This window comes from Drosophila willistoni, chromosome 3R, assembly GCF_018902025.1.
Source record: "Drosophila willistoni isolate 14030-0811.24 chromosome 3R, UCI_dwil_1.1, whole genome shotgun sequence".
Taxonomy (NCBI): Eukaryota; Metazoa; Arthropoda; class Insecta; order Diptera; family Drosophilidae; genus Drosophila; species Drosophila willistoni.
In genome coordinates, this window is record NC_061086.1 from 28,931,777 (window position 1) to 29,036,664 (window position 104,888).

A 104,888-nucleotide genomic window follows, 5' to 3' on the forward strand; every position below is an offset into this window, starting at 1 on the left:
CACATGCTGCGGTTTTTGTGCCAAAACAACAACAAAAAACTGAAAATCACTTCAAACCCAATGCCAAGTCAAGTGCACAGAAAACGGAAAGTGTCGGAAGGTTGAGGTTGAGATCTACCTGCTGTCCAGGATATGCTCGAACGGATCAGTCGTCTATGGTTTCAGTTCAGTTCTCCTCAGTGCAGACAGCTGGCCATGGGACAGCACTTTTAGCACTCGTTCTGCGGTTTGGACATGTGTTCACATTTTGGTTCCGCTCTTAATTTATGCAGTGTCAGTCGCAATGGCCATGTGACAGGCGTGTGGACTTTGGATAAACAAAGAACTGTATCTTAGTCACTCGATTATGCATATTTAGTATGATTTGGTATACTTTGGCAAAGGTTAATGATAAGAGTTAAATGATCTATAAAATGTGAAATATTCAATAATTTTAACTAATCAAGTTAGAGTCATATCTAAAGGATATATGCAGGACTCTCTCTCACTATCGTTCTAGAAGTTCTGTTAATAATTTTCCCACCAGTTAGTAAGCATCCTGTCAGGAAATGATCTTTTGATCCGGAAACTATAAAAATTGGTACACCAACACAAACACACGCACCGGGCAGGAAAAATCTCTGAGTTTGTGTGTGTCTTTTGGAAAATGTTTCAGTACACGCAATCTTCAATCTCTCTCTCTCTCAGTAAGTCAGTTAGGTAGGGGGAAAAAAAGCATGAAACAAACCACCTGCGACAGGAGACATGCCAGGAACTTTACAATTAGAACTAAAACAGAGGGGTGGCTATCGCACCCCTAGTCCTAGGAGGAACAACAAAATTAGTCAAACCAAGAGCCTTGGGTAATTATTGTGTTTATTTTAAAATTCAACTTTAATTATGAAACTGTGAGAACAATTTTTTTTTTGAGGATACTCAAAGACTGAGGCATAACAAAAATAGAAATTGCCTGACAGTTGTCATGAATGAAACCATTTCCCAATTGGAATTCTCACCTTACCTTCAAAATCACTACATTACTAGATTTTAAAGGGCTTCTCTGATCGCTGGATCGTATTACCCGTCATCAGACTAAGCCCTTTGTTTTGACAAAACAAACAGAACCAAATACCGAAACAGAAGGGGTGATACACACACCAAATGGGCAGAGTGAAAAAGTCGAGAGTTTTGTTGTTATTAATTGCCTCTAAAACTGATGGGAAATTTATGTACGTCAACAGCGATTAAGCGGCAAACGAGGCGCAAAGACACATGCCACAAGAGGAGATCAGAAAAAGGGGGCAAATAAAACAGATGACTTGAATAAAAACCAATGGCATTTTATCAAGTTAAGGTAAATTTTTCAAGATATTCGATACCAAATCGAGTAGCTACTTCACTTTCTTTATTGTCATCTATATACATATAAAGATATTGATATATTTATTATCCAAATTGTTTTCAATTGTCCGAAATTTTTGTTTTTTGCCGTTAAATGCATCGTTGGTTCTTTGTTAATGAGCGAGAGAGTTGCTCTCTTCCATCGGAAGCTGAAAACTCAGGATGTAGTTTATTAGATGGGAAGGATGCTACTGCAATTAAACCCATACCCACCACAGATTGGCCATTTTGTGTGACCTATGACAAGCCATTGTTGGGCAATGAGTATATGGGCATAATTGGTAATTGTGATGAACTGGGCAATTGGGATCCACAGAGAGTGGCCCTGATGGGACGCACAAATTGTCAGTGCCAAAAAGGATGCAGCTGTCGCCGATTCGAGTTGACTATAAATATACCCCGCAATATTGATATTGAGTATCGCTATTGTATAGTCGCCTACGATTCAAACTCGGGTGAGACTATTATACGTTTTTGGGAGGTACATCTGAAACCTCGCCTAATACGACCCTGTCAAAATTTGCTAAAGCCCTGCGATCGCTTTGGATATAAGAACGATGATAGTGATGCGAAGTATTGCGTTAATCGCGGTTGGTCTACCACAGAGACATATATTCAATTCAAGATCTTCAATGCTCCTTTTATATGGCTAAAGCAACTTCGCAGATTGCTCTATGTGCATATTCAGCCGATGTTTCAGATGCCAGAGAGTGCGGGCGATGGTCAAGAGGATACGTCAATAGCAAGAAAACGATGTGAATTCGAGGAGAGTTCTCGCTTGGCCTACACCGAGGTGGCAAATCTGCACAGCTCAAACACTTTGTCTTTTCAACCTTCATACGGGGCACCTTGTGATTCCGATGATATGCAATTATACCATTGCTCCATAGCCCATCCAGAGGATACGCTATACAGACTGGATTTGTATACATTTAGCTATAAGTCCGGCCCCGATGAGCCGCCTTATCATTATGGCTATGGCTTCATTAAGCCCGATCAATTGGTCAATACGGAGGGTTTTGTTAGGGTTAAGATCAACTGTGCCTCCACCCATCGTCCGTTGATAGAGATGTGTGTACGCTATTTAATCATACGTCCCATGACTTCGTTTACTTGTGATATGCATCTAACGTATCAGAGATTCTGGAGACTCTCACATCTGCCCTTGGATGTAGGTCATCGGGGTACTGGCAATACATATAAATTGGATGATAACATTCATCGTGAGAATACTTTATTCGCCTTTAAGCGCGCCCAAGCCCACAATGCCGATATGGTGGAATTCGATGTGCAATTGACCAAAGATGGCCAAGTGGTTATCTATCACGATCATGTGCTGAAATTTTTCCTCCAGAATACACCCTCCTATGAGACATTATTGGACAAATATGACCTGATGATTTTTCCGCATGAGCAATTTAATCGCTTAAAATTATTAGCCATGGGAGGCTCAAAGTGTTCCAACTATTTCGCTCTGCCATTCGAGGCCTTTACGTATGAGCAGCTACGTCAAGCTTATGCCTTGCGTTTCGCCACTAATCCGACAAACGGTGATCGGTCAATACCGGATCAAATGCCTTTTCCATTGCTTATAGATATTCTGAACAATGAAGATGAATCTCTGCCCACTTCATTGGGCTTCAACATTGAGATCAAGTGGACGCAACTTGATAGCACTAGACGATGGGAGGACAATGGTTTCAAGCCGACGTACGATCGGAATGTCTATGTGGACACCATATTGGAGGTGGTGCTTAAAAATGCCGGAGAGCGACGTATCATTTTCTCTTCCTTCGATGCGGACATTTGTGCAATGATACGCTACAAACAGAATCGCTATCCTGTAGTTCTAATTACCGAGGATCCCGAGAAGCCTGTGCAGTATTTCGATCAACGTGTTAATATTTTGCAGAATGCCGTTTATATGGCGAGCGCATTGGAATTTTTTGGACTGGCTCTGCATTCAAACTCGATATTGTATCATCCTATAGCTCTGCATTTGCTAAACGAAAACAATCTACGGGGCATAGTCTGGGGATCCAGGAATACGGATGTCAATGTTCGAGATACGCTAAAGAGATATGGTCTAGTTGGTGTTATCTACGACAGAATTGATCAAATGGATCAAAAGGGTGAGACACTCGAGGGCAATGTTTTCACCATTGATTCAGCAAGGACGCGACCTTACTTTAAGGATCTGCAAGATGAAGAGTTACAGTTGAATGGCTTAATGCAAGCCATAGAAACTGAGACATCTGAGGATTGAATACCAATATCTAGAAAAAAAAACCCTTTTAGATAGCCATATAATAATGACCCGAAAAACATATCAAAAGTTGATCTTTCTTTATGGTAAAAATCTGTAATATACATAATATTTAATGAAATGCAGTTCTTCCCTTTTGGGGTGTGAATTTACTTTTATTCAAATCTTAAGACAAATAAAATAAAAGTAATGCACTTGGTGATAACCCGCCAACGTCCATTCAAATCTCTCTCTGTATGTAATTTACGTGACGTTCGTAGTCCGCCAACTGCCAGTTGGCCAATAAAGACAATCACAGGAAAAAAAGGACATTTGCACTAAGGCATTACATGACTAAGCCGTGAATATCCCATAAGAATAAGCCATACCGAAAGTTACAACCGACTTTGGCATGCTAACCCTTTTCGCATCCCTTGCCAATATTTTGTGTTTTTGTCTTTTCGCAAACATTTTCCACGTATGTGTACATAAGCGTCAAAGGAGATAAGCTTGCTGTGAACTATGGCGGAGAAGATAAACAAGGAGCAACGCATTGTGTGTCCTGTCCTGTCCTGTCCTGCCCCATTCTATCCTCAACGGGGCGGTCAAAGAACAAATGCGGAAGCTTCGTAAATGATATCCCGTGGCGAATGGATTTTCTTAAAGGCCGATGCACACACGCACACACACAGGAACACACTCCGCACCTTCACCCCAAACCCTTTGGCTTTTGCTGGTCTATTAATATCCTTTTGCATATTACTTGAAGCTGCCTCTCAGTGGGATGTTTTGGTATGTTGTTGAGCAACTTTTTCATCTCCTGTTATTTATCATAATTTTTCAATTTAACACATGGTATGTCCGTGTCCTGTCCCGCGTCCTGACTGGGTCTCGGCTACAGTTTCAATGTTTACTTGCCTTAAACATCCTTTTGACGCAACTTTTTCCCTTTTGTGTCCAGTCAATGATAGTCTTTGATGGCTTAGTTGTTTCACAGGATGTGTACTTTCAATTTTTGCATTCTCATCGATTCTGTTTGCTTAACATCACCAGCAGAATCAGTAACAGCAGCAGCAGTAGCATTATCCTTGTTATGTCCGTTAAGGATGTGCGTTATTAATGAGCATTTTGACACTTACGTCTTGACATTTGCACAGCTGTATCGTTTGTCCCAAGACTTTTTGGTCATTCCACAGAATCTCTGCAACGGGGCAGATAATAAAAACCAAGCTATAGGTCAATTGGGGGAAGGACCAGTCACTCAAATCTTTGCACCTCATAGGTGTCCCATTGAAATTTGAATAAAAATGTAATTATGTTTGCCTTTTTTGTTTGGCTTGTAGTGTGGCTGATGAATTTGGCAAAAATAAATATGCATAGAATGCAGGCATTTTCATGGGTCAATTGACAATGAGCATACTTATCAATCAATTCAACCAACACGCATTTAATACTCAATATAAACGACTAATCTTGTAAGTGGTTCTCGAAAGAAAATTATATTTAAAACTTATATTCGGTAAAAAAGAACACTTTAAGTTATTGCTTTAGTATTAAAAATTTGACAAATTTGCACTTACTTATCGACAAGGTTTTCTTCCGATAGAGCAATTAAATTAAAATATTTATTCGAGTAACTTAAACTAAACAATCACGAAACCCTTTTGCAAAGAGGGAAGAACAACTTCTTGTTGACCATTGTCCACTTCACAGGACAGTAGGGACAATCGGGGCGGGCAGCTGTCTTCGAAAAAAAAGATAGGCAGTCCGAACAGTTATCCAGCCGAGTCTTTGTCTGAGGATTCTTTGCCTTCAATTTGACTACAAACCATAATTTATCTTTCTTTTCAGACCAACGACGTGTTGGTTCGTTGGTCAGCAGCGTCAAGGATTATTGATTATGCAAAGTGCTCGCCGCTTGGTCTTGCCGGACAATGAGAAGATGGGAAAAAAACAAAGGGCTTATGTAAAGAGAAAAGAAACGAAGTGAAAAGGAAATCTCGACTGCCAAAAGGGTTGCAAACTGGACACACTGCCCATGGCCCATTCGAGAATTATGAAATATATTCAACACATTTACCTGAACGTCATCTCCCAAGAAAGTATCCCCTTACAGGACAACGCGTGTGTTTTCGGTTATTAGAGAGATAATGGGTTTTTTTTTCGTTTTTGGTCAATTCTCGATTCCATAGTGTTAATGGTCAGTTTTTGCTATTTTGGCATGGTTAATTATTCTCCAGCTCCTTGACGAGTGTGAGAAATTCCAACGGCCAAAAAAGGAATCAGAAGGCAAAAGGTTGACCATCTTCATGATGGATGCTGATGGATTAGGGTGATAATTAATGATCTACATTTTAAATCACAAATTGACCAAATAAATGAAAGCTGGCGAATTGAATTGACCTAAATAAACCCAGTGTATGAAAAAATCACAACGAGTTTGATCATCAAAACTGAGTTAGAGTTCAAAAATTCTTAAAGCTGTAATTTCTACTTATTAAGTGTCTATGAAGATTTTAAATAAATGTATATATTATTATAAATTAGTGGGATGAAACTAAAAATTAATTTGCTCAGAACCTTATAAAGTCAAGTTTTCATTTAATATATTCTTTTCAAGTCTTCAATTTAATTTTCAAAAATTTACTTGGAATGTATACTCATCCAGTTTGTATAACTTTGGGATTATCCACATTTTTATTAAACATAAAATATTGTTTTTCTAAAGAAATCTACAACATTGCGAGCGGCTGGACGATTCTTTTTTTATTTTTGATTTTTGTTTCCCCCCCCCCAAAAAATGATGTTCATGCTCTTATTGCAGACAGTATTTGTTTTTTTCCTCGATTTGCTTTTTGTGTTGATAAGAAGCATTTTGTTTCTTTGAGAACGCTACTGACTGATAAGGGCCATTTAAAATGCTTCTCAACTGAGACGGAGATGCGATGCGAGGTCAATTGACCTGCTTTTAAGGCAACGGCGCTCCATCAAATGCGCCTCGGCCCCCATCAAGATGTTCCGTCTCTTCTCTAGAGAGCAACTGTCAGTAATATTGTATATATTTTATATATATTTCAGTTATTTTTTATAGCTACACATACATACTTACATATATACTTTTCGTTTCGTCAAGCTGTCAATTTTCATGACAACAAAATGTAAACAAAACGTGCATGGCGCAAATATAGTATAATTAGCAAATAAATGAGACATTAAAATATATACATATATATATATATACGCATATATGAATAAGTTTAACTATATACTATATGGGGGAAATAAACAGACGTCTAATGTCTATGTCTCTTATCATCAACGTGTTTATATAAGATTGGTAGATTACAATGTTTCTTAGTATACACTGAAAGCTTGTTTCAGTCTGAACTTTTGTCCTGATCTCAGCGAGAAAGGAAAGTGCGACAATAATTTTTAGGGTGAACAATTTCAATTAGGTTTACATTGAACCATGATTTCAGATTGTACCAGACTGAAAGATGACAATGTATAGTTTCTGATAATGATGCAATTGTTATGCCAATATGAAACTACACATTTATACGATCGAACAAGCAGAGAGAAAGCGAGATGCCAAGTGATAAATAGAGAAAAGAGAGAAAAGGAGAGAGAATATGTTGGGTTATCCCACGCTTGGCTCAAAGACAAAGATACTCATTTCATTTGTGATAAACAAAAGATACATATTCACTGCACATATATTAGAATTGCATTAGCAGCATTGAGGCCCACTCACAGGAGCAGCAACGGCTGCAAAAGATGCAAAAAGATGCTGATTATGCCGCCGGCTGCCGCCTGAAGAGGCCAACACAAAGAAGGTCTTTTGTTTGACTGGCTACCAACCGCAAATGACGCAAAAGTGTCGCCAACGCAAAGAGCGAGAGAAAGAGAGAGAGAGACAATCTCTTGTCAGATAACAAGATGCATCTTTCAGATATGTGTGGGACCACAAAAATACCGTTTAATGAGATACACACACACACACACACTCCAGAGAGCCATCGCAGCTTGACTATTTTCAAAAGATCTTGTCGGTCCACCAAAAAGGATATCCACTTCATTCTTTTCATTTTTATTATTTTCTGGGTTTTGGGCCACTTTGGCCATAATTCTTGTGATTTTATGTGTCTTTGGTCCGCTGGCTTTGTTTGACCACAAAGTGTCCCAAGTCCCAAGTCTCTTGACTAGATTGAATTATGTTCTTGTATGTCGGCATCATTTCCTTTTTCCTGCATCCGCATTTTCTTCATTTTAGTTATACATTGCAAAAGGCTTGATTGGAAAATGTTATTTTGTCAAGTCAGCAAATCCAATGGAAAAAAGAGTTAAGCTTTGATTAAATTAAAAAAAAAACAACAAATTGCAAGCAAATCAAGATTCCGATTGAATATATAGATTATATAATCCGTTTGAAAGGGTTCACCTAGTTATAACTATTTTGCATATATCTATATTCAGATTATTCGTTTAAATTGTTTTTTTTACCTAATTATCATAGCTATTTGAATATCAAGTATTTATATAGAGTATTCATTGGTTTATTCATTTTTTGATGGGGCTGACGCATTTAGACAAGTGTCAGACAAAAGGGATGTGAAAAAAGGATAATGCTTATGAAGCACTTGAGACTCATCAGGCAGGACTTATTCAGTGTTCATTGTGCACTTTACATGAAAATGTGATTTTCTTCAATGAATGAATGGATTGAGAAGCAAGAATGAATTTTTCTAAGTGGTCATTATGTTGTATGTCCATGAAAGATTAAATTAAAGGCTTTGCTTATATACATATAGTACCTAGTGATAAATTAAAAATGTTTTTCCTTTATACTTAAATATGTTTCACCCTAAACTTTTCACCATGACAACATATTAAATAAATCTATTGTAAATAGCAAGTGGTTATCCCCCTCTCCCTTTTTCCCTTATGCCATTGCCGTTGGTTTTGTTGTGGTTGTTGTTGGTTGAAAAGTTTAAGCGATTAGCGCAATTTAGCGAAAATAACACGTGAAAATTTTGTTCGCTTCAACGCCTTTTCAATGGCACTCAATGAGAATTGTGCGGTGTAGAGGGCTATGGGGGGAAGGGCGGACATACTGCTGAGTCGTTGGCTAAAAGTGTGGGAAAATTGTCATCACTTGTCAGCACACGCCCACGAAATAGTAGAGCAACCCTTGTATTATAAAGTGTTAAGACACAATAAACAATTGTTGGCAATTGTTAAAGATCCCTTTAGATCCTCAAAAGCGGATTTCAAATGCTAATCATTCAGCAGCAGCATCGTCATCATCATCATCATCAACATCATCAACAACTGATGCGTAAAAACTCAATGAGCATTCAAGTGGTTAAAAAAGAAAAAGAAAGGATGGATACAGTAAAAAGAAAGAAAAAAAGAGATCCCGTAAGAGAATGAACAGACATAATCCAGTCAGCCCGATCTTTGGCCATAAACCCTTGCCCCTGCTTCTAGATGACGACCATTTAGTGTATGCGGTTTCCTTTTTTACTTTCGATCTCTCCACTGCTGATGGTTAACCCATTTGCTGTTTAGGGTTTGCTCTTGTTTCCCAAACTCGACAAATTAGGGCACTCAGCTTCCTTTTCATCTCCTTCTTTTTATTACGTTTTGTTTGTTTTTCTTTGTCCATTCATTCAAAGATCCAAATGTTTGGCCCGAAGGGTTGATCTTGTTTTCTTTGATTTATATGCCAAGCTGATACAGATCTTGATCTGGGATAGCTGCTGAAGCTGTTAATGCTTCTTATTTAATCTTGAGTTTGACTTTTGCACTCTCATCTTTGGTTTTGTGCACGTGCCAGAAAGCAGCAGAATGTCCAAATTTTGGAAATAGTTAATATTATTATTCAGAAAATATATTAATAAACTAAAGGACCTTCTAGAACATTTACAAATATTAGCAATCTCAATTGTGGGATTCAGTCTGACGATATATAGAAAACTTCTTCAATTCATTCATAGAAAACTTTTTCAATTCATTCATAGAAAACTTCTTCAATTCATTCTATTAGTCTAATCACCCCACCATTCATTGTGTGTTTATCTTTAAATCATTTGATTGATGTTGGCATTGTTTGAATTTGTCAGTTTTCGCCAAAGTTATGCAAAATTCACAATTGACGCATCAAGAAAGTATGCGAGGAATCGTATTACACCTGGATACGATCCTTTAGGATATCAAGCAAACAAGGCCCAAGCTCAACTCGACTTGGGCAAATAGATTATTTTCATAAATTAGAGTTTATTAATCATTAAGACGACAGCTAGGCAACGAGGCAGACAAATGTATCTCAAGACGGGATAGCAAACGGTGTAGTCCGCTTGAAGGACAACCAGTGGGAAAAGGGTTGAAAACTGGACATTGGTCAGCAGTGAGGCATCGGTCACTGGTCAGTCACGCACATAATTTTTGCATTACACTCTTGGGAGAAGGATAACGCCATAAAACAGGACATGTCCGGCACCCAAAAAACGGGCGGAGTTCAGAGGTCAGCACCGTCTTTTTCGTCATTTCTTCTCACAGCCCAAAAAATGAGGCATGAAGGAAACTTAAGACGTTTTCACGATGAATTTTAATGATTTTTATATTCAAATTAGCTTTGGCTTTCTTGTTTGGCCAGTTTCGAACGGAGGGGAGTAAATATCCTGGATTGGCCCGTCCGAGTTTAACAATCGGTCAAGCTGTGCGAATATTCAACAAAATGGCCAATGTCCCATCTACAACATCAGCTTTTTCTATTGTTACAATGCTAGTTAAAGTTTTTTTTTTTTTGGGTTTCATTGTTGTTGTTGTTGCTGTTGTTGTGGTCATGCAAAAAGGGTCAAATGTTTGAAAGGGCAACAGTTGAGGTTGCCAGGGCGCATGTGTGTGTCTTGAGTGTGAGTGTGTAATTTGGTGGCCATTTTGACTCGTTAAATTCAAGTGGAAATTGAGAAATTTTCACTAGATAATATTAAAAGAAACAGCTAATATTAATTAAAACGGTTTACTTGCTAAATAAAAGCTAAAACATAGCCAAAGGGTGTAAGTCTTCCTTTCGTGTTTTACATCATTTTGTTTTCCGCTTATTATTTAATTTAAGGAGTTCCGGAATGGACATTCCTTAATATATAAAAGGATCTACAGGGATCTAATTAATAAAATAAAAATAATCTAATATATCTCTTGTCAACAAGACTTGAACTTTAATTAATAATTATTTCCTCTTTTAAATCCATAATTCTTTTAACTTTAAATCCTTAATTCTTTATTAAAATGATAGATATATTTGTTTAGCCAAGTAAATAAAATATTTGTTTGCTTTCCTCTATTTGCTTTGTTCATTTCCTGTTAATTTCATATGGGCCTTCATAATCTTTTCATATACTTATATCCGGTGCTTTTGTACTTGAAAAAAAAAAAAAGAAATCGTTTTCAGTTGAACTTTGTCAGAGACTGGCCCCTGCCCCTTTTTACTGGTTGACTCGTGGGCCATATAAAAATCTTGGTACTTAAACGGTGTAACTCTATTTTCTAGAGCAGACATTACTTTTATATGATTTTTTTTTTGGTTTAACTGCCTAAAATGCGAGCTGTTGGTTTTTTGATGTTTGTTTCTATCTTTCTGTTTTTTTATGATGTCAGCCAAGTTAACCGACGACCACCTTTGTGACACCTGCAGCTCAATTTTCAGGTGACAATGTCCGTGATTGTAGGCATCTCAAGATCTTGCTAATTCTCTCACTTTTCCCAAGAAGCCACTAAACTTCTACATCTTTGAACTAAACCGAAGTCTTTTACAGGTAGTGCATTTCCGGGATCATTAAATGACGCACTCGTCTACTCTAGAGTATAACTTTTAATGAAGATAAATCGTGGAATATGTATATGTTGTGGTAGCAACTTGGGTTCTACTGTTTTGGTTTAAAATTTCACCTTTTGACATTGATTTTTGGTAACTCTTGGGTTCTTATTCTGACATTTAAATTAATAAACTCCCAAATGTCCTTGGGTATGTATGTAACTGCAATCATCCCGTATCTCATTTCCAGTTTATTCATTTGCCAGCATCCCATTTCGTTGTATCATATCATTATTTTTAACACTTTCACTTGAACTTGGCCTGTTTGGCTCTGTTGTTTTTGTAATGTCAAATAATTACACCATCAAGTTGACTGATGACACCAAATGAATCTATGTCCGGCTACGGCGGCTGCATAAAATTATAATATTTCTTTGCCGTTCCACAAAAATAAAAAAAAACTAGAAAATGAAAAAAATGAAATCAACCCTTGCATGCATTTGCCTTATTGACTCACTAAACACATTTCAAGATCTGCTCAGAACTAATGTACTAGAATGAATGCCAGAAATGCGTTAAGTGCCTACGCAGATTTATAGATACTAAAACTGTGTTAGAGAGTTGCTCTTAAAAAAGGTTTCAATTTAAATGTTTATGCTTAATATTATGAGAAATGCATACTTATTATGGCCACTCGTGGCCACGTGCCGAAATTAGCATAGAAATGTATTCAAAAGTGCCTCAGAAATCGTATATAAACTGGAATTTTGGATTGTCCACCTACAGACAAGTTAAATAATTCCACAGAGATGATTTCTCTACAATTACTAAGTGTTTTCATTATTTTTGCTTGGATTTACTTTCTATGGAGTCGTCGGAGTTATTATGCTCTAATGCTAAAGGTTCCAGGACCAAAAGGATATCCATTGATTGGCTCTATCCTGGATATATTTCCTAAAGAAGGTATTCATTTAATTATGTATAATTTCAATGCTTTGCAATGGATATTTAATAATTTTTATTCATATTTCAAAGACTTGTTTGCAAGAATAAAGAAAAATTTCGATCGATATGGTAAATCATTTTTATGGTGGATAGGACCATATCCATTTTATATGTTGAATGATCCGCAATTGGTTAAAGAAGTATTTCATTCTCCACTTTGCCTCAACAAAGCTGTATATGCTTACGATGTCTATCGTGAAGTATTTGGTAATGGAATAATTGTATCAAAAAGTACGTACAACTGGTTACCCTTTATTTAAATTAATATAAAATAATATCTACTTTTGCATTGTGCAGATCCAACATGGAGCAAACATAGAAAATTACTGAATCCAGCATTCAAACATAATGTTCTGTTAAGTTTTCTGCCAATTTTCAATAATGAGACAAATCATTTTCTCAAACTAATGGACTCATATGTGGGAGCAGGTGAAAGGGATCTTAGCACAGATCTGGCTCAGTTCTCCCTACGTATTGCGCGACGTAAGTGACATTTTGTACAAATGGCTAGCATTCGATATAAAGATCTCTTTTTTTTTTTACCAGAAACCACAATGGGCAACGATGTGGATGAAGAGCCAAGTTCCAAAAAGGACTCCTTTATTCACAGCATTGAATAGTAAGAAAAATAATTTTAAAAAATTGTATTTATATAAGCTATAAAAATTGTATTTCACAGCGTTCTGGACACACTTACTACAATGGTGTGTGCACCGTGGTTACAAATTAACCTGGTCCGCAAACTCACGGGCTTAAACGATTCAATAAAGGAAGCCAAGTCCAATATTGACAGAACTCTTTGCAAGGTATGATCATTGTAATTACCTCAACTACGATGTACTTAAGCAATATCGCTTTCAGCTGATCGATTTCAAATTGGATACAAATGATAACTCTGAAACGGATTACAACAAACCGAGTATTTTTATTGATCACGCATTGGTTCATCTGAAAAATGGTAGTTTGACCTACCAAAGTGTTATAGATCAGTCCCTTCATATTCTGGCTGCAGCCTACGAGACATCTGCGGAAGCTGTACTCTTCACCTTGATTCTATTGGCGATGTATCCCGAATATCAGGAGAAGCTTTTCGAGGAATTATATGAGCTGTATCCACATGCTGGTGACTTTGATGTCACCTATGAGGATATACAAAGTTTGGATTATTTGAATCGTGTTTTGAATGAATCAATGCGCTTGATTCCACCACTTCCTTTGATAGGTAGGCAAACTAGTGAAGATTTTATGCTATCGAATGGCGTTTTAGTACCAAAGGGAACCAACTTGTTTATATGCATTGTGCACATACATCATTCAAAAGAAATTTGGGGTCCAGATGCGGAGAGATTTAATCCAGATAATTTTCTTCCTGAAAACATTCAAGCAAAGCATCAATACTCTTTTATACCATTCGGAAAAGGCACTCGAGGTTGCATAGGTAAGCGAAATCAAAGATTTTTGACAAATTCAATGTGAACATAGTAACACGATTTATTCTTCCAGGCTGGCAATATGCATATATATCGACAAAAACTACTTTAATCAAACTGTTGAGGAACTACAAATTTAGCACAAAATTTCGTTTCGAAGACCTTGTTTTATTTACTAATGTGACTATGAAACTTAAAGAGGTTCCGCTATTAACGTTGGAAAAAAGAAATAAATAACGTGAATTGATGGTAGAAAAAATAGACACATAGAAACATTGTAAAACTTTAGTACTAATTAAATCACACATAGAAAAATTAGCGAAAAAATTATAAAATATAGAGACTTTGAAGCACCACAAACAAATTATCCATTTAAAATAATATGTGTACATTACATTGTATTTTAACACTTTTAATGTGTCTAGCTGTGGGGTATATAAACAAACATTGAGGTAATCTCATTTCAGAACAGTTTTAGGCACAACTCGGTAACCATGATTTCGCTACAGTTGCTTGTTATTTTCATTGTTCTTGCTTGGATATATTTTCTATGGAGTCGTCGGAGATTTTATGCTCTAATGCTGAGAGTGCCAGGATCCATGGGATATCCACTCCTGGGCGGAATATTGAATTGTTTTTATAAAGAAGGTAACATTTTTAGCAAAATATTTTGATTTTTCAAATTCTTATAGATGTTTTTCAAAGATCTTATACCCTATTTGGAGAAATGTTTCAGTCGCTTTGGCAAAGCATTCCTCTTCTGGCTTGGACCATATCCGTTTTATGCATTGGGTGATCCACAATTGGTGAAAGAGGTTCTTAATTCTCCACTTAGCGTAAACAAATCTGTACATATTTACGATCTCATGGCTGAAGTACTTGGCAATGGAATAATTGTATCAAAAAGTATGTGCAAGAGGTTATTTTTGAAAGTAATATACATTTATAACTACTTCTCCATCGTGCAGACCCAACATGGAGCAAACGTAGAAAACTATTGAATCCAGCATTCAAACATAGCGTTCTACTGAGTTTTCTGCCAATTTTCAACAATGAGGGAGGGGTATTGCTTAAACTGATGGACTCATATGTGGGATTAGGTGGAAGGGATCTTATTAAAGATATCGAGCACTTTACACTGCGAATAGCCCAAAGTAAGAGTCAGTTTTTGACGAATATCTGAGAGATTGGTAACTCTATTTAAAAACTTTATTTCTTTAGAAACCACAATGGGCCACGATAAGGAAGAGGTAAATACAAAGAAAAACTCCTTACAACGTAACACCGAAGTGTAAGTCAATAGCAAAAGTATTGATATTACAGAAATATATTCTATACCATTTCGCAGAGTGATGGATATGTTTTCGAGAATTTTGTTTGCACCTTGGCTGGTTCCTACTTTGGGTCGCAAACTGTCGGGCATTGAGAAGCCAATCAATGAAGCCAAGTCCAATATTAACAGTATTGTTACCAAGGTAAATAAGTAAAGTAAAGTATTTTTTATCCCACACCCCAAACCCGTTTCAGATGATCGATTCAAGATTACAAATAAAAAATATATCAGCTCAATCTCAGCCGGATATATTTATTGACCACGCATTGATTCACCTGAAAACTGGCAATTTAACTTACCAAGATGTTATGGACGAGTCTATTGGTTTGGTACTTGCTGCCTTTGAGACAACGGCGAGTTCCATATTTTCTACCCTGTTATTGTTGGCCATGTATCCTGAATATCAGGAGCAGCTCTTTGAGGAGTTACAGGAAACTTACCCTCACACAGGTGATTTCGACCTCACCTATGAAGATACGGAGAAATCGGCGCTCTTGGATCGTATATTTAATGAGTCACTGCGTCTGATTCCCCCAGTTCCCATAGTGGCCAGGCAAGCGGTTGCAGATATGACATTATCAAATGGAGTTTTGATACCAAAGGGAACCAATTTCTTAATCAACTCATTTCATATGCATCTTTGTGAAGATATTTGGGGGCCAGAAGCGAAAATATTTAATCCTGATAATTTTCTTCCCGTTAACATACAAGCAAAGCATCCATACTCTTTTATACCATTTTCGAAAGGACCTAGAAATTGCATAGGTAAGCAAGGATTAAGCATACATTAAGGATACATTAATACATTACTATTATTTCAGGATGGCGTTATGCTTTGATGTCGTCTAAAATAACATTGATTAAACTTTTGAGGAACTACAAATTTAGCACAACGTTCCGTTACGAAGATCTTGTACTAATTGATTCTGTAACCATGAAATTTGGCGAGAACCCACTATTAAGTTTGGAAAAAAGGAATAAATAAAGGAGTACAAATTTTATGTGGTTACACCGAACAAACTTAAATTGATAACTGATCTCTGGTCTAATTTAATAATTTTACAGTGGCGGCCACAAATTTATGTTATTTGTTAACTTTAGTTCTGATATTCTCATAGTGATTTCCATTTTTGCCAGAGGTGCATTTGAACAAAAAAAACCCAATTTTCGGGTGGACAAATTTTTGGGACGTTTTTGCTAATATTACAGATGGAAGTATGAACTCTTTGAAAAGAAGAGACGATTTGGAGCCAATTAAAAAACTGAATTTTGTATGGAACTATTTCCATTGAGTTACTTAGGAGCCGAAAAATCAGAAGAAAGTTATATATTCGTGGCCGCCACTGTATGTATAATTGCGTTTTTTCTTAAGTGCTATCAATTATCATTAGAGTAATTGGCAGTCATTATTTTTAATAACTCTGTTTAAATTAAAATATAATTAAACTAAAAACTACTAAAATGAGCATTGTGAGATCTTTTCATAGAATAGGTTGGGTGCTTTAGTTGCGATCGCAAATGATAGTTTTTAAAGTTGTTTAAATATATGTAACGGTGGGTTGGATAAATTTTCAACCCCTAACAAATATTTGTATGTATATTTAATATACAAATTTTTTACTTTAGACACGTGTAGTGTGTACGTAAATCTTTTTATACTAAGAAACCAACTTGCACTAAAACCGGTTACTGACCTATATTATTCTGATTTAATCGTTGCTCAGTTAGATAAACTAGTTATAGACTAGACCAACTTTAAACAGGCCGACCGTATCCCCAAAAGAATAATATAGTTGTTCAATGCAATTCAGTATTCAAATGCGAAATCTCAAAACCTGTTTTTACATGACTTCAAAATCACAGAAATCCTGTTATAATTTCTATTTATATAAGTGGTTAAGTCAATTAAGTTCGATTTTATTTTATAAATAAAGAAACTTTACAAAGTTCGTCTCAGAATAGTTCAAGCAGTCTGTCGGTATGGTATCGTTATATTTGCTAGTTATTTCTCTTACGCTTGTTTGGATTTATTATCTATGGAGTCGTCGAAGATATTACGCCCTGATGCTTAAAGTGCCAGGACCAAAGATACTTGGCCATACGGGTGCAAGCAAAAGAGGTTTTATAAAGTCAAATTTTTAGGAACTTTTTTATTTTTGGGTTTATATTACAGATCTTATACCCTTAACTGAAAGGTTTTTTCAAAAGTACGGAAATGAATATCTGTCGTGGGTTGGACCCTTTCCAGTTTATATAACGCGTGAACCACAATTGATTCAGGAAATATTAAACTCTCCACATTGTGTGAAGAAGAGTGGTTTTGTTTACAAAGTAATCTCTAATATTTTGGGCGATGGACTAATGACTTCCGAAAGTAAGTGCAACTAATTACTTTCCGCATTAATTTGACATAACGTATTTCTTTTTGACACAGATCCAAAGTGGAGCAAGCATAGAAAATTATTGAATCCAGCATTTAAGCAAAACATTTTATTTCGTTTTATGACGATTTTCAATACCGAGACCAAGAATTTTCTAAAACTGATGGACTCATATGTGGGAACTGGCGAAAAGGATCTGTTAACAGATCTGTTGAGCTTAGCATTTAGAACAACGACACGTAAGTAGAAAATAATATGATTTAGATACCCGAACTATGTATGTATATGTTCTCAAATGACGATTGCAGAAACCACGATAGGTTCGAAAGTGACAGAGCACGAAGCTTTTAAAACCAATACTTTGATGCACAGCTTTGAATAGTGAGTAATGCTGAACTATTAAATGTTGCCTTTAAATAAAAATTCCTCCGTTTTAAAGTTTACAAGATACAATCATAAAGCAAATACTATACCCTTGGCTACGCAATACGCAGATCCTCAAACTTACGGGCTTACATAGGCCAATATCTGATGCCATATCCTTTCTAAACAAAACTGTTTTAGAGGTCAAATCTAAATAAGTGCTCAAAATATTTGCCATTTTAAACTAATGACTTTCTACTATTCAGATGATAGAAGACAAAATTACAACTTCAGATGACGTTTCAAAAGGTGGAGAAAACAATCCTTTCTTTGTTGTTGATCATGTAATGGCTCATTTGAAAAATGGCAACTTTACTTACGAAAATGCCAAATCAGAAGCCAATATTATTATTGCAGCCGGCTATGAGACAGTTGGAAGTGTCATATTATTTACATTGACTTTCTTGGCCATGCATTCCGAATATCAAGATAGACTATACGAAGAATTGCTGGAATTGTACCCCAAGTTAGGTGATTTTGAGGTTACCTATGACGATATTCAGAAATTGGACTATTTGGATCGCGTTTTAAATGAAACGATGCGTTTGATTCCACCCGTTCCTGCTATATTTAGGCAGAATACCGAAGATATTAAACTCTCAAACGGTACTTTAATTCCAAAAGGAACCCATTTAGGAATCTGCATATTTAATTTGCATCGCTCTGAAGATCTTTGGGGAGCAAAATCATCGACATTTGATCCCGACAATTTTCTTCCCGACAACGTACAACAAAGGCATCCGTACTCTTTTATACCCTTTGTAAAAGGCATAAGAACTTGCATAGGTGATAAAAACAAACAATTATACCAATCACAACTAGTTAATAATTATTTATTGTCTGTTTTCAGGAATGCGATATGCATATATGTTGACAAAAGTAGCTTTGGTCAAACTCTTGAGGAATTACAAATTTAGCACGAAATTTCGCTACGAAGACCTTTCATTTCTCATGCGTGTGGCTATGCAGCTAGAGAAGACACCACTTTTAGAGTTGAAAAAGAGGTCAAAATAATGTCTGATTGGTAAATCAGATTTCAAAATTGGGTAATCTTAATACATATGTGAACTTCAAGGCGTTTTTGAACTTTTGTTTTGGCTCTATAATTTGTTAGACCCAATTAACCTCTAAATAAATTTCACCTAAAATGTTTTAAAGTAATCAGAACAATTTAACTGATATTAACACTGCTTGACCTTGGTTAGACACTTTTTAGACATCAGTTCGTATGATCTGTGTGTGTGTGTGTGTGTATTTTTCTTCGCATGTTTGACACCCATAAAACGCTTTTAATAAAATGCCTATAACACGCTTGATTACTTTGATAGGTTAATGGATAATGATCATTTTCTTAGCCCAGAATTTTGGCAATCTTTTCTATAAATTGTCTGTTCTAATTGCATGTAAAACTCATAAAGCTTACTGCCATTAAGTGATTAAAGTCGAAATGATCAAGTTATATTTGTGTCTTATTTGGTTGGCGTTAATGTTGATCTCCTATCTGTGGAATCGCCGTAGATATTACTGGTTAATGCTGAAAGTACCCGGTCCCATAGGGTGGCCATTCATTGGCATAGCACACAAAATAAAGCAAAGAGAAAGTAAGTATATGTTGTCATATTCTCTTAACAAAATGCTAATCCAAAATTTAAACATTTGCTAATCGAATAGAAGAGAATAATCTATTACCGATCGGTGACGAATTTTTTAAAAAATATGGTTCAACATTTTTGGCCTGGTTGGGCCCAACACCGTTTATACTGACTGCTGATCCCCAGGTGGTCCAGGACATTCTAACTTCCCCACATTGTATTAATAAGAGTCCAGAAATTTATATCCTTCTGAAGGAGCTGTTCGGCAATGGTCTAGGAACATCAAAAGGTGCTACGTGGATGCAACATAGAAGAATACTAAATTCAGCATTCAAACATAATGTTATCAATAGTTTTTTGCCAACATTCAATAGTGAAACAAAAAGTCTGCTGCAAACAATGGACAGTTATGTGGGTCAAGGAGGAAAGAATCTTTTTAGGCCCTTAAAAAAAGTGACTCTTGGAACATCTATACGTAAGTTTGGTCACCGAAAGTTACGAACTTAAAATTAGCACAAATCATTAAATAGAATCCCTAATGGGTGTCAATGCTAAGAATGAGGACTGCATTAAGAATAATAATCTACTCGAAAGTTATGAAAGGTAAGTTTACCAACGAAATATCTTTAAATATTTACCCATAAATTGAACTATTTTTCACTCTTCTTATACAGGGCATTAGAAATCGGACACATATTAATCTATCAACCACTATATAGGCGCTTCTGGAAAAAAGAATATCAATTTACCCAAATAAAAACCAAAATACGAAACACCTATGAAAAGGTTTGTAAATTGCCACCACTGAACTTATTTTTCCCTAACTTTCCTACTAAATGTGAATTTTAGATTGTGCAAATGAATCTGGAAACAAGTATATCGTCAAATGATGAAAATATATTTATTAACCAGGCAATGAAGCACTTGAAGATGGGAAACCTATCGTATCAAGATGTTGTAGATGAATGCTCTTCCGTTACTTTTGCAGGTTTTGAGTCAACCTATACCACAATTGGCAATACTCTAATGCTACTAGCAATGTTTCCACACTTCCAGGAGAAGGTATATGAGGAGTTAAGGGAAATATTTCCCAACACAGGTGATTTTGATGTCACCCATGGGGATTTACAGAAAATGGACTATTTGCAACGAGTGTTGAATGAAAGTATGAGATTATTTCCAGTTTTACCGATTATTGCACGACGTACAGACCAAGATGTGCAACTTTTGAACGGTATTATAGTGCCAAAATTCACCAATGTGGCAATAGGCATTTTTCACATGCATCGAAGTAAGGACATATGGGGACCAGAGGCGAATACATTCAATCCTGATCATTTTCTACCACATAATATCAAGGAGAAACATTCATATGCCTATATACCATTTGCCAAAGGCTCCAGAAATTGCATAGGTAAAAAATATTTCATCCATTGAGATACTAAAATTTTAATTTTAAACTTCACATTTTCTTTAGGTTGGAGCTATGCATTGATGTTCAGCAAACTGACATTGGCCAAATTATTGAGAAATTATAAATTTCATACAGATTTTCGTTTTGAGAATTTGAAGCCAATTCACTCTGTGAGTCTTAAATTTAATGAAGTTCCCTTGTTGGAATTAGAACGAAGATACTAAGAAATAAAACATTTTGTGGCAGTATTTGACTTTGGAATCTGTTAAATTATTATCTTTTTGAGTTACAGGATATAGCCAACCATATGCCGTTTGCCTTTGGGCTAATACGTTTTCATATTGTCCTTGGCAGTCTCAGTTTCAGCCTCGATCTGTCATTTCGTACAATGCAAATGTCAAAAATTTTGACACTTCAATTTCTTGCAGAAAACTCTCTCTCAAAAAGTCAGACAAATGAGCAGCGCGTGTGTATTTCCTATTGCATTATCCTGCAGGATGAACAGGAGTTTGAGAGTGTCTATATGTGTGTGTGTAGGTGCTACAGCCGTCAGACGTTGCGTCCTTATGTCATGCATCAAAAAAGAAGAAATGAAAAAAAAAGACAAAAAGTCAAAGCAAACATGAAAAGGCAGCGGAGAAAATTAAATTGAAAATTTCAACATGGAAAGTGAAGCCAGCCAGCCAGCCAGCCAGCCAGCCAGCAGTCAGCCAGGTTGCCACAGTTGACTCTTTTGATAAACAAACAAGACATAGACGCATTGCGAAAAATGTTGATTACAACAAAACGACACAAAACGAAGCACACGGCACACGGCGCGACACATGAGACCGACAGAGGCAGCGTAGCGTCAGCTTCGCTTCCGCCTTTGAGCCACAAAAACCGCAGAAAGGACATGCGCCAAAAAAGAATATACACATACATACCTACAAATAAAAAAAAAAAAAATATATATATATATGTAAAAGGCACAGGAAATTGAAAAAAAATTATAAAAAAGAAAGTCAGATATGTCAAAGATTTAGCAGAAGTTTAAATACTCTTTGTCAGAATCCTAAATCTTTTGCCATAAAAAAAGATTGGATTTCTCGATGATATAGAAATGAAAGAATGATGATATTGAAATGATATACCAAAGCCAGATATAAACTTTAGTCATAGGAGTCTTTACAGCTTCACACAAGCGTGATAAATAAACTGCAGCTACATACATACATAAATAAAATAAGGATTTTCTGGTATTTCATTTTCATATACAAAACGAGTGGCAAAAGACACGTTTTTCTTGTCAACAGGTCAACACAATTCCATGGGCGAGGTCATGTTTTAATCTAATTTCAATGAACTATTTTTGGAAAACCAAAAACTAAATTTTACCATAAACCAACCATTAAACACACACACAAACACAAAAATACTTAATAGGTTTGTTTTCACGTTTTCAGTCTCTTATTTATTTATATTTTGGGGAGTCATATTAACCAAAGAAACCATGACGGTGACCAAAGCCACCACCATAGCCACGATAGCCACCAAATCCTGGGTAGCCTCTATATCCACCGCCGAATCCGCCAGGATATCCTCCATATCCGAAGCCTGGATATCCAAATCCACCAAATCCTCCATATCCTCCATAACCGCCATATCCACCATAGGGGAATTGACGCTTGGCACGGACTTGCTCCTCTACAGCTTCCTGAAGACCGGCAGGAACAATTTGGTCACCGTTAACATTCTCCTGGGCATAAGCCAACGATAGCATTGCTATCCCAATCAATCCGAGTAGGACTAAAGAACGCATTTTCACTCTTGACTCTTTTAGCTTTTTCGACAAATTCTCGATTTTAACTGATTTGATGAAGTGGCCGAGAGTCTGCTTTTATAGCAAATTCTGGACGCTTAACGTCTTTATGCTAATTAAAATTCAATAACAATCGATGATTCTACAAAATTCCCCCAATAGAAAACAATAAAACCAGTTTCACTAGTCCCAAATCTAAGATGTGTTCTTTATACTTATTTGTTTCTCTTGTGACGAAGTAAACAAACAAATTTCAGGTTTTTGCGCAAAAATATTTTAATTTGTTTATAACTAATTTATAGAAAATTGTCTACTTTTATTTATCTTGTGGTTTTGTGATTGATAATTGTTTGCTAAAGGGGATTTTCGAATTTTTTTTGAGGGAGTCACAAAACTAGTTTCCAAAATATTCCAAATAAATAACACGGCCACTTTGTGGCTTGAAATAATGGTTAAAGGTGTATGACTTTCTAAAGTAATAATAAGTCTAGATACCAAAAATCTTTTGCCTTTAAGCCATGTGACAGGTTTTCTTGTACCATTAAATTTGTTATTTATGTTATTAAAACTTGAAAGATGAGTCATTATTAATCGCAGATGTTTAATATTAGGGTATATTCGCATTGGCATATCTGTGTTTTTTTGTGAGGCTGGGCTTTTGCAGTGATGTGTCAACTAAAAGTAGGTACAGCAGCAAGGATCATTGACTCGTGTCTGCTTGAAATATATACAAAATGGCGTCTCGTCTAGAAAAAAAAGAGGAACACGGAATGAGAGCTGGTGGAAAACTCAACTTCAGATGTGGTAGCGACTGTTGCGACAACTCTTGGCTCACCTGTCCGTCCGTTACACAGGACATACTTTTCATGTAAAATAAACAGAAATTTTCGTATAAAACAAACGCAAAAACTACAAATCACATTTCCTGTGTAATGTCAACTTCCTGTTTTGGTTCAAAACAAAAATCTCCAAGTCACTTTTTCACACGGCTGCTGCTGACTGGACACTCAGGTCCAGTCAACTGTCCTTCGTCCAACCAACTGACAACTGACTAAGGAGAAATCAAACGAACCTGCATACCGCTTTGATGTGGCACGCAACATGCGCGGGGGCGCTTCCATTTTCCGCTGTGTGTCATTTAATTGTCAACTAGAGTCAGTCAGTCAGTCATTCAGGCAGCTAGTCCCGACAGGAGTCCGAGTCCGAGTCCGTCAACTTGGTCAGTCATGCACTCAATCAGGACAAGAACAGCCAGGACACTAGCCACCCCCAAAGGACCATGCTATGTGGGTGTTACCCCCGGCGGCCTCAAGCAGGAAGTTTGACTTCCTAAGCGGAACTCACTCTGTTTATCCTTCTATGGGAATTTAATTCTGTTCAACTGCAGCCAGAAGGGTGCAGCAACCGCAAATGAAATCGTGGTTACTTACGGTTCATACATTTCTATTTCTAAATTTTGTTTGGTAAGTTTAGTGGAACTATTTAGTAGTAATTAAGACCTAATTACTTCTGAAATATGTGAATATCTGTAGATATATTTGGAGTGAAAGACTTGGGTTAACCTAGAGATCCCATGGCAGGGAAAAGCTGTCAGTACTGGAAGGAAGATTGAGGTCTCTCACAATTATATAGTGAAAACTTTAAATCTGAAAATGTAGACTCATATAGTTTGTTCCCTGATCAAGCTCCCTATTCGTTGGTAGTTTCGGAAAAAGAAACACTTCAAATTCTAATAAAGTAAATTTGGCAGAAAATTTGGCTTGTGCAGGGTATTCGAACGTCGGCCCCGCAGACTTTCTTACCTCATTTCAGATTAAGAACATTTGATCTATTGTCCAAAATGAATATACAAATATTTAACATAAATTTGAATAGTATTATGAGCCGAATTGGCAAAAGACTTACTAGTGGTGGCAAAAAGTTGCGTTGGATTTTTATACGAAATTAGGTCAGCTTGATTTTTGGATTACTTTTGGCCATTTTTGCCCAAAATTTGGTCATCTCATATGTAAAAAGAAGGCAAAAGAAGGTGATAGCTCTTATATTTACTGAAACAAAAATATAATTATATAGAAAATTATTATTTATTATTAACTTCTTGCAGACCTTTTCCCACTTTCGCTTATAAAATTGATGCTTGGATATAGCTTTTATATGTCACTTAGTTTGAAAATAGATATTTATTTTAAGAAGTTTGACTACTTTTATAGTATTCAACTGTATGTTGTCAAAGGTCACTTATTTATATATACAAGTACACGAATATATTTGTATATTTATACGTTAAAGCTCACATAAGTAAAAGTTATATTTGAAAGCCTATAATTAATTTACAAATAATTACTGCAATCATAAATAAACATTCTGAATGACATAACATTGTCACTATTTATGAGCTGTAAATTTGTGACTATTGTTTGTTTCGTTGTTGTTGTTATTGTTGTTGGAGAAAGACGCCATGGATGGCGCCCTGAATGACACGCCCCACTCATACTGAACAATGAATGGGCCTGTCATATCACATTATTACCCATAATCATAATTGCTTGTCTGATATGGGGAAATGGCGTGGATAGACACGCAAAACTCACCATTTCATTCGTGATTTTGGCTTCAGGGAATTGGGGGCTAACTGTCGACAGGTGAAATGAACTTACTCCGGACACATACCAGCAACAAAATCTGGCATGTCATTCAACAAGAAACAATGGACACCAGAGACATTAAACCAATAATCACACGCAATGAAGTTACCTGAACTTTTCTGCCCCAAGTTTCGTTTTTCTAATTTCGAAATGTCACCTGACTGACATCCAATTCCATTTAACTAACTTTTATGACACCAATTATATGTTCTTGTCTCTGGGATTGATCTGATATACAAACTAATTAATGTTAGTCCAACTACGATGTAACTGTACCTTTGGTAGTGAACGGAAACATCCATCATAGGGCATTAACAATAGATCCAAAACGAACAATAGTAAAAATTTAAATTTATTGAAATTTACACATTTCGATACGCAAATAAACATTCATTTGAATTTTGGAATTTTTCTTTCAATTTTCTTCCTTCAGTTTTTGTGCATTTTTCATTAGGATATGCGATTATGGGGTAGATTTTCGCACATGCCGCCCTACTTTATTTGCTCTAGAAAAACATTTGGGTCTGCCTTAGGGTCTGCATTTTCTTAAGGCAGGGGCGCCTCGTCGTCTCAGGTAAATCAACAGGAGAGCACCCAAAAGCAGCTGGATATGTTGACCGTCCTCTGATGGTGGTTGCAAAAATTTCTATAGAAAGATCTGATATTTGTGAATAGATGTGAATATTTATTGATTGGGTTTTCGTGTATGCAAAACAAGTTTGCAAATTTTTTAAGTGGGGCAAAAAAAATGATGATTATTTTTTGTTGTAGTTTTTTATTTCTATGGAGATCCTTGTTCTCATGGTCATAATAAGGCGTAACGTGTTGTAAGAATATTTGTGAACAATATTAATGGTCACCAGGGGATATTCGCTTTAAAAATGACCTCAATTAGACCGTGTTGACGTTAATAGAAAAATCTAGGCAAATGTAGTTTTTATTTATAGAACAATTTTTGGGAAATTCGAAATCCTGGAAATAAAAAAAGGTCATAAAATTTATATTAAGAATCCATAGAATCTTTGCTTACTTTTTATTATAGACTTTTGCTTATTTTAGATGGAAAGAAAGAAACAAAGACAGTAAGAGAGAGAAAGATATAGCAGTAGTGTATTTAAGTAAACTTATTAGTCTAAAAGTTAATAAACTTTTTCTTAAATTTATGACTGTAAACTGTGAATGTCAGAAGCCCAATTAAAAAGGAAGTTTGATATCTTTAAATTTACTTTGACAATGTAAATACAATAAAATACAAATGTTAACCTAAATAACTATCCTTCCCACTTATCCTTCGACTTTATCCTTTCTTCATGAAAGTTTCTTAAAGCTCTTCATATAATCCAATTTTGTAATACGCTTTGGCCCAAAAATACTTATAGATACATTCATGTGATTGAAAAGAGTTTAATAAGTTAAAATATTCTTTGATTTTGTGCTTTAGACAAAACTTTTAGGTTTTATTTTTTCGGATTTTCGATATTTTACAAAAAAAAATAAAAAATGTATTCCAACCAAATGAGCTGTAAGCTAATTTATGCAAATTCAACGCCCTCCCATCCGTCTCTTCCACTAAAAAATAAAAGAAAAACAACAACAAGCTTAAAGAAACAAACAAATTAAATATTTATTTATTTATTTTTGAAAACATGTCGCAGTTGCTTGTTGAAGAACAAAACGAATCAACAAAGAACACAAAGACTAAGTCGGGGAGACACTCTTAAAGAAAGAAACAAGGACAGAGGATAGGGGAGGGAGTGTGTGTGTGAGAGAGAGAGAAGGGGATAAAAACAGATTGGCCCATGGGCCACGACTAATAAAAATTTAAATGATAATTATGACAATCGTACGTGATAATTGCGGCAAAAATGTAAACCTGTGAGGCGAAAGCCCTCCCACACACTCACACACTTCCCCAAAAAACACACACACACATGGACATGGACATGACAGATATACTTACTAGACTCACATATATACATACCAAATCGTGACAGCTTCAGACAGGCGAGATAAATAAACTGCAGCTACTTAAGAACAAAAATCACATAAATAAAATGGAGATTTTCTTTTATTTATTTTTAAAGTACAAAGTGAGAGAAAGAATACACATTTTGAGTGACACAGTGACAATTTCACATTCGATTTTGTAATACCAATAAATAGTTTGGAAAACTAAAAGAGCCAATAAACCGATTTCTGCAACATTTCTCTGATTCTTATAAAATGAGTTCCGAAATGTTTGTGGAATTATTTTATACTTCTAGAACTATTCCATCTCGATTTCAACTGCTAATTTCGTGGGGGAGCGTCACTTTTATAACAGATTATGCCCGAAATTCCGGTTTTCGGACTTAAAGTTTCTTTAGTTTTCGATTTCATTCTGTTTCTTTGTCAAAACGTGAATTGAGAATTTACATATTTATGTTAGATTCAATGCTCCCGCCACTAGAGCATCAAAAAACATATTGTTCCAGCCAATTTCTGTGTTATTATTATTTATTTTTATATATTTATATGTTTCAGACAACAAACATAGGCAGACCATTACATTAGCTCATCATTTCTATCATAAAATCTTCTAGTAAAGTTATAATCCTTAGTAAGCAAAGGCCCAATTCAAGGGACTCAAAAATAGAGTTTCTGAAATGAATTAACTATTTAAACCCAGAACTCTATGAAGTTGATGTTAGTCAGTGTGCTAAATATATAAATTTAACACCTTTTGGCAAACTACGCCAAAGCATTAAGGAAGAGAATCAACATGCTAACTACTTATTTTATTTCAAAAACGAATTCATCATTTGCTTAATGGGCAAATAAACTAATTTATTTAATCAACGATCAATGAACGAACCGCCATGGCTTAGCCATATAAAATTACCAAATGATTGTGGTTTGTTTTTGATTTGGATATCTCTCGATTTTTGATGTGCTTTGATCTTGCAAAGTGAAGACAACATGAAAGTGAAAGAATCAAATTTTCTATACTATAAATCACCCAAGAGGAAAGCATCGATCGATCCCCCAGTTTGGCGGGTCTTCACATATGCTTGACAGACTTTTTTGTTGTGTTGTTGTTTTGTTTCATTTTATTTTATTTGGTTTTTCTCGAATCGAATTTTCTCTTCGTTTGTCATGTGATTTAAGGGTTCCGTAAATCACGCTTCTTGTCTAATTTCGTTTCGCTTGAGATTCTCGGCATAGTTGCCAAGTCAATGGAATTATTTCTTCATTTTCTGCAGCATGTCAAGTGATTCCTTCCAGTTTCTCTCGAGGCTTTCGAAACAAATCCAAAGATGTTCGCCTCCAGACGACTGCGCGACATGAGGAGTGTTTTGTCACATTTGCTTGCATGATCAGCGCACTTATCGATGGCAGCTGCAGCACCAGATCGCTCGGTCTTGTATCTGCGAATCTCAATCTGTTACCGAGAGTGAGATATAGATACTACACACACACACACACACACACTATACTTGTCGACTTGTTGTGCGCCAGTGTCTGCGTATCATGTTAACTCACTTTACCATGCTCGAAAAGTCTCCCGTTCTGTCTGTCGGTCTGTCTGTTGCTTCTATACGTTTGTCTGTTCGAATTGCTGCTGATCTTCAATCGAGCGTAACATTTACAGACGTCATTTAGTTGTTTAGCCACTTGCAAAAAAAACCCAAAACAACTTTGCTACACACTCAACATACAAGTAGTTGTTAGTCTTGTTAAGCAACAGGACCGGATTTAGATAGATCTACAGTTTATTTCAAGCATATACATCACAAATAGATCAAATATCATCTATTGACGGCAAATCTTTTGCGGCGTTTTTATCCAATTTTGTTAGTTTCAGCTTGTAATACCGATACATAGTGTGAAGAACAAACCAAGCCAATACACCAAAACCGGGCAAGTCGTTGAAAAAACTCTTCGACTTGTCATCGCCACTGTCTTTGGAATCTTCACGTCTATGTCTATGAAGTATAATCGAGGGATCACTTCTGTATGTATCAAAGCTCTCCTGGGCATAAGCCAACGATAGCCAAGCTATTCCAATCAAACCGACTAGAATTAGATAACGCATTTTCACATTTTTAAGTTGCTTCACACAAATTTTGATTTCAACTGTTTCAATAATGTGGGAGAGAGTCGCTTTTATAGTGGATTGTGACCAAAAATTCCGGTTATCGGAATTCAAATTTCTTCTTTTTTTTTTGCAAACACGAATTCGGAATTCATTGCCATTTGAATATTTGCCAATGAATATTTTTAGATTAAACGAACTCCTGATTCACAATAATCCGCTACTTGGATAGATGCAACTTTGTTAATGTGAGCTACGCCAGTCAACTGATGATTGAAAAGAATTCTTGTAATAAACTTTATACTTATCGAAATCATAAGCTCTTAATTCGATGTAAGCCCAAACCAAAGGCACCTGTCAATCTCATCCACAAAAATTTGGTTTCCCCCTGCCTAAATAAATCTACCATAAAGATGCTTGACATTATTCAAAATACAGAAACTACCAAATTCCTCAAATATTTCTTTTATTTAGGGAGGAGAAGGAGCTCCAACTTGGATGGAGTTGGAACTGAAGCTGTCTGAAGTCAAGAGCGATAATGCGCTGATGAGCAAAAAAGGCAATAAAATTTAATGTGAATGCATGGAGGGAGCGATACATAAACGACTTCATTTTTATCTTAATGTGCTAATAAATTTTCCAAGAGAGAGACGAAATCTCTGCCAAAAACCAAATAAATTTACTAATACCAAACTAAACGCACAGAACACAAGAGAGCCAAGAGATGGATAGGGGGGCGAAAAGAACGAATGAAATGGAGCGCCAAGTAGCCGGATGGCTACTGAGTGGCATGTGTGGAATCGAAGAAATGCAATTAACAGAGTCAAAATCATCTTTTCGGTTGGAGAGAGAGATGGAACCCGCATGATGTCTTTTGAGTGTTTAAGTAGCCTAAATGCCTGACAACTGGAAAAGTTATGGCCCAGGCCTCGGGCGAAGTTGGCATTGGCGCGTGCTTCTTCTACAACAGATCTAAGTATTCTGTCAACATGCTCCCGTGGCAGCCCCCACCAAAGTGTATCGAAAACCACTTGAGTTTAGTTTGTTCCCCGCCTCAACTGGTGCTTGCAATTTCACTGAATGAATTGCTTGATTGATTCTAAAAGGGTTCATGGCTCACGGCGGCGGCTATGGCTATGCTCGTAAATTTTGATAATTCTTAAGTGTTTGACAAGGCAAATAAAATTATGAATCTTCCATTCCGACCAACAACCTGAGAAATTCATTATTTAATATCAATTTTACGATCCTTTCTCGAGATGGAAAAATGTAATAACTACGAGTAAGACATTTATGGTTATTTTTTTCCAGCTGGCTTAAAAGTTGCAAGTATTTTTAGAATTATTCTTCTTTGAAAGAGAATGCAAATATTTTCCATGTACATACATGTTGTTCCTGGCTTAACGGTCACTATTCTTAATGTCGCATTTTTCATGTCCTTTTGCTGTCAATGGTCACCCAGACGCGCCTTTCGTCCAGTTCCACCCCTAAAAACTTAGAACCCCAAGAAGGTCTGTCTGTCTTTCTTTAGCTCCCTTCACCCTCGTATGCATTCTCATATGCATTATTTTGCATGTCTGGCGATTTAAGCTGTTCAAGCGTAAAGGTCAAAAGATCAATGTTGACAGAGTTGTAATTTTCTTGTGTTTTCTTCTCGTTTTCGAAAGAGGGAAACACACGAAATTTTCCATTTTTCTTAAATTTTTCTTTACAGTTAATGCTCTGATTTTGCTACATTTCGAGTTTACTTGCATTTTTGTATAGTAAAATTTATTCAGCATTTGCATTGTCCGTTTTCTAAGGACCCATACTGATTAGGCGTGAAGTGCGGATTTGAATAAGGTTTCACTTTGGGTTAGATCAGATTGAATTTTGGGTTGAAGTTGACAGAATGCAGAACACAACATTCTGGCGGGAAAAAGAGTCAGACAATTTGGGAAAATTGTAATATAAAATGTGAATATTCCAAATGATCTTAGCTAGTTTTAAAAAATAAATTTTCTATGAAAAGTTTTTAGTTTTTTCTTATAGGTAAGAGAATATATTATAGACAATGCTAAAATGAGAGGCATAATTTAGAGGCTAAGCTAGTCTGATCTATCAAAAGTGTAATTTTATCGACTTATAAGCAAAATTATAGAGTCAGTAATATTATTTCTTAATGTAGTCAAAAATTTGTTGAAACAAGGAGTCCAAATTATTTATAAGACAGGTAAGTCGTCCCCTATTTCCACATGTGCCATTAGGTATATCTAAAGTAGGATAATTTTTGACTAAGAAATACCTCAAAGAATTATTTTCCTATATAATTTTCAACAAATTTCTCGACAAATTCTACACCTAAATCGTGCTTCAATCAACACACATGTTGACTAATTTGTTAGGCATTTTTTATGATTTGGTAATCCCATTTGTTAGCCATCTAAATCAATGGAATCATCATTTCATTTAATCAAAAAATTTGCAACATATGCGTTAAAGATGCCATCAAAAGTCGCTGGCAATAATATAATTTTATTAGATCAGCACACTTAATGACATATTAATCCCTGCCTAATAAACGCAAATTACGACTAGCCATAGCAGCAGAGGGGTGGCAAGGGCGCGGCATCATCCGCCTTTCATCTAACCCCACCCAGGCTAATAAACCGAATCGGCACACAAAAACATGTTCCGCATGTGCATATTAATTTTGGTATAAATCCACCAATAAGATGGTTATCAGTCTGCCACTGTCCTTGCCCTTGCCCCCTGACGCCCCTTAGTGTACCTTGTGTTGTGGCAACAAAACGCCCAGTCAAAGTTGGTGGAACTTACCCCAAATAACGGACCGCCCCTCAATCGGGCTTCATGTGGCTGGTTTTAGGCATTGTTTAATTGTCAATAGACATCGGCTTCTATCAATATCATAAAAGCTAATATTTTTCGGTTGGTTGGGCGAGAGACTTTCTCACTCACTCTCTCTGACTGACTGACTGACTTGACGATGTGACTTCCCTTACCATCTGCCTGGCAATGCCATTTAATCCCACCGGATATGCTCAATCAAAGCTCAAAGTGTGCGTGTTGCGACTTGTTTTCGGTGTGGTGGGCGGTTGGGGAGGAGAGTGGCTAGGAGAGGTGTCAGAGGTGTGGTTAAGAGGGGTGGCTTGGGGGTGAGGTAACTTTAACCTGCCTTCTGTTTGTTTGGGGGTTGCTGCTCATTGAAAATCATCGTATTTCATTCATCATTTTTCGCCTTTTCAACAACCCCCGAGCATAGAGGCAGAAAAGGATACCTTGCATATCCTTGCAGGAATGAGAGACTTTTTGCCTTGGCCATGTTTTGATATTAAAATTGCGTAATTATAATTAACCACATGTGGGTTTGAGACAGTCAGGTTGATGGTTGCAAGGAGATGGAGTTGAGTTGCCAACTTAGTGAGGGGAGGAAACGGTTTAACGTGTCCTTTTCACCGTTTCCGCTTGTCCTCATCCTCATTCTCATCCTCATCCTCGGGCTCGTGTGTCACGTGTGTGTATAACGTAACCGATTTAACGATTGTCTGTCGTCCCTTAACTCCTTCCATGTCATTTCAGTGCCTTCCTTTTGTCTTTTGTACCTTTTTGCCAACTCCTCCCACCCCGTCCCACCTCACCCAGGGGCATAATCCATAATTTAGCATACTGACAGGCAATTGATATTACCTTGCCGCAACTCAGTTAAATAATTGAAAATATTTTAATTACTATGGGGACGTTAAAAAAAATTAAAAAGGGTTAACATAAACTGAATATTGGCTTTTGTAGGTGATGAAATATATATATATATATTAATTATATGTGATTTAAATTAACTTTCACCTACTAAGAGCTTGTTGCTTTTCTTGTTCTTAAATCAAATTTGTTTGTTCTTGATTCAAATTTTCTTTTTCAGTAATTGCAAATCACATGCAGATAAAACGAATTTTGGTTTTCATTGAAGTCTCCCACATTCATTTCAATCATTCGACTTAATGTGGTTAGCCCACAAAAATTCTCTAATTGTAATTAAGTATGGGAAAAAAAAAGCAACTGAAATTCGAATAATGTGGCTAATAAAATTCACTGTGAACAAAAATCAAATGTACAAATGCGCCTTGGCAGGAGTTGGAGTCAAAGTCGAAGTCGAAGTCGAGGAGGAGTAGGAGTAGGAGTTGAAGTAACTCAAGACCAAGAAATTCCACACTCGAGAATGAAGCAGAGATTACAAACGTGTTGCCATTAGTTAACTTCAGCTTTGATTGATTTCAATTAATCTTGGACGCGTGTAATTAATCATTGAACACTTTAATATGGTTAACAACTCTTGACCAAGCAACGGTTAAAAAGGTTCAACGAGCATACAGACAGAGAGACGGACAGACAGACAGACAGTCAGTCAGTCAGTCAGTCGAAGAGAAGGCCGACAGAGATCCCAAAAAAGAAACACAAAGTCTTGCCAACAACTCTGACAAAATGACGTGGTCTGGGAGGCAGGAGGCCGACTTTAGCTTCAGCTCCAACTCCAATGCTCTGACTCTTAGTCTTAGGTCTCAGTCTGGCTGCTTGGCTGGTTGCCTGGGCAGCCGCCTCTAAGAAAAATGACCAAGTTTGGAAAATGCGTTGGAGTTGAACAGAGTTTTTCATATGCAACTTGCGAGAGCAGCCAAAGATTTGGCCAAAAGGCAAAACAAAACACTGCGGTTTACCCATATTTACTCCCCCCCTCCCGCGCCGACTAATTGTGGCTACATTTCGCGCCAACTGGAAAGGCTGCTGGACCTGGTCGTTTTTCTTGCGGTCATGTTTGAGAAAAACACAACGGAAAGCTGTGGCGATTGATGGCTATCAATGCCGATGACTTATGGTCTACTGGTCCTCAGGTTTTCCACTTTCAGGCAATAGCAAAAGAAATCCATCTATATAACCAACACATTACACATTTGGCTGCACCACCACCACACTTTGATTATCTATTTCTCTCCTACAATTGCAGCTATTGATTTTCCCAGGCTGAACAAATAGCTAAAAGCTCAAAAACTGCTAAACTTGGTGATTATTCGGATTCATATTCGAACATTTCGTTGTGGTTAGCTCTCATCAAGGGGCAATTGGCTACATGTAAGAAAGGTGGCCATTAAATGGAGGCCAATGTGTGGTTTTGTGTATATGAAAGATTTAAGGAAAGTCGTGCTTTTAGTTTTGGGGAGATAATAGTCAGGATTGTTAAGGAAGTTATGTCAAAATTGATTAACTGCAAAGGAAATTTTATGAAACAATCAGATATTCGAGTACTAATAATAAAATTAATAACCTACTACAAAGTGAATATAAATTTAGGAGGTTTTAAAAGATAAATAACATTTAAATCCACAAAAAAACTATAGAGAAAACTTGTAACTCTTTGATAATTATTTGATATGTATCTCCAAATTACATTTAGGCTGAACTGATTCTTCACATTGACTCTCTATCAATCCAACTTTTGATCTCCATCATCTCAGCTATATCTGATATGACGACCAAAACCAATTGAACGAATTTCACACACGGGCGCTAATGAATTTAATGAAGTCATTTTTCTTGAACCGATTAACAAAACTGCTTACAAGACACGTCACTAACCCTGCCCCTTTTTGGCTTTTTGCCTCACACATCCAACATCATTTAGAACAAGCGAGTTCATAATTTTGCATCATTAATCATTTTGGGGCTAACCGAAAACGAAATACCGATACAGAAACAATGAAGAAGGCAACTCGACCAGAGGCGTCTCGTTACAATTGACAGCTACCAAAGTGGCTTTGGGCCAAAATCGGGGCGAAAGTAACAACTGTTTTTTTGCCCGCTGAGAAATTAAAAAACAATTGTTAATTATTAAATTTTAAATTTTACACTTTGCCACACAAATGATGTTCAATCAGCATCCAACAGACATCTCCAAGTCCAGGTCCCGGGACCCAGGTTCCAGGTCCATGGGGCTCATGCCTTCTGGATGGCCAATCATCGGTTTTGTGACGAAGCCGACACCTCGCTGATGAGATCATTCATCAAACTTCAACCAGAAAACCGAGTAAAATGAGTTGCCATTGTTATAAGATGGAGAGAGGGGGAAACAACAAGAGATTTGCTTGGAGCTGGAGAAGAAGTTTTGTTTCTTCGATTTTGACTGCTCAATTATCAGTTTTTTTTTCGTTTGTTGTGGGGTAAACGAACAGTGGCGATTGCTATATTGGATAACCTTTTTTTTGGAGCCCGCATAACAGCAAAATATATTTGTTATTTTTCCTTCCTTTTTTCCTTATTTTCAATCTGGAACTTTATCCCTTTTGTCTTGTTTTTCCCCTATTGAGAAATCTTTCTCATTTTTCATATTGTAATTCAAAATTGCGTTTTTCTTTTAGATTGGAAATGCGACCACAAAACGTTGCGCTTCATTAAAATCGGATTAATGTAAGCCCAGCCCAACTGACCAATGTCCCTTTTCCCACGCTGGACACGCAGACACAAAAAGGACACTCGGTAAATCTTCGACCATTTCTTGCCTTGGCGTATGCAAAAACGCAAATTACCAAAGATGAAAATGCGTATAAAATGCGACCCCAGAAATGAAAGAAATCAACCCCAAAAATCTAGCCAAAAACCAGGTAGGAAACCCTTTAAACGAAATTATTCTTACAAAATTTCAAGAAAAATCAAGCAGAAAATTATACAACTGGACAATGTCCAGACTGGATGCCGATCCTCGGTACCGAGGGTTGATGATGCAACTCAGCATCGTTTCGAACTTGTCACCGCAGACAAAGGTTAATTTTTGCTCCTGGCTAGAGGATGACCCCCCACCACCATCTGGACATGGACACTCGAACTCGAGTTCAAATTGCTACCTGAACAGATGCTGGCGATCTTTTGAAGAAAGAAAGATTTGACGAGCGTCTCGAGCAGCCTCCTGACCTTTTCGCCTTATGCCTCACGCAATTAGGCAAAAAGTTGGCCGAGGTCATCTCAGAGGGAAAGAGAGAAAGAGACAGATTTCGGTTTTTGCATACATTTATTTCAATTTGAATATGTGCTAATTATTTGTGACATTTTACTGCTTTAATTTCGAAAACAACTAACTAGAAGCTTTTATGTGAACAGAAATCTTTAATTCATTGAAAGAATTTCTTTGGGGTTTTATTTAAACAAGAAAAAAAAAGGGAAAAACAACTGCAGACACATAAATAAAATTGGGCGTAGTTGCTCATACTAAATACTGCATATAAAGGGGGAAGCTCTGGGCTCTTTGTATGTAATTACACACACACACACACACACAGATACCTACCTACTGACAGGGACAGACACATGTGAGCAGTGGGTGACCTTTTGACATGCGCTCTCGAAATACATTTCGAGTGGAGCAGAAACACATGGGCGCATTAAAAGCATGCTTATATACTGAGATACTGATATACATATATACCTACTCGTATATACATATATACATACATATGTATGACGACAGTTTACTGATACGTAAGCAGCACATGAAACCCTTGAAAGTTCTCTGGCCCTTCAATAAGTTGATTGGGTTTTCAATTGAATAGAAAAATTGCAAAGCAAAAGAAGTGATGAAAAGATTTTCTAGAAGAAAATGTAACCGTTTGTCTTATCCAAATTACACTTTCTATCAATACTAACCAATTAAAATCAAACTCTTCTTAAATGAAAAATTTGTTTAAATGAAAAAAAGAAAGAAATGATTTAAATTTGTTCTAGTTGTTTTTTTATTCGCCGCCATCCATCATCAAGACGCAGCTTCATCAAGCATATTGGATTCCCTTTTTTGGGAATGACAAAGTTCCGGGCAACTTTTTCCCAGCTCTCAGAGTGTCGTACATTTCGCCCATTTTCCAGCAGCGACGGCAAATGGCAACCAGCTCCACTTTCACAATGATTCATCAAGCTAAAAACAACAGCAAACAATGGAAAATGTAAAGAGGAGCACGGGAAAAACCACACAAAAAAAGAAGAAGGCAGAATGGCGGGGTAAGGACAATAGGTGGTGGTGGTGGGAGGCAAGATTCGAGGAGGAAAGACGGCGCGTGCTCGTCAGTTTAACCAGCATGACATGGCCCGGTCCATTGCGGTCCTGGACTCTGGCATTTTAGCACTTATTCATAAAGTCCTTGGCTGCCCAAAAACAACAACGACAACAACAACAACACTAGCAGCAACAAAAGTTACCCAGAAAATGAAAAAAAACAAGCTACAGTGAAGAAGAATTACTAAAAATTTATCAATGTAAAAGTTTACAGAGAAAGCAACTGAAACGGACATGGCAAAAGGAGAAAGGAGAGACAAGCAACAATGTAAATTATATGCCACCGATAAAGGGCGATAGAGAGAGAGAATAGGATATAGTGGGGGGTGGCAAAGCAGTATTAGTGTGAGCTTTATACACAAGTGCATATCCTGTGCAAGTCCTTGCTAGATATATCCATTATATATATACTAATATACATATAAAGTTTATATGTACCTACATTTATATGCATTTCAAATGAATTCCGGACTGCAGTTGGGCAAACATCGTAAACTAAAATGTTTAATTTAGAAAATTTTATAAAAACTCTTACAGAATATAACAATTTATGTTAGTAAAGTAAAGATATCCATTAAAATACCATTAACATTGATCTGTCTACAGTATTTTCAAGTTTTACAAACATTTACTTTTAAAAAAGGTTTTCAAAATATTCATAAATGATGAATATCCTTTTATAATATCTCTTCTGATTATTACTTGAATTTAAACTAATATTAAATGTAACAACAAAACTAAAATTACCTAAAATCCCAATCGATAAGTGTTTTTAAACATTTTTGATTCAATTTCAAAACTGATATGAATAGAAAAATGATCTAAAAATGAATATTCGAAACTTTTAAAGCGTAAATTTATCTTGTTTTTAGTTAATACTCCATGAGGATCGATTCAATATTTTCAAATTTAAATTTAAACCAAGATTAAAAAAGGAATAAGTTCAAAATTTTCAAATTACATACCAAATTTATTAAAAAAAATAACAAATTTAATATAATTCTTGAAAACAAAGTTTGGATTACCTTTTGATATGAATTTCTGAATTGGATTTTTCTAGGGGATTTTCGAAACAGAAAAGATAAGGCTCAGATTCTAAAAATTAATCTTGATAATGTTTTAAAAAACACTTCTTTTATTCAGTTGTGGGTAAAGACCACGGATGTATGTAGTTGTGTCTACTTTCGACTGCATCGTTCGTTTGGTTCCGTGCCAAAAGCATGCGTCCCCCTTTTAGTGTGCTTTCAATAGACTGGCCTCCCCAACAGTTCGCCCATTCTACACTTTCCATCGGAGGAGACAAAAAAAAAAACAGACAGATGAGAAGAGAACAAAAAAAGACAAAAAGAAAAAAAATGGCCACTAGCCAACACGATGCCAAAGTTGTGGGTTAGGTGCCAAGGCAAAGCGCAGCAAAGGCGCTCAAATGGGGTTGTCAGTATTTAACCCAAAAGGGTTGGAGGTGCTGCCTGACTGCGCGAACTCCGTGCTATTGGGTGAGGCAGGGGCAGACCGAGAAAAGGCAACAGGGACAGAGGGGCGCATGGGGGGCTGAAATGGGGCCCGAGTAACATACGATGTACTAACAAGAGGTGCCGAGAACCCGAGAGATTAGGTTCAAAGGCAGGATGTGGAGATGTGGCCATGTGGAGAGCGTTCCCCCGTCCATAACCCTTGGCCAGAGAGGGATGGTTGCCGGGCAATTGAATTAGATTTGGGACTCCAAAAGCTGCTGGAAGACAGAGAGAGACATCTAGCAGTGTTAATAAAAAGCAAACAGAAAATCACTTTTTTTTTCTCTCATTTTTTTGGTTTAATTTTTTTTTTTTTTTCTTTTTTTATATATATGAGAGCAAACACACACAAAAAGCAAAACATTCCGATACAGTTAATGATAAGACTTGAGCGAAAGGGAGACATACACTGAGCAAGAGAGACAGATACACACAGAGTGAGAGAGAGAGTGAAATAGTCGTAGAGATAAGGCGTGGCCTAAGATTGAGTGAATCAACAAAACTTAACGAAACTCATTCACTCGAGAGACATTTCTCTGAGTGAATCGCATTGTGAGTTGTAAAATTGCCACCCCAATGAGGAACTGTTGTCCAATTCATCATCCAATTGAACGTTTGGCCCTTCCCAACCCATACAAGGCACAAGAGGGCGCCACTCGCCCTACCCAGACCATCGGCCTCTCACCTTTTCCCTTTTTGGTTTCCTTTCTAACGCCCCATGATATGAGTGCAAAGTGCGTTGCCCACAATTTGGCCCTTTGGACTCTTTCTGCCAACTTTTGCCAACAATTGTGACAATTTTTTCGTGTTTTCCATTTCCATTTCCATTTGGTTTTCTTTTTTGAATTCAATGCTGCGAGTGTTGCGAGAGAAATGAAGTGTCAGACCGACAGACCTGACTGTCTTTGCGTGGCTTGTAAAGTGTTTTTTAAAGATATTTGCAATTTTCATCACTTTTTTGCGTGCAAATTGCCACAAAATGCTAATTTCAAATAAATAGTTATATCTTTTGTGTTGGCGTTTCTAATTGAAAGCTGTTAGCCATTCCATTAATATTTTTATTTTCATTTCCATTCCATCTTCACCTAAGGCTCTTGGATTTTTAGATTTTTTTTTTTATGATGTGTGGGCATGAAATAGTAGATAGACACTTTGGTTGGCTTAGTTAGTTAGTTGGGCAGGGCATATCAGGTTTCTCCCTCTCCCTCTCTCTCTTTCTCTGTCTTTGGCTTGTTAAAATTTAATTAAATTATTATTTCATGTTTTGGCACTTTTCAAGTGTATAAACACACAGGATGATTATGATGGTGAGGCACGACCAAGTCGAAAGTTGAGTGCGTAAAGCCAATTAGTTGGAAATACCAACAGACATATGTACATATTTAAGACGTATTTCTAATTTTATTATGGCAGTCAATAGGCTTCAGTAGTAATGCCAAGAGGGAATTCAACTAATTGAATGCATGCCGAATACATTGAGCGTTAATAAAATGTGGGCTAATCCAAAAACTATTTACAAATATACTAACTATAACTATAACTTGAAAAATATCAACAAATTATACATTTAGTTGGTGAGAAAGTCAAAAAAAATAGTCCAGAATTTATGCTTCTAAGTTCTTTGTTAAGAATTATGAACATCAAGTAGAGGGAAGATCCTGAAGGATCCTGGAAATGAAAGAAATTTTCCCCCAAGACCGAGATTTACCTATGAAACTTATCAAAATTCGATATACAAAAACTATTTTCACTCCAAATTTATGAGCTTTAAATAATTCGGTGAATTTCCATTGAAAAATAAACCTTGGCATAAAATTTCAAATCATAACAAAGTAAACTTTTTCAATTTGTTTCAAGAATTTTTGCCAAATACTTTTGTAACTTGTAAGTCAATAAATGAAGCCATTTTTATGCTAGTTTAACTAATTGTTTCAAACACTTTTTAAACAACATTTGCCTGTAATAAATTTTCAAAATTCCTATACAGTAGAAAAAAAGTTCCTACTACAAAAATATTCCTAAACAAAATGACTTCATCTTGTAATCTATGACTAAAAAATTGTTTACATACATATACTATAAGCCATTTAAGCATTGGCCAATGGGAAGGCAGCTTTAAGATTGCGGCTATATCAGCCAGTCTGAACTAGATAAAAAAGAAACAAAAAACGCACTTAAAGAGCCAACAAAATTTATCAGAAAATAAAACACTTTAACCTGGCCAACCAGAAGACTTTGAGATACTTTAACGGCGACTAAAACAAATAATTTTTTGGTATTTTGGGGTGGAGACTAACGGTTTACCATTTTAAAGTTGTCATACAAATTAAAAAGTCAGTAAGCAGCAGCAAAAGTCAATGAAAAAAAGTTAAAATGTTAACGGTAAAGTAGCCAAAGTGAGCTAACAGATGTGCCCAACGACAGCAAACTAATAAGAAAAGCAGAGGAAACGAGAAACGAGTTTTTCCCAGTGGATGGAAAAAGTCCAATTCATAAGAGACTCGAGTTGAAAACGAGTGAAAAGTTGGCAACTCAACGAAACAGAGAGGGAGAGAGAGAGAGAGACTCTTATGGTTATACGAGTGGTGGTGGTGTTAGTGATGTTGGTGTTGGTGGTGGTGGTGGTTGAGCAAATCAGCCAAACGCATTGAAGGTCTTGCCCCGCCACCAGAGAGCCAGCCAGGCCAGCCAGCCAGCCTACAGCGGATAGAGGGAGAACGAGAGATTCAATGGCAATTCCACTCAACCATTGAACAACTGTGAGTGCAAGGAGCGCAGAGATATGGATATATATATCTCGTATATAGAGAGATTTGTGTGATGTGTCGTTAGGTCGAGTCGGGTCGGGTCGTGTACCTTTTGGCCACGAATGTTTTGCCAGTCAGGCTCTAAAAGGCCTTACGAGAACAGCTGAGATTTTCGCTGCTCCGCATGACGCGCATTTTTCAAAAAACATACAAGTCAATGCAAAGAAAAAGAGAAATATTTTTCAAAAATCTTTAAAGTCTTTCGGAAAAATAAAAAAAAATACGAAAAACAAAAAAAATAAAAGAAAAGAAAAAAATTGCTCGTGTGTTTTGCCAAGTGTTTCTGTGTGGCCAGTGAAGAAGAAGAAGTGTTTGGAAAATGATTCAACAAATCAATTTGAAATAAGAATATTTTCCAAAAAAAAATAAAAAAGAAAAATTTTCAAAATATTAGAAAAGAAATTTAATTTCGAAAATAAATAAATAAATTGTAAACGCTGCTTGGGCGAGAGAATTTCCAAAGGAATTTGATTGGCTTACCGATCTGTCAGTGTGTGTGTTAGTGTGTGTGATCAAAAGTGTATTCCACGAATTTTACCACGTGTTCCGATCCGGCCGCCAAAATTATTACGCACAATTCTCTGAGCGTGTACGGTGGCGGCGTCATGTGCGCCTCCCCGTCCACAGCTCCCGGCTTCTTCAATCCCCGTCCCCAATCCGGGGCCGAGTTGTCCGCCTTCGATCTGGGACTCTCGCGCTCCATGGGTCTGGGCGTGCCGCCGCACACAGCCTGGCATGATCCGAATCTTGGTGGTCACCTGCATGCCTCTGCATCGGCGGGCCCTGGCCCAGGCACAGCCGGATCGGCTGGCGGCGGCGGCACCACTCCCAGCAGTGTGGCCAGCCAACAGTCGGCGGTTATCAAACAGGATCTATCCGGGCTGACCGCCTCCACGGCGAATCTCAACCAAAGTGCACATCACACAATCAAAGAGGATCTCTCCAGCCTGCCCAGTGCCAATGGTGGTGGCTCATCGGCGGCAGGACATCATGCCAGTGGTGTCCCATCCGGTCATACTACAGATATGCTACCCATTATCAAGGGATCGCAGTCATCCAGTTGTCTGGGCAGCTCATCCGGAGGTGGAGGCGGCGGTGGTAATGGCGGCAGCACCACACCCAGCTCCCAGGCCAATAGCTCACATTCGCAGAGCAGCAATAGTGGATCACAGATCGATTCCAAACAGAATATCGAGTGTGTTGTTTGCGGCGACAAGAGTTCCGGCAAACATTACGGACAGTTTACCTGTGAAGGTGAGTAATTGTTCAATTGAATCTTTCTATGTATCTTAACCAACATCGGCATTGATGATGATGATCATCATAATGATGATCATGATGATGACCCAACAGAAATATATTGTGTAACAAAAACATAAAAGCGTGCCAGCCTGCCAACGGCTGATCGGTTGATTTTTGACAGTTACCGTGAATTATGGCAGTTTGATGAGATGGCAAAAAAGAACACACCAATGCTATTGTGTGTGTGTGTGTGTGTGTGTGGGTGTGCGATCTTGCAAATCTTGAGTCAAAGAAGAATGCGAATCTAGCCAAGAAGTGCAGAAATTAATGCAAAAGAATAGCTTCTATTGGATTTTCTAATCAAAATTATGACATTTTGATGGCTCAATAGAAAGAAAAGCTTCAATGGATTTTCAAAGCTTTTGCAAATGAATATATCGACTTAATATATTCCTAGGTAGAGGTTAGAATGATTCTTAACTCTATGGGAAATCCATTTCATAGCAATCTTTGAGGTAGTTTTGTTTTGCTGATTAGATATGTTTATCACAAAGAAGTATCTTATTAGAATCAGTAATTGATTTTGAATAGTCATTCAGGCTACCTAAAAATTGTTTAAAATTATTTATCTAATTTTTACAATTTAGTTAGTATTTCTTCTCAGCTTTTTCTCTGCCTGTGTTCACTCCTATCTATATATCTATCCAGATATATATGTGTGTAGACAGATCTCGCCCTCTTAAGCCAGGCCAGGCACGCACCCGTCCGTTTCTTAACTTGGTTAGCTTATCGCTAGATAAAACGACAACAACAAAAAAAAAGAAGAAAATTATTATCTAAATAAAATACGGTGTGCTTTGTACTAGACACAAAGAATTGTTGGTAGTTACGTTTTCTGTTGTTGTTGTTGCTGTTATTGTGCAAACATGCAAATTGTGCTCGGCTGCTAAATGAAGCGCCCACCTTTTTATTGTCTTAGACATGAGAGAAGGGCTAAAGATAAAGGCTATAGAGAGTAAGAGAAGAGAACCTGAGAAAAAGATGGGGTAGAAGAAAGCCAGACCAGGCCAGGCCAGGCCAGAACGGAGAAGTCTCTGCCAACTGCATGTCTTGGCATTTAGTGCAACTTGGAGTTGAACTTGTCATAATCATATCTCTTCAAATGTTCTAGATGTGAGCAGAGTCTACTTTGAAATGAAATGACTCTTGGGTATATTTCGTTTCTTTTCCTTTTTCCAACTGAATATATAGATGAGGTACAGTGGCTAAAATATCAAATATATTAGGGCAAAAGATGAGCTAAGAAATATAGTTTACAAGTATTCGAATTCTATTTTGTGAGCATAATTTCAAAATTTGTTAACTAAATTTCATATACGAATTTCTTTCTGACTTCATGTAACCCTTTCTGGCACTTTTCAGTCCCATGGTAGGCGCTGCTATTATTATTAATCACACAAGCATTTTGTACGCATGTGCAACGGCCAACAAATAACAGCAACAACAACAACAACTGCAACAAGAAATGTTGCTCTGTGACCGCCTCGTTGCATTCTGAAGGTGTTTTGCCTCCACCTCAATACACTTACCTCCACTTACTGCGTGTGTGTGTGTGTGTAAGATATCTTTTGGGTTTTCTCCTCTCTCTCCCTCTCTCTTGAGTGAGCCTGATGATGTTGCCACGATAGCAATCTATTTTGTTCTATGCCCGGGCATAAAAATAATAATAATAAAAAGTATAAAAAAAGAAGAAGAACGTAGACAAAAACAAAAAAAAAGGCATAGAAAGCTGAGAGATCAGTAGAGAAACCATTTCATATCATTGCCAAATGTGAAGAAGAAGATTTTCTACTAAAATCCATAATGTGCTCTCGGGTCGGTCTCGGGGTCGGGTCGTCCTTTTCAGCTGATTCACTTCAAGGTGCAGATCGCAACTCGTTTTGGTTGTCTCACTTGTCTGTCCCGATCTACCCCCCGTTCTGCCAGTCTGTCCGGCAAAAGATCCGCCACAGAGAGACAGAGGGAGAGAGAGCTTGTCCATGGCAGTATGTGAAATTTATGCCAAGTTTACTCACCCCACTGCATTTGCTTTTTGTAGCTCTAGAAGATTAATTGTAGCTTACGAGTGTAGACACACACACACACACACACATACAGACATACGTCTCTTACGTAGAGTTGCCTGTTTGCCGGTTCCGTGTTGCTCTACCTCTAGCCCTTGATCATCTTCTTCCTCCTATTGTAGTAGGTAGCAACTTGTTTGATTCCAGCTGTTGTTTTGTAGGTGAAGAAGACCCAGAGAACTCTTTCTTCTCTTCCTCTTGTTGTTGCTGATTAAAAGTTTTCCGATAATGCTCATTTGTCATGGCCTATTGAGGAGTCAAGTATGTTTAGGTAAACTTTTCCGTAGAATAGTCTAAGGCATTTCCTTATTATTATATATGGCGACTCCACCCCTCACTCAGCACTCATGTCAAAATCTAAATTAACATGATTTATAACTCAACCTGCTTGCTCTACATGACTATGACAAATAAATTTTAGTGAAAAATTACTCAAGCTACTAAAAGTAGTAACTAGACTAGCATGCAATTAATTTAATACAAAATTAATGCAAACTGCAACAACAACAAAAAATATAAAAAATTGCCATCTTGTCTAATTGTTAAGCGCCAGCGAAGCCGCATTAACCAGACCATGTCAGTTCTTTTTAATTTGTGTGTGTATCTTTGAGATACATTCATATTTGTCATCCAAAACCATAAATATGCTTAGCTTAAGAAAGTGCAACGGGAAGTCACTTAAATGAAGTTCCCACGTTCCAAACCCATGAGGAACGGAGGCAAGCACAAGTTTTGATGATCTGCAAAAAAATAAAATGCGAATTTCTGGACATTCGTCTGTCCGATTGTCCTTTTGTTTGACTTCCATCCTCAAGCAACATGTGTGGCTTTTTAATTAACTTCATTATGATGTTGTCAAACCCAGAGAAATGTATTCGCAATTGTTTGACCCAAAACATAATCCAAAAAAAAACAGGAAAAAAAACACATATTTAAAATGTTTTTATTTATTAAAATCTGTTTTTAATTTGTTTTTTATGTTTATGGCCAAGATTTTTCTTATTTTTCACCTCTTCACATGGGGAAAATGAAAATAAACTGTCAAGAAAATTCATTCCCCTTGCTGACACACACACACACACATATATATGAGAATGTTGAACATTTAACAAAAAGCCAAAAACATAAATCAATTTGCTGTCGTTTTTATTAAAAAAAAAAAAAAAAAAATCATATTATAAGTAACAACAACAAAGTAAATACAACTGCAGAAATTAACAACGCCCACAGCGAATTTTTTTGATTTTCTTTTTTCTGTTTTTTTGGCTTGCAATTTATGACGCTGCAGTTTCATTTCGGGGAGGCGTTTGGGGCGTGTCCCGCCTTAGGCATATGGCATTACTTTATATTTTGTATTTTTGGTTTTTTTTTAACTTTTGTATTTATTAATTAGTAACAAGACTCTTAATAAATTTAAAGCTTGTATGCAGTAAAAATTTGCATTCGCCAAATCCTCGAGGCTGTAGAAAGAAAGCGAAAAGAAGTCAAGTCAATTGCTTAACCATAACCATTTATCATCTAAATCGCCTTTTGATAATCATTTATAACTTCCGTGCGAGCGATTTGTGTGCCAAATGATTTACTATCCCCCACAGTCTACAACAACAACAAGAACTACAACTCGAAGCTTACAACAATTCGGCAACTCAGTAGCTCAGAGTTCCATGGAGTCCCCTGTTAACTTATAGCCTGCCACATATACTTATATATATATATTTTGAGACAAATTATTATGGCAAGTCGTAGGCTGAAATATGTGGCCATAAAAGTAAATGATTCCCTTACTCTACATATATCCATATGTAAGTACTTGAAGGTAATCATTGTAGCATAATGCAATTTATGGAGAATTTCCTATTCGATTGTTATTCATACACATTTTGATAACCAAAGTTCCTTTAATAGTTTTTAAACTCACATCTTACTTTATATTGTTTTTACATACAAGAAATATAACTTTTGTTAAACAAGGGCACTCCTTAGTAGTCTCTGTCTTCGTCTCCGTCTCCCTCTCATTCTCTGTCTCAATCTGTGTACTTTTCCCATCGATTGCTCAACATTTTGTCAACATTAATGAGCTCGACTAAAGTTAAAGTTGACTTGGGCTCAGTTCAACTCAAAACCCTTCATTAAAACAAGCAAAGAAAAAAAAAAAGAAGGAAAATCACCCAAAAACAAAACAAAACTTAATTGTAGAGATATTGCAACAACAGACAAAACAAACAAACAAACCAAAAAACAACAACAACAACAATACTAGACATTGTAATCATTAAAAGTTGCCTTGTAGTACAAATCGTTGTACTTAGAAGAAAATGTTGGAAACTTCTCCATCTGCCTCACTGGATCAGCTAGCAGCATCGTCTCCATCCATCCCCAGTCCCCTCCCCCGCCCCTTCCGTTCTCTAGTTAAAAAGCCCTAGCGCCAAATGAGGCGCAAAAAATTTATCCTGACACGAGAAAAAGAGTTTCTCTCTCTCTCTCTCTCTCTCTCTCTCGCTCTATATAGTGAAAAAATCGTGAACTACCGACTTGATCCGCTTTATAATGTAACGGTTTAATTAATTATGTTAAGCTCGCTCAAAAGGCCCAAAGGGGACCGTTTGCCGGTTACTGTTTTGTTGTTGTTGTTGTTGCCACTTCATGCGCAATTTTCTTTTTTAAACTAACTTGGCTAATCGATCAGCCCCCCAAAAAAAAAAAAACAAACCAAAACGAAAAATAGAGAAGAAAACCCAGAAATAGTTTTCCCCTCTCTCTCTCTCTCTCTGTTTCTATTTCACTTCTTCTTCTGCTTCTTCTTCTGTTGGTTAGTTGGCACGTTTTGTGTGCATCTTTTTGCTTGCACTTGCAACATTTGGCCGCAAGAATTGAGAACTGGAGGTTCATGCTGCTGCTGCTGCTGCTGACGACGACGACGACGACATGCCCCGCAGTGCCTGTTGGCCTAGGTCTCTCTCTTTAATAGTCTTAAGTCTGCAGCAATAACCTTTTCCTTATCGCCATGTGTCGTTTGGTCAAAAGCCCAGGCCCAAACTCGAGCTCAAGCTCGAGATCTCATGTCGGTGTACATGACCAGCGCAAGAGACTAGAGACTGGATCATAGTGGATTGTTCTATCCAACTCTTTTGGAGGTTGCCGCATAACTTCACATAGCATCAGTTAAATCAAAGCTAAATCGCTTATCTTTATTTTCGTCGGCATTTTGTGTTGTTGTTGTTGTTGTGCCTTACACATACATATATATGTTTATACGTGTGGATTAGGTTTAAACTTGGACTAGCATATGGGCCACAAGTTGGTCTTAGGGCTTGCAAAACTAGATCTCTGACTTGGCTGTCATTTTCTGTCGTCTTCCAGCCCCAAAAGTATGCAATTACAATGAGTGTTTAACAAATCAATGTTGCTTTTGATCCTCTGTTTTACTTGGCTTTAGTTAAGTTCTCATTTAATTTGTTACTTTTTACCGTTGACCTATATCAAGCTATAAACCCTACAGCTTTATGGCCAACTACTCAATCTCTTGGCACCCTGGGGACTCTGGGGGGACTCACCTGTTTCCTTCCGCCTTCACCTTCAATTTCAAAGCTTGAGATCGAAAACTCTGAAGTTCAAGCCAACCGTTCATAATCAGTGCATTTTGTAGATACTCCAAGTGCATGCGATTTCTTTCGTGTCTGATGATGGGGGGGCCTGTTGCCTGTAATTATGTTTTCTGTTTCGGTTCGGTTTTACTCCAGTTATAGCCAAAGCGACTTTGTCTAGCCGCCTTTGGTGGCTGTAACTGTGGCTGTTTGGCTGGCTGGCTGACTGCCTGGCTGACTCTTTGCCTGTGCTAATTACTTTGACTAGGCCTGAGTGCCTCATGTAAGCTTTAACATTTAATTATTGCACCTTAATGATGGGCCTGTCTCTCTCCCACTCTCTCTCTCTCTTCCTCTCCTCTCTAGCACTCTCCCGTATTAATAATTAGAAAATGAGCTTCAAGTCAAGGTAGTAGATGCAGTGCTATTGACTTTGTCTTCGTTACACATTCTGTGTGGATCGGATCGAGGGTCAATGCTCCAAAATAAAATTGCACAACAGTTAGAAAAACAAATGAGTAGACAAATATTACACTATAAGCCAACAACCATATATATATATAGATAATAGCATATGGTCTAGCAAGATGGGATGAGATTGCTTTTCGTAGTATATGCGTCTTTTGGTTGAGCCAACTAATTTCACGCTTTAAATAGCGCGGCCAAGCGGCAACTAAAATAACCGCAAAGATCATCCCATCTAGCGGCACTTTCAATGCACTATCTTAAAAAAAATGGAGAAAAAACATATCTAATAGATTGATTGAAATTCAGAGAAAATCTTTGCCAATTATTAGTTTAGTTTTCGCACTTTATTTTCGCGGCATTGTTTTTGGTTAAAAGGGCATTCAATGAAATGCTATTAACTTTCATTTCGTGAGATCGACTTACACTATTTTTTCTTTCTATTCGTTTTTGCAGTTGAGGAAGTTCAATTAATAATAAAACGCTTTGGCTTTAGACAAGTTCTTGGAAATATTTCCAAACTAACTGTGTATATTGAACGCTTTATGGCGCGTACAGCACGCAAGACCATTTCTTTTGTATTTTGTATTTTGTTTTTGTTTTTTTCGAAGCAATTAAACAAGAAAACAGCAGCGGTAATTGAAACTACCGCAAGTTAGTTGAAGCTACTAAAGAAGAGAGGCTAAGCCTAAACTGTTGAGGAAACCCTATGAAAATTTGTTTCTTTAGGGATCCTAAGGCTTCTCGCTATCTATCTATCTCCTTCTGTCTGTCTATCTGTCTGTCTCTATCTGGCTTGCTTGGACTTCCCACAGCTGTATATCTAAGGCATCTATCAGCGCAAAAGCTAAAGCTTTAAGAAAATCCACCGCGATCCACCCTTTTTCGGTTATTGATATAACACGACGATATTACCCCGCGTCTTCCCTCCCCTCCCCAACCACCGCCCTAAACCACTGGCATTCACTGGCATAGTCAGATTTTGTTTACGGTATCTTCATCAATAACCAAGCGCATCGTTCGCATCGCGTCTGGACTGGAGGACTGGACTGTTGGTTGCCTTAAGACCTACCTTCGAGCTTCCAGCTCTAGATAGAGATGCGATAGGCGCATATGGGCAGTTTCGCCCCTGTTGTTGTTGTTGTTGTTGCAGTTCTTTTACTTCTTCCTCCTCTTGTTTAAGCCAAAGAGTTGTAAGAGCTGTGGCGGAGGTCAGGAAGCGGTGAGAATAGCTATGTGTGTGTTTGTGTGTGTGTGTGCACAGGAGGGGGAGTGGGATAGGTAACAAAGCCAACGGTACGTTTTGCCAGAAATCGTGACTTGGTACAATATCGTTATTCGTAGATCATATGGTGTAAAACTTGTGTGTATGTGCAGTTCCTAGACTTGTGTGCTAAGAGTTAAGGCATTCAAGCCTTCTAAATGCCCTTCTCTCCCTCTCTCTCTCTCTCTCTCTCTCTCTCTCTCTCTGTTGGAGCAAACAAAATCTTATAGTTTTGCGATTTATTAAGAATTTTTCCACCTCTTTTTTTTTGTCACTCCTAAGAATTCAGTTAGTCCATCACATTTTTACTATGGCGTGGCCCACCTGTAGTGCATCAATCGAACGACTTCAATTTCCAATCAGTTTTAATTTTTTTTTCCATCTGGCCACGTTTACCCCGTCTCTCTCTCTCTTTCTCTGGGGAGATGTGGGGCGAGGGATTTTAGCCACACGACGATCGCATTGGCAAAACAAAACTGAAATCTTTTATAGCCTATGATCTTGTATGGCTTATGGGATTGAAGGCTTACATTTTTCGTTTTCCTTTTAGGTTTTTTTGTTTTTGCTTTTTGATGATGATTTTACAGCTTAAAACGAATTTTATGAGCATATGCCATTGTTTTTGAGTTATTGTGAGAAAAGTTTCGGTTTTCTGTCCTAGGGCCAAAACTAAAGACGAAAAAAAATTAAGGAGAAACATGTAAATACAGACAATGCCTTTTTATGCAGAAATTTGCTGTTTTTTTTGTGTTTTTTGGGTACTAAAGTGATACACATGTTTAGATACGCGGGGCGACATTAACTTGGCTAGTTGAAGTAGTTGTGTCTTAAGTGGACCCTATGAAGTTCAAGCTTAAGTTTTAGACTAGAGACTGGGACTAAGGCTTAAGAGTAAATTTTCGTCGTGAAGTGCTGCAACATTGTGAGGAAAGACCAGGCCAGACTCTCTGCTCTGGCGGCTGCTGCCAGTTGTAGGCAGTTGTATCTTCGTGCCCAAGATACACTTTGTTAATTGAAAGCCATTAAAGGTAATTTTATGGGAGGCGTTAAGCCATGAAACGTGTAACATGACCATTGACATTAACGGGGGGGAGACCAGAGGACCAAGTGGAAGTGGAGTGGCAAGAAGAAGTTGGAATCTTCTTTTGTCAAAGGCTGCTTCTAGTATGTATATTTTTTGGGTGCCAAAGAATTTGTTAAGCTTAGGGGCTTACATGGTCTAGAGATGTTTTTTTTTCTTCACTATATTTTACTAATATGTTCTCTTCTTGCTTTTTCAGGCTGTAAATCATTCTTCAAGCGTTCAGTGCGACGCAATCTCACCTACTCCTGTCGTGGTAGCCGAAATTGTCCCATAGATCAACATCATCGCAATCAATGCCAATATTGCCGCTTGAAAAAGTGCCTCAAAATGGGCATGAGACGTGAAGGTAAGTTTCATATCAATTTAATTTTATTTTGTTTTGTTTTGTTTTGTCTCTTGGCTAGAGAGAGGGAGGGTCAATTAAAAGTCAAACATTGAGGCTAGGCCGAACGGAAGTAGAGCATAGAAAACAAATGAAATTTACTTTCATTGGGTGAAATGAGATGACTAAATGTCACATGCTAGGAATTTGCCTCACAACATTTAGCCATTTGCCAGAGAAAGATAGATCGTTTGCCAAAGAATGTGGCCATTGGTCAGTTTAGATCGAAACGGTTCAGATACGAATTAAAAACACAAATAATTTTAGTTTTTTTTTTGTTTTTCGGCTCGTGCTTCTACATATTTCAACGCATTAACTACAATGAACACGAAGAAAAAAAAACAATTAAGCATTGAGTGCAACTTATTGACCCCAAAGATCAAATGCAAACTTGTTCGTTCGCTTGTTAATAATTAAGAAAACAACTACACACAAAAAGAAAAAACAAAAATTATAATAAAAACCCAAAAGAACTACTCCAACAACAACAAAAGCAAACAACAAAGTACTTATTATTCCATATTAGCTCAATATTATAATTGCCTGATGTCGACACTTTTTTCTTTCCTATATTGAGTTGAAATTAAATTTATTGGTTTTGCTCTAACTCAAATGAGACACACTCAAATGATTTATTATATAATAATTTAATGATATTTACACTGAGAGAAAAAGGAATACTAGATATACAAAAATTCCGTGACTTTTTTAAGAATTTAAACATTGCCATTAAGTCATAACTAGCTTTAGATTTCTAATGGTAGATTTCATGGTTTTTAATGGTCTTGAAATTGTTTTCATTTAAACATTTCCTTGATTGACTTTGGCTCAGTTTCATTTGGCTTTTAAATTGGTTACAGGTTTCTGTGATTTCCCATTAATGAAACGCACCCTATAGACAATATAATATATGTATGAGAGAGTAATTTGTAACTACCGTTTACTGGCAAATATTTGGCATACTTGTAAGTTCCACACAATATTCGCAAATTGCCAATGACAACATTGACAAGTTTTGAGAGCTGGCCGAAACGACTGACTAACTCACTGACTGACTGATTGACTGATTGACTAAATGACGGCGCAAGCCAATGGCCAGTTACATGTGTCAGCATTAACAATTAACAACGTCTCTGAGATGGAGACGTTGATGTCTCTCGCTTTCGGTTTTGAGTTTGAGTTGCAGTTTCTTACCCAACTATGCGCAGTTAGTGCACTAAGCTGTTATTATTTGCACTAATATTGACAGGTTTTGCTAATAACAAACTGACTTGCAAACTCACCGACTAACCGACCAATAGACAGACAACAGATGCTGTTGCTATTGGCGATTTGGGTTAAGAACGTATAGGGGTAATTAAATTGCGCCTGCGCCTTTAGTAGACAAGAGTTGAGCTCGAGCTCAATGCACTTGTAATTAAATGTATATAAACATTTATTTTAACCGACGAGGTTGCAAAAAAAAAAACAAATACAAATTTACCTAAGACAAACAGCTTTGTGGGTTATTATTTTTGAGAAGTCAAGCTAATGACACAGTCTGAACCCAACTATTTAATATTACCTGTTTTAACCATTTCAAAAAATGATGTCTTTCTATGAGTTGTTGTTTCTACACTTGTCGAAAATTTAACATAAAAAAAAGAGTTCAACACCTTTTTGGTTGTTTTTTTTTAATTTTTGGTAGCGCTTTTCTTAATGACAAGTTCTGCAAACAACAAATGAGAGTAAAAACTAGTTCATCAAGTCTCTCTTTTCATATCAGCGTTGAAAAATCGTGGGAAATAAACATAATTTTCTGCACTAGAATTCTTGTCCCTTTTTTTTTGCCTACTTTGACCAGGGCGCAGTTTAGTAGAAAAAAGGCGGACAAAGGCCATGCCCCGAAATGACCCTTTTGGGCTTAAAAGCAAGACCTCGGCCATGGTCAGGAAATTTTTATTTCGACAAAAAACCAGAAAAAAATAAAGTGATGTGAAAAAATTTATCAGCATTTGTTCGGGGTCGACTCTAATTAAATTTCAGTGTCAATTGGACAGAACTGGACTGGAGATTGTTAAGTGAAACTTGTTTTTCTCATATTTTTAAGGGTAGAAATAGTGAAATTATTTTATACAATAAAATTGAGAGAAAACAATAAAAAAAGTAGCCATGAAGGGATTTAAGTTGTTGTCAGGAAGAAGTTGGAAATGAGATAAGAAAGAGAGCAAAGCAAATATTCAAGAAACATAAATTGAAAACTGATTTTTTAGGCATATTACTTTCTAAGTTTTATATTTTATGTGTGAGTATATTTGGGATTTTTTTATATGTAAACTTTGACCCACAATAATTTATTATTATATCAAACTCCACCTGCATGATCTATGGTGTACATATGCCCAAACATGGCTCAAAGGCTTGGTCGGAACGCATTTTCTGCAAATATTTTAAGCAAAACAATGGCTCAAAGTACTTTTAGTTGGTTTTGATAAAAATAAAAACTAGGTCAGGCAAAGGTTTTCTCTGTTGTTGTTTTACACCTCTTACAATAGAGAAACTCCACACCTTGAGCCAGCCTCAGAGATTCAGATTCAAAGTTTTCGAGTCACACACATCCTACCACACCTAAACACCTAAGCCAAAGCCAAAGCCACCCGCTTCAAAGGCTTCAACTAAGCACAGACACAATCTGGCAACAAGAATCACAACAACAACAAGAAAAAAGCCTTTGGGCCCATACGTTTTCTACTCATTGAGAAACAAAAGCATTATTATTATTATTATTTTATATTGATCGAGCCAAGTGCTAGAGCTGACCAGGCAGGCAGGCCTGACTGGCACACCTGGAAACGGAAACTGGATTCCTTTACCTGGGACTGCAAAAGTAACGTCTTTTGTTAAGCTAAAAAGGAAACGAGAGCGAAAGCATTCTCTGGTGGTCAGCTCAGGGACAAAAGTGTTTGTTTATTGCTTTACCCAAGCAATTAAGCTAGACTAGGGGTTGATTTGATTCATCTAAGAACCCGTCGACCACTCCACCCATTTGACCAGTGTCCAGTTTAAGACAACATCGAGTGAAAAATGTATTTACACACTACACATTTGCGTAATTGTGCCATTGGGGTGGTGTTGCCGGTGGTGCTGGTGGTGCTAGATGGTGCTGATGGAGAGAAGATTCTCTTCGTCTTGAAAAATAGGCACTAAAACTGAAGACAGAAACTGAACCAAACTGAAAAACTGGTTAACCATTGCCCAGTGTCCAGTCTCAAAATTTATAGGCCTGGGAAAATTATTGTCTGACCACAAAAGCCAGAGCCCAGAGTGAGACAGACAGAGAGAGAGTGAGACAGAGAGAGAGAAGTGAAAAGATGAAGCTCAATCCGAAAATGCATAAAAACCTTGTGGTTTTTCTGATGCTGGAGATTAGCTAAAGTCAGCCAAGAAAGCAACTACACAATAAACCCATCCCTTTTTTTCTCTCTCTCTCTCTCTCTTACACTCTCTCTCTCTATCCGCTGATTACTTAATGAATGTATCTGCTCCATCTGTTGTGGTTGTTGTTGTTGCTCCTCCAGAGCACGTGCTTAAGTTCATGTCACTTGAGGAGCGTGTCCAAGTGGCTTGTTGGCTTAAACCAAATCTATAAAATGCCATTTCCTGGCAAAAACCTTTCACTTTTTTTTCCCCATTGTTAATTATAATGCTTATAAATAAATACTTAAAACGCAAAACGTTGCATTTAAATTTAAAATTGCCTACAATTTTTAGCTCTGTTCAAAAATATTTTCTCTACCCTTTTGATTTTTTTGTTTTCTTTTTTCAAAGATGCGTTGAAAGTATTTAGTTTAAATTTGCATAACTAAGCAGTTGAGGCAACATTATGCAAAGATAGTAAGTGTGTGTGAGTGTGAGTGTGTGTGAAGAAGGGTTTTACGGGGGCAAAAGAGAGGTAGATATATACGCATACGGGGTTGATATGATAATGTGTGTCGTCTAGGAGGGTAGAAAATACACTTCTGTCGGTTGCTTCAAGTTGAAAAGTATCTTATGACGTTGTCTTGGGCAACAGGAGCAGCAACCGATATAACAAAAGCCAGATCTGTGCTAAGATGTGATGTTCTGTCTATTGCCTTAACAGATTGAGGTGGCCAGATAGTGTCCCGTCTTTTGTATGCATTTGTGGCAGCTTTGCCAACAGACTTGAATGCCAACCATTGTCCGGAGTGTGATATGGCGGTCAAAATAGTTGAACAATTAGACAAAACCCAAAAAAAGGGTTTATATACAACAGACACCATATAGCGGATAGTCCACAAAAGATACACGCATCTAAAGTTACGCATCCAAGTTAAGATTTTCAGTCATCGGCTAGTCATAAGTTTGTTAGAATTTCTTAAGTAATTATTTTAACAATTTTAATTAATTTTAAAGTTTCCGTTTCTCGTTTCTTTCCAGCCGTTCAACGTGGACGCGTGCCACCCACACAGCCCGGTCTGGCCGGCATGCACAGCCAATACCAATTGGCCAATGGCGATCCCATGAGCATGGCCGGCTTCAATGGTCACTCGTACCTCAGTTCCTATATCTCGCTGCTGTTGCGAGCGGAACCATATCCAACATCCCGCTATGGCCAATGCATGCAACCGAATAATATAATGGGCATTGACAATATCTGCGAATTGGCCGCCCGTCTGCTCTTCTCCGCTGTGGAGTGGGCCAAGAATATACCCTTTTTCCCCGAGCTGCAGGTCACGGATCAAGTGGCCCTACTGCGTCTGGTGTGGTCGGAGCTGTTTGTCCTGAATGCGAGTCAGTGCTCGATGCCATTGCATGTGGCACCATTGCTGGCGGCGGCGGGTCTGCATGCCTCTCCGATGGCAGCGGATCGTGTGGTGGCCTTCATGGATCACATACGCATCTTCCAGGAGCAGGTGGAGAAGCTGAAGGCTCTGCATGTCGATTCGGCGGAATACTCTTGCCTCAAGGCAATTGTACTCTTCACCACCGGTAAGTTGCTGGACATTCTGTACAAGGATGTGCCCGCCTTGCTAACAAAGGTGTCGACACTGCTTCTGGGCAAGGATGCGCCTCTGAGCAGTGGCTGCACCAATGACGATGTCCTGGCGGTGGTGCGCGACCATCTCGAGGACTTGAATCGGGCTGAATATGAGTCACAGGCTCAGCAGGCTCCCTTGCACCTGGCTGCCTTCATGAAGAGTGTGGCCGGTGTTGAGGCTGCAGTGCAGCAGGCCGAGCAAGTGCAAGTGCAAGTGGATACAAAACCCAAGACAAGCTCTCAATCCTTTGTGCCATCAGCGTCAAGTGCCTTCAGCACTTGCGCCAAGTCCGCAACAAATTCAGCTGAGCAAGGAGAACTTCTTGGCTCTCTGCAATGTACTCCATCGAGTGCGGAGACGAGTCATAATAATAGCAGTGGCTTGGGCTCATCGCTACCTACTCAATCGCAAAGCGGTTCGTCCTCCCTTAACCTAACCGCCTCGCCTCTGAGTAATTCCCTGGTCTCCTCCTCCATCCCTACCTCCTCCACGACAATAGCAACATCTTTGTCGTCCGCTTTGCCCCAGTCCGTCACTACCACCGCCACCTCCTCCTCTGCATCATCCGCGACGCTGGGTGGAGCCTATCAGACGCCAGCCTCGGCCATGTTCAGTCACTATCAGACTCCGCCACGTGGTGCCTTCGGTTCGGCCTTCGATATGTTCCATCACAGCACTCCCTTTGGTGTAGGAGTGGGGGCAGGAGCCGGCCTGGGAATGGGCGTGGGAGCTCATCATCCACTGAGTCCCAGTTATAGATATTCGCCATATAGTAGATGGCAATTGTAGGATCCCTCTGAGTCCCTTAAAAAGTTTAGATAGGTTAGACTGTACTTAAACTAGATATGTAAATTGTAAACATATATATGTATCTATATATCAATATCGTAAATTTACTTTAGTGCCTATATTATTTATTATGTATGTATCTATATGTATTTATTGCCTTACACTAAGTCCAAAACTATTTCTAGTGGTTAACTTATTTTAGTTCGTAAATCTTACCAAAAAACATTATCCCAAAAAATCGAAAGAGAATGAAGAAGAATATATATATATAAAGACGCTGTTGCTGTTAAAACCAAAAAATTAATCCTGGCTTGTGTTTTCACTTCATATTTGTTACTAAACTTTGTTTTTTTATTTTTGTTGACTAATTCATAACATTTGTTTTTCCATTGGCTAACTAACAATTAAATCAATTATGTTATGTTTTATTTTTGTTGCTTACTAATTTATTTTGGCTTCATTTAATTACTAACTGGCTTACTTAACACACATGCAGACCACTGTAAAAATGGTTTTGAATTTATTTATTTACCTATCTAAATTGGGGAAACCTTTTAGAAGTCGTAGATCCTTGAAAGAGATTAGATTTGATTTAGATCGTTTTAAAAACCTTAGGAAGATCTGATCTATACATAAGTATATTGCATATAATGAACTTTCAATTTCAACTTGATTTCAACTTGTAATTTCATCATTTAAAAACAATATGTAATTTTTCAATTGTGTTTTTGGTGGAATCATGACTTGAAATGTTAGAGTGTTATTAAAGATTGTGTTTAATTTTTTGAGAATTTAAATTATTACAACTTCAGAAATTGGTCAATGATTTTAATATTTCGAAATACTTTTCATTATTGAGAGTTTCCTTTAACATTCTATATAAGATTGTCTTCAACAATTTGCCTTTATTTCTTATATCAAGACTTCAGTACTTCAATGCTGCAATAGTCTTCAAAAGATCTAACATTCCTCTATAGAAATTTGACTTTCTTCACAGGAAGTAAGTAAGAGTTAGAGTACTAAATATAACAACTAACAAGTTGAAGCTCTGAATGTTTCTATTAAATATTATAGTCACTGCTTTTATAGTGCTTTACTTTAAGTATTGACTCTAAATGACTTTAGCCAAGAATATTCTTAGTAGACCTTCCAGCTGATTCTAATATCCGAACAGGTTTTATGTCCTAAGCTTCAATAGCTTCACAGTTTTTCCTTATACAAAGATTAACTTGTTTTAGTTTCTAAATCCAATTCCCTTACTTTTGGCCATAAGGAACTAAAATAATTTCATCTTTCAATAAAAGGCAAATCAATCAATAACAATAAATTCAGGTAATATGTTTCATATGATAAACTTTTCACTTGGCTAAACCTTAAAATGATGCAAATTAACTGATTTTGGTTTTTTAAGTCTTAAAACTTAAACATGGTAAAGGTTTATTTTGGTTTATTACATTTGATTTTGTTTTTTTTCAGCTCAATTGGTAATGGAAAAACTGCAGATGGCAAGAGAAATTTTGCATTTGCAGTTTTTTCTATTTAATTTTTCAAATTTTGCTTTTCCTGTTACTAATATTGCATTTAATTTTATTTATTTTTTTTTGTTTTAACAAAAGCATCACAAAATTTAAAGACATCAACAAGAAGGCCTAAAACTTTGGACATTTTGGAATCGCAACGCACACTTGCAACCACACCCACACACACACACACCCTCTCATACATATGCACGCCTAACATATGCACACACGTATACACACACACACACATCTATCTATACTTTTATCTATACATTTTATTGTTTTTTTTTTCGTCTTTAATAAACTTTTGGAGATTTTAAATGTTATTTATTTTCTTTAATACTCAATTAAGTTTAGTGCATAAGTTTAAGTTTAGAAATTAAGCAATGAAAATGAAAATGAAAATGAATTTGTGTCAAGTTAAGGTGTCCCCATTAAGTGATCCCAGTCATTGTAGTAGTCCCCCCTTTGTTTGAAGTCCATGTCAAGCAGCTGTCCAAGCTCACGTCGCAATGGTTTTTTCTTGGCGACGTTTATTGACGTCGAGATACCACATTATGAACATTAATACAACACTCGTTTATGTCGCTTACCAACAAGAGCCAAAGAGCCGCAGAGTTGCAGACAGACCCAGAGCCAGTTCAGGCCAGGCCAGGCTAGGCTAGGTCTGTCCAAGCTCCTTCTTCTTCAGGGTCGCAAACTCATGGTCCGAACTCGTACCAAAAAATAATTTTCCAATTTCCAAACGCTGTGTGTGTCGCTTACCAAACTCTCCTCCTAACCACATTTTGTGAGGGGGCGAGCCCCAGAGCAACAGACCTCAGTCTGCTAGAGACCTGAAGACCTAAGCGGTTGATGGGGTAACGGAGATGGCGACGAAGACCAAGACCAAGACCAAGACGAAGACGACGACGACGCAGACTTGCAATTGCATTTGAATTGGCTGCATGAGTCCATAAACTGCAGCCGATCAATCGCTTCGCCATCTCCGCCGTCGTCGTCGTCGTCGTCGTCGTCGTTTTGCCTTTGATTGTACCAGGCAGACACGATCGCGGTAGTAAAATACCGGGTATAGACTTACTAGATCTACTCTCTGACGACATGTCTTGGCTTGGCTTCATGGTGCATCTTCCATCCATAAGCTTCACCTATTTCGCCTCCATCATCATCGTCTCCTCCTCATCCTTCTGTGCCTCGTTTCTTGCTGATTGCTGTCGTTTGTTGCAGTTGTTAAGAGTTGTAGCTTTCATGTCTTGGCCACACTTTTTGACCAACATTTTCTGTTTGTTTTTCGGTTTTCCAATTTTTTTTCTTTTTTTTTCTTCTTTTTCTCATTGATCGGTCTGAGCTACTTTTCCTGAAAATTGCCAGAGAGACTTGCCTTTTGTGTGCCTTGTGTAATTAACAGTTTCGAGGCAGACGTCGCTGATTAGAATCATTAGGGCGCGTTTCGTTTTTCCCCAATTTTTTTTTTTCTCTACCTTTTTCTCCTGTTTGCTCTTTTCGATATGAAATACTTTTTGGGGTTTGGGAAAACGTTTACTTAAGATTTAGTTGCAAGCGATAAAGTCAATTGCGAAATTGTAAAAAGTACACTTAAAAATATACAGTGGATCTTCGTTAAAGTAAAACTATATAAAGCTTGCAAAATTTCCTTAAATCTTTTTGATAGAAGCAATGCAAAAAATGTATCTACTAGAATTCTGATATAATTTGGACGCTACTTCTATAATTTAAGTACTTATCCGTCTTCACTTCACTAAGAACTCTTTTCGCCAACCATTGAACCACTTTTAGATACAAATCATGTCAAAAAATTACCTTCCTTAAAAGTTATTTGATCAATTCTTAGTAACTTATGGACCACCACGAATCGTTTTGCTGTTGTCATAAACTTGAGAAAAACCCACAAAACAAAACCATCCATAGAGATATTCTATATACCCGCCGGCTTAAAGACAATAAGCGTAAATCAAGATAAATGATTTTGTCGCCGAAAGGCAACAGAAATTCAATTAGCAATTATTAACCATTTCATTTCATAGACATAACAAGCAGGCAGCCAGCTATCGAAACAATCGTGAAGCACAATGACCACACTGGATCACAAATTAGCCATGGCCTGGTCAGCTTGGGTATTAGATGAAATGCTCAACGAATCATTTCATTTTGGCCATGATCATAATTGTCAATTGACTTTCCATTAGCTTTGACGATCCAGTGATCGGTCGGTTAGTCCGTTGGCCAAGGAAAAAGGAACAGGAAAAAGAAACAGATTTTATTTTCAATGATGTTGTTGGAAGAAGTTGGAGGAGTTGGAGGAGTTGGCTGCAGTTGGAGTTGTAGTTGGAGTCGTCGCATGCACACAAAGTGAAAGACATTCCAGTTCCAGGTCGGCCCCAAAAGAAATGCGCAGCTTTCTCGAGGCTTAAACTTAACTTGGCTTTGATTTTTGCTTTGCTTGGCTTTTTTGGTTTGCTTGCATTTTAACTGTTTTCTGCTTGTAAGGCATCGATTTTTTTTTTCTCCATTGGGCTTTACATATATACATATTTACCTTCCTCTATATACATACATATAAATTTTTTGGCATTTTTTTTTTTGGGGTCTCTCGTCGTTGCGCAGTTACTAACTCAGTCGGAGTCGTAGCAGTCGCCAGCCCAAAAGATCGTGACCGCGTGTTTTAAATGCATAATGACCGTAAAGTAGTTGTTGCCAACTACGTAACTAAAATTGTGATGCTGCCAATAACCAAAAAAAAAACAACAACCACAAGCAAAAGCCACAGACATAGCATAAGCAACTAGCCAACATATCGAAAAAGGAGCAACCAATTTTTCGTTGTTAGGGCAAATCCCAAAAGAACGTCGCCAGCATGAAGAAAAAAAACTGTTTAACTAAAATTATGAATTGCTACATTAGATTTAACTATATTAGTTTTATGGCAAAGTGACTGTTAGTTAGAGTTCGTGTCCAAGTATTACAGTTATGGCTTTATTTAGTTTTAATAAACATTTTGGACTTTCTTGTTGGTCGACGGGTTACAGGGTCAACTGTGAACTTCTAGCAACTTGTAAAAGAAATTTTTTTATGAATTCTTTGAGCTAAATTAAAAGTTAGATAGCCTCAAGATATGAAAATGTAACTGGACCATGAAAAGCGAAGAAAACTTTTTGCTCTCAAGTAATAAACTTTTCTACCAAAAAAAAATATTGGCATTTGAAATGTCTATGATCAATAATTGTTTGAGTGAATTGAATTTCGTCTCTTAGCTTATCTTAGATGGCAGATTTAAATACACATTTTGTATCATTCAAAGTATAAATTTTCAATTGACATTTCCATTTCGGGATGGCAATTTAATCCTCATTGCATGACTCTAAATGCTGCTGGCCAATACAAATCATTACAACCGACGTGATTTTATGCCTTTTGCCTAGACGCAATGACCATTAAATGATATGGGCAGTAAATGAAATTCAAACGAGCTGGCAAAACAAGAAAAAACAAAAACGCATACACAGGAAAAGCCAAAGAAAAACGAAACACTAACTGGCCATTTGGTAATCAAAAAAAAAAGGGGGAAAAAAAAAACCTGTGAATTCACACTCTGGCAATTGGCAATTTAATACTTACTTATGTACGATCCATTCAGATTTGGCCAATTCAATTCATTAGCACGAGGCACAAAACTGTTTTGGCTAGTTTGGGGATGGCTAAAATCATAAAAACCAGTTGCAAATTATACGAGTGTTTTAATGCTAGTTGCTGGGTGCATTTTTCTTATTAGTTTATCCGATTTTTAAGTTTTTTTTTCTCGCACATTTGCGTAAGAGTTTTGGCAAAACAAAAACACAAATTTTCTGTCTGCATTGACTAATTAAGCAAATACTACAGCAACAACAGCAATTTCGACATGGCGTATTCTTAAAACAACTATTTGAAATGCTTAAAGCTATGCAAATTTACAAATTTACAAGTGCTGATGTCTAATTTGAATTTCAAACAGGCAAACAAACTGACTAAATAACAAAAAAAAAAACAGAAAATCCAAAAAAAAAACTCTGTAAAATAAAAATGCATCATTATGTGTGTTAACTAGATATTTTGACTTAAGCTAACGACTTTGAAATACCCTTCAAGAGAGATATGTGAAACTCAAGTTACATATTCCTTCATTTTGAACCTCTTGAAACCTTTTGCTTACTCTTGGCTCTTTCTACCTTTCCTAGGCTTAGTTTAGATATTAAGTATTTTAGGACGTTGTTTTTACGTCTGAATATTGTTCTCACAATTGCAATGAAACATCTCGAGTTCTAGCCACAATTAAAAGCGAATCTCTTAGTCAACTGAGATTCGAAATGACTTATTTTTCTGTCTTAGCTCTTTTATGACCTTAGCTTATGTCTCTTCTTCCTTAGACTTTCTTGGATAAGGCATAATTTTATAGCAATTGATATGCAGACTTTATAATCGACCCTAAAAACTTGAAGAAGTGATCCATAAAAAAATACATATTGTCACAATTCCATTTGTGTTTTCTGTTTTCCAATACAATTAACCATTTCGTTCTTGCTGTTTGAGTTTCTGTTTGCCTTAACTTGCCTTCAATTGCCTTTGAATATAAATCATTAAAGTGACGCAAGCAGCAAGTTGTCTCTCTTTGGGCGATGTCATGTTTTCGTAATTTGAAATTGTTTGTGTACTTGACGTTGTATATGTGTGGGCGTGGCCATCAGTTAAGTTTCTTTGGATATATGTACATGGCGCCAGGTGATCTGCAATAAACTATGAGAGAGAGAGAGAAAACATAAGGCATTATAATATTTAAAAATTTTGCATATTTGACATTGACAAATGAGTGACAAATTTATGTTCATATAATAATTATATTTTTCTATTAACTTCAATGCTTGTAGATGCCTGCGGTCTATCTGATGTGACACACATTGAATCCCTGCAAGAGAAATCCCAATGCGCTTTAGAGGAATATTGTCGAACACAGTATCCCAATCAGCCGACAAGATTTGGTAAATTGTTGCTAAGATTGCCATCACTGCGAACTGTTTCCTCACAAGTAAGTTGAAACAAATAAGAAAAATATATAAACTTAGATAACTATTAGCTTAAATTGTACTTTACTTACCTTATTAAAGTCTTGGAATCAAAAGCCTAGATTAGTAATATTTTTTTAACTAATTTGCTAATTCAAATGGTTTTGTTTTGTGTTTTTTTTTTTGTTTTCAGGTCATTGAGCAATTGTTTTTTGTGCGTCTAGTCGGCAAAACGCCCATCGAAACACTGATACGCGACATGTTGTTGAGTGGCAACAGTTTCTCTTGGCCCTATCTGCCTTCAATGTGACACACAATGTGGCGCCAATTGACAACAACTTGATCATCGGCCGCAGCTGTGGCGGCTGCAACGCTCAATATCAACAATCCCAGTAACAGCAGCAATAGCAGCAGCAGTGGTGGTGGTGGCGCCAGCAACAGCGGCAGCAGCAGCAGCAGCAATGGAATTGGCATCGGCATTAACAATGTTGCCATTGCTGGCAGTCATGAGCATGTTGCTGTCAGCATGCAGTCGGCATACGGCAGCAATTGCACCAACAACAACATCAACCATAACAACAACAACAACAACAGTAGCAGCAATATTTGCAATCAGCAAATCAACTACAATAATACAAGCAATGTCAGCAGCAACAACAACAACATCAGCAGCAACAGCAGCAACAGTTTCTTCAGTGTCGCCAATAATATAAACATGAATAACAACAGCAACAACATACACAACAACGCCAGCGATTATATGGCCAATCATCCAACTGCTTCTCCATATGTGACACCAGCAACGGCAACATCAGCAGCAGCAACAGCAGCCGCATCAACTGTGAACACAACAACAATGCTGTCTAATTATTGCGATGCAGCCACCATGATGATGGCCGCTGCTGCTGTCAATGCAAATCAATGTCTGCAACAACATCGCATGTTGCTGGCATCGACAACATCCAGCAACAGTAGCAGCAGCAACGATCATTTAACTTCAGCCGCTGCTGCTGCTGCCGCCGCCGCCGCTGCTGCAGCAGCCGCATCCATTGCAATGCCCTCTGCATCATCTGCTGGTTCAATGTCATCTGCCTCATCGACGCCAACTGCAACCTCAGCAGCCTCTCAGCAGCAGCAACAACATCAACTAACACAATCGCAGCAACCACAGCAACAGCAGCAGCAACAGCAATTGCCAGCCCCACAGCAACAGTCGCCGCCAAATTTAATCGATATCAGTGAAGTTCCTCTCATTGTGGATGTCAAGTAGTGTAATTATTTATCTCTACATAAAAACAAAACAAACAAAAAAAACAACAAAAAAACACAAAAAAAAAACAAAAAAAATCAAAAAAAAAGAAAATAATAGGTTTGTTTACTCTGACATAGTTTTTGCCAAGTTAGAGTAAATTTACCGCCAAAAACAAAAACCTGTTCTATGCAAAAATTGTAAAGTAAATAGACAACAATTTTTCTTTCGGTTTCACCGAATGCAATATACTCTTGCAAACTTTAAAAAAGTTACTAGTTTTGGTCTTTTATTTAGATCTCTATAAGGAGCCTTATTCCACCCAAAAATTAACGTCCTTTGATGTAGTCCGAACATTTTTCTTGGTGACAAAGTTTTCCCCCTTAAGGCAAGAGTATAAAAATTGTAAGACAAGTAGTTTAATTGTTTAAATTTTCCACTTAATAAGTTGTTGTATTTTTGTACATATATAAATCCTTCCCTCAAAAACAAAAATGAAAATTTTCTACTCGCTCTAGGCCGCCCAATTAACTGTGAAAACTTTCCACACAGTTGGACATATCCTGGAGAACTTTAAAAGTTTTTCCACCCACATCTCGCCCCCGCGCAATATAAAAAACTATATATATATAAATATAAATCAAGTTTATATATCTAAAAAGAAATTAGCGGCAATAATCTAAATCTAAATATGTGTATAAATAATATATATATAAAGGCACTGAGTTCTACTTAATTTTTAAACAAACAAAAACGTAAAACAAAATGAAAACAAACTCTATCAAAAAAAAAACAAAAAGACAATGTATGTATGTATGTATGTTAGGGAAATATATACATATAGAATGATATAAGTATATGAACAGCATATTCTTAAATTCCAATTCCCAATGGTTTTTGCAGAATTATACCAAAAATATATAATTACTTTTCTTTTCTCAACCCTAATACCCCCCCTCGCGGCAATGTGTGGCAATTTAATGTTTCTTTTTTATGTAAAAGTGCTTTAGCAATTGATTTTATTATTTTACTTTAAGTAAAATTCAAATTTTTTAACCTTAACTCAAAGTTAATGGTACAAAATTTAGCAAATTTTTCATTTTGTAAACAAAAATAAATAATAAAAAAAATGTTCAGTGCAAGTTTTATGTTTTAAGCATTATTTTTATTTATCCTTATTGTGTGTGTGAATGTATAAAAAGTAAAAGCAAAAAACCGAACAAAAAATTTATTACAAATTTTATATATATTTTATAATAATTAATAAAAATTGCGTTTATAATGACATGAATTTTGAGTTTTTTTCGCATCTCTCTTTTTTTCCCTCAGGCCAAAGTTTGTATATAAAAAGAAAGAACAACAAACAATAATTTAAATTTATGTAAATAGAAATAAACGAAATCAATTAAATTACTTACCAAATGAATTTTTCTGCATCACATAATCGCATGTAAATACAAATTAAAGTGTGATTTCAAGTAATTTTTGTAAATTTATTGATAATAAAAGGCCAAACAAATACTGAAATAAAAAAAAGGCAAAATCAACAAAATGCTAAAGGTAAATAATAAACATATGTATAAATAAGTAATTGAAATTGTCAGTGTCAGTGCATTAAGTGCGAGTATCAATTGAGAAAATAATTGTTTACTATATATAAAGTATTTACTTGGATGTATGTACTTTTTCCTCTTCCATCCATTATCATTCCCATTCCCATTACCTTATCTCATTACATCTATGTGTAAGTACTTGCATCACAGCATCTACTCAGTCAGTCAATCAATTAAAATTTTCCACTGTGCACACATACACAAACACACACATAATGGAAAATGTTAATCAAATGTATATCTAAGTATTTCAATTAGCATAAAACCAAAAAAAAAGAAAAGAAAAGAAAAAAGTGTTTGTTTTCTTTTTTAATTATTTCATAATTTTAATAATTTAAATGATATGTTAGTTAAATAAATCATTTAATTTAATAAAAAAAATTAAAAAATACAAGCTAAGAATTTTAAAAATATATTTCGAAATTTTATTTAGACTACAGTGAACCTTCGATTAAGGAGCACATTTGGTTGGAACATTATGTTTGTTAGGCAAAACCTTTTTCCTTGAAAGCAAGTTAGTCATCCGTGATGTTCATTAACCGAGGGTCCACTGTATTTCAGTTCTATCGAAAATATGACTTCCCTGCTATCTCTTACAACATCATAAGCTCAAAAAAGTAAGCTCTACTTTGGCACATTTCAATTGCCATAATTGGATTAATTTTCAGCAATTTTAATTCCAAACTAATTCACCATGAACACATATGTATTAAGTAATATTTATTGGTTCACCTAGAATAATTTGCCAAATTTTGCATAGCTCATTTACACATAACTAAATAATATATAATATAGTTTTGGATAATTTTAAACAATTTTCTTTGGCAAATTCCCACGTTCCGGCAACCGCAAAAGAAAAACAGCCAATTTCAATTGGAGGGCAACGAATCAATCATTTGCCTATCATCCAACCATTTTGTGAGCCATGGAAAATAGGTGCAACTGAAAATAAGATATCCATGTACACATCACTTGGACAATTGGTCACAAAATCTTAACACCTTCACCATCAGCCATCCGGCTGGCTCCATTCATCATCAAGGCTGAGGAGCGATGATCATCGCTTCTCCTCAGTGGCCCGGCCATTAAAGTCAAATCATTTTTCACATTTAGATATTGGCCGTTGGCCATGACTACGAGTTGTCGATGTTCCGATGTTGTTGTTCTTGTTGGTTGGCGGCTTCAATTGAAGCCGAGAATCAGCCAACGGCCAACAAAACCATAATCCCTCCGAAAAACTAAAATTGCTCTGATCACGATTTGTGAGAGAAAAATATGTTGAACTTGCAATTGCAGTGACGGCGGGAAGGGGGGGGGGGGGGGGGGACTACTTCGACGCTTACATAAAAAGTAATCAAATCAACACCTTCATCAACTCCTCCGAAAAATCGAGAAATGAGAAACAACAACAAGAAGAAAACCGCAACCAAAAAGGCACTTTGCCTTCCTTATTTCCAACTCGAAGGCAATTTGAGTAATTTTTTTTTTTGTTTTTTGCGCCAAGCCAAGTGGCGATCGGCTGTCGATCAAATTGTTATTTTCGATATCTAATTTGTCATTCGGACGATCCGATCCAACTGGAGGGGACTGGCTACACTCTGTCTGCTTGTGCACGATCCTTAAGCTGGTTTTGTGCTTGAAGCAAACTAGGGAATCCCGGCATTACTTTGCTACGATTATCTTGTCGGCGCGTGAAAGTCCCGCTCCGCGCACCGACTCGAACCTCAATTGACCTGCAATTGATACCAATCCTCGGCAATCCATTACAGAGGCTAAGCGCACAAGTTGCATGTCTCATTATTGGCAATTTTGAGAGCAGTTCGAACCTGAGCAATGGGTAATTGCCCCGAACCAAAGCCCAAGCGTTGTTCATGTGGATGGAGTTGGAGTTGGGTCAGTTTTTTTTTGTTGGAGGGTGGGCGGTGGCAGGCAAATGCATGACTTGAGCATTTATTATTTTTCTGTGTTTCTTTTTTTTCGGACAGCCACCACCACCACATGATGTGGTTGTTCTTTCATCACGTTCGCTTTAATGTGCACATATGTATGTACATTGAGGAAGTAAAGTCATTTTTAGAGAATGTAGATGAATTATGAAGGACTCTCCACCCTCTCAAATTAGGAAATTAAAAACACAGACCAACTAACCAATTATCAAGTGAAATTTGAGAGAGAATTGAGCCTAAGGCTGCTACAAAATTGAGCTTCCTGTAAGTCGTCCTGGGCTATTCATCATCAGCCATGTGCAACTGCTAGACAGGGCAGCAGGATCCACTGATTAAACAACCAGAACAACAACAACAACAGCAACAACAAAAATTAAGCGAAAAATTTACATTTTAATAAGAGAAAGCAGAGAGGAAAACAAAAAAAAAACAAAAGCCCCAAACGCAAAAGAAGCTAATAATTTTATCAGCGACAAACAGTTGACAAAATCAGCGGTTTTTTTTCGTCTTTCCCCAGGTCCTGTGCATCCGTTTTGAGGTAAACTTAAATTAACTGTAAAACAGAACACGCCATGAAGACATTTGTCTTTGCCCCGGTTGAAGGATTTTACGCTAGCTTTCCTTTTTAATTCACAAAAGTGGTCGAAGAGAGAGAGAGCGAGACAAAATGTCTGTCCTGGAGATTATTAATCATCTTTTGTGCGCAGCTTTCAGTTTTCATTCGGTGGCATGGCTCATTGCATGCCGCATATTGCTCCTTACAACCTGAACCTGCTCTATATATGTATGAATTGTTTGAACCAAGTTTGTTTGAACCCCGCCCCCGCCTCCCACTCTCTCTCTCTCTCTCTTTATCTCTCTATGGCATTCTCTTTGACTTCAGGAAATCCTTTTTCTAATGAAATTTATTTTTGGTTTTTGCTTTTTTTTTGACTTTTTGTCTTTGACTCTTTGGACTTTCTATCTTCTTTGGGGCTAATGAATTTTTGTTGTTGATAAAAACCACTTCATAAATTTTCAACTTAATTAAATTGTTACTCAGATATACAAACCTATATATATATATATACGTTTCTGAAAGATAAGAACGTGAGATAAATGTAAATAGAGTTGTGAGTGAATGGTCAGATTAAATTATAAAATATGATTGTAAAATATTTAAAGGTCAAAGCAACTAGAGCTATTAATTAGTAGCAACTTTAAGAAGACTAAATTTACTAATTGTAAGTTAAGAAGAAACTAATTTAGTTACAAGTTTTAGTTTTTGGAGCTCATTTACATAATGCAATTTACAAATAAATCCATAAGAAACTGTCAAAGCAGAAAATTGATCAACAAAAAACATAAAAGAAAAGAATTCAGCCAACAAATTTGACCCACAAAAAATGCAGCTCCAACCTTTTGCAACTGTTACAACTGGGTTTTTCGTTTTTTTTTTTTAACTTTTTTTGGCGTTGAGCTTAAAGCGTTAATTCGTAATTTATGTGTCACACAAATCGAAATTGAATGCCAAACGAAATTATGGAATATTTATCATTTCACACAAGACTACCCAGAGTCCAGGTTGGCCAAGTTGGCCAAGTCCAGTTGCAAGTTTTAACTCTCAGACTCTTTGGTTTGTGGCCACCGAGAAAGGCAAAAAGCCACACAAAGCCGCGGACAAGGAACGTTTGTCAATTCGAATTACGAATTACGACAAAGTGCGCTTAACTTTTTTCACTTGGTGGATGAAAGGGACCCAGAAACAACTTGGAGGCTCATAAACTTGAATTTGCCCCTCTCGAAACGAGGTGAAATATTTATAACGTTTGCATATGTTCGTGGATGTGGAATGCATCCCAAAATCTGGGACCAATCTGTTTTGGTTCGCTTCTCTGTTTGTGACTGTTGGCAAGTGTTAATTGGAATCAATTTGATAATCTCCCCAAGGAGTTGAGTTCATGATAATTTTGCGGATGTGCAATTTTTGATTGAAAATTACGCTGTGGGGGGTTCTGCCAACGATATCGTTGGTCTCTCTTTCTCTCTCTCTCTCTCTGTCTCTCTATCTCTCTCACTCTTGTACCTTACCCCTTTAACACATAATTCAAATTGTATTAATTTAAATGCCAATTTATTGCCAAAAAACATGCGGCAAATATATACCCACCTTTTTTCATTCTTGTTGTTGTTGTTGTTGTTGGTGTTAAGTGCAACAAGAGGCATAAAATATTTGTAGCAAGCCATCCAAAGATAACTGTAACTGGAGGCGACAGATTGCCCATAAATATTGTGAAATATTTGTTTATTTATTGTCATAATTGAAATATGCGAAATTTTAGTCTCACTTTATCTAAAACTGAAAATATTAAGAGGAAGGCGACAAAATTATTCAATGTCGAGAACTATAGCCAAAACATCATGGGCTGCGAAATGAGGGAACTTTGCCCCTTAAAGTATGCAATATACTAGAAAAGTATCAACAAATCTACAATTTAAAAACATTTCTTCGAATGTTTTTTTTTAAATGTTTCAAAAATTGAATACTTTGGTGTTCCTTCTTTTCATAGTCCTAGGTCCTGCGAAAATTCCAATATAACCAACAACTCGTAAGACAAACTGAGAATCTTTAACATTCTATTGAAAAAACAAAAGTAAAGTCTAACTAAAAATTCTCCTTAAAGCGGAAGAGTTTCTTTTGAATTTTTCTGTAATATTCTTTGACTTATCAATGAAAATTAACCACAGAAGAGTCAACATGAGCAATAGTAACAACACCATGAGGGTCACACTCAAAGTCAAATTTTAATGAAAAAGTGATTCATCATTTAAGCATTTGTTGAGGCAATTAGAAAACGGGGTAAGCGGGGTGGATTGGCAGCGGGGGCAGGCAGTTCCAATAAGTAAAAGCGGGTCAAATTAGAATAAATAGTTAGACAAACATGTAAGACCCGACCCCTTTGAGAAATGCAAGACACAAGGGAGAGAGAGAGAGAGAGAGAGAGAGAGGAAGAGTGAGACAAAGAACTTCTATGACTATTGTAAGAAATCAAAAAATTAAAAATAAATAAAAATGAATTGAATAATTTAGGTCAGACGGGTAGCCGATTACGATGATGGGTGCAGCAGCAATATGAATACATATTTGGGTGTATGTGAATGAAATAAAAGTCAAGATGTGGGTTCGAATATTGGGGGTATTTCTATAAATTAATTGCCGCATAATTCATTAATTGCATGTTGGAAAGGGTGAAAGAGAGGGTAGAAACTTTTGCTCTTTCTATTGAAATATATGAAAATATTTTGAAAATTTGCGCCTACCACCAGCACTCAATGCTGGTTGACATTACGAAAATCCCCCCACACCGACCAAAAGGCCATTAGAACCCATTCACGTAACCACAAAATTTTCATCCACACATATTTAGATATGGATGTGCGGGTGGCAATGAGAGAGGAGACAGGAGAATGTCTGCAACCGACTGACGTGGCTTGGGTTCAGGCAATTATGCATTCATCAAGATTATGACACGACATGCAAGTTCCGATCAGCAAATGGGGCCTCCTCCAACAAATGAATTTGTACTTGTTGCGGCTTAAAGTTACTTTTCCCCTACCCTGTAGTCGAAAGGGCATGAAAAGGGGTATATTCAAATCGGGTAATGACGACATTAAATTCCATGAATCTGAGAAAGGAAAATATCGACTTAATTCTATTTACCTTTTATATGATTGTGATTTTTCTTCAGGGGTTTTACGCCCATTAGTCTCCTCAGTTAGAGCTGAGCCTCTTTTTGGCCTACTTATTTTGGTTTTAGTTGAATTTCACTATCAATTTCTCCCAATCTTTTGCAATAAGTAAATTAGTACCCATCATAGTCCTATTGAAATGCTGAGTGAAAAACAGGGTATATCGACATCGGTATCCACAAGAAAACTTTCTTATTCTTGTCTTTATTTTGTTTTTCTTTTTTTTTTGCCGTAGAATTCTTGTTGTTTTGATAGCTGACGTTGGGCGTTTGGGACGACACGCGATTTGGCAGCGTTTCGTAATTAATCGTCAAATGAGTTTAATTGTTTATATGTCTCACAAATGAACGAGCAAGTAAAAGATAGTGAGAGAAAGAGAGATATAGACTGAGATCGAGGCAAAGACTAGAGAATGTCGCGTTTCTTAAGGGGCTGACTTGAGATCAAAGATAATATAATGGTAAAAGACAAAGCCCATCATCAAACTGGGGCACAAGCTAAGCTAATGCGGTTCTCTCCAAGGTTTAGTGGGATTAATGCAAACATTTCTCTAGATTTTTAACATACAACAAAAGCAGAGGGCAGGCATAATAATAACTTTTAAGTCTACAAGCCATGAGTATGTGTCTATCTACTCGAACTGCATACAAAGCCTCGTCCATCTGACAAAAAGCCTAAGATATTAGTGGGCATTTTTCAATCCTTTGATGATGGTCAAAATAAAATATTATTTCGCGCGTTAATACGCTAAAAGGAAAAAGAGAGAGGGAGAAAGAGAGAGAGACTGGTTGGGTGGCAAAAAAAAAAAAAAGAAAAGGAAACCTAAGTGAGAACTGAAGACCAGGCGGGTGGGCCGAAACCGGACCTCGTCTTTAAGGTGTTGTTGGCTGAAAAATTATGATTGCCAGATTGAAGGTGAAGAGGGTGGGCTAAGGAGTACAGAAGTGGGAGAGTCGTGGTCTTATGTAGTCACTGCGAATTTGTGACTCGTTATGAACGCGTGGCCCAAAGATCGGCAGACTTTGCCATACAACGCCATGGGTGGCCCCAAAGAGATGCAAAACACTTTTGACAATTTGTACTTGTTGGCCTCGGCTGCTGTGCGTTATAAATTATTAATAGAAATAGAAAAACGTTTCTGTTCCTCTCAATTATACCCTAACACAGAGAGGTATAGCAAAAGTATCAACACTTGTGGCACTTTGTTTCGATTTAGCTAGGTGAGTCCTTTAAAATATATCAAAATCTAAGACAATTGGCGACTTATGATGATGATTATGTCGATCTAAAGTAACTATATAAATATAGTAATAACTTTGTATATTTAATTGTAAGTAGAGACATCTAAAACTTACCTTTAGTTGTCTGTAATATTTCAGAGTATAGAAACTTTCGACTTAGTTACTTCAAGATTGACCCTTTGATTTTTTCTATACATTCTTTTTATATTTTTTGCATAAATTATTTGGCATGTGGTGTGAAATATGTGTAATTGGAAAACAAATTCCAATTGCCTAATTTATGACTTTTGAAAATGACCAAAGATATTTATTATGCACCTCGAGGTCAATATTTAAGTCGCGTCTGCCTATTTTGGGTGGATGGGGAGGCTGTTTTCACCTTTGGCTAATTAAATTATGACAAAAGAGAACCCCTCCCCCCTTCATCTCTAAATGTCTAACCCCTTTTCTATTATAACATAGATGCATACATATGTCCGAAAAATTCCTTTTTGTCATATTCAATTTCATTTGTAATGTAAATTCTCGTGTAAAAAGGAACAACACATGGAATAAAGGAAAGGGGGAAACACATTTAAATGACAGATATGCTGATCTGGTGAAGTTTTGGTTCAAAACAACAAAAACCCAGAAAATTTTGGGGAACGGATTTGATGACAAAAGACAACGGACCATGTTCCTAATGAAATTGGACACCAACGACGCGACGCTGAAATTATGTAAATCACAAAGCTGTGAGACTCTCTCTCTCTCTCTCTCTCTCTCTCTCTCTCTCTCTTTCAGTCTCGTCTGTGTCTTCCATCCTTTTTGCATATGGAGCAATATTTAACCCTTAATTGGCCCATACATTCGTATTGGAGTTGGATGAATGTGGACAGTTTTGTGTGTGGTTGGTTCACCTATCGCTGACATTGATAGCCATCGTGAAGAGATTTCAGATATAAAGCAACAGCAAAAACAACAACCACAACGGAAGCAAGAGAACCCTGGGGCAAGGCAACTTTTTCAATTACACCCAGGTTTGGGTCTGGGACATCATTATCATCATCCTCATCATCATCATCATCATCATGATGGTCGTCGTCGTGTGGCGTTGGCGTGAATTATCTGTGCAAACAGCCAGTGACAGGCGTTGAATTGCCACAGTTTCGGCTTCGTTTCGATTCGGAATCGCAGTTGGACTTGGACATGAAGTGGACCTCAATGGTATTTGGTGGTTGCTTGTCTCAGTGTGTCCAGTGGCAGTTTGTCGCATAATATGTTAATCAGCAAGGCACATGTCCAGTTTTGCATGCAGCCTCAATAAATTGCGGGTGGTTATGCAATTTAACAGAAAAAGTAACAAAAAAACAAAAATTAAATATATAAATATGTCTGAGATTTAGAGAGCTTTTTGAGATCGGAGACGGAGATTTTAATTGAAGACAGGTTAAGGGTTTCCTTATCAGTTTTCAAAAAATATTATTAAATCAAAGTGAATATTAAATTTTTAATATTTTATTTATAAAAAATACATTTTCAGTTTAATAATTTAAATATCATATAATTCCATACATATACATAGTTCGTTTTGCTTTGATCAATAAAATCCTTGAAAGATACTTTTATATAAAGTTGAACAACCTCCATCGGTTTTTGGAGTGAAATCGTTGGTCAAAGTCAAATGCAACTCAATATTTTTTTGTGAAATGATCAAATTGTCCAAAGTATTGTCATCGATATAAAAATTTTCACCTGACCAATTCTTAACAGCTGTTGACAATTTATCCAGATTTTCATTCTGAGTGTATGAAATTTTGTAGAGTTCTTTCTCCAGGGTATTCAGTTGCTTAATGGTCTCTCGGTTGGCGGCATTGACTAGTGAAACATTTTGAAGTTGATTTTCTGTTTCAAGTTGCAGTTTTTCAAAACTGTTGAAGGATCCATTGAGATTTTTCAATTTGCTCAAGACATACTTATCAAGAATATTAGTCAATACTAGAACTTTGCCATCAATATCCTTAATGTCATGTAGCAGTTTCGTCTGAATGGAGGACAGTAACTTATCCAATTGCTGGACTTCCTGTTTAGTTTCATTTTGCAATTGCTCGAGGTAAAGGAAACTATCCACAATTTGTGTGTTATTCACATACAAATTGGAGGCTTTTGCAAGTTCTTCATAGTTTAGTTCAAAGGACTTATTAAGTAAAAGAAAACTATTGTCAAGTTGAGAAAGAGTTTTGCTCTGATTCGTAATGTTGTTTCCAATTTCCACATTAAATTTACTAATGTTGTCCAGCAGGAGGATGGATGTATTCAGAGTTTTGGCATTGCTTTCTAGCAAATCGAGAATTATTTGGTCCTCAGTTAGTTTCGTGGCGTTGACCACACTCGTTAGATTTTGCTCCTGACCTTGGCTCAGACCCAAAATGGCTATAAGAATGATGTATTTCATTTTGCTTTCGATTTGTAACTACCCAAAGTGTTGCTCCAAACTAAACTGTACTCTGTTTGGCCTTCACCTTGACTTAAATACGTTTACTGAAAGCGTCTTTTTAGTTGCAGGTGTCTTTCGCTAGTATCACTTATTTTTGTTTGTTCTCTCTCAAGCGTTTCTTTTCTTTTTTTGATTGTCTCGTTTTTTTTGCAATCTTTTTGGCTTTTGGTTTGTTTGTCACGAGTTTTTTTTTTTCTTTCACAAAGAAATTGTTTCAGCTAAATTTCATTGCAAGTATTTTTTAATCTTTTGTTTTTAACTGAATCTTATGAATTTCATTCATGCTTTTGCAGCTAAAATTGTTTGACATAAGTTTGGTTTTTAAAAAATTGATAATACGTTTGATTTACTTATTGAATGGAATGGTGAAGTTTGTGGTATTCGACGGATTGTTTTCCATTTTTGGATCTTCTTTCCCAAGTATCGGTTGTCCGTTGAAATAATATAGAACCTTATGTCAATGTTAATAGGCTTCTCTCATAAGCTTCTTTCCTTTTAGTGCAAAATCTTTCTGACCCTTTTAACTGTTCTGTCTAGTGACGTGAAACTGGTCAATTTTTATTCCCATTTTCCTTACCAAAAAGTGATGAGCTAGATCCGCCACTGGTTCAGCAACCTTTCTACCAACACTTGAGCTTCTTCTTCGCGTCCCAGTCCAAATTTATATACATTGTATCGTTTGGGAATTTCTCATTGGCCTGTAACTGTTTCCTTTTTTGCATGTTTGTATCTTCTGCTTTGAGTGTATTCAGAAGATAATTCTTAGCATTTCAACGCATTGCAAGTTTTGTTTACTGTCTGTTGTTTTCATGTTTTGATTTGCCAACACACCGGGATGCGTTTCTATAGCCAGCCAGGGAGCTGGCCATAACAGGGAGCAGGAAGGCACTCATTGACTTTGCCCTCGAAGTTGTCATTTGTTGCCGCCGCCGCTGCTGCTGATGCTGGTGAGTTCTGCTGCTTCTGCTTCCGTCTGTGGACCGATAACCAGACCCAAACCGATGCCCAATACTAAAGACCAAAAAAAAAAAAAACTGAAACCTTTCCATGTCGCAGCATGTTGTCCAGTGTTTATGTGCGTTTTGTATTTTTGGTCTTTTATGTTGTGTTTTGTTGTTTGTCAATTGCTTTGCTTGCTTTTTGGGTGCGTGCTCAAGTCCATCGAGTGTTATTGTAGGTCTTTTGTTTTGACTCCTGACTCTTCTCTTCGATAATTTATTGCCCGACTTGCGCCAAAAACGGACAGTCGTGTGCCCAAGAAACAAAAACTAAACGAAACGAAAAACTGAACAAAAAAGAAAAAAAAAGAAAAAGAAATCAACAAGATCCTCTCTTTTCTCTTCAGCAGCTTGTTTAGCCGCCGAAATGCGGGAAGAGCCATACTTTTGGTAAGGGCCAACACCTTCGCCTTCAGCATCTTCAGCATCTGTTTTGTTGGTAGCCTCAGATTTGGCTCTGTTGTTGTTGTTGGTGTTGCAACAACTTTGTTCTTTTCTGTTTTATAAATAGGACTTTTTTTTGTCGAAAATCCACTTCATTGGACACTCTTATTGTGTCCGCCTGTCACCTGGAATTAGTAACTACAAGTATGTTAAAAGGTTCATTCATGTAGCTCTCTTGTTTTGACTTTTGTTCATTGCCCCCCAACCCAATCACTCTCTCTCTCTATTTTAAGGGACATCTCCACAGAGTTTAATTTTGTTTAGGGGTCTTCTTTTCGGCTTGGATCGATTTCATTTAGCAGCTTCACGGTGTTCTCTTGTCTGGTAAATTGATAGCCCTCAAATAGTTTAAATATTTACTGTGACTAAAGTCTTAAAGGAGAACAGGATCAAGAAATAGCAGTATAAAAACAAGAAGTACCTAATAAGCAAGGACGAGAGCAACTGAAATTGAATATCAACACAATTTTCACTTTTACAAAGTTCCAAAGTGGGTCTACTTCATAAGTTTAACCAAATAGATTATGTATTAACTTTAGTGAAGTGGGTAATTGTCGTTTTGTGCACTTTAGCGCTCCTAGCGGACAAATCTGGCCTTTGGCAATTTTTTGTTACATACAAATTGACTAATTTTATTCAATTTTCTATGCTGTTAGATATTGATATTAAATATATAAGTCTGGTTAATTTATTTAACACTTTAGAAGTCAGGACATCAAATTTTTTGGGCCCAAACTGGTTCCAAGTGTGGCCCAAGTCCTTTAGACTTAATCATGTTGTACAGTTTCCTTTTAATTATCAAATGCAAAAAGCTTTATCTTGCTCTTGCGCATTTTTCAATTGGCCAACATCCCAAATTTGGTTTATTCATTCTGCCCTTTTCTACCTTAGCCAGTCCCAAATTTGCTTGTAGTTCATTTTATTCTCACATAAATCAATTCCTAAATAGTTTTACCACGTGTTGCCTTTCATTTAAAAAGCAAATTCCAAATTTGTTATAACTTTATGGGAAATAAGTATTTGAGGCACATGATTTTTATTGAACAAGACTGCTTTGGATTGTCTTGGTTTTTAGCCTTTGAAACCATTCAAAATTTGAGTTTATTTCAAACTTCTTTCACTTTGCAAATCACATTTGAAAAATACTCAATACAATAACAAAGTAAATTGTATTAAACATTTTTAGCGTATTCGATCTTATATCACATGATTAGTTTTAATTCACTTGCAACTTCATGGCAAAAAAAAAAGTTAAGGTTAAAGTGCATTTATCTTGCAGGTTCAGCCATAAAGCATAATGTTCAGTTTCTATCTGCTTAATTAGACTCAATTAATTCATTGATTATAAATCTTTATAAATATTTTTTTCTTCCCACTTTTAGCGTGGCTTCATAAGTTGAATAACTTTCCGGCTTGCCAATGTCGAGAGATTTTCAACACTCAAAGATAGAGCCAATGGCAGAGCCAAGAGCTCAGAAACCCAGCAACTTATGCATCCCCCCCTCCTCGGCATTCTCTTACTCTCCGATTATGAGGATGAGGAGGATACTCATGCCGCCTGCTCCTGCTGCCTATTGCCTGCCGCTGCATGCTGTGCGCGATTCATGTTTGGTGATTAAAGTAAAGTTCGTAAATTTACAGTTTTCATCAAAGAGGCGACTGCTAGAGTGGACTGGACTCACCTTTTCATTGCTCTGGCACCACGGCGCAAAAGGCCCAAAGTTCAGCCAGGTGACTGTGACGGTGACTTTAACGTTGGCTCACACTCACACACACACACACACACACTTCGATGTGCTCCTTTAGTTTTCTTTCTTTTTTATAGGTTTTTTTTTCTGTGTTTCTAAACTGATTTCCAGCAATAAGCATTAGTTGAAAATTGCAATTGTTTTTCCCTAGATAGAGGGCGGAGAGGGAGCCATACTGCACTAGCCTAGTGCCGGAGGGACGAGGTCACACCGCGGGGGAGGAGTGCCCAGCGCAAACGATTGCACGATTCCCTCTCCACACACACACACACACACACACACACACACAGACACAGCAAGGAGGAGGCACATCATCAACAGCGTCCCCAGCATCATCGACAGGCACCCAAGAAAAATCCAATTGTATTTAACGAATTTTAGTTTACCTCGTTGCGGGGTTTTCTGCTGTTGTTTTTGTTGTTGCACAAAAAGGTGCGCACTCGCGTCGACTGTGTGCCGTGAATCATATGGACACCATTAAATGGAAAGCTAGTACGACTTCTACGACTACGACGACGACGACGACGACCAATGGCAATCACCAAACACGCGTCAAAGCGCTGTGTGAGATCGTCGCACCGATGGCCAAAACTTTGACTAGAGATGAGCTGAAATAGGAATTGAAAAATATGGAACCAAGAATTCTATATGTAATCTACGCACATTACTAATGCCTAGTGAATCGTTTACTATGTTTTCATAAGACTCGTAAGATGAGCGATCATAGAAATATATACATATATAGGTATTAGGTATTATCAAACAATATGTCTAAGTGTTAGCAGTCTTTTCTTTTCCAGTCAAATTACTTAAAGTAAACACTTGAACTTGAATTACTTCAAACAATAACCTATATTTCAAACTAAGAGTAAAAGTTCAACTTGGTTTCATATACGACGAAATTAAACACTGTTCTATTCGCTTTCGTTTGACTAACAAAAACTTTTATTAAGATATATTTAAAAAGAAAAATCCATTGATATTTATTTGTTTTTTATTCATAATTCTTTAAATCTAAGCTTAAGGGCGTATTTTTAGTAAGAAAGATAATTATTTCACACTTATTTTCCAAAAAATATATTCGGAATTTGAAAATGGAAACCAGATTAACGTAAAGTATAAAATAATTCATTAAATTTCCATCCAAATAAAGAAGAATTAAATCGTTAAACTTATATATCCTTCTCTTGGTTAACTTTGACGCATCTCTAGGTATTTTTTTTGTTTCCAACTCTGCAAGTCTGTTCGAATTTTTAGTTGGAAATGGTTTGTGAATTGGATTTGGTTTTCCTTCATTTGCCGCTGCGTGAAAATGACCCTGGGAGTAGCACATCGACAAGTCCATTTCCATTGCCAACTGCCCAGTTGAACAACTTCCCCATTTACACTTCTTTCTTCTAGCCAGTCGGTGTCAATGCTTATCAAAAGCCTCGACCGCAACCATTAATATAACCTAATAACAACATAAATGCCAATATCTTTTTGAACAAAAGATAAGCCGAAGCAAACCGCAAGATGAGAGCAAAAAAGGGAAAATCTGAATTCGATAAGTGAACTAAATAATAAATGTAATTTGAATGTGGCTCTCCTTGGACGGGTAAATATGGCTTAATTGCATGGCAAGGAATATCGATCGTCACGGATTATCATCAGGTAATAGTTGATAGAGACAGAGAGGGGGAGAGAGAGGGTGGCAGAGAGGGAGAGGCAAAACCATGCCCATACCCAATTAAATATGTTGCAAGGGTTGGGAGCCACAGTTGGACAGGTGTTGATTGCTTGGTTGAGTTGCATCTTTTTGAAGTCTGTAGATTGAGAATTTATTGCGTGTGTCGGTGCGATTAGAATACGAGTCGAATATGTACTTGCAGCTTGATGATGTTGCCACAGATGCAACAGATGCAGATGCTGCAATTGATGCTGTTGCCGTTGCCGTTGCTGCTGCTGCACTTACCAGGGCGAACGTGTTGCAAATTATTGCGATTTGTACGTGACGAACTCTGAAAGGGGAGGAAGAAGATATAACAAAAACAAAAAAAAAGGTGTTGCAATTGAATCAAAGTTACGACGAATGTGAACTTTAAAGAAAAAATGAAACAACTGCAGTGAAAAATTTAAATTTTTAACTGCAAGAGAACTTACTAATAGTAGATAGTTATTTTACTTCTAAGCTGAAATCTCTTTTCTGAACTGAAGAAGTTCCAATTTTTGGTTTTAACTTATTCATTTTTTTGGTTTTTGGTTTTAAGTTGCCTTTCTCTTGATCATTATGCCAATTCGATACACTTGTATTTATTTTGGTATTCCTGGCTCAATTACAAACTCCCTGACAGATGGGTTCAAGTTCGTGATTAAGCAGATTTATGTTTGTATTCATCTACTGTAAAACGATATTCAAATGATTGTCAATAGTTGTTGTTGCTGTTGTTGTTGTTGTTGTTGTTTTTGTATTCGAAACTACCGTTGCCTAGCCAAACGATGACACCTTTTGTGTCCACCCACTCTCCATTCTCCCACTTACTAACTGACTCTAACTGACTTACTGACTGACTGACTGGCCCCGATAAATTTCACAAATCTCTCAAATCGTCGCGACTCTTCAAAGAGTCGAGGGGGGGGCGGACTCTCCCCCTACCCATCCAATACCTACTACTAATGTAGGATTCTGGTGAAAAACAGTATTTTCTTCCTCCACCTACAACTACTAGGTATGGAGGCTCCTACATATATCCCGCCACTCTTTGGGGGCTCTGGGAGCAGGAGAAGCGCTTTCAACTCTCGTATTTATGGCATTTGCATATATTTTGCATAACGCAATCGATGGGCATCGAGCAGAGAGACATGGAAAATATGTTTACCTCTTCTGCTCACTCTATTCCCGGCCTGGCATTCTTTTCTTTGGGCTTAATTCGGTTGGATATACAAGATTGCATTTGCATAGCCAACGAGTGGGAGTGGGAGCTAAGAGCTGAGAGCTAAAGAAGATGCTCATAGAGATTTGCTGGGAAATGATTGTATTTTCTTTTTTCGAGGGGAAAGTTGGCCAAAGCCAAAACTAACCAAGCCGCCCTCTAAACTCCCAAACCTGACTAATGTTTAATGTATTTTTATGTATTGGCCAAGCTGCAAAAACAAAAAGAAGAATACAAACCCAAAAAAAAAAAAACTATGAATGATAATTAAGTCTACTTGTTGTCTATCTTAAAAATATAATCTAAACAAGATATTTTTCATGTAGAAAAGCACAAAAATTTTCTCGAACAACTAAAACGTGCACCCTGACAAAGTTGCAACTGCCACACAAAAACGTTAGAGGCGAAGATAGTGCGGAGGGCGGGGCTCGACCAACATTGCAGATATAAATATTTAAAATGCAGTAGCAAACTTTTGGCACGTTATTGTTCGACTAAGAAGAGAAGACAGAAACCACCAACCAAACAAAAAAAAAACGAAAAAAGCAGCTAACAAAACAAAAAACCTCAAAAACAAATAACCGCTAACAAATATTTTCGTTTAAGATTTTTATCGCTTTGCATTTTTTCCACTGCTCGACTTTAGATACGAAGTTTTTTTCTTGTGGTCGCCAAAAAAATAGTAAAGTTTTGAATTAAATTCAGTAGCCAGGAAATAGTTGACCTGCAAAGTGAACTCAAATTGCTTGCCAAGGTTCAATTCGACTCGAACTTCATTGATTGTCTGGCAATAATCAAGCAAAATGCAAATAAATATAAAGTCATGTTAACGAAAAGTTTGGTTCAATTTGTTAACCAAACAATAAATGGCTACACTAATTGAACCCGGAATTAAATGTATTCCAAACTCTACATATCAATTCGATGAAAATTAGAAAGGGAAAAGTTATGAAAATAAACTGCAAAAATTATAAAGTTTTGCATCTAGTGAAAGCTAATGTAAAATTAAGGAAAATATAAGGCGATTTCAAAGATATGGGTAAGAAGCCAATCGAATTGTTGCATTACCGAAACAAAGTGGAATAGAATTGCAAATTATTGATAAATATGAACACCATAACCAATATCTATTTCTCTCTTTATATTTTCCTTTTTTAAATACAAGAGCAAAAAGGAATTATTGAAATATTCTAAGAATCTACAATATATTTCTAGAAATTTTGTTTTTATTAACAATATTTTAACTTGATTAACATTCAAAATCGTTTAATCTTTTCAAGCTGTTTAACTAACTTACCAGGCCATAATTTGTTTTTTTCTATTTTTTATCAATTCAAATACTGAATTAGTTGTTTTTAGTTATAAATAAGAAAATAGTAATAAAATATTTTTTAATTAGCTTTACTCTACTAATTCTTTAGAAATTTATGCTGATTTTTTTTTATATATTATAGACGACAATATCTTAGCCTTAAATTGGAAGATTGTTTTCACAAAACCTTGAGGCTTAATTGAAGCTCTTATAAGGCTTTGAGCCCTTTTGTTGATTTAAAAATGATTTGTTTCATCCTTGATTAAGTAGAGACCCGAAAATAACTCTTCCACATGCTCTAAAGCTGGTTTATATGAAGTAAAACAGCAAAATATATAGCTAGCTAAATACGATAGGGCTGTATGTAATATGACTCTAAAAGGAGTCGATGCTGTCTAAAAGACCCATTGGAAAAAGTCTTCGATTGGATACCATACCATACAAATACTTTTTCTAAATAAAATTACCACATTTTTTACAATTTTATTTAGAAAAAGGACTCGAAAAGATATACTAATCTCGGTAAAATCAGTAAAAATAAAATAGGCTTGTTGGTAAATCACTCTTCGAAATTTATGAGACATTGTATAAGTCAAATATATAGAAAAGAAATCAGGTTTCCTATATATAAAGTAGTGCCTAACAAACTTTTGTTTAAAGAATTCAAAACTAATTTTTAATGCACTTTCTGAAATTCGTAGATTATTTTTGCACTAGAAGTTATAAATCTAACTCACACCTTTTACAAGGTGTGTACAAAATTTACCTCGTATTATATTTTAATAAGCAACTTCTGGTTATACTAATAAATTTATTTGCATTACTCATTAAAATATAAATTGAATATCTCTTAATTTTTGATTGATAAACATTGATTTGTAAAAAAAAATACATTAAAGTTGGCATGATCATTAATTTGTGTCTATCATTTTGATATACAAAATATGAAAAAATGTAAAACATGTTCAATTTTTATGCCTCATCAATTTTTGTTGGCTTGCAAACATCTTGGCCACATTTTTGGTATGTCTTTTCTCTTTCTTTTTTCTTTCTCTCTCTCTCTCTCTCTGTCTCTTTAGTTGCGGTGGCCTTATCTTTAGATGTTCATGTTGTGGGCTACCTTTCAAGCATATTGGTCATCTCTCTATAGGTAAAACTTATTGATGCTGACGATCAGATAAACGTCACAGTTGCTCGCCGGCTGCTTTTGGGCGCAATCCTGTTTGGTCAGCTGTGTAAGAGCTGAGCAAGATGCATCTTGGAATGGCTCGCGACAACGCCAACAACAACAACTCCAACGATGACGTTGCATGTGTGACACATTTTTTGCACTGTTTTCCTTTCATTTTGCTTCCTCATCTTTGGAATTCCTTTGTGGTAGGAGGAGGTCTTTTTTATGTGATTCTTTTTGCTGATTTCAAGATATGTTGAGTGAGTGGAGACTTATGGTCGATAAGCATTTAAGCCACCCGCTGACCGCCGAAAGTGGTAAGACATTTGCATGTACACATAATCCTGGCCGTTAGCGGCAGCTGATTGGCCCACAAATTACGAATTCAACAGTCTTGGCATAAATCCGATTTCAAAACAAATAATAGAAATGACAGAAAATCCACCCTCATCATAGATATATTTAAAGAGGCCACAATTTTAGTAAATGTCACACGCCCTTCCAGTTTCCCCATTTCATTTCATTGTTTATTCTTGCTTACATTTATTTTTTGGTTCTAACAAATTGATTCAGCAAAACTGGACAATGTCCGAGTTGGCCTTCTCATCTGCCTCTACTTCTTGCCTCTTGCATGTGTGTGTGTGTGTGTGCAAAAAGCATATGGCAGACCCTGATCTTGCCACATAGATTAGCCTTAGCCTGCATTTCTTCTTTGGTTTATCGGAAAGTTATTGTCATGGAAATGCGTCTCCGACTGCGTCTGGTAGCTGCAAACGGACATACATATTATGCAACTGCAACTGCAACTGCAACTGGCCACGCATCATGCCCTAGTGTTGTTTTTGTTGTTGTTCTCCTCCATTGTCTTTCTTTCTGAATTGTTCTTCTACTGTTTTGGGCCAACAAAACAAAAAAAAAATTTGTATCGCCTTTTCCAAATCTACTTAGCACACAATGGCGTTGAAAATAGTTGAAATTGCTTTTTGAGTGCTATTTCTTACTGTCGAAGAGGATTTATGGTTTGATTTTGTGCATTCTCATAGTAATATGAGACATTTTCAAAATATACTTTGAAATAAAAAGTAAATAAATTCAATATAATAATGTTAGCCAATGGGTAATGTAGTTAAATAGCCTAGAAAGACAGAGATGTTTGAAATATGTCTCTTACATTTCAAAAGTTTAAGACTCTCCCATCAAAAGTTTAAAGATTCTAATAGGAAAATATCTATGTAGATGATAATCTAGTCTAATAACCATTCAACATTTGCAAATGTTTGACTCCAGCATTTTACTACGCGCAGCCATCAATTAAAACTAATAGAACAATTAATGAAGCAGAAACGCAACTTTAATGCACCCACAGAAAACTTAGAAAAGAAACAGAAACAGAAATTAAAAATAAAGATAAAAGTCTCCGCATGCGGAACTCTTTAGAGCAAAATGTGACAAGAGTTTTGTTATTGTTGTTGCTGTTGTCTTTGGCAATTAAGCAAGATGAATAAATAAATGAATGACTGACTGACTGACTGACTGGGTGAGTGATTGAGTGAATGCATGTTGCGAGTTTATAATTTCTCAACTCTAATTCCCAAGAAAAGGCCACAAATTAGAATAGTTGGAAAAGATAAAGCAGATGAGCATGAAGAGCAAGCAACTTAGTGGGCGTGGCCCATCAACAGTTGCAGAAAACATGCAATTTAACACAAAAGCAAAAAGAAAAACAATTTAAATTATGAATTATGAAAATGTTAAATTCTAAGCAAAATGCCAGAAACTCGTCTCTGTCTAATTAACTAAAGTGCGAGAAAAAAGCACACGACGCACCTCGCAAGGAGTGGCGAGAGAGGTGACGAGGAGGTTGTGTGGGCTAATAGAAATGTTCTTTCAGCTTCATGCATTTTTAATTCCCTTAATAGCTTTTGGCTCTTTAGCAGCCCCCAGACATTGATGGACCACAAAATGAACCACAAAACAACCCAAAAAAAGCAGCCAAGACCAAACGCCAAACAGATTAATCCCATGGCAAAGAAAAAGTTTTTCCCCAAATGCATAAAAACCAAAAAAAAAAAGTTGTCCTTCTCTTGATTGTCTCACCTGGTACAAACTAAGCGCAATGTGTCGTCCATCAAAATTAATTACAAAAGGCAACGTCGACAACTGCCAACCGCCCACTGGAAAGCCAATTGTCAGAGTTTTTGGTTAGCTCAAAAGTTAAAAGGGGGCGCTAAGCCACAGCCACAGCCACAGACCACCCACATTTGAACGAACGACCCTCTTGCCTATCAGTCAACACCCTCAAAATGATAAATTGCCAACCAGCGTTCGAATTTTTTATACGTTTTCTGTGTCTTCTTCACTTTGGCCTGTCATCGTAACAAATTTTTTTGTTGGTTTGTTGCTGACTCAGTAGAACTTTTTGACTACCAAAAATAAAAGTGTTGCATACTTTGTGGCGTGCCAAGAAAAACCAAGGGCGGGCAATTTTGGAATGGATTCTACTAAATATATAATTTCTACTTGTTATAATTTGTTGATACCGATAAATTTTACATGTTAAAGTAAAATTAAAATTATGCCATCTTACTTAAAAATTGCTTTTAATTAGAGTCCTTGATTACCACCAAGTTTCCTAAACAAAAGTCGAAATTTAGTTTAAGATTTTGATAAACTAAAGCATGAGATAGTTTAATTAAAAATTGACTATGAAACTTGTTAAGCCTTTTGGCCACATTTAACCAACATTTTTATACTCATTTAATTTAACGAAACAATGGACAATTGTTCGGTCAGTATTAAGCAGATAAAGGGCCAATGCAATGAATGCACCAGATGGATAGAGAGAGAGAGAGAGAGAGAGAGAATGTGAGATTTATTGGCTAATGCGCATTTTATGCCATCATGGCCTAGGCCAGAAAAGTCGTGGCCAAATTAATTAACAACAAAGCGGCGTCGGCGTCACTGGTTGAAATTGTTTTTTGGTTGCCTCGTTGGATGGCTTGTTGATTTTTAATTAAGGCCCTCTGAATGAAATCAAAATTAAAGTAATAAAGGCGTCAAGGGGGAGAGACACAGAAGAAAATCGAGCAAAATGGGAAAAGTCTGACTGTTTTAATTATAAACAAATAAGTTGGTAAAAGATATGAAGCCAAAGATAGAATAAACAAATAATTAAAAGTAGACAACAAGTCAAATAAGCATACGAAGAAATAAAAACAAGTTCGCAGCAGGTCGATGCCGACATTTGTGTAAATATTTGATTTATTCAAGAATGTCAACTCAACTAATAACAGGAGCAGCAGCAGGTCCTTGAATGCTTACGCTCAATTGTTTACCCACATTTGGTGAGGGGGGGGAGTAGTGTCAAACGGAGGTCCTTGGCTTTTTTGCCCGTGTCTGATATATCGTCAATGATAATGTCACACATGACTGCATCATATCCATCATCCTTTTTCCTTACCCCCCTCTCATATTACCGTGCATGTGTTTGTGCATGCGTTTCTAATCAAGAATGTAAAACATTTGCTTTTTCAACATCCAAATTAAATGGATGTTAGTTTAAAAAAAAATGAGAATGAAAGCATCCCCCTTTGAACATTTGCCTCCTGTGAGAATTGAACTCACGACCCCTGGTTTACAAGACCAGTGCTCTGCCACTGAGCTAAGAAGGCATCTGACATATTCAAAGAAAAGTTTGAAAATTGAAGACAAAAAACCGATACTCGACATCTGACAACGGACAGTGATAAGTATCTGAAAGTTGTAAGTTTCTGAAATAGTATCGTTATCTTTTGTCATATCTATCGATAATGGAAACTCGTTTGACAGCTTCTTCTTTCGGCTGATAACAGACCAACAAGAGATAGAACTCTTTCTGCACATGGGCGTAGTCAGGATGTCATCTAGGGCCCAAACGGGCTATAACAAGCTGCCCGTTTTGCTTCTTCTTTCTCTGTTTTCTCGACATTGAAACAGTAACAAATTTATCTCCATTTGTCATTTTTGGCAAAGAAACTTCGATTAGACTTGACAATGTGACCAGAGCTTTATATTTATAGTTAATAATATCCCTATTTCACATGACACTTTAATTTTTTGAAAATCTATTATGAAAAAGCTTAGATTTAAGAATTTTAAATTCATTTTTAAAAACAAAAAAAATTTCAGAAATGAAAACTCAACACTCAATTAAAGCGATAGGATGTGAGAGAGAACACGTTTTGCTCTCCACTTTTAATCCTTCCAGACGAATGCATTGAAATTATTTATTATGACGCAAAACTTTTTTTGGCCTCCAACGTGGCAAACCTTTTTCATGAACCGCGTTATCTCTGCTGGTCGTCGACGACAAAAAAAAATAAACGGCAAAAGGGCTCAAACGAAATCCTTGTAAAAATAACCAAAAATAGAATAGAAGTTTCACTGCGTACAGAGAGCTTCAAAAATTGGGGTAGACAATTGAAAATTCATTGGAAAAGGTGGCAACAATTTTAAAGTTCCACTAAATCATTTGGCAACACTGTTCGTAAAGGAAAAATAAACTGACGCAGACTGTCAAAGTGGCTGACTTGCTTAAATAAATTCTCGAATTCTCATCATCTTGCGTTACAATTAATAACTGCATTTCAAAATGCCTTTGGAACACGTTGTAATTTCCTATGTACGCGACGCAAATTGGCTAAATGTCTTGATGCTAAAGTCTGTAGACATACTTCAACCGTACACCAATCCATTGGTCAGCCAGGACAGGCGTATTGAGGTCAATCCCTATGGCTTTCGCTGGTTGGAGGCACAAGTTGAGCAGCGGGTGCCGTTTAAAGACATGTTCGAAGTGAATCACGATCTGGAGGATCAGATGATGTTGGGTCATGCCGAGGAAACTGGCATCGACATAACATTTGGTCTAAGTCTGAAGAGGATTAATCACTTCTTATTGGAGCGGAATACTGTCAATGTGGAGCTGGAGAAACTGAGAATGACAATCGATGAAAATGTGCTCTCGACTCTATACTGCAGTCAGTGTGCCAATGAAATTGTGCAGACCCGTTGTTTCGGTCACATAAGGCCATTTCCAGTTTTGACAATGCGTCCGGAGACCTGTTTCGCTACTAAATATCCAGTGAACGTCTATCCACGAGATGATGGTATCTTCTTTGGCCTCAACTATATTGTCGTCTCGCCGAGGGTACTGGGAACACGTGGCATCCTCTATTTCAGTAACGCGCAAGGATGCTCTGTGGTCTGCGGACGTTGCCGCCAATTGCTGGGTGAAGTCTTGGGCGATGGTGTGGCCATTCTCTTATATGCAGATACCATAAGATCATCACCATTCATGAGCTTTCAGTTGAACGAAATATTCAAGCATGTCAATACTACGCAAATTATGCTACGTCTGCTATACGATGGCATGCCGATGAATGCGGAAAAGTCACGGCTATTTTTGAAATGTATACGCCCCGATGGCCAACACCACTATTTGGTAATACTGGAAATTCGTCCGATTCATATTTTTCGGTCTAAAGTCTGTCTAACCGATGACATTGATCAGCCAGTGGAACCGTCAATCAGTTTTACTGACAGCAGCAGTGAGGGCAGCCAGGATACGGACACTTCTAGCACTAGCAGTGGCAAGAGGAGCGACCATGGCAGGGCTGGAAATCGTGCAGCCAAGAGGCAAAGAAGTGGTTTAAACAGGTCGGTGACTTCTGTGGATCTAGAGGGTTATCGTGGACGTCGCCTCAAGTACTTGTTCTTCCGCACGGATGAAGAAATTGCCAATGCTACTGAAAATTTACAAGAAGCAATAACTAATGACAGCCTCGTAGTTCGCATCTCATATGTCATGCTTATGGAACTGGTCAACGAACTGAACTACAATGAGCAAATGGTGGCTTCATTGGAGAAATTGCCTCCAGCAGAGGTCAGCATGGATACAGCGCGTCTCAGTTATATACTCTTCAAGCACGATGGGGACTCTTAAAATGTTGTAGCCAAAGGCGCCAAGACTTCAGTCCATAATAAAGAAAAGCTTCTCTTTTCTATGCAAGAACCGGAAAATAAATCAGCATTCTAAAAAGTTATTTCAATTTCCTTTTCTTCATGGCCATAAATTCAGTTTATGCATTTTCTGCTTTAAGGATTTCGTAATCCTTTCATGGGCTATTTAATTTGGTCTTTTTTTTTTCTTATTCCAGTAGTCTAATTTTCTTTACATAATTTTTAAGCATATTTTCTTAATTGTCTTTTTGTTGGTAATTAGTAGAGGTTTAATTGCTCTACAAAATATTCCACCAATGCGCTTTATGGCCATTTCCTTGTCTATGCGTCATCCTTTTGGCCACACAGATGAGTGGAGAAAGAAATACCACAAAAAAAGGGGGCAGAATTGACCACGTCATTAATCGTTGGCTTGTTAACGCAAAACAATTTGTCCAAACAACAATTAAGACAATGAAACACCCACAAGATTAAATAAAAGGGGAAGAATAGAAGTCACCCTCAGTCTAATACAAGAGGTCAATACTAGAGGCCAATAAAAGTTCAAATTGATTAATGAATTTGCTAGTTGAAATTTTCCTGCGGCCTAAACAAGATGCTCTTGGCTTATAGAATAAAAGTTTATATTAAATCAAAAGGGAAATTTAGGAAAATTTAATGAAAAGTGTTAGAAAGGACTTCTTTATAGACAAAAACTCAGTTTTCATCTTCCTAAAGAGAGAATTTAAGGCGAATAATTGATTTTTTTTTTGCTTATTGTTTGCTTTTCGCCTTTTTTTGGCTTTTAATATAAAATGGACAACCATTATGTTCATTTTTTTCGCTGTATTTACATAGATGCAATGTGCATTACCTGCATATATTTTTTTTTTGTCTCAACAATGCATTTGCAGTTTGGCATATGGAATGGAAAATATTTTAGCTAATGGCTCTTTTGTTAAAAGTTCTTATTTTTTTTTTTGGTTGTGTTTAAATATTTAAAAATACCAGAAATGACAATAACATTTCAATTAAATGGCCTGCCTTAATATTCATTAATTTATTTACACTACCCATTGCAACATTAAATCACTTAAAGTGTCAACTGGTGGGGGGGTAGTGTCCATTGCTTCCTTCAAGTGCACTCTCCAGATGGCATTCATTATCATATAATCTGCAACATCATAAAGCAATTTGGATAGATGAATGTGGTGATCACGCCCCGCTGCCTAACCACCACTCCACTCCACTCTGTAGAGTAGAGGGCGAAAAAACCACAACAACAACAAGAATACAGAGAGAAATCTTAATTACTTGCCCAGCGAACGCTTGACCTCATCCAGGACAAAATGCATGGGAGATGGGAGTTGTTGGGGGGCAGTCGAGAGTGTTGAGAGATCCGCATCTATATCACCCACCCAAACTGAAGGGTCCATAATGGGGGTTAATTGGACTGTGTGCGCAACACGCATACATCTTGGTAATTAACCAAAGACAATGACAGAGAAAGAGTAAGTCCAGCCATATGGACTTGGACTTTCTACTTAGTTTAGCTACTTGTTGTTGTTGTTGTTGGCAATTATCATCACCAGTTCGGAGCTTCCAGTTTCACTTACACACTCGCCACTTTCTCTGCTGGTCATTGCAAACTGTTAGACAGAGAGTAAGAGGAGGATTGGGTTGGATGGATGGATGAATTATACGATCCCAGAGTCACCCAGACTGTCCAGCATATGCACATTTCAAATTAATTTATGAGGCGTTACATTAATTTTGTTTAGCTTGGCGCTTTCTCTAGAATTTATTATGCTACTCTACTCTTACCCCACATCCCATCCTTCGAAATGATAATATTTGCAATTCTTTCTCCCTGACCCTATGTAATTGGACTTTCTTTTGCGCAATTTATGGTTTCATTATGTTAATTATTGACAATTGTCACTGGTCAACAGAATAAGTAATAAATTCTTTTTCCTATTTTCTCAACAGATAACCTTTTGATGCACTTTCCTTAATTTATTCAGATGGAGGGAGACTAAAAAGAAAAGGAATTCCATTTGGTTTGCTGCTCATAGAATTTTTATTTTGTTTTGAAATATTTTTAGTAGGACACTCCAGAGTTCTCTTTGATCCAGTCCAAGTAGCTGGTCACACGGGTGAAACCAGCCGGGGCACCAATCTGGCAGCCATCTTCATGTCCAAACGAGGTGACACCAATCAACAGTCCATTGCTGGCCAAGATCAAGGGACCACCAGAATCACCCTGGCAGGTTGAAGTCTGGTTGGGTGTAGCAATGCAAATGACCTTGCTGGTTACTGTTAGAATGCCGTAGGTGGATTGGCAAGTAGCCTGGGAGATAACCTCGAAATTGGCATATTGCAGATTTGTGGCCACACTAGTTGTTGAATCCGAAAGACGTCCCCAACCGGAGGCAATCACCTGAGAACCAACATAGGTGGAATAACTGCTGGCAATGGATGGCAATTGCACCTTGTTGACCAGCGACGAGAACGTCACGGAAGGAGTCTTAATGAGGGAAATGTCGTTTCTCAATATGACGGAATTGTAGCTGGCATGCTGAATGAAGTTCGAACTGGTCACCTTCTGGGTAAATTGAGCCTTGGTACGGACAGTAGCTCCATAGTAGATGGTCACAGAGGAGGCACTGCACCCAAAGATGGGTTGATTAGATAGAAATCCCTTAGGTTAGATTAGAAATACTCACCCGCTAGTGCAATGAGCAGCCGTCAGGACCCATTGGCTATCAATAAGCGAACCACCGCACCACCAACTTGAGCCAGATGCCGAGAAACTCAAACCCACTTGATGGGGAAATTGTCCCTCGGTGGCAGTCTGACCATTGGTAATGCGTCCCTGAATCGAAGGATTGGAGGAGAGATCGGCCAATGCACCAGTGGCCAAAATCAGAGCGATAACTACAAAGATCTTCATATTGATTCTTGGTGAACGATTGCGAAATGTATAAAATTCTACAGACAATACAAAGTCTTTTATAGTAGCTAATAGTAGATGATTTGTTCTTATAATCTCCAGCCAATACAAAAGACTTATCTCTAATCGTTTGAAGATAAGTTTAGGATCATAAATCTGAAAATCTGGGAAATGGTTCAATTGGTAAACGGGGAAAAAGTACACAATGATAAGAAGTCGATTTCGAATCCTAAATTATAGAGTTAAACGATTAGTTATAAAACCTCTTTAATCCAGTACATGAGGGTCTATATACATTTTTTATGATACTTCTTGAGAATGGGAATTGCATGAGATTGGAATTATTGATTATATATATATATTTTATTTGCATTTACAACAGATATCAAACACCTTGTGCAAATTAAACCAACTAATACAGATTTTAATGTATTCTTTTACATATCTAACCGATTCATCGGATTCTATATTTGTCGCTTTATTGACACAATTGTGAATGAAAATATATGTATATATATATTCATTTCCCCACATTCGAGTCCAAATTTCAGTTCACTGAATGTTGATTGCATATCTCAGACTCTCGCACTCAATTTTATGCTTTTTACTGGGTCTTTGTGTGTTATTCTGGGTCTGGGTTGAAAATTGTGAGCTGCCATTGAAATGATTTTGATTGGAAAAAATTTAATTTCCTATACGCTTCACAAGTGCTTATCGCAGTTGTGGCTTTTGTAAACCAAAAAATTGCAAATTTTTTTATATCACTTTTTTTTTTTAGCCATTCAATTTGAATGGTTTGTGTTAAATTTAAACCGAAAAACGGATATCTAAACTTTTGCATATGTATCTACATTGTGCGAGTAGATCTAGTATGTTTGTATGGTAGAGCAACAAAAAAAAAAAACCTCAAACCACAATTAATTAAGCCAAGCTTCTTCACAACAATGCAAAAAATCATTGACAGTCTATCCTCCAGTTTTCCTCCACTCACTCCTTTACAAGTTTTCACAATAGGCCAACGCCAAAAGAGTAGCTTCAATTACAATTTCCAAGCATTCTCAATAGGAGGGCAATAGAAGCAAAAAATTGTTCATTAAACGCTTTGCCATCCCAATTTCAACATTCATTCATTCATTCACATTCATACATATTCGAAAACGAACGACAAGTCTTTTGTGCCATTCACTCAGCAAAGAAAAAAAGTAAACCGCAAAATAAAAAAAAAAAACAAGACCTGGAAAAGAAATTCATTTTTTCCATTAAATCGAACCGTTGATTGTGCATGAAGCGGTGAAGGCACAAATGTCAGCCAGGGTTTTTTTCTTTCTCTTTGGTTAACTGAAGAGGGGAGAATTGGTAACGATTGGGTAGCGTTTGGATACATAGGTTGTGCTCCAGCTCCAACCTTCCATTCATTCTGATGGGGGCGACGTTGGCTAAAGGTGCTCTTCCTCCCCCCCTCATCTGATGTGAGTTGTGAAGTGCCAAAATATGCGTCACATGACTGACTCCCAAAGGATGGCCACGAAAGGTATATCAATTTTATGGAATACTCTACTTTTCGTTGCTGAATGGAATAATTCTAGTTTGGTTTAAAATGGACTTAAAGACGAATCATCATTTGGCCAAAAATAGTCGTAAAAACGTCGAAATAGTTAGATGGAAGACAACTTCTAACTTATCTAAGCTTACAATTTAATCTTTAAGCACCAAAAACAGTTTTTAATTAATTATATTAAATAATTAATGATATAATGTTTATCCAAACTTATTATAGTTATAGTTATTTTATAGATTAATTCAACCTCGCAATTTTTGATGGAAATGAGCCATAATAAAATGTATTAGATTCCTTTTTTAGTATTTATTTGAACTGAAACAAACTTTTAAAAGACTTTTAAAAATTTTAAAAATTATAAGTAGATGTTCATTCCTTAATTACTAAGTTTGGGCTAAAAATCTCTTCATTTCAATTGTTCAGAATGGCTCTGATCCCATACAAATTGATCTAGGACTCTTTTTACACTATAAAACTAAGGAAACAAGAAGAAAAGGTTTGTCATTGGTTTATGGTAGTGTCTTTAAACTTCGTTGCGACTTGATCGAAAGCCTTTTTGATGCAAAAATGATGTTATATATATTTTTATACCCTTGCAAAAAGGGTATATTAATTTTGGTCAAAAGTGTGCAACGCATAGAAGGAAGCATCTCCGACCATATAAAGTATATATATTCTTGATCAGCTCGACGAGACGAGTTCAAATAGCCATGTCCGTCCGTCCGTCCGTCCGTCCGTCCGTCCGTCCGTCCGTCCGTCCGTCCGTCTGGATCAACGCAAACTCCTCCTAGACCGTAAGAGCTACAGAGCTGAAATTTTGCATGTAGGCTTGTATATACTGCAGGCGTTGTATATCTCGGATTCAGCCGGATCCGATCACTATATCATATAGCTCCCATACAAAAGGCAAAGTCACGAACAGTGACTTTTCTTAATAACTTCGTTATTTTCTGAGCGATTGTCGTGAATTTTAATATTGGTAAGTTAATTACACATATAAACGACTATGCCAAATTTGATCAAGATCGGGTGACTATATCCTATAGCTCCCATAGGAACGATCTTTCGAAAACAGTGACTTTGGTGAATAACTTCGTTACTTTTGACGCGATTGCTTTCAAATTAAACATTTGTTAGTTTAATATATCTGTTAATGATTGTGCCAAATTTGATAAGGATCGGGTAACTATATCATATAGCTCCCATAGGAACGATCGGTGGAAAACAGTGACTTTGATCAATATCTTCATTATTTCCTATGTAGGCCGTTCTTTCGCAAACATTAGCCTTTTTAGCTTAAACGTTTTTCCACTTTTGATGGCTATAGGTAAGGAAAGAGTTACCAAAAATGTTGCAAGGGTATACAAACTTTGACGCGGTCGAAGTTAGCCCCGGCCCTCTGGTTTTTTACTCTTTTGCTAGAAATTCGATACTCTTGCCAAATGGCTTTTTGACAAACAATGACATGGTCTACTCACCTACGTTTTGCCATCGCCATTTGTTTCTCCATCGTATTCTCTCTCGTTGACGCCAATCGCATTTGCAAATGAATTGCTTATTGACAGTTTGATAGAATGAATGACTGTGGGATTGGGATGCCTGAGTCGGGTAGGGGTTGCATTGAGATGGGCTGGTTGAATTGTTGGTCCAATTGACAGTTGTCATTTTGGTTTGCGTTTATTACGTTTTTTTTTTTCATTCTTGATGGATAGAAAAGAAGTTTGTTATTCTTTAATTATGACAGAATTATATTTATTTATGTACCTACATATATATATGTATATATATGGCTTTAAAGTCACAGTTGAAGTGGTCTATGCAAAATCAAGCATCTTTATTTTATTCACATCATTGCATTCTCTAGCGTCCACTTCAAAACAATTGTATGGCATTTCCTTTATCATTTGTCAATTTTTTTAAAGCCATCAATAGCCAAGGCAAGTCGCCAGCTTTGCAATTAACAAACTTCATATGCATATATGCAAAAATCCATTAAATCACTTAAAAGGGAACATTTGAAACCACTTCATAGGCGAAGTGACACATAATACGACTATAAAAACGGGAGACATCCAAGCAACAGGACACGGACACGAAGGACACGCCATTGTCAATGATAATGTAACAACACTCAACCTCTTGGCAAAGGCAAAAAAAAAAAAATAAAAATTATGCATAGATGGCAGTAGTAGGAGGAGGAGGAGCCGGAGGAAGGGAGGCACATTCTGTCAACAGCAAAAGGGTTGGTCCACAATCCCTTACTGCATCCTTCCTACCGGGGGAGGGCCCACAAATGAAATTGTCACAGTCGCAAATTTAATTACATCAAATGAAGAGACAAAGGGACATCATGTTAGCAGCTCACAACTTAAATGGCATTAATGCAAATTATTTCAACTTCAACTGAAGTTAGTCACTCTTTAATATCGACTACTTCATCATGATATTGCTTCTCATCCAGTGTAAAGCAGTTTTTCTCATTTCGGCAAGCTGTCAAATTTTTGAAATTTAAAAATGTCAAAAATCACAAAATGACATTTCCGGGGAAAATTGTGACTTTATTCCTGTATAGGGATGCTGAATCCATATGTGAAATCATGTCATGCATGAAAGACTGATAAGAATTTTTCGCTTAATGTTCAATTTGACAAAGAGTTGACTGGAAATCAAAGAAAAAAGTAAAGGTGTTGAACCACAAAAAAAACGAAACACGTGCTTCCACTCAATGGAGAGTATGGTTGAAATTAGTAGAGCCAAAAATATAGAGGATAGGGAAATTTGGAATACTGTCCCTAAGGTATGCAATAGGTAGACAATGAATTTGTATCCAATTAAGAATTTGTAGAATATTTTCTAAGTTAAAAATTAAAATCGGGAGAAATAGTTTTCTCATTACATTCATAATCCAAAGTCTCAGATATACTTCTGATAAAAATTCATGTTAGACTATCCATTAATCATAACTTAGAGGCTAAATTTCACCTCTTTCACCCCTTATAGATTAAAGATGATGCAGCAAAATATAGTCCTAGGTATTTTCTATACAGATTTGATTTTCAATCATATTCAAAATCTTTACCTTCTGTTATAGCAAATTATTTGAATTCATTTGAAAGTTTATCGTTGATAATAAAAAGAGTTCAACTGGACTTTATTTTCGACTTATTAGACTTAATCTATGTATTTGTAGGAAATTCTTAATGAAGATTTAAATTTGTATATTAATTTAATAACTTTTCAAATGGAATCTCCCTCAATATATTTATTCTTCTTCTTGTTAAAGACGAAACTCTTTCGGCATTAAAACTTTTAATCTATAGGACTAAAAAGATGTCCTGCAAAACTGAAAACTGTAAACCATGATCTATTCGTAATTATGTAAATAGTAAAGTTTAAGTCGTTTCAAACACATAGATTGTTAATGGAAAAATAAGTACCATAACAACGAAAAAAATTACTTGAATAAATCCTTTAATAACTACCTACTATGACTCTTTCCTCAGACCTCTTGTCACACAAATTTTTTGATCTAAAAAACCGAAAAAAGAAAAATTAATAAACAAAAACTTTTCCTCATTTACAAATTGCCAGCTAACTGCACACAGACGCACACCTGTGTCCTGTGTCTATGTCCTTCTTCTTTTGCCCATTGTCCCACAGATGGGCCTTTTCAATTAGCCTAAAACCCGGACAGCTGAAAAAAACAGAAGAGGCAGCTATGTATATACCATTTTTAATACCTTTTATCCAGCTCATAATTCGCATAATGACAGCAACATCAACAGCAACAAGAGAAAGTCGTCTGATTTTTTGTAATTTAGCCACAGGAATCAACAAACAACAGTCCCTTTAATTCCCACTGACCATTTGCCGGATGCACTTCAACTTTCCACCCTGTTGCGTACGCACAATCCAATCTTCCTGCAACTTTACCCCTCAGTTTTTCTCCCTCTCTCTCTCCCCCTTTTCTGCTCTCCCCCGTTGCGCCCACTGAGGAATCGGAATTGTTGCAAAAGTGCGAAACCGCAAAATGTTAAACGTAACACACAAGTCAATTCCAACCACCCAAAAAACTTTTGCGGAACGAAGGCAGTAGAAACGGCGGTGACAACCGCAACAACCAGGCCACAAAGCTCTTCAATTTGCTTGCCATCTATTATGGCAGCTCATTGTGGGATTACCGAGTCCAAGTCCCCATTACAGAGCCGCAACCACCGACGCAACGCAACGCGAAGCGACTCGACTCGACACGCCGGTCTTTGGTATTCGGTGAATTGCTAATAAAAAGGGTGGAAAATCCACTTTGCTATGGCATTTGATTTTGATTCTTTTCTTTTTCCCTTCTCTACCCCTCACTCTGCCGCTCTGCCACGTGGGTTGAAACTGTGGGTGACATTACGGGGAATAAGCAAGGGAAACGAGGCTAAGCGTCGTGTTCGGCTAGATAAATTTGAATGGTGGGTAAGCCCTACTGACATTCGATGTCATCCGATAAGAGCATGTGCTCACAGACCTGGACAGGGTCTTCAAGTCCAACAAATTATGCGAGTGCTAGTAGTTAAAGTTTATTTTTAATCTAATATACTAGTATATTTCAAATTATTTGTAATAATTCAATATTTGAAACACTTTTCCTTATTACGTAGAGCCGAATTCGACTGCTAATTTCAGTTTTATTTAATGTTCAAATGTTGAACTTAAAATTTGTAAAATATTTCAAAATTGATTAAAATTCTTATTTGGTTTTAATTAAAGGTCTAAATAAAGTTGTTCTGAATTTAAGAATATATTTTTATTTTAGACAATAATCTCAACACTTTTGATTAATTTTACTTATGCTCAAATACAATTCTTTCAACTCTTTCCATAAAAATTTGACTCAAAATAATTTCACGAATTTCATTAACATAAAATTTACAAGTAAATTAAATAATTTTGTCTTTGAAGTAGAATTACTCTTTTGACAATAGCAAATTACTGCTAAACACACACATATTGAAATTTCTATGGATTGTAAATAATCCTCTTGAATGCGCCAAAAGCACATTAATTACTGCCGGGATATATCTATGTATGTATGAGCATATTTATGGCATGAGCAGACAGAAGCTTCCGCACAGGTAAACTCGTATGCAGGTGAGTAGAACATGCACATGGATTTGGATTTGGGTTTGGGGTTCTCTCTCGTTGAAGTTTTCAGTGTAATTATGGTCGCAAATCGACAGTGGGTAGGAAATGGTTAGAAACACCTACAAACATTTTGCAGTTTTGTGAATTATGTACTAAAAGTTGGCTTTTAATTGAAAGTACACACAAATCCTGAGGGTGGAAGAGATACTACACACTGTCTGTGTGAGTGTGTGTTATGAACTCATTGATTTTCAGTCATGATAAAATCGTAGAAATTATGAAAATGAAAATGTTTATAATTATCATTTGGCAGTGAATTAGAAAAGAGAGAGAAAGAGATGGAGTGTAAAGATGACAAAGCATAATAAATGGCACTCAACTCTGTGTGGCTCCTGGTTCCTGGCATTTGCCACTGGCAATTTTAATGAATTTTTAATTAGTAGCAATTAATATGGTAATTTGTTCAAGTGATGATATAGTTGCAAGTTATAAAGAGTTCTATAAATTTCAAATAAAGCATACCCTAAAAGTATGCTATGACTAATTGTAGAGAAACTGAATACTGGAATGGGATCCATACCAAATATAAGGATGTTAGTTGGGTTCCCACTTACTATAGACGATTTCGATTAAATAAATCCAACTACCAGCTACAACATCCGTCCAAAATTCCAAGAACTTAATTAATTTCTTTATTACTAATAATCTTTACTTAATCTTAACCATTTATTTACATCCCCAACAAATTTCGCCCACTTCTCTAGTACTGAGGGGAATACAAATGCGCACAACAAGTCCATCAATGAGACCAAAGAAGATGTACAAAACAGTCTGAGACTCAGGGCTGAGGCTCAGATTAATTGCATTAATTAATCGCTAAAAACAAAGTAAGTACAAGAGCAAACAGATATCATTCGCTGGGGCAACCCAACCAAAGAGACACGCCATCAAGTTTGGTACAAGTGAAATTTCCGGTTTTCATTAACATTGTATTCTGCAAAATGATTTGTTTGTTTAGCTTCAATTCAATACCCAAAGTCCGGCAAATATGGAACCGAATCGCAATTTCTTAATTAACATGGCTTCCATATTATATATATAGAGAGAGAGAGTTATAATTCCAAACTGGACTTGTATTCACTCAACTGAATGAAATGAAATTTGATTTTGAATTGATTGATCATTCCCAGCGGGAGTTTGGCCTGAGGCCTCACAAGGCAAACCACCCGTTGGCGTTCTGTAATGTATCCTGTAATCGAGTGGTAATCCTGTAAAGACCTGCACAAAAGTCACTCAGCTGGATGCCAATTCCTTTTGTTCCCATTTCCATTGTGAAGAGCATTGCAGATGTGTGTTTGTATGTGTGTGAGTGTATATGTATTTTGCTATTTAGTCAATTGCCAGCAGTTGGATTAAATATTTGTCTTTACCTTTTTTATGTTGATTATTAATTGGTAATTACTTTGATAAGTATTCACTTATAACTATATATGTACATAGCGAAATGTCTATCGAATCATTTCAAACTGATAGCATTCATCCTTATTTTTCAAAGCCTACTTTTGGGCTCAGTCTTAAAATGATATAAGGACTTTTGCTAAGCAGGATTCCATTTATTTAAAACGATTGATTCAAAACTTTAAATCAAACTGCTTTCTTCTTTTGGAGTCTTCTGTTGAACAGTAATAATTATAATGTTTCGCCTTTCACCCTGATGTTTTAAACCTTCATACCTTTCCCTTTTTTAATTGATGATATACCAATGGGGGGGAAAGCTCTTAGCAGTCTCATCTGGCGGTGGCACTGGGCGGCTCTGGTGACATTATAAAATCTAATGAACAGAAATTAATTTATAATAATAACTCAACTAACACGAAACGACTAAACAAGCTGCTGTTGTCAAAGAGTTGAGCTGAGTCGAGTTTGGTTACCCAAGGGAGTTAAGCCGCAGTCGCTGTCAGTGTGTTGGTTTATGATTGCAACAGACGCCAGCAATTCCATCTCCACCTCCACGCAGTGGTGTCTCACTTTTGAAAGTGTTTCCGTTTTCAATTTGCATAAAATTCGTTCAAGTTGAACATTTTGTCCAATGGCGTTGATGGCGTTAATAAGCGTGGCCAAAAATGTAACGGGATGGGGGGCTTACCTGTTGCCAGTGGCTGAGGCTAAAGTGAAAATGGATCGCCTTGTGAAATGCGGAAATTGTGTGTAATTAAATCCAGTCGGAGTTTTTGTATTCCGCCAAATACACAAATGACAAACACTTTGTAGATGAGAGAGTAGCGAAAGACTGAAAGGCTGAAATAAATGTGAAAGGATGAGCAGTTGGATGATTACGAATACACTCTGCTTGGTTACTTGATACTCTCAACCCTTTATCCTTTGTGTGGCCGCATATTGTCTTAATTGTGTAGCATGAATAATTCGTGTTTTCTTTAATTAGTGCAACTTTTTCCATGACATTTGGAATCACTTTAAGATGATCATCTTAAAGTTATACCTAGACTTTGACTTTTATTAATTTAGGACTTATTTGTAAAAGATTTCGCTACAATTTTCACTGAATTTGTTGCAAGCATTTTATGCGGTTTGCCGCAATTTTCAGCAGTTGCACTAACACTAACAAAAGAGGTGAAGGTTACCAGTTGATTGAAATCGCAATTGTGGTTGTTGCTTTTATTGTCTGTTTCTTTCTTTTTTTGTTTTGTTGGCGTTGGCGTAGGTGTTGCAACTTGCAACTGATTTGGCATACAAGTTGAAAGTTTGCCAAATTTGCATTTAATTTGATTTGATTTGAACATTGTCATTGCTGAAAAGTGTTTACAAGTCAAAACTGTTTGCCTAATGAATGAAACAACAAACATTAGTTAACTTTAGGTGGGTGGAAAGTGCAAAAGGACTGCGTTTCTGAAGAAAGAAACTATTCAACTTCAGTTTTACTTTACAAAATAGTAAAAATTTCCATGAATTGTAAGTGAAATCTCTCAAATATTTAGGACGCTTGCATCAGCAGATTTCTAGATACTTTAGAATCCTCCCTCCCTTTCCGTCAGTTTCACCTTCAGACGCGTTTCCCAACTCCTACGTTAAACACATATCGTAGTTGTTGTTTACACTAGACACCTTAACTTGTTGCCTCCTTAATATTCTCACTTCATTGTGGAAAGGAAAACCAACGAAATAATTCAAAAACCTTTTGCTAGAGCTAGCTTATCGGACCCCAAAATGAATCCTTAAACAAGTGGCAAAACTTTGTGTGTTCCCCTGCCAAAACAAACACTCGTAACTAACCTTTATTTGTTTTGTGCGGCAAAGGATATCCGCGTCAATGATAAGAAGCGCCACAAAAGCCATTAAAAATCCCTTTTGTTTCCACAAAAAGGAGAGAGAAAGAAAGAGAGAGAGAGAGAGAAAGCGAGAGAGAGGAAGTGAAAAGAAGTTTGTATACATGATGTTGAACAAATGTTATGAATGTGGCCAAAAATGAAATTAAGCGTGTCGACGGCAAAATGCCAAAAATATTCGTTAATTCTGGTAAAGAGCAGAGAGTAATAAAGTGGAGAAAGCTGCAAATTTTAGTTTTTAACCTTTTTCTACAACTGGAATATCACGATTTGGACAAGGTTTGGGGTAGAAGAAGCAGTGGCATGTGTGTTTGTGTGTGTGTGGGTGTGTGTGTGTCTCTACCGCGATAAGCTAGACCTCATCTCCTCCCTCCGTCTATCTGTGCCATTTACTCTTCTTTAATAGAATTAAAATTCACGCGGAAGTGCTCCAAAGCAAAGGTCGTGCTGGGTTTTTAATGGTAGGACCTCCCGCAGGACTTGTGCCATATGAGTGAAAATAATAATAATAATAACAGTAATTTGAATGCTCAACTCAGAGGCGTAAAGGTTGAAAATTCATATGCAAATGAACGACCCCCAAACCGAACCC

The 104,888-nt window shown here is 36.9% G+C and overlaps 8 protein-coding genes and 1 non-coding gene across 9 annotated transcripts; 7 read left to right on the forward strand and 2 right to left on the reverse strand.

The window, feature by feature from the left end:
- The first annotated feature begins 1,418 nt into the window (after positions 1 to 1,418).
- Positions 1,419 to 3,871, forward strand: LOC6647701 (glycerophosphocholine phosphodiesterase GPCPD1). Its single transcript, XM_002069467.4, has one exon. The coding sequence runs from the start codon at positions 1,475 to 1,477 to the stop codon at positions 3,644 to 3,646; it is 2,172 nt and encodes a 723-aa protein (XP_002069503.2). The 5' UTR covers positions 1,419 to 1,474; the 3' UTR covers positions 3,647 to 3,871.
- An 8,993-nt stretch (positions 3,872 to 12,864) lies between these two features.
- LOC6648119 (probable cytochrome P450 313a4) lies at positions 12,865 to 16,273 on the forward strand. Its single transcript, XM_015177366.3, has 12 exons — positions 12,865 to 12,932; positions 12,996 to 13,068; positions 13,129 to 13,255; positions 13,311 to 13,887; positions 13,953 to 14,044; positions 14,347 to 14,527; positions 14,585 to 14,785; positions 14,848 to 15,033; positions 15,101 to 15,170; positions 15,228 to 15,354; positions 15,407 to 15,977; positions 16,034 to 16,273. Exons 2-12 carry the CDS (start codon positions 13,004 to 13,006, stop codon positions 16,195 to 16,197), a joined length of 2,361 nt encoding a protein of 786 aa, XP_015032852.3. The 5' UTR covers positions 12,865 to 12,932; positions 12,996 to 13,003; the 3' UTR covers positions 16,198 to 16,273.
- Positions 16,274 to 17,219: 946 nt separating this feature from the next.
- On the forward strand, positions 17,220 to 19,177 carry LOC6648118 (probable cytochrome P450 313a4). The gene is made up of 7 exons (XM_015177367.3): positions 17,220 to 17,331; positions 17,386 to 17,586; positions 17,647 to 17,832; positions 17,902 to 17,974; positions 18,033 to 18,159; positions 18,223 to 18,802; positions 18,867 to 19,177. Exons 1-7 carry the CDS (start codon positions 17,277 to 17,279, stop codon positions 19,028 to 19,030), a joined length of 1,386 nt encoding a protein of 461 aa, XP_015032853.2. The 5' UTR covers positions 17,220 to 17,276; the 3' UTR covers positions 19,031 to 19,177.
- Positions 19,178 to 19,541: 364 nt separating this feature from the next.
- Positions 19,542 to 21,246, forward strand: LOC26529225 (probable cytochrome P450 313a4). Its single transcript, XM_015177469.3, has 6 exons — positions 19,542 to 19,617; positions 19,688 to 20,083; positions 20,139 to 20,211; positions 20,283 to 20,394; positions 20,458 to 21,022; positions 21,086 to 21,246. The coding sequence occupies exons 1-6, from the start codon at positions 19,548 to 19,550 to the stop codon at positions 21,244 to 21,246; spliced, it is 1,377 nt and encodes a 458-aa protein (XP_015032955.2). The 5' UTR covers positions 19,542 to 19,547.
- Positions 21,247 to 42,357: 21,111 nt separating this feature from the next.
- LOC6648116 (steroid receptor seven-up, isoforms B/C) lies at positions 42,358 to 64,812 on the forward strand. Its single transcript, XM_002069463.4, has 5 exons — positions 42,358 to 43,204; positions 51,909 to 52,058; positions 56,532 to 57,083; positions 64,362 to 64,519; positions 64,690 to 64,812. The coding sequence occupies exons 1-5, from the start codon at positions 42,556 to 42,558 to the stop codon at positions 64,804 to 64,806; spliced, it is 1,626 nt and encodes a 541-aa protein (XP_002069499.3). The 5' UTR covers positions 42,358 to 42,555; the 3' UTR covers positions 64,807 to 64,812.
- Positions 64,813 to 65,004: 192 nt separating this feature from the next.
- Positions 65,005 to 65,818, forward strand: LOC26529630 (probable serine/threonine-protein kinase DDB_G0277071). Its single transcript, XM_023178636.2, has one exon. The coding sequence runs from the start codon at positions 65,023 to 65,025 to the stop codon at positions 65,764 to 65,766; it is 744 nt and encodes a 247-aa protein (XP_023034404.1). The 5' UTR covers positions 65,005 to 65,022; the 3' UTR covers positions 65,767 to 65,818.
- A 23,116-nt stretch (positions 65,819 to 88,934) lies between these two features.
- Trnat-ugu lies at positions 88,935 to 89,006 on the reverse strand. The gene has a single exon. It is a non-coding gene; the product is annotated as a tRNA-Thr (tRNA).
- Positions 89,007 to 89,859: 853 nt separating this feature from the next.
- LOC6648113 lies at positions 89,860 to 91,415 on the forward strand. Its single transcript, XM_002069461.3, has one exon. The coding sequence runs from the start codon at positions 89,966 to 89,968 to the stop codon at positions 91,313 to 91,315; it is 1,350 nt and encodes a 449-aa protein (XP_002069497.1). The 5' UTR covers positions 89,860 to 89,965; the 3' UTR covers positions 91,316 to 91,415.
- Positions 91,416 to 93,412: 1,997 nt separating this feature from the next.
- On the reverse strand, positions 93,413 to 94,264 carry LOC6648112 (serine protease 1). Its single transcript, XM_002069460.1, has 2 exons — positions 94,038 to 94,264; positions 93,413 to 93,977 (listed from the first exon to the last, which is right to left on the reverse strand). Exons 1-2 carry the CDS (start codon positions 94,262 to 94,264, stop codon positions 93,413 to 93,415), a joined length of 792 nt encoding a protein of 263 aa, XP_002069496.1.
- Between the last annotated feature and the right edge of the window lie 10,624 nt (positions 94,265 to 104,888).

Bases quoted from the DNA above. Each gene is read 5' to 3' on its own strand.
- LOC6648113 (XM_002069461.3), top strand. From the start codon at position 89,966: ATGCCTTTGGAACACGTTGTAATTTCCTATGTACGCGACGCAAATTGG.
- LOC6648119 (XM_015177366.3), top strand. From the start codon at position 13,004: ATGGGCAACGATGTGGATGAAGAGCCAAGTTCCAAAAAGGACTCCTTT. The intron at 14,786-14,847 runs GTATGTGCAAGA...TCCATCGTGCAG, and splicing joins TGGAATAATTGTATCAAAAA to ACCCAACATGGAGCAAACGT. The intron at 15,355-15,406 runs GTAAATAAGTAA...AACCCGTTTCAG, and splicing joins TTAACAGTATTGTTACCAAG to ATGATCGATTCAAGATTACA.
- LOC6647701 (XM_002069467.4), top strand. From the start codon at position 1,475: ATGCATCGTTGGTTCTTTGTTAATGAGCGAGAGAGTTGCTCTCTTCCA.
- LOC6648116 (XM_002069463.4), top strand. From the start codon at position 42,556: ATGTGCGCCTCCCCGTCCACAGCTCCCGGCTTCTTCAATCCCCGTCCC. The intron at 57,084-64,361 runs GTAAGTTGCTGG...CAATGCTTGTAG, and splicing joins AATTGTACTCTTCACCACCG to ATGCCTGCGGTCTATCTGAT. The intron at 64,520-64,689 runs GTAAGTTGAAAC...TTTTGTTTTCAG, and splicing joins TGCGAACTGTTTCCTCACAA to GTCATTGAGCAATTGTTTTT.
- LOC26529630 (XM_023178636.2), top strand. From the start codon at position 65,023: ATGCAGTCGGCATACGGCAGCAATTGCACCAACAACAACATCAACCAT.
- LOC26529225 (XM_015177469.3), top strand. From the start codon at position 19,548: ATGCTGAAAGTACCCGGTCCCATAGGGTGGCCATTCATTGGCATAGCA. The intron at 20,084-20,138 runs GTAAGTTTGGTC...ATCATTAAATAG, and splicing joins GACTCTTGGAACATCTATAC to AATCCCTAATGGGTGTCAAT. The intron at 20,395-20,457 runs GTTTGTAAATTG...TGTGAATTTTAG, and splicing joins TACGAAACACCTATGAAAAG to ATTGTGCAAATGAATCTGGA.
- LOC6648118 (XM_015177367.3), top strand. From the start codon at position 17,277: ATGCTTAAAGTGCCAGGACCAAAGATACTTGGCCATACGGGTGCAAGC. The intron at 17,332-17,385 runs GTTTTATAAAGT...TTTATATTACAG, and splicing joins TACGGGTGCAAGCAAAAGAG to ATCTTATACCCTTAACTGAA. The intron at 18,803-18,866 runs GTGATAAAAACA...GTCTGTTTTCAG, and splicing joins AGGCATAAGAACTTGCATAG to GAATGCGATATGCATATATG.
- LOC6648112 (XM_002069460.1), bottom strand. From the start codon at position 94,264: ATGAAGATCTTTGTAGTTATCGCTCTGATTTTGGCCACTGGTGCATTG. The intron at 93,978-94,037 runs GTGAGTATTTCT...CTTTGGGTGCAG, and splicing joins GCTGCTCATTGCACTAGCGG to TGCCTCCTCTGTGACCATCT.